This window comes from Synchiropus splendidus, chromosome 2 (genome assembly GCF_027744825.2).
Source record: "Synchiropus splendidus isolate RoL2022-P1 chromosome 2, RoL_Sspl_1.0, whole genome shotgun sequence".
NCBI lineage: Eukaryota > Metazoa > Chordata > Actinopteri > Syngnathiformes > Callionymidae > Synchiropus > Synchiropus splendidus.
Genome location: NC_071335.1, coordinates 23,680,597 through 23,824,775, shown reverse-complemented (window position 1 = coordinate 23,824,775; position 144,179 = coordinate 23,680,597). Strand labels below are relative to the sequence as shown.

The window sequence follows — 144,179 nt, the reverse complement described above, 5'->3', positions numbered from 1 at the left end:
ATGAAGTTCACATGACCGGAACAAAACGCTGCCTGAGAAGATCAAACCTGGAGGCATACGCTGCTTATATCAGCGGGTCCATTGAACGTGAAGTTTAAGTAACACCAGCAAGTGGAGCTCACTTCTTCAGAAGTTCACAACAAGTGTGCTTCTCTGCTGCTGCTGGCAAGGACAGACGAACTTGTGGAATTGCCAGCTTGACTTTGTGAGGTTTTGTCAAACATTGAAGCTTTTGTTCTGTTACACACTTAATGACTAACTTTGTCTCTACAACTGACTTGTTTCTAACCTTGTCTTCTCGTCGCTCCAGATGAAGAGTCCTCAGTCACGTCCAACTCTGCTTCTCGCCTTTGTATCAGAGCTAGTGTCTCTAAAGCAAACGTCATGGCCGACCTGAGTACTGACCGACAGCGCCCCGTCCGTCCTCCCCTGATCTCAGCGCATCGCTCAGGATAAGGACAGTGTTATTACAGTATATTCAGTATCTTTCAGGTATGTCCTTTTAAATGTATACATTTCTTGAATTGTTTTCTCGTCATTTTGTTGTTAAAAAGTAAAAGTAAAAGTAGTCTTTAAAGTATCAGTAAATTGTCGGTTAGTTGTGGTATGAATGAAAAACATCATGTCATTGTTACAAGAAAATCGAAAATAATTTACACTGAAGTGTTGTATTGGGCTCCAGTATAGCTTTTTTGGAAATGTGGTGTCCTCCGCTTTCCTTTTAGGCTGACCAACACTTGGGTCGTGGGCTGGCTCACCCATCGAAAATGCGGGTCTTAGCCCCCCGGGCGCGAAGGGTGTGGCTGTGGTGCTAGGCTTAAGGGTCTGCGTGGGGCCAAGTGCCTCCGCTTACAGCCATACCACTCTGAGGGTGACCGAGCTGGATCTCGGAAGCCAAGCAGAGTCGGGCCCGGTGAGTGCTTGGATGGGAGACCACGTGATCATAGCGGCTTGTCAGGGTAAACGGCAAACGACCCATCAGAGACGCAACTAGGGCGGCGCCGTGCAGGCTGACATTTGTATCTCTGTGCAACTTCAATCCTGTCACATCGTCCGTGGAAAAGCCGTTCACAGACTCACTCCTTCCTCAGTAACAATCGCCAAACACGCACATGCTAACGCCACAATAATCGCTAGCCATTTCGAGTTTTGACAGTGGTTCAATGGCAACTGCGCTTCAGATGCTAAAACTTCCACAGTGATGTTCAGCACAAGTCCCTCTCCAATGCTCGATTCATGCCCCAGTTGTATGTCAGATACCACACCTGAGCGCTTACATCAAGGTTCAGAACCTCACTTGTAACTGTGTCCACGTATGCAGCTTTAGCAGCTTCGTACTCGTGCAAAACACTTCCCGTTCCACAGTAGGTCACTGAACATGTGCGGACACACATGCAGGGGCCTGGGAGATGCAGATCAATTGCAGCACTGGTGTTTCTTCCAGTATATAACAGCGAAAACCTTCAGGATCTACAACAACAACAGCGACTCTTTGGCCTTATTTGCGCTCCCTTGACCTCCACCATTTGCATGGGGCTGCCGTCCGGAGCCAAGATAAATCACGAGAGACCCTGTCCACGCTGGAAATAGTTTCCTCCAGATAAGAAGGTCAAGGGTGACATTTCTGGCCAAGGTCGACTGTCCTGAGGGGCTAAATAAAGAGCGGCCCAGACAGGCAGAAGCCCTCACACTCAATTATGATCAAAACAAGCGTCGACGGTCCCACTCTGGCGGAGAAGGAAACTTCTGGATGGAGTAACGTATTTGGAAGGCGCTGATGAATAAACACCAACATGGATTTGCTGGATGAATCAGTAGCAGCTGTTCTAACACGAGCGTTCCAGCTGCTGAGGTGTTTTGTTTGTACAGTGCTCTAACCTGACGGGACCTCTGGCCCAGTGTGGAGGAATGTGGGAGGTCAGCAGCGCCACCATTCACACCGGAGCCACATGACGGGCTGTCAGGGTTCACGCCGGTCAAGCTCACAAAGGACGGGACTGTTCTTTGCCTCGGTGGGAACCACCGCTTGTATCACCGTTCTGAAGTACAAATCTCAAATCTTACCAATCTTTTGCCGTCAAACTTCTCGGGTTGAGCATGTTTGAAAGTGTCTACAGTGCACTTTCAGTGGTTACCTTTCCCTCTCTTGAACTCAACCTCCCATGCGGAGGTTTGCTGATATGATCTCTCCATCTGTCCAAGGTCTTGGTGCTTGGTCTGGACATATAAGCAACCTTCTGAGAACTCCCCACGATTCACGCAACTTTGCTTTCAGTCTTTGGTGAATGATTTAGCTCCTTAACCGTATCGGAGAAAAAGGTCAACCTCCATTTCAGTAGTCCTGTCTCACCCTGTTTTGGTCTTCAACCAAAGACTGGCCTGATGTGCTGCAGGGAAACATAATATGGCAAAGAAAAATGTGGAGAGTGTTCACTCGAATGCTGCCCCTTTTCTGCGAGTCAGAATCCACTGTTACAAGTGAAGATGCGCCATCTTTGATAACATCTTCTGTTGGCTATGTCTTCTCAAGGCCAGGCCCAGGAAACGGTCCTGAATAGTACAGCTGCTTGGCTACTTGGGCCTCTGCCAATAACTCCCCTTATAAAGCGATGCAATTCCTCTTATAAATTGAAAAGAAACCTTACAAACACAATCGCGGCGCATTTTAATATTTTATTGTTACTATTTACATCACAGCAAGACACACAATGTACTGGAAAACGATAAAGATGACAAATGTAACAGCTCTTGCATTACATTTACCATGTGCAGCATGTTTTAAAACAAATCATTCTTCCTTGGACTCTTCTCTTCTTACTAGGTGGTAATTCCGATTCTTCCATGCTTTACTTCTATGATTTTTCTCTGAATGATTCCTCTTGCAACACAACTCAAAACAACGGCTGTGGGCCGCAGTGCAACGCGCATGCGCACACAACGCTCCTGTCAACAAAGCCGAGAGCGATGAGAAAAATAAATGCGCGATTGAGGAGAACTTTCGCACGTATGATGTGCTGACCGTCGTCAGCTACCAGTGAGATGAGACGATCTGTTTTGGATCCGAAATTGAGTCGATATCAGTCTAGCGTGAAACATCAGTGCGATTTTTTTTGTTCTAATTCATTTTTTGCCCGTATAAAAGTCGTGATTTGAAATTGTAAAAAAACATATAGAATACCGGGAAACGGTATGAGTTGACAGGTATGATCTTGCCAGTAGCATACGCCTGTCTCCACGCTGTCGCTACTGTAGAACTGTGAGTGGCTCTTCTTCAGGTGCTGAAGTGTGTGTATCTTCATGCTCCAAGAGGCAGATTTAGGATTGAAGATGATCTGGGCCTTCTCCCATACTGGTGATGGATTTTTTTTAAAGTACAAGTAACATCCGACATATGACCGGGATTGGTTCCATGCCATTCAAAATGGCCGACATGAGGGTTATAGGTACTGCTGTAGCGATAGCAGTGTGAGAGAGAGATGCTACGTATGTGATGCCGGGCTGCTACATGCTGTGGTGCCAAACACTGAATAAAAAAAATAAGCATCTGCTGGCTGTGGTCGTAAGTACGGGTGGACTTAATTCGAGCAGGTCCTAAGTCGGATGTTACTTGTATATATACTTAAATATTAAAACATACTCATTCAACTATTTGTTTACGAGCCATAGCATTACTTTATGCTTTCGCTTGAACTCAGTCAAAGCACATCTCTCTATTCTCTCTGTTATAAACTTGAAGTTACTATCCGCACTTGTAAGCCTGTCTCAGGTCGCTAGGTATGGAAAGTGATCCTTCGCTGCATCATAACTTTGACCGTAAGCGATCATTTAGCAAACCAGCAGAGTCGAGTCGCGCGCTTTTCAGATCAGCTTCACATCCGCGGATCACGTCGTGAATCTGGCCAGTCCCGCCATCGTGTTACTGGTTCAGGCAGTCTGAAGCAACAGCATGATGACAAACATATTGGTATCACTAAGCATATGATGAGAATAAAAGAAAACATACGACGGGTCATGAATTTTGGTGCCCTAACAGCAACGTCTTTTAGTGACCCTCGTGCATCCTGCGTACTTCAACATCAATCAGGGCGAACATTTTCACGGGAGCTGTCAAACCTCACAAAACGTTGAAAGAAGCTCCACTGAATAGATGTACATCCGCGCTGAATGGGTTTATATTTACACGCGTCCTTGTGCGGAACACAAAAGAAATGGTCTCCGATTGTCCTTTGATCCCTCGTGAAAAGGCTAGACGGCCATGCTGCAGTGATCATTCAGGGTCAAAGTCATACTCCGACGTCCCGTCCTCCCTTGCGCATCAGGTAATAGCTGTAGTGCAGCGCTGTTGGCAGCTGGTGGTGCTGTCGGACTTGACTGCCCGCTTCCTCTGCTGCTCCATAACAAGGCTGTCACCCCACTCTAGCCTCCTTTGTCCTCTCCCCTCCATCACTCACCTCCATACATCAACGCTGAGCCTCTGCAGCATCTTTCCTCCTGGCACTCGGCCAGACCACTTTGATGTGGTGGGCGGGTCCTGATGCCCTGAGCCGACCGTCTGTCACTGGGAGGGAAAGGCACCCTTAAGTAGAACTATGCGAGAGAGGAGAGAGGCAGTTGCAGGTGGGAGCGCCGGCGACTGTATTGTCATGCTTTAATGGCCGGGCGTCCACTTCTCGCTGGCTCCTCTGACTGGTATTAATTGGGTTCCCAGTGAGGCCACACAGCCGGCGGCTCAGTTATGATTCCAGTGGGTAAATATTTGCCTTTGCTAACCCTCACTAGGAGCCATAATGATTCTCTGTGTGTTTCGCCGTGTACAATGGCGTTCTGTGTACATATCACTCACAGCCTGTATCTGCCCGTGCGTCGGAACCCCCCCGCCCCCACCCCCCTCTCAAAATAGCCTTTCTACAGCTACAGCTCAACAGAGTTTGATCAATAACGCGTCCTTCATTCTCAAGTCGGGCCTGACCTTGGCAGCCTTTTGTCTCCTTTCAGGGGCCAGAGTGCGCATGTACGGGTTGGAAAACAAGGCTCTTTGAGGGAAAGGGGGAAAAAAAATATCCACCCTTGGAAGAAATCCCTTCATTGCCTCAACGCCATCACATTCTCATTACGAGCCTAATGAATCATATTTATGGGGTTCTTATCTTAGTGTAATGAGGTGTTGCCACTTTTGATCTAATTTGAGAAATTACCTCGGGCAACATGGAAACAGAATAAACTTCCAATTGCTCGCATATGCTGGTGTTTGCCAGCATCACTCAGTCGAAACGCCATTTAAAAACAAGCAGCACGTAGACACCAGGGTGGAGCCGTCACTGAGAATGTCATGTTCCCGCAGAGGACCAACATCTGGTCCAAGTTCAGCGTCTCAGCTATAAATGAATCCGTCTCTTAACCTCTGCCCTACTTCCACCCGACATGCCGTGTCAACTCCCCACGTCTAACTTTCCTGATGGAGCACAGAGCTTGTCGAAGAAAGGGTGTGGAACTTGACGCCAAAGGGCATCGAAGCATCACACCTGACTATGACCAAAGAAGGTACCCAAGGATAGCGGGGGGCCAACAGAAAGCACGGCACAAACCCGAGAGCAAAGCATGCAACAAGAAAACAGAACTAAAACATACACTACAGTGAGACGTGAAGACACAAAAACACCACTCATGGATATGAAACCATCATACCAAATACCAAAAACAACCTTAAATATTCACGTCAAAGACAACAACTAGCCATACCAGAAGACATTAAAACATCACACCAACTGACAACAAAACATGCAGCCAAGGGACAAACTTGCCACCAAAGGACTACAAAACATCAGAACCAAACAACACCAGCATCAAAAGAAATAGGACATTCTGAAGTGCACAAAAAAGCAGCACTTTGAGACATTGAAACGTCACATCAAAGAACATAAGAACACCCTAATGATGACAAACAATCCCACCAAGGAACAGCAAAATATCACACAGAACATCCCACCAAAGGACCACTAAACAACACACCAAAGGACACCAAAAGAGACAAAACGTGACAAAAAGACAGCTGAAAGGGCAAAAAACGATCATACCAAAGACAAGAAATAATCACACCCAAAGAAAGATCAACAATCCCATCAAGTGACAACAAAACTTCACACTAAAGAACAGGGCAAAAGTCTAAAAGGCCAACCAGCAGGTCATTCTGAAGGACGCAGAAAACCTTAGGATATTAAATCAAGACATCAAAGGACAAGACATAACCACACCCTAAGGATGACAAAACATGACAAGAAACAGAGCATAGCTCCCCAAAACAGATCATTCTGAATGACCTAAAAATAGCCCCTTAGAACAACAAAACATACCTCCGGATACAAACGACATCCCATCAAAGGACAAACGTCCCACCTCCCATGAAACCATGTCAGTATCTTTACAAGCTTGAGGAGGGAAACCAGCACAAATGGCGAAACAGATCTGAGGGAAATGTGTCAATCTGTATGTGGCTGCAGCTTCTTGAGGTCATCCAACTGAAAGCCCTGCTCACCCGGGCAGCACTGACCATTCAGATCTCAAATACATTTCTGAGCGATGTCATGGCACTCGCAGCTTCGCATGGGGCTGAATGGGAAAATCATCCGTCCTCCATTAGAAGAGCGCAGCATCCTTTCATTGATTACCACTTTGTCCCAGCTCTGGAGGCTCAAACAGTCACTCACTCTCCTGCTGTCTGTATGTGAGCGGACGCCATTATGCTGCCACGTGATTTGATTTACCGGATGCTTTTAGGTGCAACACCAGAGGACTGAAGCCACCAGTAGTAAAGCTGTCGAGTAAAGTCATCACGCTGCTGACTTGAGGCCCATTCAGAAATTAACATTGGTGGTCATCACTCCCAAATTAACATGAGCACAGTTGTATTGAACCATTTAATTTAAAAACCTACGTAAATGCTACAAGCGTGAGTTGACACAGTTGCCTCTCCTGTGGAAAAAAAAAAAAGTTCCTGCAGAATTATTTTGCTGCTTTAAAGCTAGCAGGCAGAGGAATTGAGGTCAGTGTCTTGGTTGTTCAGAAGCTTTTAAATGTTTAACTTTAAGCTCATGCTTCTTCATTTTCACAAGATACACAGAAGTAATTGAGAGGAGGCAAGCTTGCTTTATACAGTATAAAAGACCAACTACATCAGCAGTTATTTTACCTCGGTGGGACCCTCGGCAAAGCACAATGACAAGTGCACAATTCAATTGACTTTTCACGTGAACACAAACACAGGAGAAATTTGGATTTATGTTGGCCGCGGACAAACTCAGCTTTTATTAAGAATCCCATTCTAACAAAACATGCTTTCATAAAACAAATTACAAATGAAAAGTAAAAAAAGAAAACAGGCGATCTTCACTAGACCTTCCTCTTCTGCGTGCTGATGTAGAGAACTGTGGTGAAGGAAAAGAAACAAGTTAACTGTTTTTATCATCGTTTTTCTGCAACTATTTGATAGTAGAGTCAGCTGGTACGTTGCACGCATTTAAATGAAACATTTTCAGAAAAAGTCACATGAAAATGATGAGGCAAAAACCAAATCATTCTTTCTGCATGTTGATGGAGAGGAGGATGTGTCACGCTGCTGTGCAGGACACATCGTGACCCAATATGTCGCCCACGTGGTGTGTTTCTGCTGAACTGATGGGGTCAAAAACACTGACCTTTGAATTGAATGTCCAAAAGTTGCATGGAACTCAGAGAGAAGCCTGATGATCATTTAGGTGAAAAATTAAACATATTTGTGACGCAAATTCTGATAGAAGTAGCACCCGAGGTTGAGGCTCTCTTTTCAAGCATTTAAAAAAAATGGATTTGACTATCTGGCGATCTTTTTTTTAAATTCAAGGTCTTTTTGATAAATTACGAGAATGTCAGCAAAAACATTTGATCTCCCAAAATGGCGACACAATTAGCCAAAGGTGGCTTTACTGTCCTTGGTTACAACCGGGAAAACACGCTTCAACACTTGGATGACAACAAGGGCAAAACACTATTCAGACAATGAAATGACAATGAACTCTTCATCCTGCGTCATGCTCTTGAATCATTTAGCAACACTGTCAACAATGTGGCATGTCACTCTTACCGTTGTTGCCTCTCAGAAATGCATCTCCATATTTGTTTTTCAGCTGTCCGTTGACGTACTCCTCGGTCTGCTCGATGGCGATGTTCATGTACCCATCCAAGCAGGCGAGGACACCTGGAACACAAGAACACAGCTGGAGAAGTCTAGCAGACTCAAACCATCAACGCCACATTTAAAACATCAGCCTATTTTCCTGAGTGACACAGTGAGGTCGAGCCACCCGACATACTTTAGCCAAAAAAAGGCATTTTTTAATGTGATTGTGTTTTCCCTGAAGCAGATAATGTAAACAGAAGGCTCTATAAGTTAGTAGCCAACCCACAGACCGTTAAAAATAATCCTCCACTCTGAAAACATATTGCCCCCCAAGTTATTTCCAAAAGATTGTTCATCTTAAGACCACAACAAAAATAAAGTCAAACTTTTTCCAGAGAAATATTTATTTAAGTCAGTTTCCTTGTGATCATTTTGAGTCTCATCAGCTACATATAACGGTAGCATAATATTCACTTTATGAAGGCAGAATATTTTTTTTTCCAATCTTGAAGAAAATATGTTCCCTTATCTTGAGTATACATAACTCTTGTCATCCATGTCACTTTAAATGAGGGTCATTTTAAATAAATATTGTAATGTACACGCAGGCAGCACATGTGCCAAGCTTACTTATGACTTCTAACACTGATTTGTATTCAGTCCACAACACTACTCAGCATTTTAATCAGATAACCGTCGGATTTCATTCTGTCCTGAGCAGAATTGAACTTTATATATTGATTAAGTACTGGAGAATTCCCGTCAAAGTATGTAATGTTTTGTTCTGTGGTCTGAAAAGTTTGAGACAGGGCTCAACTCAAAACTTCTCACGACACGAGTTGGAGTTTGTACAGTCTCCATGTTTCCTCCCACAGAGCAAAACAGAGGTAAATGGAAGACTCTAAACTGTGTGTGTTCGAATCTTTTACATCTTAAACAGGACGTTTTTATATCCTTAAAAGGGACAGTCGAGGAACTCTCAGATAATCCGAAGAAACCTGCTTCACATACCTCTGTAGTCGACACCGGAGTTGAGTTTGACCACAACAGGTCTGCCGATGATCTGCTTCAGAAAGTCACTCGGCGTTTGCTTCCTCAGACTCATCTTTACTGCTACAAACAGACACGGGTTTAGCACATTAGCATCACTTCCACCGTCGGGTCGCACTCTCTCGCCGATTAACGAGTCAGGATGCCTTTCTCTGCCAGTAGTTCGCTGAAAACATGGCAAGTTTAATAGAAACTAGCTACGCTGTTAGCATAGAGCTAACACGCGCAGCTAACGGTCTAACACACAACAGAAGGGTTTTCCAGCGCTGCACATCGTCGTTATTTATCCCAACCAAACGGGCATGGTTGTTTTAATATACTAAACTACACACACGCGGTTAGAGCCTGTTAAAAACATCTTTCGAGTGAATAAATGTGGAAACCAACCTGCCGGTTCTCTGTTGTTCTGCGTAGCGTTCAGAAGCCAGAGCTGTACGGAAGCTGGTGAGGAACTAAAACCCTCATGCAGTTACTGACGTCACGGTGGAACGTTTCGTGTCTTCCATCGAGATTCAATTCAATTTTACATTGAAAAACTGTGACTATTTACGTAATATTTTGGCACTCAGCTGACCGCAAGTATTTGGAAATTAATAACAGCCTAATGAAATACATATCTTTACTAAGATGATTATTTATTTTTTCATTTTTTTCGGCTGATGAACATGAAGTGCTACATTTGAATAGCACAAAAATGAACACTGTGTGCCACACGTAATGTTGTCGGTCATTAGTTTCCCTCCGTAAACATGAAGTGGTTAATTATTAGGTCGCACGCTTGGTTGACCGATCCTTTTGTCATTTGCACATGACCGATGACCCAGTTGTTCAGCGGTAAACAGTCAGAGATGTTGCTCATGTAATGCAGCGTCTCGAACGTCCAAACCGCTGAAGCAACAGGGAAAGTGTTTGTTTAGAATCAGAGACGTGTTTTCTTCACATTGCAAAGTAAGACTCCCCTTAAAGGGAAACTATTTTTGTTTTCTCAAACCTTGAACACACTTGAGACGGATGGAGGAAAAGGCTCAACGGGTTTAAGAAGAGAGTGATGCCGGATCACATGAGCCACAGCACTGTTGTGCATGGTGACCTGAGGTCATGTAATAACTGGCATGAGAGAGACATATGACATTCATTTGAGCTCAACTGAACATTAGTTCAGCCACTACAGTGCAGGATAAACATTCAAAATGTCTTGAATCACACTTGGTTTAAATTTCTCAAATAAAATATTTCAATGCTGCAGTTAGGCCATGATCTATTACGGAGGATATGTGTGTATGTTTTTTATTAAAACATCATTATTGAAATCGATAAATGATGCTGTTACTGTGCATCTATAATCGAGCAGAGACGGCGTTCATGCTGGACATGATTATTGGATATTTTCATTTTTCACTCGGCTGTGTTTCTCATGATAAAGTCGGGTGTGTGACAAAACCGTGGTCGTGCGTCGCATGACCCAAACACGAAACACCTTGGGAGGTACACGGAAAATGATGTAGTGGGGGGGAAATATGAATGAAACGCTGAGGTGTGAGAGCGCGGCTTACAGAGAGGTTCAGAGAGGTGGGAGGGGGTGAGATGGAGAGAGAGAGACAAAGAGGGATGCAATCATAAAGCACTTCTTGTGTGTCTAGACAGGTTGCTTGTTAGCAGGGCATGGCTAGCCCTGTGGGGGCTAGAGGTTAATTTGGTATCTGCTGCTGTGTTAAACTAAGGTCAGTACTACAAGTCCTTAAGTCATAAACAAGAGTGGTTAAGAGCCATGTATACACCTAGGCACCGGTTAATGAATATTCAATGAAGATTGGCCCCATACACACACGTCTGCTTTCTCTAAAAGAAAAAAAGGGTGGTTAAAAAAAAGAGGTAAACACAGTTTATCATTGTGGCCTTCAGTGATGACCTCTTTGAACTAATCCAAATACGAGGTCTGGGTGTGTAATAGGATTTTTTTTTTTTTTAACTTTCAAAGAGTGAGTCACGGAACATGCATCTTTACAGAAAATGCCAAAAATATGGTTCAAAGCGGCCATAATGGTAAAGGTATGGAGCTGGAGAGTAGAAAACAAGTGAATTTCTGAGATGAAAAAAACTGTAGTTTTCACTGCTTTTAAAGTCCTTTGATAGGTGCTCTTCAGTTATCCTTTTTTTTTTCAACAAAATAAGTGGATGATGGATGTTTATATCCAGCTGTATGTTTCAGTCCAACTCTGAAATTGTTGCTGAGATTATGTCGAGTTTATGATGGGGAAACATTGGGTTCGGATATGCATGGGGAGATCCGTGGCTTACAGTTTGAGACGACGCAGGCGGGCGCAGCTCTGACCGGCGAGAGCTTGGAAGACCACAGCATGGAGCATCTCAGGTGGAAATAAGGGTTTATTCAATAGCGACTTCCGCACTTGTCTGTTGATGTTCATACAACACATGCAGGGATTGAAGAAGCGAACAGGAGTCTGACGGTGAGAAGCAGAACATTCTGACACTGAAACAAGTTTCATACAAAGTGGACCTCAAATGCTTTAACTGTAACTTCGAAGCTCATGCTCACAAACGTGTCATTCCTATTTCATTTTCCGAGCTGTCGTTCAAACCTGATGAACTTCACAATAAGACCATAATAAAGCAAGTACAGAGAACTGTGACGGCCACTGAAATCAGAGGTGCACACACTGACTGAGTTCATCTGGCAGGGACACAATTGTTTTCCTCTCATAAATCCAACTTCTTCAACTTCGACTCACAAAGCTGTGGACAAACCTCAGGGCCATCAGACGTCTCTGTCCACTCTGTATCCCAGCATGGGACGGTGCAGTGGCTCAGAAGCACCTGGCTCTCGCCCAATGTAGGTGCAAAATAAGTCAGGTCAAAAAATGAAAGATCAATAGCAGAATTGTGAAGCTATAACCAAACTTTCTCCATTAACATGACGGCAATAAAGATACAGGATTTGTTTACCTAAAACCATCATGCTGCCTTAGTAAAATGGTTGTGTTTAACAACCCACAGCACCATTCGGATTCAAATTTGATTGTCCAACCATCTCACCATTTTCTTCCACTTATCCACAGTCAAGCTGTCGGCCTTGAGTTTTGTCTCCTCCTTAAGATCTTCTCGCATAACGCAGACGCATCCCCACCTCAGTCGAGAGACATGCTCTCTCTCGTGGCTGCTTCCAGTTGGACCTCACTTGGGAGGTGTCCAACTAAAGCTTCTCACCCTATTTCCAGTGTAGAGTCCAGCTCTTTCCATCCACCACCAAAGACTAGAGGTAGGACCCAGTTTCTGTGTGTGGACCTCGGAAAGTCTTGCTGTAAATGCTCTGGTTCTGCCGCAGGACTCGCCCACAAGTGGGCTTCTAACCCGTGGAAACCCAGACACACTACATAATAATTGAGCAGAAACAGAGGTTAATTGTAAATACTGACATTGTGGTCTAAAATCACCGTCAGCGCCACTCACCATTAGCCGCGATTACATGTCAACCATGGGCACAGTTAATGCAGTCGATGCATAACTCGCACTAAAAGTGTGGAGGTGTCCACTTGTGTCTGAATGCTTCTTTTTTTATCCTGTTTTTTTTTTTTTTCTATATGTGTCTCGCTCGCAGTCTTGTGCTGTTTTATCCCTCATATTTCATGTGCACAGAGTTTGATGTCACATGGATAAACCTTGTGCTTTCCTATGAATTCACACTTGGTTAGAATGTTCCAACCAACGGTGTATTACTCTTGTTCTTCAGACACGTCTCACAAAAAGAATGTCCGGCCGGAAAGTACGACGACACAGCTGTCAACTGACAGACAAATCGCAGGTCATCATCAGACCCTGGAACCCCGAGGGGCAGCCACATGAAATGGAAAGATTACAGCGGCAGAAGATGCTATTGTAGGTTGGGAATGGAAGAGGAAAGGGTTTAAGGTGAGTGAGAATAAGGACACGGGGTTGGGGGGTGCGTATTGCTCTTGTATCCTGAAGTAATATTCAGGACGAGGGCAGAGGTGGGAGCGGGCGGTACAAGATGAGGAGGGAGTCTGGACTGCATTGACCTCTCTGAAGCTAGGATTTCTCTTCAGGTCGAGACTGATATGGGGAAGATAATGGAAAAGCTTTGGGAGTTTTCAAATACAAAAACAGATGTTTGGTGAGAGCCTGGGTTCTTTCTTCTTGGTTATCCGGAACTGGGCGAAGGTAATCACTGGAACTGGAGCGGAATCTCTCCTCAAACTCCAGCAAACAGCAGCATCTAAGTAACTGAATTTAAAAAACAACAGCTTTTATTTCACTCTACAAATCATGTGTTCAAGATGAATTGTGATGTTCTGCTTTTATTTTGATTTTAGTCTTCACTAGAATGTGTCTTTGTCTGCACTGGCGTCTGTCGTACAAGTAGACCCACTGTTCAGTAGTGTGGAAGGCAAACTGTTGAAATTGTATTATTACCAATAGATTATTGTGTAAGAGCGCATTTTAAATGTGTTGATCACTAATTGAGCCGCCATTTTATGTCTGAAAACTTTAAAAGAAACTCTGTGTTCTCTGGAGAATATTAAAAATACATTCAAGACTACGATATTGAAACAGTCTCATCACTGTTTTATTTTGCTGTAGGCTTTCGTCGGTGTATGGATGGATTCACCTGACCCAAGTGACCAGAATCCCATCTTGGCCACCTATGTATGATTATTTATTAATAAAAATATTTCATAAAAACCCATCAAAGGGTGATACTGTTAAATACAGTGGTACGTCATTTTTCGAACGTCCCGTTATTCGAACAAAAATGTGTGGATTGTTTTGCTTCGGATTTGGAACGAAAATCCAGAACTCGAACGCCCCTGAAAAAAGCCGGAAAAAACATAACGTGCGCGGACCGATCAGGTGACCCACGAGGCGCTTTGTTATTGTGTATAACGCAGCCTCTGTATGCAGACGTGTCCCGTTAGCTACATTTACTGACTGTTTTTTCTTCATATTGAGGTGTAAAACCTTTCCTGTCTCTGCACTGGACCGTGGTAGAGTGTCACAGGGGAGGTGCTCGCTCTCCACACCTCCGAGGCTGGAGCCACACTCCAGGGTTTGATGTCCTGTTGTGGGCTGGAGCTGGGACAGGGATGAGGCCAGTCTGGGACAGAGCGTGACTTGGTTTATGACTTTGTCACAGCCAAACTGCACAGAAGCGCACATTCAGAGCTGGACACGCACCGGGCACCTCTTCACTTCTGGAGAGACCTCACTCACTCGGCAACCCCTCCCACATGCAGCGGCCACACACATAGAGGAACAGCCACCTGCAGCACACACTCTACATTCACTCCTACAAAAGCCTGTTTTAAGGCTTGGAACGCATTCTTTCTTTTTCCATTCATTGTAATGGGAAAAATCCATTCAGATTTCAAACAAATCGCTTCTCGAACTCTCGGATAATGACATTGGCAAATCATCTATTTGGGGACAAGGGATCGCTACTACTAGTTTCCTGACTAGAAACGTGGGTGAAATTACATCTGACTTTCTCCATGTGGTTTCTCTTCCAAGTCAAAACTCTACATTTTACTTCACTTCATGTCTTTGTATGGAGCTAGTGTTTGGTCTTCATACTAGTCTGGGTTGGTCATCACACCTCAATCCTTAAGGATTGCCTTAAGGATTAAGAGAGAATATATTGGTTCCTAGTCCTGAGTTTCATTTGAGCAATAATGTGAGGAAGCTGGTATTAAGGTCACACTAGGTTTTCCTATAAGATGTTGTAATCTTGTGTGTGAAATAAGCACAGACAAACCACTAGACAGGGCTATCTAAGAGGGTAATACTGAGGGGTTAGTTGTGCATGAAACTGTCGAAATTCCTACAAGCTTTGTCCTTATAAAGTAGTTACCATGGTAATGGCACTTAACCAAAAGCGCTACTGGATGACTCAGTTGCGATGACAGCTGAATGACAGGAGGATTTGAGCAGTAAGGGGCGCTGAAGTCGACGGAAACAAGGTGGAAATAATCACTTCCTGGAATTAAATCCCATCCGCTCTGCATCTTCCATCGTCATAAAAGAATCAGTGCTTGCAGAATCCTGAAAAAAAAAATCACTGCTGTTCGTCTTGGGTTGGATCCCCAAGGGCTTTGGTCCTGGGAGGACCATCAACGCAGCTACAGCCCTGGAGCCATGTTCTCTCCCAGAGGAGTCAGCCAGACTGGCCGTCCGGTGGTGTATACGATCAGGAGCAGCACACGACTCTCCTGAGATTCTCCTCGGCGTATAGAGAGCTCGGCAGGCCTGATGCTCATCGCTCGGCTTCTGTCTTTCTGCCTGTCAATCCTGTCGGCGCCGGCGTCCTCCATATCATCATCGTTCAATGCACTATAATCTGTATATGAGAAAAGGAAAACTACTACTATTTTACTGCATTTGGTTCTTCCTCCAATGCACCGACACCATCCAGGTAGAAAAAAAATGACCTGAGATTTCAGTTCAGTGTGAATGCACCATGTCAGTAATGTGTTTAGTAAAGACAACCAGGATTTACCAGGTAATCTGGTAATCCTCATCTATCTGTTTCCCACTGCGATAAGCCTATGGAACAATGCGCACGTTTTAAGTTTGAGATGATCACATATCGTCTACAAAGCTGGGTCTGTTGAATTACAACTCTAAATAAGTGTAGTGTTGTTCTCAGTGAGTCGAAGCGAGGACCAGTAACCTGCTTTTGTGAGGTCACTGGACCTAGATCATGTCGACGCACCATTGGAATGCAGGTAAAAAGCTCTTCAGCTTCAGTATCAGCGGAGATATGGCCAAGCGTCCAAATGGTTCCAGTGAGCTTGGCAGCCAGTTTTTCCGACCAAAAGATGAAGAGGGTCATGGTTTTTGAACATAACCAACAGGGAAGCGGTGATAACCACACTATCCTAAACAGTGGAAAGAAGCCGTGAAAACAACGGTGAGGAGGTGTCAATACTCGCCCATAAAAGACAGAGTCAGTCCCAGTGAAACATGCTATATGTACTGGTGACCCTTCTCAAGAGAATTTTGCATCACATTTACCTTCCCGTTCAGTGTTGCCGTCCATCTCTGGTCCTTCACGTTCAGAATTGGTCAGGATTACTATGTATCTTATGGTTGTCGAAGTAGAATTTGGTCTTGGTCTGGACTTGGCCTCGGGTTAGGCGGTCTGAAGTACAGATTATGGGCATGAAATGACTTGATGGTAAGCCAAGTTTTGGGCCCAGGTCTTACTATTGACAAGATATAATTTGTAATCCAACTTGTCTCATCATTTCCCTCCTTTCATTTACATAAATTTGGATGTTTCAGTGCTTGGCCAAACACCAGGTGAGACTATGAGGAGGACCTCGTGGGAAACATCCTGGCAACTACGGTTGGATGCTGGTCGAAACTCAGCAGAAACCCCACGCTTGTCAAGGCTCTTTCTGTGAGTAAAATGAAATTCCTCCATACAATAAATACCTGTGTTCCAGTGCAACTGAGACAATGAAAAGCATAATAAATAGACAACATTCCTGATGTTGAGTTGACAAGAGCGTAAAATGTTCTGCTCCTTATTCCCTTTTTCGGGTGTCCCACCCAGTGGAGCTTGTCTCAGCTACGTCGGGTGACAAGCACCCTGGACAGGTCGCATGTCCATCACATAGAAGTGAGAGGAAACCAGAGTCATAAGGCTGTAAGGCGGTCGCGCACCAGGTTTTTGTCCACAACGACTCCTGCTTCCATAGTCGCCGGATCATCCCCAGGCCTGGAGTTGTACTGGGACTTCTTAATAATAAGGAGTGACATTATTTCATGATTTGTTTTTCTGCTCAAGCACGATGCATCCTCGCAGTCCAAAGAACAGCATGATTCAGCCTTGCACTCCGACCAGATGATTGATCCCTTGGTGAACAAGACATTCATCTGCTACGTTAAATACAAAGTGAAAAAGTGCCTGTTAAGGCTGCACCGACTTTGAGAGGAGAATGTGCTTAAATGGGTGGATCGCTCTGTTCGATCACGGCGTCCTATCAGGTTGTCAGAGAGACACTGAAGTGGATTGGTTTGATAGATGGCGAGAGGTGCTTATACAAGGAGCCACTCCAGCGCGGCCATAAATATGCATCGTGACATTTGGAACAAAGCCACTCATCCTCTCTTTCCTGATGAGCTCTGCCTGCATACTATAACATATTGCCATACTGTCACACCTCGTGTTTCATAGCCAATCTCTCTGTTCATCAGCTTGGCAGATAACCTCTAGATGCTGACAGAAATGGGGGGGTGGGAGTGTGCGGACATTAGGTCTCTATTGTATGCTTTAAAAAAACAGGGATGTTAATATGAGTCATTAATAATCGATGATGTGTTTGCATATCGCGCTACTTTGAATTTAAAGTTCAGCAGTTTGCGTTTGGAGTTCATCTAATTTTACTGAGTTTAGAGGTGAAGACTTGCTGGCGCAGTCGAGGCAACAGCGGAAGAAGGCTCCCCACCTCTCGGGGTGGCTTCGCCGGCCTCTTCCTCCCGACACCTCATTGCTTCAGAAATGAATAAATAACCGAGACTGCCAGGAGCAGTTCCTTTTAAATCCCACACACATGCATATCTCCCGCTCCACCGTCCCTCCCTCCCTCCCTCCCTCTCTCTCTCTCTCTCTGTCGTTTGACCAGTACTTCTTCCTGCCGCAGAGGAACTGTGACTCAACGGCGCACAGCCATGTTCTTGTGCCAGCCTCTTGCATATTAAAAGATGCCGGACCGCAGCCTCGATCTAAACTATCAGATACGTAATACGTGTGAAGTACTTTTTAACGCAGGAACCATTTTTTTTCCTTTCTAATTTCTTCACCCCATTTGCACGAGTGCCATGTTACAAGAGAATTCCTGAGGCGAGCCAATGGCCTGATAAATCTGCCCGAGCCGCTCTCTCAATTTGTCTCTGTGGAATGTCAGCTGGCAAGCGCCCAGACACTGAGAACCTCTTTTCACAATACGCCAATCCAACAGACGAGGGCCCACGTTGGAGTTACAGTGCTCAGACTGGCACGGACGAATCGCCACGTGCCTTATCTAAGTGTCTTTGTGGCAAACTGTCCGAGGTCTCGTTCCTCACATGGACCCTGAAGGCCACTTTGCTCTTAATTCTGCTGTTTAACATCCACCTGAGGTTGCACAATATCTCTGTGTGGAGTGAAGGGTCAATTATGTGAGAAAATAAAGGAGTCAAAAGAACACGTTAAAAAGACCCACAGCAAACAGCTCCTATATTTATGTATTTCATCTCGCTGTGTATAAACCTATACACTTCTTCGTGTCTGAAATGGCATCCATGGAACTAATTCAACAGGGCAGTAGGTGGCAGAAGCGGGCATGTACAACACATACAGGAGGAGCTAGAAAAGACCTGGGCCAAAGTGAGGCCTGGGGACCACAAGTGGCCCTTGGCCTGTATTTTTGTGGCCCTCATGAAGTCACAGTGAAAGTGGAGCTGGAGAGAAAATGAAGAAAATGCTGCTTAAATGTTTAATGAATTAATTATTTATTTCATGGTGCAATATTATTATTATTATTATTATTATTATTATTATATTTAAACAGTTTTACACATTTATTAACATTTTTTTCCATTGAACGCATCTGGAATAATAAAGATATTAATTGAAATGAGCCCAAGACTTTTGTTAATGATGTAATAATAATAATAAGAAGAAGAAGAAGACGAAGAACAAGGATTATTATTATTATTATTGGTTCTGTCAATGCAATGAGAATGAACTAACAATATGAAGGGAAACACCAACCTACAAGTCCATCTTTTTGTCAGTGATGAGCTGATTTTGGAGAAAACAGTGGGTTGAGAATCAAGTTCCGACAAACACCTCGACACTGACATGCTGTTGGTGTCAGAGCAGAGGAATCTGTGATGTCACTTGAACGCTGCGTCAGCCCCTTTCAGTCCAGATGACCCCCAGTGTGAACAGAAATCGTCCTGTTTGGTGTCATTCATCACTGTGTGGCGCAGTCTCCCACATTGCTTGGTCCAGGTGGCGGAATGGCAGAGTGGGAGAACAGACCATGTTTGTGTGAAGATGCAACAACTATCTTTCTCTTTTTTTTTTTTCCTGTCTTCCTCCCTCGTTCACTCCACATCCCTCTCCCTTCTGCTGAGGCGCTCTTTGGACTATATATAAAGGCTGTGTTTAGCTGAGGGCGGGACCCTTGACTCTCTAAATGAGTCAAGAATCATAAATAGTTTGAAGCTCACAGATGAATTATTGCAGACTTTACTACCAGTTTCTAATTCCAATTTTGTTCCTATGTATATCTGTTTGCAGATCGTACTCAAAAGAATTCCCTCTGTCCATTTTTTTCCTATTTATTTTTTACTTTTCTGAAGGTCTCCATCGACACATACTCAGATAAAATACTACACCTTTGACCTCTTGGGGTTGAAGGCTTGTTTTTGTCTCCACTGAAGATTGGATTTTCTTTCCCGTATCCACAGAAATATCCAGAAATGTACACTCTTCTAGTCAGGCTCGCACTCAGGCATTTGTGGGGCAGGCGCTCAAGCCAAGAGAGGGCACCCACAGCAAAAGTTATTAATATTATTATTGTTCTTCTCCTTTGTATTTACAAATTTCATTTGGATTATTTACGGCTATGCGTCCAGCAGCAGCTAAGAATGAAGACAGCCCGGAAGATGAGGCTTTATGAAACGGAAGACGCAATGGAATCACAGACATCAATAAACTTTAATGTCTATAGTGACAAAATGTGTGTCCTGCATCCAGTTTCCGCAACCACTGCAGCTCTTTGAGACCACTGGTTCATCTATCTGACTGACATTAGCATCTGATATTAGCATCTTGGTCTGAATCTGTAACAATGATTTATGCAATCCAAGATGGCTTCCCTGAACGAAAACAGGAAGTAGAAGTTTTGAATGAATGTAATATGCTTAAAGAAACATTGTGCAAATGTGTGTTTCCTCTCCTTTTGGTGAGTTTTCTAGAAGCAAACGGAGCGCACATCCATCAAGACAGGAAGAGAATAACTTTAGCGGACGTCACGTTTTCCGACTTTCATAAATTGAATCCGCAGAACTCGTGATGTGAGTCTCAGCCCGACCTCCCGCTTCTGAGGTAACCCTTGCTCAACTCACGAGGCACTTCTCAACACCTCACGGTCATGGTTCAATGGGCAGGCTTTCACAGTTAGCCATCCCACCTCTAACGCCGATTGTTGGAGCCACATCCACATATTATAATTCTCTCCCGCCCAGCAGATGTTCACATGACACACCTTCATGGCTGATGAGCTTCCACCCCAGTGATCCTCCGTCATCAGTGTGGGAGTCTCACTATCTCCAGGAGAGCACAACGTTATCACCGGTTCCCGTCAATGCAAGAATGACTGTTGATTCGTGTTTTGAAACGCGACAGTCTGGCTCTGCAGCATCACGTTTATGTTTGGTCTCAACTTCCTTACTCTTTTGGTGGGAATTGCTCCACTTGTTTTGCTCCTGTCGACTGTCTGACCTTGCCGTAAAGCGGGCCGTTCCAACAGGGATGGCTCGTCCTCTTCGTGGCCTCCATAATAATCTGCTTTCAGGAAGAGTGTTTAACAAATTGGTATCTGTAGGTGGTGAAGAACCTGATTCATAGTTCATAGAGATTTTATTGTTCGACCTCTATTCGCAGCCAAGTTGTGATCAATACAAATCCAGCGCGATTTGACCTTGACCTTTTGTGTTGCAGCAATAAATCAGGGGTACATATATAAATTACATGAAATATTATATTACAAAATATTTGTGTGACATTGGCCTTGTGTTTTCCATGACTTATTTCTAAGTGTTCTGAGTGATCACAAGATCTTCAAATCTGTCTCATGGGTTTGTTTACATTTTCTGTCTGGTCTCAAGATGCCTTTTCTTCTCAGCAACTGTGCTTACTTTTTATGTATTTATTTTTATTCAATTTTGCAAATGCTTAACATGTTGCCATGAATACTTTTTTCTAATGAATTTTATTTCCCATAAAATATGATTTTGCCCCTCGAGCTTTTCCTACTTGTTTCCTTGTTTCCTACTTTTGTTTTGTGTTGTAATACTGTTAAATTCCAATTACAAAGATAAAAAGTAAAAGGACATAATCCCGAAAACAAAAATGAGAAATAGTGGCCATCAGGTTTACAAGAGTTCGCCATGGCTGGCATGAACGCAAACAGAGTCAAGTGCCAAGAGTAGCTGCCAACGCTTAGCCTGTTTCCATATTGTAATTGGTTCCATTAGAACCGTACCGGCCAGATAGCCCTTCTGACGTCCAGACAATCGCCTGCAAATGAAGCAGATTACATGACAGGCCCTGAATGACAGCGCTACCCACCGCTGCCTACCCCAGCCACTTATCTGACTGTAGCTTAGCAACAGATCTCTGACCTGGCTCTGACCTCCATCTGATAAGGTCAACACCTGAAGTCTCTCCCATTGGACGACGGGCAGAGAGGGGGCGGAGCTGCAGGGAGACAAAGGACTCACAGAGCAAGGGCAGCCTCCTCTACATACTCGTTCCTGCTCCCTGCTGACAAAAAATGTTCATACAAACCTGTGCCAGACCTTTTCACTGGGCTTCTGTTTACCTGTTTGATCAGTATCTGGGACAGCTTTTTAATTCAATGCATGTCCGTGGAAAACAACTGCCAAGAAGCCCAGACGGCAATTCATATTGGAGGTAACAGTTGAAGAGAAATAAAAGTTTAAATGTGAACAAACACAGCGCTGCGTGCGAGGCGTGTTCACCTCTATTTAACAAGTGTCCCGTACAGGTCATGGGCCCGACTCCCACTGAATCAGTGATTATTATTTGTATTTTGGAGGTGACTCATTAAGAATCAATCATTATTTTCATTAAATAAAGTGGCCTGGTTTACATCGGTGGCCAGCGATCGCTCCGTTTGTCAGGCTTGGCTCTCGTCTCTGAGTCCGAGGACCTTCACTTCCCTCCAGAGCTTTCAGCGGGACCTCTGGCCCAGTTCACCCGGGCAACCTAGGCTCCTCCTCTGTGTGTGTAAATGGAAATACATGAGAGTGTTTGTAGCGTAGGGAAACTGTTGAAGGTCAAAGGGCAGGAAGTAGGCCACCTGCCTCTGTCACACTATTCGAACCAGCAGAAAGGGGAAGTGGTGACGGAAAAACAAGCAGAAGTGTTTTTTTTTTCTCCAGCTCTGGGCTATGCAGATTCTGCGCCTGATAAAGAAGAAAATAACTGCTCTGGGCTTCTAGAGTAACTGAGTCCACTCCTGGAAAAAAATACTGGGATCTCTCTATTGGTATGAGCCAGGGGCGACAACCCTTCTCACTCCCTGCATAAATGTGCCAACTGAGGACGAGAGCATAGAAGGCCAGAGGGCAGAAAGGGAGTGAACCACCTGCTTCTGTCACACTGTCAGGATGAAGGCAGCGAATGAGTGCAAATAGGGTGAACTGCGTGCGCCAGTGTGTGTGTGTGGGTGCGTGTGAGGTTGGGGGTACGCGGGTATTTTGTAAGATTGGTCAGTGGCTGGGACAGGTGTGCTGCTCGGACAGGGCTGGCACAAGTCTCCCCGGGATTTATCACTCTGCGACACCGTCGGCTGGGCAGCGGACAGATGTTTCTGCTTACCCCAGGGCCACATCTGACTGGCCAAGCCTTCGGCGCCGCTCACGCAGGCTGCGCCGGCATAAGCCACAAGCGTGTGATAAAGACAGCTCTGCATCTTTGCTTTCTTCGCGATTTAGCGCTGTTTTAGCAAAGAGTGTCGGTGGATCAATCGAATTAACAAATAAAGAAGAGATAGTGATTGAAAAGTTTCCTGTGTCGTGTCACGCATTTCTGTTAAACGACCGAACGAAAGCCTTGTTTTTCTTCCCTCACAGACTCATTTGACATTTAGAAAAATGCTCATGCTGATGTTTATTTGGTGGAGGCACTTTATTAACAGCTGCCAACCCCTCCACGGCCTTTCAACTTCTTCCATAGAAATTCGGATGTTGACTGGTTGCTCAGCATTGATCCCAGAAATATGGTTGATGTTTATGAATATGGAGACGCTTATGTATAATCACAGACATTTACTTATTGTTATTATTTCACCCATACTACCAACATACACAACACCCATACTGTGTTTTTGTACTGAATATTTTGTCCTAATTTATTTCATTTAGAAAATTTGATACTTTTTCTTTTTAGGTTTAAACTATTGTTGATAGCTATGAGCTCAATGGGACAGCAGGTGGCAGTAGGAGCCCGGAACTCACTTGTAGAACATACACAGTATGGCATCACCTGTTGTTGATAAAACGTTTGAAATGTAAAAATTAGAGGTGGGATACGATTAAAAAAATAATCTAATTAATTAGAGAATTTGTAGTTACTTAGTCTCAATTAATCGCAGTTTAATGGTATAAGAATATTTGCCACAAGAAGCCACATTTTTCAATTTAAATGAATTTGGTATATGACTGAATCATGATGGACATTTGAACAACAAAATGTTGTTTATTTTGCATCAGTTTGACAGTAGCACAATAAACCATGATGGCGGCTATATTCAAGTTTTTATATCACCTTATTTAAACTGAAGCTCTTTTAATGTCTTGAAAATATTTGTATAAGAATTTCAAGTCCATTCAGAGCAGTGGAAACTCTGGCCATTGTGTAGTGAAAAACCTCCCTGAACAAAAGCAAACTGCTGCTTTTGTTTGCTTTTGTTCAGGGATTCCTCCATGTTTGTTGTTGTTGTTCTCATCCTAGCTGCCACCTGTCTTGTGCATCAGTGGGATCAGTGGACTAGGAACTCCTGCACTGACAACGGTTCCCTGTTGTCTGGAGAGCAAACTGTTTAGTTAAATTAAATTAAATTAAATTAAAAATCACGATTTTTTTTTAAATGACTAGTAACAAGAGATTTCATGTATTTCAATACCAAATACATGAACTGACGTATTTCAGTCAACGTGGAGCATGGGACATGGTGTTATGAGACCGTTTAAACAGACATTTAGAGTACTTGACAGAAGTAATTCGCAACACAACTTATTCATTGTGTGTGCGCTGGGACAGTGAAACATGAGAACAGTGGTCGGTTATACTCGAAAGACGATCCGGGAGGAACAAGGACTGACCTTTAGGTTCAACCCGGAGTGAGGTCATGTCAGGGTTTCCATGGCAACAGCCAGTCGACTGTACTCTCGCCAGCGCCACCTCAGCTGCCAGGCATTGTGGGATTAGGAAGCCTTCTAATAGGGAGCCAACTTAATTGGGAGCAGTAGCGGGACAAACCGCGTGGCTATTTATTTAAGTGGCTAGCTGTTAATCCGCCATGTTCAAGGGTTCACTTTTTATGGTTGGCTGGATGCATTTGTGAATTATTAAAAGCGTTTGCTGTTAAAGCAGCTGAGGTGCGCCCGAAAACTGGCTCCTCTCTGACTTTATGTTCACCTCGAAGTTTGTAGCGACACTCTAAATTGTCAAAAATTTTTACTCAAAAAATGGTGGTCTAAATGTTTGTAAAAAAAAAGTGTTTAAATATTCCGAAAAGTTAATGCTCACAATGCAACTTGACTGAACTTTGTCGTCTTCACCAGTCATTTCGAGCATGTCTGTGGGTTGGTGGTGTTGTGTCTTCCTCTGTGTGTGTAGCCGACCGCTGTAATTCAATAGCCTTCAAACCCTTTGTCAAAGTTGAAATTTCTCCGAACAGAGCTGTAGACAACCCTGGGGTGTGTGTAAAGTGAGTTTATATCTGAGTGATGAAATTGAGCGGCCGTTCCCCGAGGTGTTTCAACAAATTGTCTAGAGGTCATGCCATATGCATAATTTGTATTTTTCACTAAACTAAAGTATGCGAGGAAGAGAAAAAGGGACACAGAAAGTAGTCCTGTTGCTTACTGCGGCTAATACACTGCTGTCACATGAATCAGTCATGCATTCTTCTCACCCACCCAATGCAGATATTTAACTGGCACTTTTCCTATTTGTGACATATCTTTCTTTTTAACCATGTAATTGCTCTTTAGTTTTCTACTTTTTTTTCCTCCTAAACTAGTCCTGAGCGATGAGTCAGTGCTATCATTAAGACGTGTTAGAGTCAAGACCAGAACATGCAGAGACCGAGTCCAAGACTTCAAGGGGCCAAGAGTGAGTCCAGACCAAGACCAATGAAGGGGGCCAAACTCAATACAGAATACCAAAGCACAAGTCTATAAGCAATATAGACACATATTCATCTCTTACTGCACAGAAACAGTAGTCATTTTTCCAAAGATAAAGCAAGATCTGTAAAGTTTTCTGTCTGTACTCAGTTTGGTCTCACCCATCACTAGTCTTGGACTCAGTTACAGCAGAAAGATGGTGACATCACAGTGTGCACCATTTAAACTCAAAAGTAGGAATCAACTCAACTAATTTTCTGAGCTCTTGAGAGTCAAGATTTTTTTCCCACCATGCCGACTAAATTATTTGTATCAGTTTATCACATTTTAATGTATGTTACCAATATGATCAAATTTAAGTCAAAACTGCAGACATTAGCATAAGCACCACGGTGCTTCACAGTATAATGTGGCGCACCTGGAATGGGTGCACCAAAAAATATTCCATGTGAAAGAAAGTATGGCTTGCATTAAATAATATGTTTCTGTAATTAAATAACTGAAATTAACATGTACAGTCCTACTTTTTTGAGTCAACAACCGGAAAGGATAGGAAGAAATAAAGGAAGGATCAAAGGAAAAACACATGTCCTTTCATGTTTGGATCTGGGTTATTATTATTATCATTGTTATTACAGTACCATTATATGTTATTACTACAAAACTAGAAACTTAACTGTTCATACATTACTAGTTACTTTCTGAAAAAGTGTTTTAAGTTTTGGTTTGGTGGACTGTTTTGCTGATTTTGTTTACGAATAATATGTGTAGAGATTCAGGAACCCCTGCTCAATCTCGTCCGTTTTAACAGTGGCTTCACTTGTCCCAAGTAATCTTCCAGCGTTTTTACAATTTTCTGCTTCTACACAAATGTTTGGCTGTAATGTGACTTTGAGAATGTGAAAGGTGCTTTTGGATAAAATATATATTTTATTATCCTGGGAGGAAATGCTAGAGAATTGCAATATTAATATATTTGGATTGTTAATCCTCAAAATTCCTTGCTGTAAATATTCATCTAGGAACCAGAAGGATTTCCACAGCTCACAGATCCTCATGTTATCATAGCTGAAATGATAGAAGCATCTGACTTGTATCCATAAAACATAGGCTACCTATTATATATACCGCCTTCAATGAAAAATCCTATTATTGTTCTGGCTCTCCTGTTTTCAAATGACGCTTAATAGACTAAGACAGACACTTTAAGTCGCCCCACTTTCTAGTCTCACCCCTTAAAAGAGAGTTTGTCAGGAGTGATGAGGATGAGGAAATTGTAAAAACACTGGAAGATTACTTGGGACAAGTAAAGCCACTGTTAACTCAGACCAGATTGAGCAGGTGTTGTCCCTGAATCTCGCTCAGGAACAGGTCAAAGTTTAAAGACAAAAAATGGCGGTGCTGAATGTATCGTCCCGCCACGCTCCAATATTAGAGCGCCTCATTCAAGCACACAAATATAGAACTCCGTATACGTGTGAAGCATGTTTGTCCACTCCTGATAGGCTCCATTTAATCATGTTGTTCTGTTTCCTAATTAGCAGAAATGCAAAGTGCCTTTGTCACCTGTGGACAGCCAAGAAGGCTAATTTGGGATTTTCACTAATTGCCACGGTAACAAGCCTCCTGCGCCTCCACTGGGGGCGGGTGGACGGCATGGCAAGAGGAGGACTGAAGCATGGAGGGATGGCGACGCAGCTCTTCTCACACACGGCCGAGGTGTGAAAGAACACGGCAGGCCAACAGAACGCAGCCTGGAGGAGTCCAACAGCAGGGAGCGGGGGACAGCCTGGGCTGTGAAAAAGCCCCAACACCCAGCTGAGAGGGAGGAGGATTCAGCTCTGGCCAGTTTTGCTCTCAACTTTGATGAGGAGATGACTGTTTTGGACGGGATCATTACTGGACGCTTTTCTGACACTGACACTTGTTATTTCCTAATTGAATACTTGTTCCCACACATTGTACATCGCTGTCGCCCCGTCTACATAGACAGATATTTAAGACAGAGACTTACTATAGTAGTGCGCATGAGAAAATATTTCAGTTATCTAAAGACCGAACAACGTCATTTACCATGTAACTGCATGTGAATGAGAGCATTCTAGAGGGAGGAAAACCGTGTGTCTGTTCTCATAAAACTTTACAATAGAAAGTAAATCAGAATCAGAAACTGTGTTTGTAACATGCTCTGTACACAACATATCACAATAAATTAAAAAGAAATAATATAATATATAAGTACAAAAACAAAGTGATACAAAAGACAATGTGCAACAAATGCAGTTCAAGAACAGAAATTGTGCCATAAACCCTTTCAGGGATGAATTGTACGTTTTTCTTGCCACAGGAAGAAAGGACCTCCTGTGGCGCTCGGTCTTTGAGTTGGGTAGTCTCAGTCTATTGGTCCATGTGCTTTTATATTGGACCAGGAGCTGATGGAGGGGGTGGGTGATGTTGTCCAGGAGGCTCCTTAGTTTCAGGAGCATCCTTCTCACCATAACCGTCTCCAAGGAGTCCAGTTTCACCCCCGCCACATCACCAGCTTTGCGGATGAGTCTGTTTTTCTGTAATTGTCCGGTGGCGGACACTTACAGAAAGAGCTACGTATTGGATGGCAGCAAGAGAATGTGATGACACTCCTTGGATGTAGTCACCGAAAGACATGGATTTATTTCGGAATGAATAAGTGTAACAAGTGAAGTAGGAATGTAAATGAAATGAAAGTGTGGTGGAATAAATTGAGTGTGTGTGTGGGTGGGTGTGGGAGCCCCAGTATGTATGATGATAAATGAATCAAATAAAATCTAAACTTTATGATAAAACACACAATGCAACTGGAATTAGGTGAAAACTCTATGAGGTCAGACCGTGTTTATTTTGTGTACGTTAGATGGCATGTTGGTTGCATGACATGTGGTACGACATGGTAGTTACAATGTAATAGATTTCACGCCGCATTTCTACTCATGACTCGCATGCAAATCCGCCAGTCGCGTTTTGAATAATTGCATTTGATGTAATTCGACTCCGTCAAACATGGAGTCTTGCTCGAATTATGGCGATCCTCAAAAGCGCGTTCAGCTTCGGGGGCACCTTGTCCGCACACGCTGCCGCCGCCGCCGCCGCCGCTGCCGCTGCTGCTGCTGCTGTCGGGGGCGAGCGTGGCTTTCATGTCTGCGTACGCGCGTGGCGGCGTGCGCGCGCGCGCCCGCTCTGCTGTTGCTGCCCTTTGATCCCTGCATTAGTGTTAGTTAGGGGCTCGGACGGAGACACACTTGCACCGAGAGCAGCCATAGTCAAGACACGGCAACAACAACAGCGGCGCCTCCTCCGCCCGGGCTGCCTTTTCCCCCCCAACACTACTCTTTAAACCGAGCAAAGCCAGGTGCACGACCGAGTGCCTGCCATCACCGGCGCCTCCAGTCTCAATGGGAACAACCTTCTTTCTCCTTCTCCCCAAACGAGGACGAGAATGTGATTAAAAGCGGTGGAAAATGCCAAGGAGGAAGCAGGAGCAACCCAAGCGCCTGCCTTCACGTAAGTCCCCGACTCCATTCGTGTGCTTTTGAGCGGCTCCCCGTGTGTTTTGCGCAGTAGTTTAGGGTTAGAGAGGTGAAAGAGACAAAAGACTCCGCGTAGGTTATTTCTCCCTTTTTAGGTCCGAGCGAGGCAGCCATGTTGTTGGCGATGGGTAGCGTTGAGTGGGTGAACCGTACGTGGCTCTTATTCGGATCGATAAAGGTCCGGTTTAAGGTGGCGGTCAGTCGCCGTATACGTGCGCGGAATAACGGGCGAGCGTGTTCGGGAACATGGTCCCCCCTTTTGCTGGCTTTTTGAAGGCTAGAGAGGGGAGGATCTGGGGGAGCCTGGCCGCAATAAAATGAAGGGTCAGCCGGATCAGACGAGCCAGACTCTGGTGTTCCTCGTTAGCAGTAGCGCTATCGAGCAACGCTCGCTAAACTTCCATTTCCTCCACGATAACCGTGCAACTTTCGACTTCACCGGACTTTTTGTTTTGTTTTTTCGGCGGATAGAGTGGGTTTTTCTTCCCACCCGTGACGGCTTCCACCCCTCCCCGTCTGCACGCAGCCCATGTCAAAGCCATGGTCGGTCACCTGAAGTTCAGGGTTTTTCCCCTCTTCTCGATGCAGCCATTCATTGCAGACAGACTACGATCAATAACGCGGTTATGGAGAACACACTCATATTCCGTCACGTTCAGCCCGAAATGTTGGAAAACACACCGAGCACTTTATTGTCTCCGAACGTGAGATGGTATCGGGATAAAGGCAGGTTGTACTTTCTATGGTTTGACCCTCCTTATCTGCTGGTATTGTGCCTTTATCAGTCCCGATAATATTTACCCGCAGTAACACACTCCCGCCTCTAGAGGACTGTTTGGCTGCTGTGCTCTTAAGTGAAGGAATCATGAGCATCCTTTCCTCATCCTCATCACTCCTGACAAACTCTCTTTTAAGGGGTGAGATTAGAAAGTGGGGCGACATAAAGTGTCTGTCTTTGTCTATTAAGCGTCATTTGAAAACAGGAGAGCCAGAACAATAATAGGATTTTTCATTGAAGGCGGTATATATAATAGGTAGCGTATGTTTTATGGATACAAGTCAGATGCTTCTATCATTTCAGCTATGATAAAATGAGGATCTATGAGCTGTGGAAATCCTTCTGGTTCCTAAATGAATATTACCAGCAAGGAATTTTGAAGTTTAACAATCCAAACATATTAATATTGCAATTCTCTGGCATTTCCCCCCAGGATAATAAAATATATATTTTATCCAAAAGCGCCTTTTGCGTTCTCAAAGTCACTGCACAGCCGAACATTTGTGTAGAAGCAGAAAATTGTAAAAGCACTGGAAGATTACTTGGGACAAGTGAAGCCACTGTTAAAACAGAATCAGAATCGCTTTATTTATCCGGAGGGAAATTGCTTTTCGTTACAAACACAACTCCTGCTCAAAATAAAAGAGTAGTGAAGACTCAGAGAGAGTGGGCAACATGGAATGTTACTCAAACAAACATGCAAGATAAAAATAAAGACATAATGATATGTAGTACCAGGCACAAATAAATAAAGAACCATCTAAACAGTATTTACAGTGTACAGTGACCTAAATAGGTGGGTTTTGATGAATAATGATGAGATATTTGTTTTGTTTAAGTTTCATATCAGTTGGATGGAACAGTGCCATCTATCGAGAAGACAATCTGCACCTCCTGCATTTCTCTATGCTTCAGAGACAGGTGACAGTGCAGCGTCTTACATGTGTAGCCAAGGCGGCAGAAAGCAGTTTTATGTGAGTTATTTCACTGCTTTTCCCCGTGTTGTCATCCTGCTGTGGTGCTGCTCTTAAACAGTGTTTTAAACATACAAGAACTTCTTTATAAACGATGAGACACATATAGGATTGCAATGACTGGTCGATTATAACTGACTATTAAATAAGTCATGATGTCACTGTGTTCTTTTCCACAAGTGTGCGAGTTTAGTCAGGCATATGGGTTGTGTCTTCAACCCATGCATGTCACATGCCAATTGCCGAGCTTGTCGGTGAGTAGTCGGGGTAGTGACACCGAAAACATATCTGCTGACACATCACAGGTTTGTTCTTGACAATTCACTTTCACATGCTGCTAAATAACTCAGAGCAAAAGTGTGGAATGAATAGCAAGCGGACAGGAAGTATCTGAATCTCTGTTTTAATCTGAAATGAATCACTGTCACTGTAACGCTTCATTTACTGAGTTATGATCGACTTGTGTTTTCTCACTGGCTCTGTAATAATTGTCTGTGGGCCGCAAGTGGCCCGCAGGCCATGAGTTGGAAAGGTCTGCTCTTAATCGTCTTTCTTAGCCAAATAGAAGCAGACGTTTCAATTAGTCATATTGGTATGCAAATTAAATGAAAAAGTGGATGATTCACCCTTAAATCATCTGAGGCTCGACACATTTATCTCCTCACTCTTAAATGTCAGACCAAGCCAGCTGTTCATAAGCAGTTATTATCTATCCACATTAAACTCTGCTATGCGTCGTGTTATTTTATTTTTCCCTACTTGGAGCGTTTTATCTTTGCTGAAGCATTTAACCTGGAGTTGCACTCGGATCATTGTGGCGCTCTGTGAGGTGAAGAGAGGGTGGCAGTTGGTGCTCTGACTGGGATGAAATGATGTACGTGATGTCTGTGAGGTGTTTTGACACGGGGGCCTAATGTGAGACATGACACATGCTAAGGCTGATTCCGACGGATGGTCGGTCATGTGACTGAGTAACACTTTTCTGTTGCTGAAGTTATGTTGATATACGACTTGTTGATGCCTGACTGCTGGTTGGTGAACATTCTTCCGGCACATGAAGATGAACCGTCCAAATCGCAGACTACAGCCTGGACCTTCAGTCAAGTGCACTGATTAAAAGGATGTTTGTTTGAAATAGATTAGCATTATCGGTCACTCAACTATCATGCAAGGCTGGCAGGTTGCAAAACCATTGTCTCATCAGGAAGGATATACATGTGTATCCATAGACATGGGTGTTGTGTCAATACTACACGCTAGAACCTTAACCTGACGTCACTAAATTGTTGGAATTGGAATTGTTGGCCCCCAATACGTCTGCAGTGGCATGTTTCCGACACCAATTTTAACCTGATGTATTCCACTTTCATTTCAGTTGTTCTGAAGTCTGTTATCAAAACAAGAACACTGACCTTTGCCAATGTCTCCTTGGCATCCAGCATACAGAGAAATTTAATTTTACTAGACTAATCTATCACGTAAATATACTGAACGTCCATGGTTTCATGCTAAAGCTTGATTTTTTTTTGGCCTTCTAATTTTCTATATTTTATTAGAGTAATAATATTTCTCCTTGTGTATAAATGACAGCGTGGTTTTGTCATTTTAATCACCCTATCATGATGACATCATAATTCTTATGTCGGCAATAAATCGGTAGGTGCACCCCTTAAAACAAACCATTGTACTTGTATGCAAGCACAAAACATTTTTTTGTATTTGTGTAAAATATTTTGTGGGCACTTGGAACTTTTTATTGCACTGCTTATGATCTACAATTGCTCTTTTATTCGGTTGTGTTTGCCCAGGGTGTACTGTTTACTTAAGACTGATTTTTAATAATCCATTTAGGCAAACTGGCCTGTTGGCAGATGCCCATGTCACCAGTCGAACGGTTGATGTGAAGTGCCTCTGGTTCTGCAATTTCATTCTGAAATATCTTGTTTTTGTGTGGCAGATTGTAAATAAAGGAATCTTATCTACCATGGATTGACCAGGATGGAAGCATTACGACAGCTTTACACAGTGTATCTGCCACACGTGTTTGCACATTTATCACAGAAACAGCCGTGTAAAGCTGTGTAAAGTTTGTCATTCCAGTCGTCTGATATTTCAGTCCAGGTGTCATTAAAATACCCTATACTTTCTCAGCAGGTTTTAGCCAAAACACTCATTGATTCCAAACATATATTGGATGTATCTTTATTGGAAGATCCTTACTATATTGTCTAGAGCTGAATGATGTAAGTGGTGTGTGATAATATTAATACAGCTGTGTAAAAATGCACATACAAAAATGCTGTTCTCAGAGATTCCATTGATCTGATATGATGTAAACATGTTGGTCAGGCTTGTTCGAGATGAAATGTCTTGAATGAAATACTGCGTTATGCTTCCACTAGTGCTTCAAAACCTTCTGCAGTGATTGACACTTGATTCCTGATGCATGCTCGTGGCAAGTGTGAATAGATATAGTTGAATGTGTTTTGATCCTTTGAGCTAAAAATTCATTGTAAATGATGGTCAAAAAAGGAGCGCAATATTAAACGCACTCTTTTTCATATGGATGTTTCTAAATGTTCTACAGACTACAGGAATTGTGCTATTATTTTTGGGGTCAATAATCAAATGTCTTTTTGAGAAACTGTTGGCGGCTTTAGTGGGTTCAAGTTGGGGTCTCAAGTAAATCACGATAAAGATTGATACACATTGCTTTCGAGAAAATGAATCATCTTGTGTACATTAGTATTCCTGGAGTACCTCGGTGCAGAGCGCTACGGGGGGGCTAATCCTATATTGGGAAAGAAAAAGCAGAACGAGGCTCCTCTTAATTTTAGCAACACATTTCGGTTTATACTGGCATCACTACTTTTTTTTTTATCATTTTCATATTGTGTCGCATAAAAAATGATGGCGCTTTTGGAGAATTTGCTCGTAAAACACATAGTTGGAAAGTATTCTTTTATTACATAAATAGCTTTATTTATCATTGGAAATTCCTTGTTTTGTGCATTTAATTTCTAACTACTGAGAGATTGTGAAGCAAGCTCGATGGAAATATTATGAAACAAAGTACACCTCGCCATGTATTAGACATCTTGTCAAGAGCAACTTGAGTGGTTATCAATTTACTACGCGAGAGCATTGTAAAGTAAAAGCTGGGTTTGTCCTTCCTCCCAAGAACTCTGGCTTGTTGTCTAAATACCTGGGCTTTTTTAGGCTTTGATATGAGGGCTTTAAAGCCCTTATGTCTGCAGAATATTGCAGCTTTCTTAACCCACTAAAGGTTTTCTGTTTGACGCCTCAACGTTTTTGAGATGTTGATTATTGTTTATGATACCACTCTGACACAACTCAAGGAGATAGAAGCTATGTTTAAGCTCTTTGTAATTGTTTTCTTGTTTGTTTCTTGACACAGGTCACAGTTGTCGATGACATTTCGTGATCAACCCTTACAAAAATACTCCTCACCCAAATTCTGATCATGTTGTCTTGATGTGTCGAAGCACAGCGGAGCCTTTTGTGCGACAGCTTTTTTTTTTTCTCCTCCTGATTTAGGCATTGTTTCCCTCGGCAGTCAACAAACTGTCACTGGAAAGTATAAATTTGTCAGAAGCTTTTTGCGCTTTGTTTTGGATCTTCCCACACTGGAGTGAATGTGTCACCTCATGCCATTTGCTGTCAGTCTGTGTGTTTTCATTATTCAGCCAACAACACCCTGGTGGTGTGCCAACCAGCGAGCACAATATCGAGCCTCAAATCTCTTCATCTGTGGTGAAAAAGGGCAAGCTAATACACTAGCTTTAATGCTGGAGGTGCTTTATCATAGCACAGTCTCAAATATACAGGCCAGCCAGCGGCTGTGCGACCACTCTATTGTCTGTGGCTCAGATTGGGAGAGAAGTGTGTGTGCGCGCATCCCTGCGTGTGTGTCTGTGGGTGCTTAAGCCGACTATGGAGGTCACTGTACAGTATGGCGCCTTCATTCTGACAAGCAAACATGACCTTTGGTGTTGCGATGAAACTGCCATTCTTTATGACCTTGAAGGTCCAGCTTTGTTTATGTCATTGTGCTTGGGTGCGTACCATTTTTTTTGAATATTTTGGAGGTCACTCAGTATCATTTATGGTATTATGATTCAATAGTGTTTTAGGTTTTGTTGCTCAGTCAATTTTGAGTCATGGTTGAAAAGAAATGTAGAGTCTACTTGTTGTTACCGCAGGTCTATGAAGAAACATCTTATTTACACATTTTCTTCCACCTTATTCTGAAATGTTTGGACCCACAAGTGACCTTGAGGTGTGCACTAAACCCATGGCAAAACATCTTTCCACTGCTTTGACACAAATCAGTTGGATTTACGCCTTTGCTCAGCGAAGACTTGATATTTTTAAACTCAAAATGAAATGCACCCAAGTCATCAATGTCTTCCTTCTTAAGAGGTTGTGCTGTGTGAGCATTTTGGAGTGTGAATGTATTTTTTTTTTTTTTTTTGGACCAGCGTTGGCTCTGGAGTTTTGTACTATCCTTTTGCAGATTATAAAGGGTTGTAAATAGTGATGGGAATTAAGCAAATTTCAACTGACATTAAGAAGATTGTGAATATATTTGCAGAATTTAAGTTACAGTTAATATTTAATATTTAAGTCAAATCGGCACTGGATATCACAGAGCTTCTATAAATATTTATCCTGTCTCAAATGGCTCGATGAAGCTTTTGAATCCCTCCTATTATTGAGCTACAGTATTTTCTATTTGTTTGAGCTGATCAGGCTAAAATGAAATACAGCAATACATTTCTTTAATGCAACACTGTTACCCTTCTCTTCATCCGTCCATCATTGCCTTGTCCTCCCTCCTGTGCACGTGCAAAGCCGACATTTTGGTTCAGATCTTTAATATCTATGTTAAACTTCTTGCATTCAAATATATTTCCTTCTTTATTTAAATGTTGTTACTTACACTGACTTCCCTTTTTACTTTCTTTTTCTCATAGATGTGTCTTTTTGTGTTATATTTTCAATGACTTCATTAAACAACATCATGTAACTACTGTATACTTATGTTTTTTCTTTTTATTGTGGTGAAACTTTTTTTTCTAGTTTTAAATAATTTAATCACCACTCATTTTATTTATTTATTTTGTCAATTATAGAAATTTGTTCGTGGGAAGTAATTTATTTAATTCTCAAAATGATATTGCAGCAACACTGATGCACTTGTAATATTTTTCAGACGCACTGCTCAAGCAGAAATTTGATGTGGGCGACGTGAAGTCACAAGTTTGTGTCAGAAAGGGCACGGCCTTTAACATAACGGCGGTGACACATCTCGCCTGCTGGTTTTGCTGTGTAATGTTTAGGACATTTGCGTTCTGAAATCTTCTTCCCCCGGCTCAACCTGCGGCTAGACTGACCGGGTGGCTTTCTCCCCTACCGTAATGGCGGGTCACTGGCTTCTTTCCACTTGCTATGATTATAATGACCTTGGTGGGTCTGGGGCTTAAAAACATTGGATTAAGGGGAAAGGAAAATGAGAGAAGGTTTCCATTTCGCTCTTGGCATAAATTTATGGGGACTTTCTGCCAAGATTCTCCCACCTCACAACCACTATGACATTCCCTCCTTCGTTGATGGTCTTCGGGTGTGCTGGCTGCGTCGGCTGAACAGAGACCAAGCGAATAATGATACACAGGCGTTAACTTAGAAATGAATTAAAGGGCAAGTGAAAGGTGCTGGATGGTATGCTCAGCAGTCTGTGACAGTGGAGTGAAAAGGAGCCTGGTTTAATGTCGACATCATGTTTCTTTGACTCCAACTACCCGTTTATTCATCAGGTGACTTGACACTTATGAGATTTAATTGTCAACTTTTAGTGGGCTATTGGGAACTGGGTTACTTTAAATCAGAAAAAATGTATGCTATTTCCTGCCACTGCCATTTGTGTAAGGGCCAGGGTGATATGTTTATGTTCAATAAAAGATGGCATGTGTCAAACTCAAGGCCCGAAGGCCAAATCCAGCCCGTTCATTGCTGCCTGCTTTAAAACTTTAAGTTTATATATGGATGCTTCAAAATAAAATGTATTACCTGTTGCATCATGAACAAGATCGCCTAAATCAGGTGATAATCCAGGAGTGCTTGAAATTGAAATTTGAAATAATCTGCTTCTTTCTGTGAAAACTGTCACGTTCATGCCCACCTCAATGATGTGTTATCTGTTTATTTCAATGTTGTCACTTCATTTGAATATGTTTGATCACGTGAGATTTCATCTTTAAAAAGAGATCATTTTTTTGGAAGGCATGACAGCTCTCAATTAAACCGTGTCTTATGGTAGATGACGGAAAAATTGATGCAAATGGAAGATAACTGGATGAAGGATGGGTAATCCAGAGTTTCTCTTGTGTTATGACTGTTAGAGACAGTAGTGAAAGAGGACAATTGGTGTATCTGTTAACAGTGATGACCTCTGTTTAGACTCTAGTTTCCTGTTAAGCAATGTCAGTTAAAGACTCTTCAATACGTACTTTATTTTTTCACCCCACAGCTTGAGCTGTTTATGTTTCCGGGCCTCTTGTGTGATTGAGGTTTTACAACCCAGACCTCAAGGGTTCTCTTCAGTTGCGGTGTGGTGTTGGTGTCTCTGTCTGTATTCCCCTGGGCACCCAAGTTTCCTCCTTCAAAACATGCATAGGTTAATTGCTAACTCTGTTTGAGAGTGGTTGTCTGTGTTGTCGGTGCAGAGGGGGCACCTTCCCCTTACCTTGTGTTGCTCTAGCCCTCTGAGACCCTGACCCACAGTGAAAAACATATCATTCATAATAGTAGATGCACTTAGTTTTCTATGTTGGCTGTTTTTGCCGCCATTTCACGTCACTTGTTTGTGCTAGCATCTTGCTAAATTCAAGCATACAAAACTTCCTGTTTCTGCAGCAGCTGTTTCTTAACAATTTCTGCAAGCACACTTCTTCCATGTTGTTGCCTTTTACAAGTGTGTTTCACCTAAGTACTGTTGAGTAGGTTTGTAGTTTGTGTGACTTCTCGCCCACTTTGTGTCCCTTTATCATCCGTTTTTTGCTGTAATCTCACCAATCCTGAGAATAAAAAAACCTCGCTCAGATCTGTGAGATTTCCTGATTTGATCCACCTCCCACCTGGCAACCACATTCACAGCGAGTAACTCGGATGTGTTAAATTAGTGAGTTCCTTGCTGACAGAGACCTGTATCCGTTGAGTCATCTGAGTTCGCTGCATCACAAGTATTTGTGGAAGAAATGTGGGAGATGTTTTTACAGTTTTGACCGACAAATTGTATTTGTTTTGCGCTTTATTTCTTATGACTAAAAGGCATGGAATCAGATTTAATGAATCTGGCTGAAGCATGTCTGCAAACACAGTAACAGTGAAGGGTCAGCTCTTGACATTCCTGTCTGTTAATTTAATGACTGTGTGAAGAAAGCTCTGCACTGCTTTTAACTACCAGCTTTTTGGTCACTTGGAATAATAAGATTTTAGAATAATAATAGAATAATTACATTAGATTTAAGAACCCGCGTGTCTATTCCTGACAAACATGTCCCCGGCGTTTCTGTAGAAAATCAGCTCGCGCTCTGGCAACACTCGTCCTCCATGTACCTTTGTTCGGTACCTGCCTGTCTACCTGTTCTCAATCAGAACCCCCTCTGTGTGGATTGGAAGCGCCTCAGCCGTGGTAACGATTTTTTCCCGTGTTGACAAGTCACAACATGGAGATCTACAGCTCGGAGAGCAGCCCTTTGGCTACACAGAGCCCTGCTTGCTCTGAGTAATAGCAGTCTCTCAGGAGTAGCAGGCTTTCAGCTGGCAGCAGTTCATATGGAACAACTCGCCGGTGCAGCTGGGAAAGACAGAGCAGGGAGGAGAGGCAGAGAGGAGCTGGTGCTAGCAGTGGAGATAGCGGGAGGGAGGAAGTGTAGAGGAAGAGCTGTTAAGAGCTTTGGGCGGTTTCTCTGTTGTTGTACCACACAAGTGCATCCAGGCCCTGCAGGACAAGCCTTTAACAGGCATGAGAGCTGGAGAGCATGAGAGGAGAGGAGAAGGCAGCAGCAGTAGTAGAGGAGGTGGTGATCTGGGGAGCTGAAGCCGGCCAGTCGCACCAGACGCCTGCTCCTAACAGGGATGTGATTTATTCTCTGTCTCTGTTTCATGTTGCACTCCTGGAAAGACAATTAGATTACAATACAACTTTTATTCTTCATCATCTTAAGAAGGCTTCAACAAGTTGGAGCGGGTAGATAGAACTTAGAGTTTTTCCAAATGTTTTTCACCGACTGGCGATGGGATCTTGACTCACTTTGATTGCCTAAAAGTCAGTGTGCAGTTCAATATGCGATGACATTATATTATATATATATATATTAATATATAATATATTAATATATTATATTTTAGATTCAGGCATAAACTACTTTGCTTGGTGAGATTTATAGCATCCTTACAAGGGTTGGTGTCATGAATTAAACTGAGACATATTTAGAAATAAGAAATCAATATCAAATCAATAACATTTTGTTTCCATATACAAATAAAAATGACACGATGCAGATGAGCGCAATACTTGGTTGCTGTAACTCGGTCAAAGCCAGAGACGTAGCCAGAGGAACCAACCCTGTTAACAAGCATGGCTGAGCGCACTGAAGTGGAGGATGTTGTGAGCAATACCAACGAAGATCGGAGCAATTCATTAATAGTTGTTGAGGGTGAAGGAGGGAGAGAAGCAGGTTCATGCTAGTGACAGTCCTTCTGGTAACTATCACTCGCACTTTTCAGAAGTTCGGGTTCTGGATTGGACATATTTAAATATGTGATATTTATGTGAGATTTGTGTTTTCAGATTAAAGAAATAACTAAAATAATGGGAAAAAATTTAGAAAAATTTTAATTATTTAGTTTAAATAAACTAAATAATGTGTTGCCTACTTTCATGACAGCCTGAAGCAAACAGTCGGCCTTGGTTGCCTCTTGTGCCTTGTTCTTTGAACTTGTTTTCCGATGACCCACATGTTTTGGGGAGAAGAGAACAGGCTTGTACTTTCACTGGTTCAATTAGGACATCCAGCCGCCACGCAAAGTTTTTTCGCTGGTATTGAAGCTGGAGTGTTTGTTTACACTGATCAGCCGACAGGATAGACTCGTGATGTCATCAAGGAGCATCTCAGCAGGATCTCACCGAGTACAACTCTGTAGTTTCACACTTGAATTCAACATTTCAAATTTCAAACAGAACCTAGCTAGTGACCCTTTGCATGCCATATAATTAGTTGCACCCAACAGTGAATTTTATTTTATACTTTATTTTCTACTCTATAGTTATATTATATTATATATGTTAATAATTTTGGAATCGATTTATGGTTTAATGTTATTTTGTTGCACATATGATGGCCAGAGCATTGATTTATATTACACTTGGAATGGTTGGCACAGTCCGACGGGCTGACCTCATTTCCTGTGTGGGTAGAAAAGAACACGAGACATCAAATACATAAATACCCTTAGATGCTTACAGATGTTTATCCCAAACACTACCGAGTGCTAAAACATTTTTTTTTGCAAGTGTTTCCACATTGTACATTTGTTTTAACTGGCCAGACCAACATCTGTGTTTCTGCTGCTTTTCGAGACGCAGGGTCATTTTTACAGGGAGATCAAAAGTACCGAGGCGGGCGTGGGATTGTGGCAGACATAGGATAGCGGGACCATAAGGCTGCCACAGCTCTCTAGGGAAATGATATATCACCTCTAAAAAGAGTGTTTGGCGGTGGGACAAAAATCCTGACAAGTTAAAATCATTGATGTGATGTCATCTCTGAGGAGGCTATTGTCAGCCTGGTGTGAGGTTATTTATAATGGTCAAAATGCGGGTAGGAAAGGGGCTTATGTGATGCATTGCCCAATCCTCTTCCATAGCTTTTGAAGATGAATTGCAGAACTGATCTCGCGTTGTTTACCAAGGGCGTCGGGCGCAACAATTTTGCCCTGGTGATACAAATAAGATTGGTTAATCACAAGATATTTCATTCAGAGCAGGGAGTCCTGTAGTTTATGGTACCTATAAGACCCATAACCTTAAGTAGAAAGCAATGAAGAAGGGAAAATTAAGTAGGAGTGTGCAGTGAGTGAAAGAGGTAGTGAATAAGCCTTAGAAGAGCTGGATTAGGTCATGAATTCTATGCGGTGTTTGAAGGAGAGCTGTGTTGGTTCAGACGGCCATGTCATTAATCCCCTGTACTCTACGGGGGAGTGGTCAGCTGCAGTTGTATTTGCACTTCCTGCAGAAGGTTTTCTAGATTAGCGTAAACCCTCCTGGAAAACAACATGTGAAAACCTCACCGGGCCAAAACCGGCCTTACCTTTATCTGCACCTCATTATGTCCGGCACCGCGGCTACGTGCCACCCCGCCGATGTCGAGTCGGACAGGGCAGAGTAATAGTTTCGGAAATTCATTTCTATAATTTGCATGTAGGAAGCAGCCACTTTTCCAGTTTCAGTGGTTTGACCTTGTGGTACCTGCCAGCCAGAAATGAGATCATCAGAGAAGAAGACAAGCAACTGACATCTCTCCTCCACCTACCCGTGGCTTTAAGTGATGGTTGTCATAGCAATCATTATGCCACAGAACAGACTCGGTGGGTGAAGGATGGCTTTGAATGCGTCTGCCTGAGGTCACAACCTGGTTATGACAGAAAGATAGACAGACAAAGGTTGCAAGCAGTACACAATGTCATGCTGGGAAACCGCCAAAGACGCTGTCTGTTGGTTAAAGCAGATGTATAATCGGGATAAATGCCTCTCTGAATACCTGCCTGGAGCCAGGCATCGGCCTAACAGGGGTAGGAACAGCAGCATGCGGTAACAATGCCCCTCATTCCCATCGGTTTCCCTGGCCAGCATTTAACATGGAGATTGGAAAAGGAATAAGCTCGCCCTGTTCTTGCTGGACCTGCATGTAAATGAGGTTAGCGGTTAGCATTTCCTGCTGTGTGCCACAGCAACCCCCCTCGCGTTTTCCTTTTTTGATAATGGCCTGAAAGCACACCCTCTTTCTTCAAGAAAGAAGCAGAACCATTCTTGATTAGTGTCCCTATCCTGGGTGACAGTCTGAAATCGAAGCAGGCACTGGCTGGGGAACCTCTGCCAAGCAGCAGTCAAAGCTATATCACCAGTAAATAAAAAAGCACTGTGTTTCCTTTCTCCGAATTCCCCCCATCTTCGTCTCTCTAAATTCAGCCTGCTCTCCCCCTGCCATCTTTTCAAGTGACTTTAATGGACACGTTTCCTTCACGCTGACACCGAGCTGCCCGGCATTCATAGAGACAAAACATAAATGCCCACGTTTAGCACTGCCTCTCGCTCACTCCCCCCACCTCCTACATCTCCTACTGGACTAGCTTTTTTCTCCCTGGGTGCATCGGCTGCTATAGAGCTAACTGTCCCTTTTGCCAGCGGGGTGATTTGCAAACAATACATGGACGCTGTACACACTCCCACCTTCCAGCCTCCTACTCTCTCTCTCACTTCTCATCCTCAGACACGCAGTCACCTCTGAGAGGAGCTTCAGCATGCCAGAAAACTACACAGCAGGGTGATGGCCTGTTATTTTTGCACTTGTTCCAATGAATGTACCCTGTCTTCTTGAGAGTGTGACATCCCTGTCTTGGATGAATAAGCTTCTATTGTTGTGCGGGAGAAAATTGATTTGATGTTGCAGCGAGTGGATTAAGATAAGACAAATGTACTGGACAATGAATGGCAATGTCACAATGTATTTCTAATTTCTATTGGCAAGGCAGCTTCAGCTCCAATTGATGTTGCAGGTGAGATGAGAAAATGTGCACGTGGTATGAACAAAAATACCTAAATATGCAAAGGTGCTGAAACTTTAATAGATGGTGGTAGTATTTGGAGGTCGATTAGAGATTAGAGATTATATTACACGACACAATCTTTTCACTCAGTTGTCGTGTGTAAAAATCAAAAGACCATAAAGTGTGCATCAGTATAAAATAAAACAGACTGAATTTTATCACAACAATTTTTATTCAGTGCAAATTATTGTCGTTTTGGTCCTGATAGGATTTGTGGGTGGTTCTTTTGACCCAGGTAGCCTGGGAAAGCAAGTCACCCATTCAGACAATTATATGAACATAGATTCAAAGTTATGCTTAGCCTTATTAATATTTTTTTGAGTAGCATATTCACAAAATAATTTGTTCACAGTTGTCTTAGTCTTTGCCTGGCACAATTTACTACACTGTTCATTTTGACAGCAAAAAATGATAGGAAGTATGATAAAAGGCTTGTGGTTTGGAATCTGAATCCATAAAACACAAAGCTGTTTGAGTTTCAACATTTCTCCAGAAGCCAACTCAAAATGTATTTTCTCCCGAATGTGGTGTTCTTATACATAGTCAGTCTCATGAAAGAGACAACACCCACATATGCCACGTTCAATGAGCAGCCAACTGCGCACAAGGTGTTTCATTTCAACACTGTCTGAATCCAAAGATGTTTGATCTTAAGCAAATGGTATGCAAATAGTTATACATAGCATTCACAGAAATCATATGTACACGGCAAAGAGCATCCGTTGTTTGTGAATTGCATCGGCATCAAATGGCATGACTGACAATTCTAATGAATATACGTGAGAACAGCACGGTGATGCACAGTGGTTTGTGCCGCAGCCTCGCAGCAAGAAGCTAACCTGAGGCTATTCTGGGTTTGGAGCGAACCTGGCTCCTTCCTGTGTGGGGTTTGCATGAGCAGTCTGTGTGGGTTTCCTGCGGGCACTCTGGTTTCTTCCCTCAGTCCAAAAAAACACACAGAGTTTAATAGATGAGTCTAAATTGTCCAGAGGTGCGTGTGTGTGCTGTTGTTTATCTAAACATGCCCTTTGATGGACTGGTTGCCTGTCCAGGGTGTCCCCCACCGACCCGCGCTACGAAGATGGGATATGCCCCAGCCTCCCGGGATCCTGCTCAGGGAATGGCAAGCGGAAGATAATGATTGAATAATTTATAAATGGACACTCCTGAGGCTTCATCCACTTCTCTTCCGAACATTTAACATGTACAGTCCAAGCTGTGAATTACCATGGTCCAGAAAAAAAGCTTGAATCATATTTTTTGTGCATTTTATGTTACTATATTGATCACAGATCACAGTTAAAGAAGGCTAGTCATTTCTGAAATATGAGACTTTGTAGAAAGATGTTGCCAATAAACTCCAGTCCATTCGGTTTTAAATGCGGTTGCATAGTTTCCTGAAATCAGTTTTGTTATTACATGTGGTTGATTTATCAAAATGACTTCAAGGAGAACCTCATTTTTGTCTCTCAAAAGCGTGCTTCAAACTTTAAACATGACTGTATGAAGAATTGCACAGAGTAGCCTTGTGTAATTGTAGTATCACTTGGATTGACTATGCACCTTTCTGCCAAAGTCTGGAAAGGTATTTACCTTGCTCAGTGACTTTTTGAATTACTGCATCACAAACTCATCACATGAAACAGTACCATTGCCTTTGTTATATTGATTATATTCATTGCTAATTTTCAGGTGGCTATTTTTTGCTAACTGTTGGAGCTTGATTTTGGATTGATAAATAACCATAATTATATTTGTTACATTGATTGTTTTCCTACCACTTGTGTTGCAAGGATAAACAGCATCTTCTTACTTTGGTAGCTCTGATGACACATCTCAGGTTAAGAGCAGAGTCTTTTTTTGAAGTAAGAAGCTAAAAATGGAAGCGCAAAATAAACCAGGGGGCAAAGTGCACATCATCTGCAACATGGAATTTCAGAGGTCTGGGGCTTTTAGTTGTCTCATTCTCGTCCAAGAACACTTCTCCTTCCTGTTTCACCTCTGGCACTCTGCCCAAAGTACCCACAAACCACCGAGACCGAGGCTGAAAATACACAGATGGTAATTTGCAATAGATTTCAATACGACTCAACCACCATTATATATAGTCCTTCGAACTACACCCTGACCCTGAGAATGTTACCTCACCTCAAGTGACAACTCAAACACGGTCTCAGTATCTCTGCTGCTAGTCTCATACTTGGAGGGAAAAAAACTGTCTGAAAAAATAAATGATCCATTTGTTTTGCTGTATGGAATAGTAGAAAATGCATGGGTACATTTTATTTTTATTCATTCAACAAAACATACATTTTTTTTATATGAATGGATTGATGTCTAAGGTTGTGTTCCTGTTCTGCTCCAGAAATTCTGAAGATATCTGAGTCAGGAAGTCGGACTATCTTCATCACACTAAACAGGAAGTAAACAGGAATCAAAGAAATAATGAAATAATTTCATCATCGTACTGCATGCTTTTTATTTCCAAAAAATAACTTACTTATATCCGGACTAGGTACTCGTGAGAATAGCTTTTGTGGACGCCCCCATCTTGTTTTCTGACTCGCCTCTCATTCCCAGCTCCGACTTCCCACTTCAGAGGCAAAGGCTCGCAGCATAAGGGAAAATCCTTTTGCAAACTAAAATGTGGAAACTCACTTCCTGACTCATGACGGATGGGACAGTGTATATTATGATATAAAGTCAAATACAGTGGATGACATGCATCCTAGCTAAGTTGAGGTGAGTGAACTAACCATCAATTGCCTGACTATTGAATGACCATGGTCCATATGAGTGGTAGCAAGCTGCCTCGACAGTTCAGAAGAAGAAGGTTTGGGGGATAAATCTCTTCCAGAAAGAGGTTGCTATGTGGGTGTGAGCAAATGCAATCTGCTGAGATATTATGGGAAGAGAAAGGGAAGCAATCTCAATGCAGTGTGGCCCAATTAAAGAAAATAAGCCTCCTCCTTGTGAAGGCTGTTAGTCATTTGCAGAGATTTGAAGCTGCCACTGGAGCTCCCGCCATATTGTCCAGCAAAGCTAATAAGGCAGTCCTGACCGTCGGACGTGCTTATTAGCATAGCTTGTGGCCGTGGCAACCCCAACCAGAGTCTGGCCGGACACTTAATTACTGTCACAGATCCGTCCTCACTACGCCCATACTCGCCGGCTTCCTTCTTCTGTCCTCACCTTCTGCCCTGCCTCCTTAACCCACCCTCCATGTTACATGCACACACGGCCCAGTCCCCACGTACGGCGAAGATCCCAGGCTAATCATTTTGGTGATACAGTTGCCTTTCGTCGTGGTTTGTTGTGGCACCCCCCGCCCCCTTTTTCACTTTTACGGCTCCGCTTTGAGTCGCCATGGTATTTTCTTTTAGTGATTCCCTGACCTGCACCACCTTTTCTCTATCTCCCGCGTTCCTCCTCTCGATCCGTCTCACTCTGCATCTCTCTCGGAGCTGAATTAGCTCATGGGCATGGCTCTCCTTTTGACATCGCCACAGTATTGATGCACCCTCGTCCAGCCTTAATCGGCTAATGGCCTCTTTTTTTTTTTTTTCTCCGCAGCCAAATCAGCCCCTCCCTCGCCCTTCTTTCTGTCCCTTCGTTCGCCTTCCATCCTCTCTCCCTCACAGTATTCGAGAACAGGGTCAGTGAGGCCAATTTTCATGCCTGGCTAAATGACAAAATGGCTTTGTGTATAGATGCGCATGCATAGGAAGAAATGGAGACGGGAATGAGGCGAGGCTGTAGGCTTACTTAAAAGTCACATGCTAGGTGACGCCTACCTTCACGTCATCACATTTTCTGTACCTGCAATCATTCGGTGACATTTTAAAATGCCGTCAAATAACACTTTTTGTACAGCCATAAATATTAATGGACTGAACCATCCTAACAGTTTGAGATTGTTGACGGCAAAATAATGAGTCATGACATTATAAACACCAACTTCATTCTGCCCGCGAGAGACAAAACATTTTTTTTTTGTGTACAAAATGTGAATGTATGTTTTGACTTTATCACTCAATATGCAGCTTCATTAACATAGTTCTGCTCGACAGCAGGTTAGGTACATAAATTTATGTACAATTCACAAAAAACAGTCAGCCTCTACAAAATGTGGATATATATAAAGGTGTCTCTAAATAAAGTTCGGACTCATAATACATTCGACTTTTTTTTTTAAGTAAATAAATAAATCCCTCAGGGCAAGACATAATTAACAGTGTAAACAATGATACCAGGACTCAAAGAATGTTATGGACATTTTTATTTTTTATGTTTTTTTTTTTACATTACTTTAAATATATTTACTCACCTGCACTGTACAAACGTTTTTTTTATTATTATTATTTAAAGATTTAACACAAAGCTCAGGTGACTACAGAACCCAAGAATAACAGTGATATATTTTCCCAAATATATCAGCCTACTTTTGCTCAGTTGTTGGCAGCTGGCACGACTGACAAAGATTAATAAATGCACACGTCACGGCACAGTTTACAGAGTCATTCTTGTGAGTTTTGGCACCTGTTTGATGGTGGTTTTCTCAAAGGTTTATGCGGAATGGCGTGTGTGACAGAGGGAGAGATGACGCTGCGCTGCATGTAGTGTCACCAGACCACTGAGGATGTTGGGTCTGGACCACCACATCTTTGGATTCTGTGGTGACACAGACATACAAAGAAGACAATGCAGATTAATGCTTTTGTCATACCCTGATAAGTAAGAGTATTACTAGCCGAATGACAATAAATAGCTAAGCACAAATGCCCCCCACTGTAATAAACTGTAATGTCAATTTTCTGATTTAATACAAATGTGTAATTGTACTTCCTTTCAATGTTCCCGATGTTGACCCGATAGAGACTGCAGCTCCCAAAGTAGCGACGAAAATGTCTGAGACCTCAAGTGAGATCATTTCTGAGTTGTTTATTTTTGTGGACCAGAGCGAAATGTCAAGGAGCAGGACTAAACTTTTTCTGTTGAGGAGACTGTTGAGGAAACACTGCACTAACACCATCCACGCCTCGAATAATTATGTATTGCAGTGCCACAAGGCAGAGAAATAATGTATACAACTGTGATTAGTGCCACAAAGTTTTATATCAGTTCATTATCTTCACCACAAAACAAAACTCCAGACAAACATTTTGGTCAGAGGTAGTCACTTGTGCTAGGTAACAAAGTTATTATAATCCATCACTGTTGGTGTGTCTAAGTGTTTTTTGTACAGTTTGCTTACATATGCAATCATAAGTAAATTATCAAGTAAATTGTAAAAAAAAGTGCTTCTTCATCTGGAATTGGCTTTTAAGGGTACTTCAGATAAATGTGTTAAACATTTGCTTCCATGCACAAGTTGTTAAACATGAATTGCATTTTAATGAAACTTGAATTTGAAAAAAAAAAATCTTAAATTGTACCGAATGAAAACCCATTTTAAAGGATCTACTCAAGTTCAACAGCTGAAGCGCTCTTGACATTGAAGTACTTGAGGAATATGGTGAGATGCTGGCTGGAAAAGTCAACTTTGAAATGGAAGACAACTGAGTCAGCTCAAGAATTTTAGAAATGGGTGAAATTGCTTTACGTTGTGGTTTTGTTTTTTCCCGGCGTGTCAAGCTCGTAGTTATTTCTCTTCAAACTCAAGGCCGCATTCCTAAACATCCCAGGCTTAGCCATGAAGATCCAGCTTGTTTGTTGGCTTGGCATAAATAACCTTGTTCGAAATACTGTCGTGCTGCACAACTTGGTCACCAAGCATGGAAATCCACTGCCGCTGCACAACTGAATCGTTGGTGTGTGAGTGATAACAGATCCAGACTGCTGAGCACCCTGCAGCTGTTTGTCTCAACATGCAAGTCATCCCCGCCATTACACCGCTAAATGGTTCCCTTTTAGTGGCAGACGCCAGCCGCCTCGGCCCGCAACGCCCTGCCTCTACCACTGAAGGGGGTTGAACTTGCTGTCACAAAGCCAGCCAACATACCGGAGGCTAAGTAGTTAAAAGTGTGTCAGAAAAATGAGCTGGGGGTGCAATGTCTGCATTAAATCACTGCGTTGGCTGCATACATGAAGCTCGTGTATACATGTACATGTGTTGCCTTCACGTGAGCAGCAAACACAGCTCAGATGAAGGTCCTTTGGTGACCTTGGAAAATGTTACTCCAGTCATAGGGATACACTGGAAGAAGACTCTTTTTTCGTTGGCTTGTTCAACAGGAGTTATAAAAAGTTTGTGCTCACAGATCTTGGTTCTAGTGATTTCTTCATGACCACATTACAGCCATTAGAGGCTCTCACGTTGAAATGGGTCAAGCCCTGCCCTACATGACTCACTGCTCTCTCTCCCTTCTTTTCTTCTGAACCTTACTCAAGTGGCAAAACAGCTACAAAGATTTTGTTAATCAATCCTCTATTCATTTTTTTTAAATACATTTTGCTTAAATGTGGTTCTTCAGGCGTTTTTGTAAAGTATTTTGTGGTCAAGCCAAGAAAAAAAAATGTATTCTTCTATAGTGCTTACGAACATAAATAGAGATGTATTGTGTCTCTAGGGCAAGCAAGTGTAATTACTGCCCTATCTCCATCACCCTGCACGCCACCTCTTGTTGCCTTCGGTGGTTACTTCAAAATCGTTTCTACGCAACTTATCTCCCTGTTTTGAACTGAATCCACGCATTTGTATGAAATATGTTGCTGTTAATTATTCAAATAAATGAATAGCAATGGGTTGATTCAGGTCCTCGATTGGGATATTAGAGACGGTCACTGACCAGCTCTTGCCGCTGATAAACATGCTGACGTTCGTATAACGGTTACGGATTTTATTTTATTTTTTGTGTGTGTTTCTTCTTCGTCTTAGAATGTTGAGGCGCATCTCTGTTGCAGAAGCAATGCAGCAGTAGTTGGGGGTTATACTTGTGGTCACCCTTGTAGACAACGGTGAGCCCCGCTGGCCAGGTGTCAGCCAACTCTTGCGATTCCTACAGGTTGCCGGTCCAGGTTGCCTGGCAACTGTTTTGCCTCTTTTTCTGTAAACAGAGAGCAGAACCACGAGGCCTCTGTTTGGGTCGATAAGGTGAAGAGAACTTTGCTCTGTGTAGATGCGCCGTATGTCCCTTGTAGTGTGAAATGGGTCGTATAAGTTGGACCGCTTATTTTTACAAATAGAATTCATCAGCCCGCAGTATTTATATGCTTTTTTTTTTAAAGTGGAGTATGACCCACAAGCAAAGTTTTGACATTTTATTTTTCCAAGCTTCTAACTTCTTATGGAGGTTTGTTAATATTTATTAGGAATATTCACTTTTCTTTGTTCGCCCTTGTCTGGCAAGCTGTAATGTTTTTCTTATGAATATTGATACATGAAGTGTATATTAATGACCCCTGCTGACCTTAACCCTATCCTTATTGGTTCCCCGGTGGTATCTGCAGGCTCATGAATATTAATCTAGTTCTGTAACCTCCATTACCCTAATCTTTGCTGTCTAGCCTCCCAGAAGGACCCGTTGTCATGGTAACTCCTTTACCAGACTCTTGGAGACCAACGGTGGGAAAAGTATAGTTAAAAAAGAATAGAATATCTGTGTGGAACAGTGCCTTGATATGTATGTAGGAAGCATGTGAATTGTCGCGAACTCTCCTGCCTACACGTTTCCACTAACTACTGCTGAGGTGTGAGTTTTGTCTTGAATCAATGGCTGCATGATTCGTTTTTTTATTTGGGTAAAAAATAAATCGTGGAGACAGAGTGGGCTTTTATAGTTTCAGCAAACTGTTTTTCACAAGTCACTTCAGCAGCACTGTATAACTATGTTTTCCTTTTAGTCTTTACACGCAATGTGTTTTTTTCTTCTTTAGATTTGGACAGCAATGAGGAAGGAGGACCAGATGCTGGTGCCGTGGAGGACGAAGGCTGGTTTGGGAATGCCTCTGACACACGCTCAGAATCATCATCCTATGGAGACACCCAGGATGAACTCCTTCTCCAAAGGGGTTCATCTCCCGACGAACTCCCTGGAGTCAGCACGGAGCATGACATAGGCGGAGGCGAAGGCTCTCTCGGTTGCCCGACACCTGTCCACCGTGCCTCTTTGGAACTTCTCAGACTGGATGGTGGAGCGTTCTCTGCACAGGATACTCTCTCATCGGTGGTGTCATCTCTCTATGGCGAGGCAGCGTCCCGAGCTTTGGGGAAACCTCTCAGCAGTAACCTGCGGCGCCTCCTAGAGGCTGGGTCGTTGAAACTGGACGCAGGAGACCTTTTGGGTCGGTCATCCAGGGGGAGTGGAGGAGGTGAATCCCCACCGATTGGTTTAGCGCCACCTCTGACCCTTTCTCCATCTTCCCATCATGCTCAGCAGTTAAGTGCCCTTGCACGTAAACTTGCCAATAACAACAACAACAGTGGATCAGCCTCGCCAGCCTCCTTGGCGCCCTCGGTCAGCGTAAAGCAAGAGCCCCTGGATCCCTTTAACAATGTTGCTACCAGTAATGGAAGTGGCTTTGTATGGGCAGGTGTTGCCGATAAGTGGCCGCCAGCCAGCTGCTCCACACCTTGTGGATCCAGCCTCTCTCCGGACTCTGCGATCCAAAAGTTAAAAGCAGCGGCGAACGCGGTACTTCAAGACAAAAACGCTGTGGCCACCTCAGCGACGTCTTTATCCTCTTCCACGTCTGCTGCATCAGCAGTCTCGGCCCTTGGGGGTGGCGGAAGAGGAGATGATGTGGTGCGCTTTGATGCGTTCAACTCTCCTTTTAGCCCACAGTCTGCCAGCTCCACCCTTGCTGCCCTTTCCAAGAAAGTCAGCGAGAGGAGCCAAGCCTCGTCAACGGCCAGTGCTACGACCGACCATCAAAACTCAGCAAGTTCCTTTCTCTCACTTGTGTCTATGACATCCTCCGCTGCCTTGCTCAAAGAGGTGGCTGCCAGGGCAGCAGGGAATCTGCTTGCGGAAAAGAAAGATGGGTCCCCCTTGTCAGCCACTGGTGTCCTCCAAGAGGACGTGAAGCCACAGCTGGATAAGAACCAGAAGACCTCTGCTCCATCTACACCCACTCAGAGCCTAGAGTTGTTGCTGCCCTCTACACCGAAGGGCAGAGGCAAGTCCAATAGCCAAGCAGGTAATTAAAATGTAGACATTTGTGTATATCTGTGTGTCTTGCCAGAAGAGAGACAGATACTAGAAGTGTTTTGACTTCTTCAGGGTTCTCCGCTGAGGTTTGTTGACTTCTGTTTACAGGCGTGATGGTTTTGTTCTCACCTCTCTGGCGCTAAACTAGCATTGCCTCTGCCTAACTGTCAGCAAGCAAAAATGAGAGAAGGCAGCCCTGGCTAGCCGTCTACTCTGGGAAATGGTCCGTGGGCTCAATAGGGGGTTCTGACTGAGACCTCGCTGCCCGCTTGTGCTGTAATATGCACGCTGCCAAAAGGGGGCTGTCAATGTGTGCTTGGCGCAGTGGGGCGCCCTGGAGTCCATATCCATCTCGGCAGCCTTCTCCTGGCTTCTACCCCCACGAACCAGAGCCCACTGCACTGATCAGCACAGCGGACTGGAGGCCAAACACCTCATACTTTCCACTGACTGGTTACAGATGTGCACGCACATTCACACACTGTTTCTCTCCATGTTATCCACAGCCTCAGACTTTCTCAGAAGTAGGCCTGCCGTATATTTTGTGTGCGTACCCGATGTAGGCATAACCCAAAAAAAAAATCAGAGGGTGGAGGAAGAGAGGGAAAGCTTCAGAGCGCTCTTGCTAAGTAGCCTATAGGGAGAACAAAATGTTTTCGCCGAGATGGATGGGCACTTTTGAAGGATCGTGTCACAACCCCACCAAATCTGAAATGGCTGGATGGAATTGACTTCAGACAGATGAGGCAGTCGATGTAATATTGTGTGATCTGCATGCTAAAGAGGGAGTCCGCTTTAACCCACAAGCTGTCAAGGTCGAGCGACGCTGAAAAAATGCAGGTAGTTGTTTGGTTGCCAGACTGAAAAATGTGACCTTGATTGTTGACTGTCATGTCTTGTTTTACTGTCGTCTCCTGCCGTATTCTTCAAACTGGCTTTGCCCTCGTCGAAACCTGCACATTTGCCCCCATAAACAGACGGTTTTATTGTGTTACTTTTTAGTTGAATAATGTGATAAATTCAAGACTTGACTGATTTTAAGACTTGCTTGAGGCAAGAAAGGTTTGGGATGAACTTTCATGCTTTTATATTGGTTCACACATTAGACTCACAATGTAAAATATATTTGAAGCTGCCATCAGTTAACTAAACCGTTTTGCTTCCACAACCTCATGCGATAGGTTTAACATCCCTGATCTAGACCTTCCTTTCATCAATATATGTAGACTGTATTATTACATTTACGTCTTTGTGCCGAGACGGTGACTCCCGAACGCGATCCTGACCTTCTCCTGGGGAATATTAAAAATCTTTTTATCCTCATTTACGTTCTTAAAAACGTTCATTTTGAGCTAGAAAATGCATCACCGTCCAATCTGATCATCCTGACGTTTATTCTCCAACGTAAGAGATGATGCCTCATGATGCCATTTTTTGGGCCGTCCAGTTTTATTTCCGCTTCTCCTGTGAAATATGTATGTGGTCTCGGCCGTGCTCGGGCTGCAGATGGCAGGTTATTGTTGCAAATAGGCAGTCTCGAGGTTTTACACCTCAGGTCAATGAATGGCTGAGCACAGTAATTTCACCAAACACTGATTACCAGATGTTTTTCAAGGAACGACACTGGAATACTTATGAAGCCATCCTGACAGACCCTTGTAGAATTTGTAATGCAATCATGCCTCTTTCTAATAAGACCAATTAACCAGTAATGGATGCCGGATATAAAGCCAACAACAATAATCAAGCTGCTAAAACATGCTTGAGTCTCATTCCCATTGTTCCATGGCTTCCAGCTGGCATTTCCCCTGATAGTTTTCACAATTACGTGCGCACAATACTTCACACATCCCTGTGCAGTGCACCACAAATACTCTACACCTTGAGAGTTTTTTTTTTTCTTTGTCAATCCTGCTGCGACGGTTTTTGTCATGTCTTGTGCTGCGTTAATGACTTAATGTTTCTCGCAGGCTCCCCTGAGGAGGGTGGCAAACCATTCCAGTGTCCGGTGTGTGGACTTGTCATCAAACGCAAAAGCTACTGGAAGAGACACATGGTCATTCACACCGGCTTGAAAAGCCACCAGTGTCCCCTGTGTCCCTTCAGATGTGCTCGCAAAGACAATCTAAAGTCCCACATGAAGGTGAGTCTTTGACAGATTTACTCCTGAAATGAAATCATTTGGAGGTGTTGAAATATCCGCACCATGGAGAGTTATTCTTTGAGCAGTTGTCTGAAAAAATCAAACTCATAAAAGCATCAAATGAAATAAAAATATTCTGTGCTTTAACCAGCATCTTAGCATCTAGATAGGATCCATCTAAGCTGGCTTGTTTAAAATCTTGTCATAAAGATGAGAAGAAAAATATAAAGTTTATCCAGATTATTGACGAATTCAGTCATAGGTGCAGTCAAGGACAAATTATTAAATCAGCTCTTTATATGGATAAAACACTCAATGCTTGTCACGGGGGCAAAAAAATGTTATTTTATTTTTATTTTTTGCTCTGTTTCACCAGAACAGGTTGGAATTAAATTTCCTCTAGTTTTCCTCTTCAAAGTTCTATGATGTTGAAGCACAACTCTTTGCTCCAAATGAAATTACATATATTAATTCTAAATTAACGATACTACTACTACTACTACTACTACTACTACTACTACTACTAATAATAATAATAATAATAATAATAATAATAATAATAATAATCTGTCAGTGCTATATATCACTCTCAAAATGCTTTTATTTTGAAAAACAACGTTTGAGAAGTTTCAACGTGTTTTTATCGTTGCACCTCTGATTTCTAAAATCTGTTGAATCTTCAATAAAGTGCAATATTTTAATGTGTTGTCCTCGTTCCTCAGGTCCATCAGCACCAGGACCGAGGAGAGACTTTTCAATGTGAGCTGTGCCCCTTCACCTCCTCCCGACACTTTAGTCTGAAACTTCACATGCGCTGCCACCAGCACTTTCCCCGAACAGAAGTCAAGGTGAAAGAGGAGCTGACCACCGACACAGAAGGTGAGGGCTCCCTGATGGGTGACAGTGGATCTGCGGACCTTCGGAGGACAGAGGTGTCCCCGCTCCAGCAGGACATTCAGCGGCAGATTTCTCCTCCGACAGAGGCTTCTTCCAATCATGTTAACATCAAGGAGGAGCCCCAGGAGAGGGACTTGTCTGTGCTCACACCGTTTAGTATTTGCCGGGACCGACCCAACAGCAGCACCAACTCGCTCGACCTACCTGCCGTGGGGTCTGGTGTGGGAGTCCGCTCGAGTCCTAGTGGTCCAACCACAGCGTCTCTCTTCAGTCCTGACATCTCAACCAAGACGGCCACTGACCTGCTTATGAAGCTGTCAGGTTAGTCCATACACAGAGACTCAGTGAGGGAAGGAATAGCTGTTTTGGGAAGATAAAAAAGTATGAAGTAAAACAACTGCATTCTCTTATGGAAGCAAATCTGTCTCCCCAGACTTTGGAATTTATGAATTTATTCTCACTTTATTATTATTTATTATTATTATTTTTGAAGAAAGATCTACAAATAAATGTATTTGCAACTTGTGGGATAGCAATCGGACTTGAACAACAGTTCAGCCATTAAGATTATGGCCTCTTATCATGTGATGATAATAATCTCATCATCTGATTTGTTGTTGCTATTCCTTCTAGTCCCTGAACTGCATTTTCTTACATTGATTTCTATTAAAGTCGAATTTGCTTTGAATTGCTTTTTTACACTAAATTTGTTCAATTTTTCATGAACCTCTCATGAAATTCATTTGCACGAATATAATATAATATGTATAAAGGAGAAGAGAATATGAATCTATGCGACTTAATTCACTGTTTGAAATTCGTCATCAAATAAATGAAGTCTGTTGAGACAGAATGGTTTCCTATATCCTCGACATCCGTGTTCTCCCGCTCGTAATTGTCGAATGTAATCGATGTCATAGCTATTTACGGAGCCCTTGAGCTGCCTTCTCGGCTAAACTTTGTTTTCGCTGAATGTCATTTTACTTTTATCATTAGGTTCCGTCTGATTTGAACTCAGACATCCAAGCTAATCTGCAGCTTGATCCTCTTCACATTTGCTGTCAACAGAAATAACACCTTAAAACTCCTTCATCTTAATTGTCTTTAAAAGGCTTTGTTTAGTTTTCAGTCCAGAAAGCGAGTTAGACTGCACCTTTGCCACTTGTTAAAGAAGCTAGACGTTTGGGTGTCGACATACAATGAATCACACGTCTGTGAGTTCATCTTTTGGTGAATTGCTTTACGTTTTTCCAAACATGCGCATCAATTGAGGCTTGATCTGTGTTTAAATGAGTCACATGATTCTCATCGAGCCAACGCACTGTTACACCACTATCATTGGACCAGTAGTTAACAGCTGATTTGTAACAGTGGATATTATAACTTGATGGAGGGTTTGTGTATGTCACTGCTTTGGGAAGTTTCTGGTCAGCGTTTGTCCAAAAAAGGTTTCAGTAGATGTGCGACTTGGAACAATGCTTACTTTTGGAACAACAATATTTAATTTTTTAAATTGTTTACATGCTAGTCACCAACCTGCATCTTCTACTTCAACCATAATGTTGGTCTCTATGGCACAAATCTGCTGTGTGGGGATAAGTGTTGTCATCCATCAATCCAACATCCAGCCTCCACCCTCACTATGTGATCGCCACTAGTTGCAGAATCTCATCTCTCTGCGTTGGGATGGCAAGCTCCTCTTACTGTATGAGCACAGCATTTTACGTTCCAACCGCTGTAGAATCGAGAAGCTCTTGGCCTTTCTTATCTTGAGTCTGACCAATATGGTTTCCACATCTAACTTGACTAGACATAATGATGCATGCTACTAACACTGTCTATCCTAGCATGCAAAGTACTCTTCTTTTCTATGGTTTTTGCCTAAGTTAAACCACCTCACTTGTTTAGATCAATGTCTCCCTGACATTTCCGAAGTTTTGTTGTGATATAGTATGACTTACACATGCCGGAAAAAAAGGCGTTGATCTCAAGGCTACTGAGCGCAGTCTATGTTTAGATGCATTTCATCATGCAACCAAATATCTGATGAGTCTGGAGACCAAGACAAGATTGATGGAAAAAGGTTGACCGGGGCCCAGCGTTGGGGTCAAGGCTAAGGCTGCCACTCTTCTACTTAATGCTGTGTAATTAGATTGAGATCTTGACTGAGGATGGGAGCAAAAACCCTGGGAACATTAGATTAATTAAAAATTGATGCATAATTCATAATTAAAAAGGAATTCATAATTTGAAATGATTAGCGCCCTCAGCGCATTACGGTGACCTCAGCGGGATGCACAGGGAGCAGACTGGCGTAGTCAACTCCTACTCAATCCTGCACGCCCCAGCTCCACACACGTGCCCCCTGGGTGCCAGTTGCACTTCACTCCGAGACTTCACAATCGAGCCCGGCCAAATCCCACAGGAGCCAAAATGGCTCCATGCAATGTCACTTCAGTGTCAGGTGGCGGACATTTTAGTCACACCGTCGCACGGTGAGCTTGTGGGTGCTTATAAAGACAAGGGTGTTTATCTGGTTGCTTTGTGACTCTGTCCTGCTTAATAACACTATTCCCCCGCCTCAACAGGACACATTTGCTGGTTAATCGACTTATTTGCTGGACTCAGTGAAGAAATGTTTTTGTCAGACAGAAGTCATTTCCAAATGTAATGTCTGGCTCTTTAAAGTCTTTTTCATGGAGTGTTTTCCTAATTTCCATTAATGTCCCTGAGTGTTGCTGCTTTGACTCATGTCCAAGAAAGTGGAGACACTTGTGATTCCACTGATGAGTACAGTTTGACGCAAGCATTTTGGCAACGGAAGTGGCTCTTAGCTCCATCTACGTAGACGTGTAGGTGAATGTTTTCAACTCTAAATACGTCTGGTTGCTGCCTGGTTAGTTGTTGTTGGTATTCTAACTGTGGACTGTTTTGTCTCCATTTTAATGGACCACTTTTCTCCATCTACTCTCTGAAATTGATCAGGCGGGGCATCTTTTTTTCATCAGTTTGTGAGAGTCTTTGCAGATAAAACTTGCTGCTTTTGTAGGTAGCCCTCTCACGTAGCTTGATGCACTCCACCATACTGCGCAACCATTCATACGTCATCACTGTTCACTGTTGTCTGGTAGTATAGTGAATGAAGATTACACCCCACTAGCATCAGCAGGTTAGTTAGCATGGCCCCACCCTGTATTTTGGGTACCTATGATCGATCAGTGAAGAGCTACAGTATAGTAGGTATTGCGTTCTAATAAGGTTCTATTCTGAAGCCTGCTGAGGGGAACATAACCGAGAATATAATTTATTAATATAATTTTGAGACAATAAAGAACGATGCTTGCTTGGGTACGGTAGCAACGTTCGGTTTAAACTCGGGATTGCGATATCAGAATCAGTCCGAGCTTGACTACTCTTACTGCTGCTCATGCTTGGCCAATGGTAGCAGGAAACCAATACCACTTTACAGCAGCACGCAGATTTTGAATTTCAGTTTATGACAGTTTTGTACTGCGGTTAACCTTGTGACCGTCACCTATGCACAAGAAAAATATATGACAACGAAACAGTATATAACAATAATATAGAATAAATACACAACTACAAATATAGAATAATATAGAAAAAACTGTGATCCCTAGTTTAAACTCATAAACTTGCTTAAACTTACTCATAATGGCTCACTAAAGGGAAACGGTAATGACTCCCTCACAAGACTTGCCCTGTTTAGTAACCTTTGATTTGTCCTGAGAATGTGTCCCAAGCGCTTGGAACCGTCCAAGGTTATCGGCCGGTGCAAAATACCACGATTCCAGAGGCCTGTATGTGCTGAAGCGAAAAGAAGCGAGAGTTTTCCCCCCTTGAAGCCAGAGAACTCTTTTTAACCTCTGACACAATAACCATATCGTTTTTGGGCAGCCGAGCATTTCAACTGGAATTACACTGATATTGTTTGATTTTTATCTCCGCCACGCTGACACAACCGTTGGCCATGGTGTATGATCTACATTCTGATTCGGAGATGAAAGCCACTGAGGCACTTTGAAATGCACGGCCCTTGCCTAGTGCCCACTGGAATCAGAGTTAATAATGACAGTGGACATTGCACACCCTTCACACTCCCCCCAAATCCCCTGCTGCGGTGAACCAGGCATTGCCTGTCTGACCCTTGCTGCTTGTGAATAATTGGCATGCACAGGGTTGTGGGAGGTGTTGTATCTCACATGATGAATCCATCGCCCTTTTATCTGTTCATAGTCGGCCATTGTCTGTGAAAAAAAGGCAACCCCTTAACAAAGAGGTTTAACTATTAAAATAGAGCGGTAAAATTGGTGATACATGTGTGTGTAATTAACACGTTTAAAAGTACATTTCACAAGTATATAATGAAGGTTTTGGCCTCTATGCAACAGTGGGTCTGACTATTTCAGCTTCTATTCTTATGCAAATGTTGTAAATAGTGTTGGCAATATCAGTCTTCAATTCTATATGAACTAGTCGCCGTTGGGGATGTAAACGTCTTCACCGAATCAGATTTCTTTTTCTCTCCAAAAGAAGACTGAGATTTAATCTACCCTGCTTCCCCTGTCAGCGTGAACAGATACAGACGAGCACTTTCATGTGACCTCTTGTCCATACATCTCCTCTGTAGCCTTTGGTATCACTGTCCTGAATCTTGCACACTGTCGGCTTTTGTTGGGTTCTCAGCCTGTGTGTATTTTTTTTTCCTCTGTGAGAAAACAGCAGCCAATTGTCAGAGGCAGAGCAGGCCAGCGTGACAGAGGTGGAAAGCTAATGAAGTTATTTGACGGCAGCCCTGGCCGTGGAGCGAGAGGTGAGGCGAAGTGGACAAGCGTCTGGCAGTGAGACGGATGAGGCGCGAGAGAGAAGCGCTGGGAGGGGACGGAGGAAAAAAAGAGCACCGATGTAAGAAGCGCAGGTGTCAGAGTGGTGTGATAACATGAAGACTGACTGATAGCATCGTCGACCGAGATCTAGACGCGACTGTACAGTACCTCACACTGGGAGATGACATTGGCTTGGATGTGTACTTGCACAGAGAGAAATCTCGGAGAAGAGATGCTCAGTCACCCAGAGACACCCCTCTCCTCGCCAGATCTGTGTTCACTTCACAGGATGATGTGCCAGAGTCTGAACACTCTCCACGATATTGTGAAATTCTAACAGACAAAAGGCTGAGGTGTAAGCTTGGATTTGCAAGCTGAGCTGTTACTGATGGCGCTGTACTCTGCCTTTTGGGTTCTGAATCATCAGATAGATGCTCACTAAAGTGTCGCCATTCAGTGAGGCTCCTGCATAATCTATCGCTTTTGGTGATCAAACTAAAAAATGCCCTACTTAAAGAGAAATAATTAAGGTCACAGAGGCTTCTGTTAGAGTCGGCCATGTAATTTATTCAGTGAGGAGGCATGAAAGAGTGTGTTTACCTTGTTGAGTTGGGGGTATGAAAGCTACTGGACAAGAGAATGACATGAGAGGCATGACAAGGAAGGACACGCACGATAGGTTCAGGTGGAGGAGGCTGAGTTGTTGTGGCAACTCCTAATGGGAAATGCAAGAACTTCTGACAATCGTCCCCAGATGACTGAGTGAATAAATCAGTGGTTTTTGGGTTCACCTGGATGTGAGACGACCACAGAGCTGGAAGAAAGAAGTGGCATTCTTGTAGTTGTGTATCATTCCTGCCCTTTTCTTTAGTGACCTAAGTGGGTTGCAGAGGAAACCTTGAAAGTAGTATTTATGCGTACAATGCAATCCAAGAATGAACACATCTTCATACATCCTTGGCTTAGAGTTAATCTGGTTATCAAAACAACCTGAAGGATTTATTCATCCATTTACCTTCAGCTTTGTGCTGATATTCCGATTCCCCTCAGAGCAAATTCTCCTTGAACACGAGAAGAAAGTGTGAAAAATGGTGTCACTTAAATAACGTATTTTTAATTTGGAGTAATTCATGGTCATTCATATCATTGAGGTATGAATTTAAAAAAAGTGGTGTGGGAAAACGGAAGTGCCTTTTCCTGCGGGTTCACGAAGCTGCGACCAAATGTGCTGCCGTCTGATCCGACATGGCCCAACACGCTTATAATTAGAGGACGTCCTTCCAGGTGCTGACCAGGTTATACTTAGCCGGCCCGCTGACATCTGATGGTGTGACATTTCCAGCTGGTGCCTTGCGTGACCCCACGTCACTGCCCCGAACTCAAGGTCACATGTCCTCCCCCCCGAGCCACCAGAGCCACTTCATTGCCTCTGTCTACTCCTCTTCAACTACTGCCGTGGTGTGGCACTGTGGCATGTTGGTATCGTGTGGGTGGTCAAAATACTAACACCTGTCTTTTTTCTTCTTGTCCTGCACCCCCCCTTTCTCTGAGACCTTGATCCCTCCGGCTTATATCATCATTAATCAGAGGAGCTGGCGCCGGCACAGATTGATGATGTGGGCAGGGGTGGCAGGCCTGTAGCGGTTAGAGACAGTTAGGTGTGAGATCGTCGGGTGAGAAGCGTCACTGAGCAGCAATATGAATATGAAAGAGCCGTCGACTTAAACGTACATTGCTCTTCATATCCATGTAGGCTTATTCATGTTGTCTGTTCCAGGATAGTTTCGCTGCCATTGCTTCAAAGCTAATAGCTATTAATAGCTTGTTATGATTGTTTATGAAACATTATCTCCTGAGTCGAGTACAAAACATTGTGTTTTAATTGTTGCCTTTATTTTGATCGCACCTCTCAGGAGATGCTCATATTTTCATGCACTGTCAAAGTGTAGTGCAAAATGAAACACACCAAATGCCAGATTTCTTCTAAGAAAATAATTTATGCAGCAGTTTTGCTACCAGCTTATAAGTCACTCTGCTTTTGTTAGGTTGTCAGTCATCATGGGTTATTTATATGGTGAATATTCTCTCCAACTTATTATTGACCCCAAATAGTCCATGATCAGGCTTCATCACAAGTTTCATGCTTAATTCTAAACACCTCATTTGTCATCAATTTTCTTCAAGGATTATGAGGACTAATCCGCTAGAGTGGACCCCTAGTCCAGCAAAAGCCTTATTTTTTTTAAGCATATGAAAGTATTTTAACGTGACAAGGGACGTGGGGAGTTGTCCGACCTGCAGTTCTTTTCTTAGAGGCTATCGGAAGTTGCTCCATGTCTAATTATTAATTATTCATCTTAGGCAGATTAGATGTGGCCCAGTTTCCTTCCAAGATGACTTCAGAGCTGTGGAGGATTCATGCGATGGTTCAGTCCTGGACTTCTGCAGCGTTCCGCCTCGATGGACGATAAGATTGGAGATGATTGTGATCACACACTGCAGAATTACAGGAATTAATTCATTTCTCTTCATAAGGGAGATAGCGCAGGCGAGATGTGCAGTTGAGGCGGTCGGAGGAAAAAAAGGCTCAGAAGGAAGTAAAAATCAGTGTGAAGTGAGACGATGAAAGAGAGCAGTGGGGATTTTTTCGTGGATGGCCTGAAGAGAGTCAGTTAGGAGGTCATAGCCTCGGTTTTACTCCCACAGCTCCTCAACACTGTCTGGTGGAATGATGTTTCACTTTGCGTATTTGCATTTTGAGGTCATGCTCTGGTTGTGAATGTTTTCTTTTCTTTTTTTTTTTCTTCAAGAAATAATCCTCATTGGTTGATGGAAATGACCGGAATACCAAGTTGCGCCCCAACAAAACTATTTAAATGTAATTTTAAAATAGCTTGCTTTATTTTCATTTCTATCTCAAGATTAGAACTTTAAGCAGGGGTCCCAAACTCACGGCCCGTGGGCCATTTGTGGCCCTTAATTTGCTGCTCTGTGGCCTGCAAATTGGAGGCATGAGTGTGGCCCTAAGGATGGTCCCTCTTTGTCCAATTTGAATTTGTCAGAAAACACTGAATAAGTAAATTAAGTATTATTGTATGGTACATACGTTTTTTCACTAAACATGAGCGAGCTAAAATGACTTCTTACCAGTTTTAGATTTTTAGCAACTGTTCTTGTTGGATGGTTGTCATTTTAAATTTAAAAATAGATGTGCTGAAGGGAGTGCAGGCAGGGTGGGAGGTGACTGAAACCACTGTCAGTGGTGACCTGTGACAGAAGAGTAGCAGCTAAAGAGGACATGTCTGCCACAGAACGAGAGAGTGCTGAGGTGATGTGGACCAGATGTTCCCACCTGATGACCATGAATCCAAATATGAAGATGTCCTGAGGGGCCGTAGTGATCGAAATAGTAGTAATATTTTTTGGTCTCAGTACTTTTCGTGCCGTGCCATAAGGTGGCGGGAAAGACTTGTTGGCGCCATGTTTTCCCAAATTGCCATTGTCTATTTGATGTCTGACTTCTTAAATCCAGATCAAAGCCACACTGTGAAACTGGTTTTTGGCACCAAAAAGACCCCCGGTGTTCTCCATCATACTACTTTTTTTTTAACCATTTCAGCGCTGTAAAGTTTCAACTGGTGAACCGTAAAGTGGTTTGGTGCTGCCACTGCATTTGCTTTCATTCACTGTTTACAACGCAAGACTAAACTGATATCAACAAAACAGGTTGTACAGTAAACACTATAAATCGCACTACAATATACATCGCACCGCACTACGAAAAATGTTAGCATGATCTCACTCGTCCATCCTTGTATTCCTTTGTATCGATAAAAAAGTCATCGTTGCATTTTTCTGCTTGTTGTCTGAAAAATGGAAATTTTCTAAGAGAATGAAAGGTAAATTTGTCGAAATATTGATCGTGTCAGTTTCTGAAAAGATTTACTGATGAGAAGTGGTTTATTGGAAAAGCTCTCCGACTCAAATCAGGTTTTTAGTAGTAATCCGTTACATTGTTTCTCATTTGGAGATGAACTGGCTAACCCTGTCATTCTTTCCTGCTTCCCTTGTGACTGCAGCGGCCAACCAGAGGGAGTCGTTGAAGTCTCCGTTTCATCTGAAGGAAGAGCCCAAAATGGAAGAAGCCCTGAGCCCGAGACCGTCTTCACAGAACCAGATTCAATCGAACTTCTCTGCCGCGTTCTGCCAGGATGGGCCGACAGGGATCGCAGCAGCCACGGAGCCAGGGCCACTCAAGGCTCGGGAAGGAAGCCCCACAGCAAAGAACAGCTTGTTGAGCCACGATATCAATGTGAAAGTGGCCTCGGAGCTGCTCATTAAACTCTCAGGTAGGATGTGCATCCACACTCTGGAGAACAGGACAGGCAGTAGCTGAACAACACTAAAAATACTGAATCCACTGGGTCAGTTTCTTTTTTATGCTGAGTGTATAATGTTAAAAATAAATTGTAAAAAAGAACCACTTAAACCTCAAGATGATGTATAAAGTGCTCTTAGTTTTACCTTGCATATTCACCTTGCCGTCAGAACCACGATACCAGACTTAAAAATTCCTTTGTAAAAGCAACACTGTTGACTGCTTTTCTGGTACCTAACAAGTCTATGCGTCGTTCCACTAAAGTAGATGGAGCAACCCTTTTTACTTTGTAAATATGAACGAATTAGTGGCTATTTTAAAACAATATTACATTACATCCATCATCACGGTTATGCAAGTGGCATTTAGTGATATGATTTACTCTGTTAGCTACAGCATTTCAAGGTATATGAGCTTTAAGATGGTTGCCAGGCAGTTATTACGTGTCATATAACGGTATTGAAGAGTCTAAAAGCACCTAAAATTATCACCTTGAAGTCTCTTTGAAGATGATTAGAGGGGTGGGGGTTGTCAAGAAGCTTTATTTCTGAGGTCAGCCCTCGAGATTCAGACTGAAAAGAGGATCATGTCTTGAGCCTGTATTTTTCTGACCACAACCAAACTCTGTTGATAACTGTGTTCTGCAGAACAATCCGTTTTGCTCGCTGCTAAAGAGTCAATTTTTGCCCCGCAGCACTCCATAGGTTGTAGATGCAGTGGGAACAGACATGTTGATATTTAGTGGAATTGGCAGCAGTTAAAGGTTTTTTTGTTTTTATTATGTTTTTGTTCATACGTTAATTGTGCCCGTTAAAAACAAGCTTTTCTCCCGATTTCGTAAATTCAAATTTCGTGTTTGAAACCCCTGTTAAAAGACGACAGTCAAGGTGGTGTTTTAACAGGTGGTTTTGTATTGTTTGCTGCTCAAGGCAAAAGAAAATGCGTGTGAATAATTTGCTGACTTCTATGTTTACCACCCCAGTACAATTTAACATTTAGTTGATATTCATAAATTCTGGAGCAGTATAGATGGGTCAGAATGTGGCAGAATCTGTGATGAGCTTCAACCGGAATACATATACATTTAAATCCAAGAACCAACTGTGGTGTTCAGTCGTATGTGAGGGCTGTTCAAGGAGGATGCTCGAGATGGAGTGTAGCGTTAGGTCTGTCATACTGGGCATGAAATTCTGTGCTGCTTAGTATCTAACTCTGATACAGAGTAGAAGTCTGTCTGTATGTGCCGAGTCCCTTCTGTAGCACAAGGATAATAGATGGAGAATGATTTGCTGGTGACCTGTTTCAGGTGTCCACCACCTCCTGCCCCATGTAGCTGGGATCGTCTACATCCCCCCGTAGCCCTTTGAGGAAATAGGGGAAATAAAGGACATGTTTACGACATGTGGCGTGTTAAGTGAGCTAAGTTGTGTTACGTTCCTCACAGTCTGTCAGCACTGCAACGTTGGGCAAGCTTGATACGAAGGTCTGGGGTGTCCTGAAGGGGGACACATTCATACACTTTTGGCTGTTGCATGTGCTCAGACACCTCACATACTGGTTGCCATTGTTCAGCCCGGGTGGATTGGGGTTGAAAGCTACTAGTGGCTAGCATGCGGGAAAAGAGCTCGTAGTGTCTGTGTGCGGCTCCACAGCCTGCCCCCAGGTTGTGTGTGTGTGTGTGTGTGTGAATGGTGCTATGTGTGAGCTTTTCTCTTTTCTAACAAGATGCTGTAGAGTGCCATCGAGGACGACACAAACCACTTTCTGCCGTTTTCCCTTATTTTGTTTTTCCACTTTCAATCTCATCTTTTTTGCTGGGATGGGATTATCTGCAACGTGGCCGGCTTTCACCCTGTCCTTTTACTTACACTAGCACAGCGAGGTTGACCTAGGTTAGGGAAAGATGCAGCAGCGTTCATCCCTCTGCTGGCTGCCACTGCCCCTTTACCTAGTCCTCAGAGCGCAGTGCCGTCCATCGCCATGGCAACAGCGGGGGTGGTAGATGGAGAGGGCTGTCTAGAGTGACAGCCTTGACAAGAGTCTGGACCCTCAGATGACCCCGGGGGGGGGAAGGGAAAGAGAGAGATGGCGAGGAGGGAAGTAGAGAGCCAGGGAAAGGTCAGTGTCGTTACAGTCACATGTGATTACAGTCACGAGGTTCAAGTTCATCTACACTATTACCTCCCGGTCGCCTCTGCCAGTCAGATACACAACGAAAGAAAAGGAATGAGTAAATGAGTTAAAACCTAAATATTCTCGTATTTAAACGTGACCCCCGTGACTCTTGAGTTGTGCAGTAAACGGACAGAGCCTCGAGAGGTTACTTTGCCGTGTTCGATCGCGGATGGTTTTGGCCCGTCGGGTTGTCACCATTACTGCCCATTGTGCTGTAACATGAGTTGCATCATTCCTTTAACTAGGTCACTTCTTCTCCTCTGCCCCCCCCTCCTCCCCCTCTTCCTATCAAACATTGTTCCGTAGTGTTGAGTCGCCATGCGAGTGCTACCTCCCCCACATCTGTTTAAAACCAGGCTGCCGGTGTCTGGGGGCTAATTACTCCAGGCTAAATAGTCCCTGGCGCCAGTGGCTAACGTGTACCAGCAGATGGGCACTGGTGTTGCGGGGCAAAGGGAACATGGCGTCACAGTGAGGGAAGAAGATTTGGGGGAGGGGGTGGGTAAATGGCCATAGGTGGTGCCCTTGCAGACTGCCATGTTGTCGGTAACAGATGAGCCTCCCACTCTCAATCCAGCTACCACCATCGGTGTGAAATAACATGGATTTGTTTCTGTGCTAGTGCCATTCGAATGCTCTGTTCCTAGCTTGTCTTGAGGTCCATATGCAAATCAGGAGAAACTATTTGTTCTGATACTGAGTAGCTGGATCCGACACATGAGGGATGTAGGTTTTGCAACATCAGTTTGACTTTTTCTTTGAAGGAAAGTCACAAGGTACGACTCTGAAATGTACAGTAGGGCCGATTCATGCCGAACAGAGAAGACTGAACTTGTTTTGAAATTTGACTTTATGTGTTATGATTTGGATATTTGGATTGGATAACAATCGTGCATCACATTCTACCAAAAAAGCTGGGTCTCATTTTGATCTCTACTTTGGACAAGAAATTAATATATGTATATTTTTTTGTTTCACCTCTGTGACTTTCATTGGCTTCATGTTTTTGGTGTTTCTCACTGGAAAGTGTGATACTTTGTAGTTTGACGGCGGCTGGCGGTCTTCATTCACATGTCTCACCGGTGTCCTCACCATGCTCCTGTACTTTGCCCGCTCACTGACCTCTCTTATCCTCCCCCTCCCCTAGTCAATGTCTTCTTTCTGTCTCCCCACATGTAGCACCATTCCAACGGCAGCCCTTCATGTATGTGCTTCAGTACGAGTCATAAGTGTTCGACGCAGGGCCTGGACTTTTGTTCGTCTTCTCGTTCCATAACACACTACAGTTGTCAGTCCTGCCGGTTGTTTTTGTTGAGGGCCCATGTCTATTAAGCGACGTTGCTGCGGAGTCAGGCGTTACAGCCATTTACATCCATTTGAAGGCTCAACTAGCGAGCGAGCTGGTTGAGGATCAATTGTAGCAGCAGCTGTCTGTGAAGTCTGCAGGCAAGGCTGCTGTGGCTCCCACATGACATGCAGTCTCCACACTGCAGCCTTTGAAGCGCGTGAACTCTTCACCCCTGTCTGAGCAGGTCAGCTAGAGAGCAGCAGAATAGAGGGATTGAGAAAGCAAGAAAGAGAGGGAGATGGAGGAAGATGGGGGCAGGGATTCAGAGATGTGGAATAACAGAGCAGGGACAGGGGTAGACTGGATTAGCGGGAGGGGAAGATGTTGTCATTTGGGCTCCTGCCATTTCTTTTCTCCCTGCATCCTACTTTCTATCCTCCTCCCACCCTCAGGTGTGCTTTTTCTGCGCTGTTTGACAATGTTTTCCCTCTCGCCCCGTCTTTTTTGTTTCTCTCGAGACTTCAAAGTGGTGCTATAAATTCACTCTGCATGCATTAAGTCATTAATGCTACACCACTGTTTTATCTAAGTGCAGTTTAGAACCCAACTTAAGTATTTATGCCCTGTACAATACCCCTGAGTGAAGTCTATAGGCTGCCATGTCTACGTGCATTCAATTAGACACCTGAGTTCAAAAGTTGGTCACTAAAACGGAACATTGGACCGGTTACATTCATCTCCACTTATATTTATGCACATCAAAGCGGAGCATGCGCTGATACGTTGTTTGACAACAGTGTTTAAATGTCCTTATAAAGCGGTGGACGTCTTAAGTGAATGATGTGTGGATGTATTTTTGGCTCCTTGTGTACTACTGATTGTTCCTGAACAGGACTCAAACACGCTGCTCGAGTTCATTCTGAGAAAACACTCGGGGAAGTAAAATAGATGACAATATATTTTAAATAAAACCAAAAAATAACAGCAGATATAAGCAGGGTAAGAGCAGGGCCGCTTTACATCTGATTATATGATTTTATAAAGTATGCAGTGAAAGCTGTTAAGTTTTGAGTATGGATTCAATCTTTGTACATCTGAGTCTCAGTTCAGTTCTCTGCCCACTTTGTCCAGACCAGGCTGTCTGTTTTTCACATTGCTTGAAGTGAACTGCATGTAGGCCGGCCACACTAGATGACACTCTATCCTTGCTCATTCGCCGTCTTCCGTCTCCAACGTTTCTCAAGGTGGATCAGTCTCCTGCCAAGCCTCTATGGCAGACAAAAGCCTCAGTCATATTTTCTCAACAGGCTCTGCTTTCTTATCGGCGCCTCGCTTCCACTCCAGCTCTGTATTTACAATGCTAGTACACATGTCTCAGAGGTATGTGTGTTCTCAGAACCTCTGTGCTTTCTATTGAACTAGCTCACGTTCAAGTTTAAACAGAACTAAAGTGGGAGGGCTGTAAAAGTGTTACTTGGGCGGAAGTAAACAACGCACTGTCAAAATGGCAAGTCGTGTCGGTGTTCTTAGAATGTTTGTTGTTGTTTACTGGGACCATATGTTTTCATCCAACAATTAAGCATGCGACAGCTTTTGGTTTGTTAAGCAGATGGACTGTTCTCTTGAGTTTATATAGCTGTCTCACGCCAGAGCAGACAAAGCATATATTTAATTTCCAGTACTGCCTTCTCATTGTGTGAACAGAGAATACGACACACCTTGGCTATTAGCTAGGAGGGCGTCTGGGTGTCTGCAAAACATGAAAAAATGGCTGCCCGATTCTCAACCGTAGCTTTGCCGCCAGATGGCGCCACATACCACTGTACTCTGGAGGCCAAGCTATTTTTTTCATGTTTGCAGACACCCAGACGCCCTCCTAGCTAAAAGCTTGCCACACCCAACGATGATGTCATGGCTCCGGTGCCCTGAACCAACATTTTAGGCTCTGCGGCTAAGCTACAAACAGAAGGTTAAACAATGGATCAGCCAATCGATCAGGAAAAGTCAAACAGAGTAGCGACTAACACAGCAATCAGAAGCAGTCGATCGACTTAGCTTGGGATGCTCCAGTGATGTGGCCCATGAGAAAATTCATCAGTACCAAACATAAACCGAGGAAGACGGCTGGGTTGGCCTCACAGTTGTGGTGAATAGAATAGAAAAGGACTAACTAGTGCAGCACAGTGAAATGTGATATGAACCGTGTTGCTCTTATTTTGAAAGGTATTCCTCCTCGGCTCCTCCGCTGAGTTACCGCAAAAATAGAAGCCTTGCCGGTGGGCTCCTGATTGCGTAGTTAGTGGAGACACACTTATTGATTCGGCTGGGTGTGGACCTGCTCTTACCTCACCTGGTTTTTCAGGTGGGATGAGCAGCTAGGACCTGATGGAGAGATTCCAATTCTCATCCTGAAGGAGGATCTGGCTAGAAGGAAGAAGTCTAGACTCATCTCGTGAAAATCTATGCAGACAGACGACGTGAGTCGTGAATTAATGACACCGCTGAGTTTTACACAGTGTCGCAGTTGCAGTGGAACGGTGTCAGATTGGTCCTATGACAGTGTGTGTTACTAAACAATACAGTGTTACTGTACAGCTTTGCTGTGCATCAATGATTTGATGATGTGTATCTTCAAAGACGTACCTAAAATAGCACGCCGAACAACGGAGCACCACAGGTCTAATTCTAATCGTCAGCTGGTGCATCACCAAGCCAGCATCTGCACCCGGAGCGGATGAGAAGCACACACGCTGGATTCTATGGACTCAGGGCTGCTTTTTATGGCTGCAGAACATTAGGTCCTGACCCTGACCGAAAAGCTATTGCTATTATCGGTGTAGGAGTGTGGGCCACATTTTCATTTTTTATAGGGTGACTGGTGGGCTTGTGATGTTGTGATGAAATTTTCTCCGCAGATAAGGGTTAGGTTAAATGCAAGTTTTGTTCAGTGTTAGTGGCACAGCGCGGCCCCTGTTGTTTAGGGGTGTGATCTAGTAGCGCAGACTGGTGTCCCTTGGTTGACCCCAACAGTGCCCTGCCCCCTACCCTTCCACCCGCCTCCTCTGCTTTATCCGACTATCCTAGGTGAGTGAGAGGCAACCACAACCCCTGATTAAAGGATTAGTTGGCTCAGGGTTGTCATTGACAACTCATGCTGACTTGTTCCTATCAATCTGGGCAAGCCTCATACAAGCCAGTGAAGTCCTTGTGCAATAAAAAAAAAAGTGGTCTCAATAGTCCAGGGCAATTAGTTTCTCAGGGGTGGGTAGTTACTGAACATTTGCATCGGTGCCATATTACCTGGTGTGACAGTTGTGAGCCGTCAAGCTAACAGAAAGAGGAAAAACAGTTTTAACTTGATGAAGGGAAAAGTACATGTTTGCTATATGTTATGATTTATGATTTATTTTATGTACATTTTATTTAAAGAGGGTCATAAAAATCTGGTCTTTTTAAGAGGTAAATACATTTTGTTCAATATATTTAACTGCTTTTCGGTATCTTGCCATTTATGTTGTAGTTTAGCTCGAACCTCATGAGGGCTGAGCGCAGTCCAAGTTGTGGTTCGAACAAACTCTTCATTTTCAGTCTTTCAACAGAAACGAAATGCACATCAACCTGTACCAACTTGAACATAGTTCCATGCTTTTTTCCTGGTTTTCAGATCAATTTCAGCTCTCTGCTTGCTAGAACACACTCATCTCTGTAGGACAGCAAGGGAGGGAATCCATTTTTGGGGTCTTTGTTTTATTGTTGATGCTAATTTTGATCCAACTTTATCATGCCTAAATCATGGCCGGTTAAAGCACATGATAGGTGATATCTCATGTTCATTTTCATACATGCCGGTGACACAGTCAGAACAGATATGCATGAATTGAATAGTCTAAACATGGAGGAAGTAGAAAACCACACTGTGATTGAGTTGAGTTCACTGTTGTTACTGGAAGTACAGTGGACTGGAAGATTAATAGAATCAATCGAAAATGAATGTTTTGAACCTCCAAATTCCACTGGATGCTTCTGTGTTGCAGCTGTGTCCCCTGTCCATACGCTTCCATTCCTCACCAGATGCGTCTCTGTTGCGCATGGTGTTTCGGCCAGTCAGCTGAACGCGGCTTGCAAAATCCTGAGTGGATTTTTGGGGGATAACAATCTATTGTCCCCACAAAGATGATCAAGAAGTGGTGGGTGTTAGTTCTATTTTTAGAGGCAAGCAGATGCTTTTATTTTGTTGCTTCGCTTAACTTCCTTCCCATTAGCTCTGCGTGGAGCTGACTTTATGCATTTGAGGGTTGCGGTGAGAGCGGTAGCTGTATCAAAATGGAAAATAAGAAAGAATAGGTTTGAAATTATCCTGCTTAAATAGCTTTTGTCCTTAAATATTCAGATGGATATTTAGAGATGGCGCTCCGATTGTTGATGTAGGGGGGTAAAAGGATGTCTCAAATGGGAATCCAAACTGAACGTCCTCACTCGCCTCTTATTAGTACGTGTAGGCATCTTGCTACCAACGAGAGGGGATTGTTGCCGCTTGGGTTCATATCAGGTAGCTCTCATCTTCCCACCCCCTCCTTCTTCCCCTTTCCCTCAACTCTTCTATCCTCCCAGTGCAGCTCCCACTGCTCCTGATGCCCTGCCAAATTCGTATGTCCCATAATCATGCTGAGTCGCCATGTGGGCAGCACCGCCTCAACCGCGAGCTCTCTGTCTTTACTCCGACTTGTCACCACACTGAGACGCCACCTCCTACTATCTCGACTGTCAAAGATCAGCCTCTCTGGACGTGCCGGACTCCTCTACTTGTTTATTAATTTGACATTTTTCACACGATGCAGCTGCTCAATTACAGCAGCCTCGAATAGGTCAGGATATCATTTCGTCATTTTATTTTATCACAGGCCGATTAGGTGACCAATTTTGGACAGCCCAATTGTTCTGCATTAAGAAAATATCACAGCTTTCGCGGAGGAGCTCTGAGCCTATTAAGCAACATCCTTTTTAGAGAGTCTGTTTGATTCTGCGGATCAGCTCGGGACATTCCTACCAGATGCCGGCTTGCTCCGTTATTATTTTTAGCCCACTCTCCCCGTGTCACCTTTTGAACCCGGCTGTGATGTGAATCAACCGTGGTTTTCTATTTTTTCTAAGTGGCTGCTGTTGATCCTGGACAATCTGCCCACCACCTCTTGCTGTCATAAACAAAAGATTCAGGTCCGCTGTGCTAACATTTAAAACGTCTCATCCTCTTTACTGTTGGCTTCACTGAGCGTGTGTGTGAAGTGGCCCACTTGTGACCTCTTGCCTCACTCCTAACACACTGGGACGCCAACCTGCTCAGCTTAGGTAAAGATGTCGCCCCCCTTTTCTATCAACAACCTTTTCACATCACAATTTATAATTCATAAGTTTATCCATTTTTTATGCCTCAGATTTTCTTTTTTTCTGTAGCAAATACTTTTGTCTTTAGTTACATATTACTACTGCGGCACCGGAAAGGACTTCAAAAACTGGTGTAAAAATTGTAGCCAAGCTGGACCACATGAATATGTCTGACAGTTATGGATCCATTAATTCCTATTCCACTTATTCAAGCAATATCATTGACAATTGCGTCACTGCTCTCCTCTGCAGAGAACAACAAGGAAGCCCAGTACCAGAAGGTCACAGTAAAGCCTGAGCCAATGGAGGTGGATCCACCCCCTTCGGAAGTCACTCCCTCTACTCCTCACCTGCTGCCCTTCAGCACTTTAGGGGCCAACGAGAAGATCGAGCCGATGACCGAGCCGTCGGCACACCCCCAGAAAGACCTCTTCTCCCAGGACATATCAGTCAAAATGGCCTCGGAACTACTCTTTAAATTGTCAGGTAGGTTTGTGCCATGTGCAGACATGAACATGCCATCTCACTTCGCTCAACACCGCACCGTATCTCCTCGAAAGTGAATCCTTCAGATAAAGTTATTTTAGCCCTTAGACTAGTTGGGCAGTGTTGTTTCACACAACTGCAAGGTGTTTTTTTTGAAAACTGATCCTGGAAATACAGTCTAAAGCAGTTTGCACATAGTAATTATAGCATTTATACCCATGCAATCGCATTAAACCAGGGCCACGGGTTTGTGATTGTATTCATAATTGCATTTATGTACATTAATCAACTGTGAAAGTAGACGCAGTGATGGTTTAAAAATAATCGTTGAGGTTCTGTTGTTTGTTTCTTTGAAGCTCACTTTGGAACATTTTTATATCAATTCCCAACAGAGATCAGCCCAATTCCATCCTATATGGCAATTGGCTCCAATAGAAGCATCATTTGGACTGTCAGCCCGTATAGCGCATTTCAATCCAATTTTGAACTTGCCTTTAATGAGACGTGTCTCTGCTATATCTTTGATATAAAAGGTTTGTGGGGTTTTTTTTTTTGTCATTTCACCGTGTGTTTGAAGTGTATTGTTTTTCAACTTCTTCTCAGGACAGTTTTGAAATCTATTTTGAACATGCAGCGCACTACAGAATGGAATTAGCTGAAGTGGAAGAGGGCATATAGGATAGGTGTGACTCACAGAGGGATCAGAGATACACTCCAGTCAGTTCAACTCAGATTTGGGCCCAGACATGTGAAGCAATCATATAGCCTCTATGTGCATTCATTCATGCTCAAGAGCTCCGTAGCATATTAAACCTTAGGAACATGAGTCAGTCATTACCTGCCAATATCTATCACTACACCTTTATTCTCCTGTTTCTGTGCCGATCACAAGGATACACACTCGGGTTCTAGTTGGGATGTCACTTACACCGTGCGCCCACCACAGATGATGCGCCAGCTAAAAGTTGTCACCTTCAGTTTAATGGTTTGGAAAACAAACTTTTTTAAAAAAAAAAGTTTTCCCGCTGTTTTCTCTGCGCTACAGTGTTTCATGCTCACCTTTACACACCAAGACGCCCTGTAGGGAGCAGTATCTGCACAAATGCCCCCCTTCCCTCCTCCCCTGCTTTTCTCTAATTCTGTCGATCCCTCGACTCGTTTTCAGACATGCTGGCTCAAGCACACTTGGCTGCACACGCTCTCCCCCTCCCCGTCCCCTCCCTCTTCCTCCCTTTGCATTTCTCCCATGCTGTATCTCCATGGCAACATGGAAAGAGACCTCTGTCCTTGGCAAGTGGTGTAATAAAGAGGGGAGTTTAGGATAGAGGGGAGGGCAGTGGAGGGAGAGGGTAGAAAGGGCAGTTGGGGTACAGTGTATGCCCACCCAGGGAGGCCAAAGCATCGCTATCTCGGCCACTGCGACAATCAAAGCCTTAGAAGTGAGATTGTATGTGAGGAGGACTGTAATGGAGTGGGCCGCTGTCACACAATGAGCAATCAATATGAATTACCCAGAGCAGCAAGACCTCAGAGACACAACTGTACCAAGGTCGCTCTGAACACAGAGATCGTTGCAGCTTTGAAATTCATTTATGTTCATCGTCTTGTGGAGGGGAAAGAAAGAACAAACGCATGGCTAAAGATTCCGCTTTCGCTGGGAAGAATTCTCATAATTCTGATTGTCGCTGCTCTGAGCACATCCACTGCATTTGCTGAACAAAGTAACGTAACATAGAAAGGTACAGAGACGCAACGATGAATCTTTGTGTACATTTCAAATTCCCTTCGGTTTATGATGAATCTCTTAGATGTGTTTACAGGGGTTGCATTTCTCTGTGGCTGGCTCTTATCCCACTGCGCGTGCCCGGCATCAGACAGATTTGAATCATTGCTTCACATGAGATTCATCAGCAAGGAGGAACCGCTGGAAACCACGCTTCCTAATTACTCACAGCCCCACCGGTCAGGATCATGTGGGCTAATATTATCCTGATAACAGAACCATGCCTGCTCCTCTTCAAACAGCAGCCGGTGTAGCGTTTCCTTGGCGATCCTGCTTCACCTGCACATGGTGCTGTGAGTCGATGGCGTCCTACTGGGGTCACTCGACTACAGTTCTAGTATTAATTCTAGAATACTAGAATTAAAACAACTACCCCCCTAAAAACAGACTGTGTAACATGTTTTAAAAAGAAGCATAGTTCTGGTTATGCCTTAAGGTAGAGATCTTACCACACAGTTTGATGTCACTTGTATTTACAGAGTGCCACATGAAAATGTGCCACAAATGTCCCACATCCCTTCAGAACTGCCTCAGTTCATTGTTGCATATATCCAACAAGAAGCATACCTCAGATATTTTGGTCCAACTGGCATGCTAACCTCAGGACATCTATGGTGAGAATCTTACGCCCATCACCATCCGTGCACTGTTGGATTGAGACGGGTGCACTGTGGACATAAAGCAACGGTCATGTTCTGCCGTGACATTTAAGGCATGAGGGGTACGTCCCAGTTCTCCTCCGCTCCCCGTTGCCTTGGAGACCAAGGGGTGTCCCGGTTCTCTGTTGGCTGAGGGGAAGGGCTGAGGCGTAGGGGTAACATAGCCCATTGAAATCTTGAACAAGACTTTCAGGATGCGCCCAGAGTGTGCCGATTCTATTGACCAATTTTGTGACACAAGTAGCCTCTGTTTCCTGTTTTGTGATTGGCTCATTAGCTGGTGTGCTGCCAAGCAATCAAACAGGTGCGCCAATGAAACGTGCAGCTGGTCTGAGGGTATTTTAATTCCACTGGTAAGTCTGGTGACATCCAAAACGATTGGCGCATCATCTGCCGTACGACCATCAGCCTTCATTTCAAAGCGCTGGATTGAAACCTTGTCTCTGACGGACGAAGGTTATCATCAAACACATTCTCCGTTTCCAACAGAGGCCTCGCTTTAGCATTTTAAATGAAGCTTCATATTAGCAAAATGTGGCATCCTGATCCCTGATGTTAGACGTGAGCTTTACCACTTGACTGCTGCGTTCTTGTCAGTCCTTTCCATTCTCTCCCACTGAAAGAGCTACAGTGCAGCCTGTCATCTTGCCAGATGAGAACAGTGAGGCCGATCAAAGCCTTCATTTAGCCTATTTTGTAAAATACTGAGCTCTTTTATGGATTTTGACATCAAATCATAAAATAGCGACTGAAATAGCACCTGCTCTCCGTGAGGTTGGATTTCAGTGAACATTAAAAGAAGTGACAGGACAGACGTCAGTGGGTTTGATGGTGGAGTGAGAATGAAAAGGATGTGTTTAATAACAATTTGTCACAAACATGTTTTTTTTTGTTGTTTTTTTTTATCTGCCTCATGTTGTCACAAAAAGCAGGCGTTGTCCGTCATGGACTTTTCTCAGATGTTTGCTCATAACTAATTCATTTTTGTATTGTTTTTTGGATTTATTTGAGTCATCATAAAGTGTAGCTTTTGTAATATAAAGAAATTGTTGTTATTTATTAAAAAATAATTATGATTAACCCTTAATGAAAGACCTGGAAATGTTTGTAATGCTGAAAGAACAAAGTTTAACCACACATTTAATGTTTTAACGTTAATTCCTGTGGGGGTTGCTGGTGCGAAGAAAATGTTTACTGAATTGTTTTACATTGGAATAAAAGTGTTTTTAGTTGAAATTCTAATAAATAATTAAATCATCATGATCTTCAAACTATTGTTTCTTCAGAATCAGGATTGTTGGTTCACTGTTTTGGGGCCATGTAAATACAAATAAAGGGCCGTATGCACATCCAGATCAGCTTTACTCTGTTGTTACTGTTTAACTCTTGATGTGAGTTGGTGCACTAATACAACTAGTAACCTCCTTGTTGCGTATGAACGTATGAAACACCTTCTTAAAAGCAACTAGTGGCCAAGTTTTCTCAGGGGCCATGACAAAACTGAACTAGTGTGAAGAAAACCTTGAATTAACACACAAGGCTTTTGATGCCTCGGCCTGGTTTTCAGAGGGTTAAGGTCATACTCTGTGCGACTCGGTGACAAAATGAATTGATGAAAACAACATAATACACAATGGTATACATCATTGAGTCTGATGATGTTTGTTGCAACACTACCAGACTGAAGAAAAGTATTTTCTAAAGCTGTTTATTTAATACAGTGAGTGGTGTATGGTTTTAAGTGTCAGCAAGACTATAATCCTCATGGCTTCAGGGTGTCAGTTATACAGTTGAAATGTGGTGTTTTCTCTGAAAAACCTTTGATTTCTCCACAGAAAAAGTCAGCAAGGCAAACAACCACAAGGACAACATGGTGGGAATTAACAGGTGAGTCTTCTTTTGTTGTGTCGACAGGTTTGTCTTGCAGGTATTGTAATGACCGAGTGCGTTTCTGTGTTTCAGTCCTTTCTTGGACGACTGCTTCAGACAATCACCTTTCAACTCGCGCTCCAAAAGCTCATCCCCTGCGGAAGCCAGTTCGTCCACCAGGTTTCATGGTGAGGAACACTAATAACCGCAGTCAGAACGCACAGGTTTCAGCCTCCCTGATAATCCGCGCGAAGCCTCAAGGACAAACTGCAATTTAGCTCAAACCCACGCGCTTCAGTTCACCCTGGGTTCCGCTCCCCTCACTGTTCTCCCACACCACCCCTAACCTGGAGGCCTCCTGCCCAGGGCATCCCCCGTCTCCTCCCCTCCTCCTCTCCTGGCATCCTGGACCTTCCATTCCCATTACTTTGGCACAGAGATCCTAAGGTTAATTAGCTTGCGCCAGCTTTGCCTGTCCCTTTGCCAGTTAATGAAAATCTGATTGGCTTCTGGGTGTCAAAGAGTGTCCTGAAAGTTAATTCGCCTTGCCCACCTCCCCTTTCCCTTGTGTGTTTAAGCTTTGCATTCTCTTTTACTGTAGTCCTGCTCTTCCTTTCCTCCCGTGCGCGCTGACACTTTTTTCCACTGGTTTCTTATGACTAGCAGCGATGGTAGCCAATTCATTTCACTGCTCCATGTGAAGGTCAAAATTAATCAAACATGTTTTTTAAGGATCTTTTTTGCAAGCGAGACTCAGACAACCGATTCAACTTCTGGAACAGGATGAGCGTGACCCCGCGTGCAGTGTATTAATTTACCCCGACATTTTGGAAAATGTTATTATTATCATTATTAGAAATATATGTCAATTGAGTTTTTCTCTCATTTTATTTCAATAATATGACTCTACTATTACAGCAAAATGATAGAACTTATTATTGATGTTAGGGAAAATATATGTGTTTCTATTGCCTCACAAAATGAAACCTGGAATATAAACAAAAGAAATTGGGCAAAATTTTAACTGAATAAATAGGCGATTGCAGAGTGCAATTCTATGGAAACAATTACTGAATTCAGGAAAGAACTGTTTCACGCTCCCTCTCTGTTCCCCCTGATACTTTGTGTGAGCATCAACCTGTGACAACTTAATAACATGTAGCAACAGGAGTGCAAGTGGGTTTGGTACTTCGTCTCATCCAATGCTCATTGACACAGCAACCTACTGGCATTTTTCCATCCGCCATGTGCTGACAATGGTTGTTATATGTGAAGCCTGAGCGAACTGTTCGGTCCTACTGAATTGAAAATGTGATGACAAAACTGCAGACATTTGGACCCAGACTGATCGGTGGTGATCTATAGAGTTGAATTGTGGGAGCCGAACTCATGACTGAAATCTGACTCAGTGTGCTGAACTGCCTTCATATATTAAGTTTTCTTTTCGTGGCATCAGTTGATGGTTGCTTTCTCTCTGGTTTTAACGTTTTTAAAGAGTCAGAACTTCCCTGAAAAGGCACATAAACATGGAGAGGTCCGTCATCATTTGAATCTGATTAAAATTGTTTAACCAATTAACCCATCTGCCAGAGACCTGATGTCATCACAAACTTTTAGACACTTTAAAATGAGCATTTATTTTCCAAGCATCTCCAGCCAGCAAATATGACATGTTTTCATGTGTAACTTTTATTAGATACAACTAAAGTGAATAAGTGAACAAGTGGGTTTTTGCAGTATTAGAATGGGTTTAAGACTTTTTACGGAGATCACTAAAGTATGTTTGTTACTAAAGTCGCCAGCAGGTCAGAGAGCTTCTCCTCCTCCGTTTCTAATGATGTCAGAGTCTTTCCTCTTGACTCCGTCTGAACATCCTTCAACTATTCTGAGCATGAAACCACACGTAAGTGAAGGAAGTCTGAAGTCTGTTTTGCAAGACTAAGATTAGCGCCGTGTAGCCGGCCTTGTTCATCCTTGATGGCGACGAACACCAGCCGCCGACGTTTGTTGTTTTTGTGCCTTCAGTCCTTACAGCTCTAATTAAACCATTACCCACTTCAAGGCCTTCGCCACGCCCTAATTGGCTTAATCATCTGCGTGTTTGTTTGGTTGCAGCCTCCAGCTCCTGTCGGCTGGCTTACCGTCACCTTGTGTGACCTCGGCATCCCCTTTTCCCGCTCGCAAGAATCGGAACAAGTTAATGCCTTTATGGGCTTAGCCCTCTACGGAGTGGGATTCTGGAAGCAAGCCACAGAGAGGTGTTTGGGGAACCAGATGAGGATGGAGGCAGTTGTGACCCAGCCGCAGCTTGCTATATTCAGAGGTCGACAGTTAGACATCAGGAAGAGCAGATTCCATCTCTCCTCACTTTCAAAGTTAAGGTGTTGTATAAACAGCTTCTGTCTTTGCATAACAAGCAAAACAACTTTTTTTTCTGAGGAGCTGTTCAGGGAGGGATTGGTCTTCCACAGTCCCAGGGGTTTTTCCTGACGAAACTCTGTTGGCTGGAGAGCTGAGGTTCACCTCAGGTGGTGGACAGGTCAAGGTCGCCAGCCCAAACACAACATAGAAACTAAGCATAGACCTTTTATGATAATCACTAGTCAATTCATCGAACAATAATAAAAAAATGAAGTTTTTTCCGGTTACGATTAATTGCCATGTGCACACACAAGCAGGTCTGTTTCTCCCTCAGTTCAGTGTCTCGCGTCTCAAATTAATCTGCAATTCAAGCAAATGAAAAGGAAGTGAAGCTGATCGTAGCAGTTGCTGGACTGACTGAGCTGATAGCTTGTCAGAGGGATGTGCTGCAGGCAGAGACGATGGTGCCCATGTTTGTTGCTTTCCAGAGTAGATAAAGGGCAACAGCTCCTCTCTCCAATCTACCATGTTGGCGTTCCTCTGACTTTAGACCCGCCCCCAGCAAATTGACCTACTTTTTTCACGCAACTTCAGATGAATAACTGTAGGAAATTTGCTGTAGTTTATGGCGTATATTTTACTCGTCTTCCTCCACATTACAGCAGCTTTTTGTGTTGTTTCTTTCTTATATAAAAAAGGAGATCCCACCCTATCAGGCAACACTGTCCATAGATGTGGGTGTGGCCTCAAAAGCATCTCATCATCGTGTTTGTTCTCGCATGACCAGGTCCACCTCTGACCAGTGGATGAACCCGTCTCTGTCCGTGATTAGTCTAATTCGTGTGGTGTCTCCCTTACACTTAAGAAGCTTGCTGAGAGGTGACCAGCTGTGCAGCTACTTTTCTGCCCCTTTGTACTTCCAGCAGGTGCCATCTTCCATCGGCTAAAATCAAGAGTCGAGCAGAGCAGTAGCAAATAGTAGACAATAGAAGTTCATCAATGGACCAGAACAAGTGGAGGATTTACGGTTACGAGAGCGATGAGCCGTATTTATGCTGTACAAACGATCAGAGAACTTCCATCAAGGCCTCTTTAATCCGAACAATAGCAGTAAATGTATCAGGCGAATGAAAGTCACCGCAGATTTACACTCTGAATGAATCAGCGCTCTTTTCGCGAGCCTCACTTTCTCATAAGAACAGTAACATAAAAAAGAAGATTCAATTAAAGTATCTTCCAGCGTTTTTCTTTTTCTTCTCCGTCAAGCGGAGGATGAAGGGAGTGCACCGCTGATGTACAGTGAGGAGCTGCAGGCTTCACAGCAAAGAACTTGTGATTTCTGTTGACATTAAGAATCCACTTACAGCGTCTGCCACCCGCAGGCCAAACAAGGAGCATCTGTCAAATGGTAGCAGGCAGGTTTCATTCCTGTGGGTTCGCAAATTAACCCACGCGATATCACACGCTGCACTGACATGACTGAGGAGTTTTTATAGATATCAAGGAGTTCCACTTGGCAGGATTACGTGCGGAACATTGCACGTCCCGCTTGTACTCTCAAGGATCATCTGCTGCTCGAAGAGTACACACGTGTACACGGCATTTCAGTGCGACTGCTTCAAAGGATTGTTTTTTATTAGCATTTTGCCTAGATTTGTATTCACCTCAAACACAAGAAAACCAGTTTGTTTAGAATGGAGGAAAAAGATGTGGTTGTAATGAGAATAAAATTCATGTTCATTAATACTTTTTACAGTGTAGCAACAAAACATGTCTGATGACAGGACATTTTTAAAAGTCAGTAAACCAATTTTAACAGATTTTGCTTTAAATTCAGTTGGATTACTGATCAGTTAAAAAGCATGTGTGATTCCCGTTGACCTCACGGCGGCGTCAGACAGGTCTGCCTTCTAACCTCTGCCAAGGACGTTCAAAAGGTGACAAACGGGGCTCATTACAGGCCAAACGAAAACTGAAACGCGTCATAATTAAGAGCCCAAAACTCAGATGACACATACAGCAACGCTGAGACGCCAGCGAGTTGTCGTCATTAAGGAAAGCCCGAAACAACAAGCCAATAATGGTCAAACATTTCCTCTTGGCAGGAGTGAGACTGAGCTGCAAGCTGCTGTAATCCAGTCGGTTGTAGTGGGTGTAAATAGTGCTGCTGTCTTTCTTCTTCTTCTACGGTTTCCATCCAAGATTGACAGACATTATTGATCACTAGTTTGTCACTCACTTGGTCACTGTCGTAAATACTAAAACTATGGTGAATATTGGTGTTGAAATACTTTTCACAACTGCATTTTAGTGCTAGTAAATTAACAGTCAATAAAACGTGTCCGTGAATCATATGGGATTGATGTACTGATACACATATTTAAATCTGATTTCATCAATTTACTTTTTAATCAAAATAGATTTAATTGAAAAGAGGAATGAAGTGGTTTGCCCGAATGTTGTCCAATATTCAATCGATGAGTTAGAATAATTTATGGGGACATGTGAGAGAAGATATAAATTTGTCTAGTGCGCCCCAGAAACACCCTCGAGGGCGCATCTGTTTCCCACAGTGGTTTCTCTTCCAAGAAACTGGTGGATCCTCTTGTATCCAAGAGCAGTTCCACTTCTCCCTTGTTAAATGTGATCTGTTTATTTGTTTATGTAAGATTTATATTCTATTTACATATCTTTAAATATTTTATGTTATTTACTGGTGTTAGTTAAGTTTGTTAAAATTGTCTGAATGCATCTATTTTTAATTGTTTTTTTTACATCAGTGGCCTTTATTTTTGTCCACTTTATTTTATTGTATTATTATATTTACTCACTCTTAGTAGGTTATACCGCCTTTCGCCGTCTACCGTTCAAAGAGCCAATTAAATCACCACTTGTGTTCAACAGATTGCGCACAGATGTTTTTCGGTCCTCATTCAAATTAAATTCATAGTTTGTCAAAGGGTTTAGCTTTGTGTCTCTTTTTCTTTTATTCTGGGATGATTCGCAGTACAAACTCTTGCATCTTTGTGTTGCTTTTGCTACGTAAATAATTCCCACCCGATGAACTGATCCAATAAACATTTTAACAAGCTTCCGACTCCTAAAGTGATAAAGTACACGCATCATTTTGAGCGTGAAACTCATATCTATCATATGTATCTGCCGTCCACTGTGGTAGCTCATCTTTGTACAATGTATTTCAGATTCCGAAAAAGACGAGGAGGAACCAGGAAACGGGATTTCTCAATGGCGACTCAGTGAGCAGCTCTTCCCGTGTCCCGTGTGTGGGAAAGTGTTTGGAAGGCAACAGACTCTCTCGAGACACCTGTCCTTACACACCGGTGAGTGAGCTGTCGGCGGTCACGACTTGCTCTGAGTCCGACTGGATTAACCTTCTTTTAAAGAGATAAAGCGGTGAGATGACTGGATCGTCCCCAAGTAACGTTGTCCGAAATTTGTCGAGAAGAGAAATACGGGACGGCTGTTGCAGAGCTGGCTCTAGAATTAGGCAGACCAAGCCGATGCATAGAGAATGCATACATACATGAGCACACGCTTCCTGAAAACAGCTAAATGCTAATAGCCAGGAATTGAACCTGGGTTGCAGGGGCGAGTGCATCTGTTAGAGCAACTGAACTAAAATATCCTGCGGTAAGGAGGTAGTTTTAGGGGAGTTTGAGCCAGCTATCTACCTGACAGCTAATACTAGCCACGTGGAGATGGAGGATGATGGCGATTCAGAGAACCAGGTGCGTGCAGGAAACCTTGAAAACACGGAACAAATGGTGTCCTATACGATTCAATTACGCATATGCAGGAGTTTGCAAGGTGGTATATCTGTTCTAGCTAACTTCAGGGTGTTTATTTAGGCATGGTAGAAACACCTTTCTGCGATTACAACGTTGGACCAAACACTAAAAATAAGCTGCCGCCCCCCATATATTGGATCTTTTCACCAGCGCACACACACACACACACACACACCATCTGAGCATGCTGGCTGCGAGCAGCTTGGCCACACCACAGAGAGCAGACGCAGGGGCATATGTCAGCGTGATGGTCTTTTTGGTTTCCCCGTCGACATAAAGGTTGCTGACTTCATCTCCTTGGGGCAAAATGCAGTGTGCAAGTGTGTGTGCGCCTCACCGCTGGGATGTGCTGCTGTTTGTTGTTGGACTGGAGGTTGTGTTGGTGCTTTCGTTCACAGCTGTGATTCAACAGTGTAGCCGTTTCTGTTCAGGGTCGAGGTCATCGACCAGGTAGCCCCGTGTTGGTCATTACCTCAACCGTCACTTTACCGCCAGATTTCTACTGCGCTTCCGCACGTACTGCACTGAAGTCACATTGTTTTTAATGTGCTCAACATCATGGATTTGCATGGACTGAAGGCTGAGGAGGTGTTGAGGAAAATAAAAAATGCTGAGTCATCGGAGCGTCCTGATGAAATGGTGGTGTTTAGCGTAACCCTTGTGTTCTGTTGCAGAGGAGAGGAAGTACAAGTGTCACCTCTGTCCTTACGCAGCCAAGTGCCGGGCCAACCTCAATCAGCACTTGACGGTCCACTCTGTCAAGCTGGTCAACACAGATGCTGAGCAGATTGTCAGCGCCATCACCGCTGCCGACCCCGCCGAGCGCAGGAACTGCCCCTACTACTACAGGTAAGAAGGATGTGGCCAACAGACGCCATGAGCACCGGAGCGGTTTGATCCAATTTGACCAAAAACGGAATTAAATCCAGGTTGATTTTTCATTTAGTACATTTTTTTTTTGGTCTTAATTCTCTTCACACCCGGCCACCACCAGGAGACGTTTGCTGAGCCTCTGGACTGCAGTCAGATTCTCTTAAGTTCACTAATGAACACGTTCTATCTTGTTAGTTTAATCCACACCGAGGGTAAAGATGTCATTGCGAGGCTTTGCTGGGTTTATGTGCTTCCCTGCATGTTGGCTGGATGTGGTTACTCCTTAGTCTGATGCCAATCTCGCCGTCATGATAGCGAAGCTTCTTAGCGCTGAGCCGCGAAGCTGCCAGGAGGCAAACTGTGTTACATTTTTGGAGCCAGACGAGCTGATTCTGCCTTTTCCCCTGGTCATACTTAACAAAGCTTACTGGCTCCAGAATGAGAAATGATTTGCGGTTTGAGGATTTCTTGGGTTGGTCTGTGTTTGTCTAAAAACAGAACATTTTTAGTCGAAAGAATCAGCTTGGAATATGATTCCTAGTTGTGGCCAGGCCTTTACATAAAAGGTGTTTGTCACTTTCACTCTGAGCAGGACTAGCAACAACCTGAGGTCGGGTACACACAAGGATAATTGGGCTGTTTTTTCACCTGAATATCTTTTTTTTGGTCCGAGGTGTGTGTGACAAATGGTGTTTAATATTTACCATCAACTTCTCCCAACTTGACCTGTGACGTGGAACGAAATGTATCCAATTCAGAGGTGAGGCGACTGAGAAACAAGGTAGCAACACCATTAATAAAGAAGGAAAACATTCAATCCGGAGGAGTTAATCTCACGCTCATCTGCTGCCGTCTTCATCGGGTCTGTTCCTTTAGCGCTCCGAGCTCAACTTTGACTTGCATTCCGCATTTAGTTAAAGTGATTTTTGTTTCCCTATTTTTCTGTTAAAATAACACCCACAACCTCCATCATTCCATCCACTTCCATGTTGTGCTGTGCAGTTTTTGCTATGTTTCTTCTTCATGAGATCGTGCCAGATTTCTGGCTTGGAGGAGGAGCTTCTAGATCAGGGTGGGGAAACTTCATTGTAGGTGCTGTCAGTTTTTAAAATAACATAGTCACTTTACATAATGTTAATTTTTGGAGCAATTTGCCTCAATTTGCGTTCAGGGAGATTTTAGTTACCGGGTGCAGATCGCACCAGTAAGTAGTCAGTCGTTCTTTGTCGACTAAGAGTCCACGTTAACCAAGTCCATCTTAACCAAGATGACACCGAGTCTCAATGCGGAAGATATCAAGACCAGTCCAAGACCTAATGAATGCATTCTTGAGACCAAGACTCTTCAGTACTACAAGCGTGGTACTACATGCAGTCCCGACCAAGATCATGTCAACAAAATACAAGTGTTGAGATCACTTATTTGACATTTCAAGGTCAAAACCATCTTTTGAAGGTCTGATATCTTTAAGGTGTCCTGAGAAGGAGACCAAAATAAGACTAAAAGCTTTTTCCCAGTCTAGTCCCATTCTTAAGTTAGCTATGTCTAAGGAAAGACCAATACATTTGAAGAAAATACAATAAAAACATGATCCAAATCAAATGCTAATGCCTAAAATAAAAGCCATTATCAAGGTTGGGTCATGGAAGCAGCAGTTTTGTGGGTCAGGCAGGGCCCAGACTTCCCTCTCCCCAGGAAGCTGCACCACAGAGGAGTTGCCTGACCAAGAGAGAATCGCCTTTTGACATTTGAGTTACTAGTGCTGTGAAAACAACTACCAGCTTGAGAAGCTGTTCGTCTTGCTGTTATCTCAGCGCACATGTGGACACTTAAGAGATTTTGACCCAAACCTTCAAGGGGATACGGGGAGAAAGTTGGTGGAGGACAGTCACGGGGGAGAGGAGTTCATTAGTTGTTGTCTCCTTCAGTTCTTGACCACTCTCTCCATCATGTTGAGACTCACTCTCCTGATGTTTATAACTATAAATGTTTATCGCCAAGGCTTTTGTTTGTCTCCGTGTCTGTGTGTCTGGCCATAAAATCCATCGACTGACGGATGATGTCAAGGAAAGAGGTGACGATTCCTGTCCAGTGTTGAATCACAGCAAGTCGACGTACATACATCTGCCCTTCTGTATCAAACCACTTCTTTATCAGACACGAAAACGCAGCCAAGACGTGTCACTTGCCAATTTATGCGGGCACAATCTAACACTAAAGCTGTCTCTCATTCTCGCCATCTCCCTTCCCCTTCCTCTCTGTTCTCTGTCCAGCTGCCATGTGTGCGGATTCCAGACGGAGATGAATGCCCAGTTTGTCGGCCACATGTCGCTCCATGTGGACAAGGAGCAGTGGATGTTCTCGCTCTGCTGCAACGTCTGCGACTACGTGTGCATGGAGGAAAACGACATGAAAAACCACATTAGTACGGGACACGCAGGTACACAAGCCGCTTCCTACTCATCCGTTAGTGTTTCCACGATGTAATGAGAAAAGCAAGAATCGGCGATGGAAAAGAAAACAAGTTGAAACGCTGGTTATATCATAGGAATAACACGGCATCATCTCATAGCCACGATACTGGGTCACTGTTTTAATGATCCGAAAACAGACCAACAATGCAGACCATTTGGATGCAGTGCCAAGTAAATCTTCCCTCGTTCCTCCGGTGTCATGGCCCGAGATAAAAGAAGGCAACATCGACCTGCCTGGAAAACCTTCAAGGGAACAAGGCCGTCTTTTAGATACCTGCCAGCTGAAATACACACAAAAGCAGTGGGTCTATATGACCATGCACCCCGACCGGCGACCACCTTCACTTCATACATTCTTGATGTTCTTTTGGAGGCAAGAGCCCTAAATTTGGAGGGAAATTCCTGGCTACCTTCTGGTTCTGCTGGGTTAAGATACACAGCCTCAAGACACTTTCACAACCGAACGTTACTTGGCGACACTTGTCGTGCGTCTTCTCCCCGCGTTTAAAAAGTAGGTCAGTCAGCTGGGGGCGGGCCTAAAGTTAGGGGAACGTGAACAAGGCAGATAGGAAAGGCAGAATTGTAGCCCTGTTTCCAGAGTTCTCACAAGGATTATGCTGCTAAAGCGCTGGGGAGAACTCTACCTTTTTCGCCTGTGGAAGCACGTTGAAGCAAGAAAAGATACGGACAGCACCATCTCTGTGTCCATTACCGGGATCACGACTTAGCATTGACTTTACATGTGAATCAATCACTTGTGCCATTTTAAATCATGTTTGCTGTGTGCATACCACCAGACTTGATCCTATATTGTGAGACACACATCAAAGCATGTGCATTGACCAGTTACTCAGTGACACAAGAGGCACCGCAGCGACTAGTATTGAATTAGTTGACAAGTCATGATGTCATCACTCTCTTTTCCGCGCATGTGCAAGGTAGCACAACCCACAGTAAGAGGAGAATAAACTGAGAGCTCAGGGACCATCGCGACTCAAAACGTTTCACAACTATAGATGTTACGAAACAACATGTGACTATGTGTGCACATGACTATCCAGACTAGTTGACTAATCTTCAAGCTAGTCGGTGACTAGTCAACGATCAAATTAGCCAATAGCTGCAGATACACATTTCTCTTGCGCTTCCACAACACAACCTCCGCCCTCCACTTTGTTTTTGTAATTTAGATTTTAAACCAGCACATACGGAACATTAGCAGCTACCGGGATCACAGCCTGACACGACCCGGTATGAACTCAGTTCAGCATAATTTCAGCAGACACAGGGAAAGACAAGCAGCAGAATCTGGTTTCACAAACATTTTTGACCTTCACTTTTCAAGCTGCTGATCAATACCACGGACGATCCGAAAGCGCTTTGTTGAGTGTTTTGCTGATTTGATTTTCCTCACCATTTCTTGTGTTATTGTGCATATTGTCCAGGCGGCACTGCGGTGTGGTGTCGGTCGGAGGCCACCACGGCCTTGTTTATCTGAGACAGTTGACCGTTGTCATACCTGAGGGTGGGAATCAATAGACCCTGGGCCCTTTAAAGAGAATCGGGCTTCTAAAAGCCGCTTTGGTGCTTTTTCTCCACACGCCATCCATTCCTGCCCGGCACAATGATTAGTAGGTTTTGGAACATCGGAACAGGGATATCGATCCAAAACAGACACCTGACCCCAACGTGGGAACAGTGGTAAATATGGGATTTGTGTCACAAACTATATAGTGGAAGTTAATCGCTCATTCAGAACCATCTGTTATTATTATTTTTAACTGCGAGTTTGAAATTAACTAGAGTATTTTTGTGTTTCACATTTCTGAAATGTGACGTCATCCTGCACTGTTTGAGCGTACAGACAGAAAGGTTTCATAAATTCACTGGAATCATATCGTTTAAAAGGTTGGGTCAAATAAACTTGGAATTTGCCCTGACTGGTTCATATTGAATTTCCAGAGAAAAGTTCATTTTAAAAAACACTCAAGTTAAGATTTCTGGTGCGTTCAAGCATGAGGTTTCCGTCGGCTTTCATATTCAAGAAAAGCAAATGGGCGATAAATACTGCGAGAGAGAAAAGATAAGAGCGCGGATGCAGGCCGGCACATGAGAGAATCAAATGACCCTTAGGGTTGACTATAATTTCATAAATGACAGTGAAATTGCTGAATATGTGCGAGTGTGAGCGCGTCGGCAAGTTTGGCCGTTTCAGGATCAGCCGCCTCTCCTTTTCATTCGCTCGCGAGTACAGGCCCTTTGTTGTGCCCTCAGATGCTCCCGCCATCTTAGCTCCTTCGGCCATGAACTCGCCCTCCCTTCCCTCTCAGTTCCTTTTCTCTCTGGTAAATCTCGGACTTGGTGAAGGAGATCAATAAAAGCACACTGCATCTTGATTGGACCGCCTCACGAGGAGCAGACAGCCATGCTGGAGGTGCTTCTTTTGATGGAGACGGTATATGTGTGTGTAAGTGTGTGTGTGTGTGAGTGCTCACATGCATACATACAGCGTGATCATGGGGACTGTGTCGCGCATGCTAAGCAGGAAGGTTGAAACCTCCGAAATCTTGAAGGTTTGGGTTTCATTCATGAGTCTGTAAAACCTCATTATTCCCTAAAATCACTACTAAATGCTTCTATAAGCTCTTGATAAAAACAGTTACGTCTTTGCTTTAAAGCTGTGTCCCATTTCTCACCTTAACACCTTGCTTTTGTCAGTGTAGTGTGTCCCAATACTCCTAAGACCGAGGGCCATTCACCACTTGAAATGATCCCTTCAAACCGGAGCTGACTTGAAAGTGGGAATATGAAGTGTGGACAGATTTCCAGGATACCAATGTACTTTATTTAAAGACAAAGTTGGATAGGACAACAGGGACATTTTAGTAAAACCCAAGTAAGACCCAAATGGTCGACCGTGTCCCACAACATGAACAATACAACATGTATGTACAACAGTGTGTTGTTATTTCTTCTTAACAGTCGGCTAGCGTCCATGCTAACGTTAACATTGTCATAGCTCTAACAGATCTATCACCACAACATAGCGGCAAAGCCGGCTTTGGCTCCGCCCATTTCTTCTCCATTATTTCACCAAACAAAGTGAGATTATCAGCGCTGATGCAAGAGGTTGCAAAAACGTAGGAGCTGGCATGTCCAAACGTCTCCAACACTGGATATGCAGGAAACAAACCACAGCACGGTAGCCAATGACACGCTATCTTTACGCGTGACGTCATGAAGTGTTCCCAATTCTTCGGGACGTCTATTGCTACACTTGGTTGTCAGAGGGCACCTCATAGTGGAGGGCGCTCAGAACCAAGTGCTAGTGTTAAGTGCTAGTGTTAGGGGGAGAAATGGGACACAGCCTAAGTCTTCAAGTCTTCTCTTGGCTTTAATTCTCGGGTCATGGTGTTCTGTTGGCCTAAGCACTTAGTGTCTTGGTTGGTAGGTTCTGTAGGTGAAAGTCTTAATCCAGTCTTGACCTATTGGTCAGTCTTATTTAAGCTCTGATCCTTCAGATGGTTCCCTTAATTACACTTCCTACTCGGTCTTGTTCCTACAGTCTTGCTGGCTCAAGTCCGAAATCTGAATTGTGTTTTGATGCCAAAAAGTCAAGTCCCTCCAGTCTCAGTCTGGACCTGCAGTGCTGGTCTGAGATTAAAACAGAAGTGTCCATCCCTCCATCTTGGGTCGCAGCTGTAGCAAAGAGGCCCAGGCTTCTCTTGAAACCTCCTGGTGCAATGCTGTGTGTGTCCCCAGTAATAACGCAGTAATTGACTTGTCAATTCCACAGTAACGTGACCACACTTGGTGCTTCCTCCTCTCCCGTCTGCAGGTCTGAATTCCAAAAGTCCCCTCAGTGAGACCAAAAGCACCTCGTCGTCCCTGTCCGCCCTCAGCGATTCTCTCAACAGCTCTGAAGGTGGTGACCTCACCCACGGGAACGAAGAGCTCAAGAGTCTCCTGGCCCCGCCTTCGTCGGCGGGAAGCCAGTCCAGCTCTGGGAGCAACTCTGGCTCCGGGACTGAAGAGAAGTCGGACAAAGGCAAGCAACTCGCAGAACTTCCCAGAGTGAATGTTTAGAACGCAGTACTGTAGAACAGAGTGATAGCTACTTTTATAGAGGCGTAACTCGTACTTTTCTCACAGCCCCGAAAGATTAAAGTACAGATTAAAGTGTGTGACACTGACAGTGCTGTAGCTTGGTAAACTGATGTTCAGTTGTTGTGAGAAAGATCGATTATCATCCCATGCCTCTCGCACAGGCTTCGAGTGCGTCTTCTGCAACTTCGTCTGCAAGACGCGCAGCATGTACGAGCGCCACCTCCAGATCCACCTCATCACGCGAATGTTCGAGTGCGACGTCTGCCATAAATTCCTCAAGACGCCAGAGCAGCTGTTGGAACACAAGAAGTGCCACACCGTCCCCTCCGGAGGGCTCAAGTAAGGAAAGCAAGTACAAACAGAGGTTCCTAACTCCACCCTCCCCCTCCCCTCCCTCACCCACATACACATCAGACACATATTAATAAGTATAACGTTAACTGGAACTACTTAATCGAGCTATTGAGGTTTTAATATAATCCGTCATAGTCAGCACTTATATAGTGGACACCAGAGAAACAGTCACGGGCCACCACATTGTTTTATTGAGCTGAAGTAGCTCACACTGTTGAAGCTGGTTTCGCCATTGTAGACTACCCTCAGAGAGGGGTTTGACTCCTCAGTACTGAAGGAACTGAAGTCATGTTGAAGTATGGAAAGCTATTCGGGAGTTGGAGAGAAACTGCGTGCTGTGTTCAAGGGCACCTTTCATACTGTCTTTTCGAGGGACAGGTGGCGCACTACAACCTCCCAATATTGCCGCGCTAGACGTTCTCCTTTGCCTGTTCGAATTCCTTTTCATCTTCGCCCAAACTTGTTGCACGTTGGGATTGACTGATTCACGTAACCCGACTGGTCAGTACACCTGGGACGCCTTCCCTCGTTCAGTCCAGTTCGCTAACCGCATTTCCCCCGTCGACCATTAGTGGTCAGCACCTGTCAGAGGGATGGCTCACTGCAGCGGAGGTGAAGCCATTGCCAATACACCTTCATGAATATCGCAGGAGCATCTACATCAACGGAAACTCGAGTGCACGAAAAGCCCGTTACGCTTTCAGTGCGTCAGATGATGAATCGTATTGTTCGCACTACAGTCCTGGCATATGTGGGGCGATTGGAGGGTGGTCGATGGGTCTGCAGTGGCGGCTACAAACAGAAGGAGAGAAAAGGAGATGGAAATAGATCTTCCCCTGGGCGTTGTTGTTCCGCTGCCCAAAGCTAACGGCGATGCCAGAGCCCGGCGATCAGAGAGAGTCCTGCATTTGAACAAGTTGGAGGGAATGTTGGTCAGTAATAAGGATTTCAATGTGCCGAAGTCACACAGAGGATTTTTGTCTTCTCTTGTAGTTAAGGCTAAAAGCAAGTCTTGTAAATATCCAACGTGAACTTCCAGATAAAAGTGAAATCTGAAGTCAAGGTTAATGAAGCGCACTGAGCACTATCCAGCAAAGTGTAACCCTGAGAGGAATGTACTTTCATTTAGAGCCGTGCCAATTTACAACCCAATTCAGTTTGATGTCTTTTAATTAAGCTTGCTCCTTTATCCTCAAAAAATACACCCGTATTGGATTTGGCAACTTCAAACGTGACCGTTTTTACATTTGTGCATCCTCAGGTGGAGGTTTGTGTTTGCTCATCGTGTTGTATTGGTGGGTCAACAGCAGAAATCTTCATTTACAAGACAGCAGCGCCGAGACAAAGGGAAACGACTCAAAAGCACAAGATCAGAAATGAGTTCTTCAGAGGTATCAAAAGTTTGGGGGGACGAAGTTAAGCCAGCCAGATGGTTCGGACACGTGGAGGGTTTGTGTTGCCATCTCTGTTTCCACTAAAGTGTCTTGGGGCACGAGCTTTACGGCAGCTCAAAACCTTTGTACTGTTCACATTACCACATGTACAGAGGTTGCCATGACGCACTTTTGGACTAAATGTTTTTCATATTCCATGTGCAACACTTTGTTACTGCGCTATTTTAATTTCCAAGCAGCGTGGGAACCGAGTTGAGAGGAGAGAATGTTAGAGATGGAGGTAGCAGGTACATGGAGAAGAGGGGAAACAACCAACCGGCTCATGGATGCAGTAATCGAGGGCATGTTGAGGACAGGCGTGAGTAGCGGTGCCGCGACTATAAAGTTGACCCTAAAATTAGTCAGAAACAAATTCACTCGTCAGCATGTCCTGACCAGAGAAAGGAAAAAAAACATCGGAAGAACTTTTTTAATGGTGAATATCTTGGTAGCAACTAGGGGTAACACATGTAAACACATCTGAGTGCCCTCCACTGCGCTGGACTGTCGGAGGGAATTCAGAAATTGAAATTTTCCGTGACAGTATCGACCGTAGGCAAAATTTAAAATGGCGTACTGTACATATCATGTTCCCACAGGCCCATTTATGCTCCCTCTACGTACAAAACTGTACCCGTTCGTTTCAAACGTTACCATCTCTTTGCGCTGGTATTGCTGTTCACCAATACATCCACCAGGGGCAGCAGCCTAAAGTCAAAAGCAAATGACGACCGTGGTATTGATACTGTACCTCTGAGGTGGGAAATGGAGGCAGCGCTGTAGGACGTGGTGGTTGGTGACGTGGTTAAATATATTGCTCCTCTTGGTCGGAGAATTTCCACCATTGTGATCTCTTGTTCGTGTCTCTTATTAGAGCTACGTAATGAGTACGAACAGCAACACTGCCAACCACGGTTCTGGTGGTACTGCACCGTTTGGCTCATATCCATAAGCTTTGTGGAAACACGCAGAAATACGGATGAAATAAAGGCAGCGCACAGACAAAAGGCCCAGTCCGTATCCGAAACGTCGAGCATAAATAAAGTCTTGAATAGCAAAGATCACTGATAAATCAGTTGTCTGACGAATTGGATGTTGTCGATGGATTAGTTGACTATGGAAATTCGCCTTATAGGAGACTTGGGAGAATTGTCAAGCTGGGTTAAGGTTGAAGTGGATGACTTGGCAACTCCACATGGGAAGTGCTGAAAGCAGAAGTACCGAAACACCAAGCCCAAGTCACGTAGTGTGAAGCAGAAGCTCTTGACGCATGTGTTGTCGCTGGTACGACTCAGTGGTCGGTGATGCTCCACTACACCAGAACACTCGACAGTCTCCGTCAAACCTGGAACTGTGTGGTGAAGAGACGTGGCTGGTGTCAATTGAGTGTCGTGATCTTGAGGGCGGCGACGTTGCTCAGCTAGACAGCAACCCTTTTCCATTTCTCGTTGTCTGGTTGATCTGACACATGAATCATTCGCCTTTCATGCCAAAATGTCGCGAGCGAAAGGTCTCCAGATTTAACACGAATTGTCACACAGTCAAGTGAAAAGAATCAACGCCAGCCGCCGTGACATAAACCAAGTTTAAAGATGAGTTGTGCGCCACGTTCCCTCACAGATGCGTTTGTGGCCGACGTTGCTGAACGGACAAACGAGACTTATTCATTCCGCTGTGTTTCAGTAGGAGCAGATGATGAGCTGATCAGCGTCCTGCTGTGACAGCTGCAGCGAAGCTACCGAGACAAGATTCTGAAAAATACCTGCATTTTAAAACACACTATTTATAACAAGCGCAGCGTAAATCCAACAGCAGCGAACTCCTCTCACTCCCCCTCCCTCCCCCCTCCCTCCCTCCCCGCCATCCTCCACTCTCCACTCCCACAGGAGCCTTTGTTGTACTGTCACACATTTGATGTCCCATTTCAGACCTGTCAGCGAACATGAAGCCCATCTGGTGACGCCAACATGCACACACTGATGATGTTGTTTCCCTCTTCCTCTGTTTGGCCGCTTGCAAACCAAATCCCCAAAACCAGTGGACGGCCGCAGTCTGTGCATGTGCAGAACCAACAGTTTTTTATTGTTCATCGTCCCATTCTGTCACAATGAGTTGTTGGTCATGTTTATGTGCAGTCATCGCCGGCGTGTGACGTGAAGTATGACGAGGAAAGTAGGTTTTATAAATCGACGTCAGGAGCTCAGGTTCACTCGTGCCAGGTCACGTTGATTTTTTTTAATACTATCAAGAGGATTTTTGAGGATTTTGTCCACTTAAAACTTAAACACCCCTTTTTCCTTTCCCTCTTTTACGGCGGCATCAAAATATGTTTCCCTTCGACACAGATTCCGTGTTAGTGTTGGACTCAACTTGACTCTTTTGCTCATCTGAGGGGACAGTTCCAGTCCCAGAGTGTCACTCTCAGCACACATTTTATTCCATTTGTGGGACTTTTTAAATGAATAAGAAAGACATGATGCAGAAACAAGAAAAAAAAATGGATTTTGACCGAATAAATGAGACAATATTGTAAATAAACAGCACCATGAATTAAAAATAAATGGTAAAAGCAACTAATAATGGCTAAAGGAAAACTATTTAATAATTTGAAGTTAGATTACTAAGTGTAACAGAAAAAACACTGAAGAGCTCTTATTATTATTTTGTCAGTGTTTTAGTGTGTTGTAAGTTAAATTTTTCAGTGCACACAATTTGATGCCGTAACCAAAACATGAAGAAAGGAACAAAAGGAATTCGGGATAAAAAACGCTTTTCTGTGCACAGAAACCTGACAAATGCCTGGAGTAAAAACAGGGAAAGGGTTGTCTGAAGATTCAAACACAAATATATCATGTTTTGAGTCATTAACATAATCATATTTTAGTCAAAATGAAGTGGTTTTGATCATTTTGTCTCCTGGCCGACCGCAGGGTGGCAAGGGAGCGAGAATGCTGCACAGGCCGGACAGTTCTCAAGTGTGATTTGGACCGAACATTTCTGACTGAGGAGCAAATGTTAACAAACTGACGACTCGACGGCGTAACTTTATTTAACCTGCGATTCCGAAAAATGCATCAGGTTAATGTTGCAAAGTCTGAATGGAGTCTGGAGTATCTCTAAGATCTTTCTACAACTCTCTGTCTGCGATGTATCGCTTAAGTAAAAGCAACAAAAAAATCACCGTGAGAGAAACAAGACCGTATCTGGACAGCGACTCCTCATTGATCTAAAACAGCAGATCTCTGAAGTCTCAGTTGTGAGAGGAGGACTTGGTCACTGCAGGAGCAGCAGAAGAGAAAACTTTCCCCAGTGGTTAAAGATGCAGTAAGACCTGACACCATTGAGGGGCGATATTATCGACTGAACTGAGCCAAGTTTGACAGGCTGAGAGCAACTTATGCTCATCGACATTGCTGAATACCAAACTAAAGTCCCAGGAACTCAGTAGTGCCACAATAGAAACCTCAAAAAAACAGTGAGAAACTTTTCACTTCATCTGTTAGAACTGTCCGTCGACCAACAGACCTGTGAAATTCCACCTTTAGGTTCAGCTTTTTTGGGGGGAATATTAACATACGAAAGCAGACCTTTCCTTCAGAGGACAGATTTTTGTTTTGGATGGCAGTTTGAGGCAGACGAGGCCGTTTTTTTTTTTTTTTTTTCCGCGGCCTCCTGGTACAGATCTTTATGTTGCGACCATTGTGTACTGGAGTGATGTGAAGTATTAATAGTTGTGTAGACGGGGGAGCGATGGCCTTGAACATTTCGAGGTTTTTCTGAGGTGATTCTGTTCTGCAGGGTTTGTGAAGCGCTTTGGGGCCCAGAGCAGATGAAAGGTGCTATTTAAATGTAAGTGCCACTCCATTCCTTCATTTCCCTCCATGTCCTAATGCTCCAGTCTTTTCTGCCGCCTGTCTCACACACACACACACACACACACACACATTGACGCACCAAAACACACACACACACACACACACACTACTGCATCCCTCCATTAAAGCGCCACACATACGACCATCACGGCACCAGACATTCTTTTCCTTTCGCTCTCCTCTTCATCGTTTTATCTCTGTGCCTGTTGCCGAGCTTCTCGTGTCCCTCTGCCTCACCCGCCTCCCCCTCTCCCCCCCGTCCAGGTGCCCTTTCTGCATCTACTCCACCAATCGTCCAGCGGCCATGGAGTGCCACCTCAAGACGCACTGTAAGATGGAGCACCGCTGCCGCATCTGTCAGGGACTGTGGCCCGACCAGGCCTCGCTGGAGGCCCACATGCGTGGGCACCGCCTGGGCAACCACTACAAGTGCCAGCTGTGCGGCTACTTGTCCAAGACAGCCAACAAGCTGATCGAGCACGTGCGTGTGCACACGGGCGAGCGGCCCTTCCACTGCGACCGCTGCTCTTACAGCTGCAAGCGCAAGGACAACCTCAACCTGCACAAGAAGCTGAAGCACGCGCCGCGCCAGACTTTCGGCTGCCGAGAGTGCCCCTTCACCACCACCCACCCCTTCGTCTTCAGCCGCCACCTCAAAAAGCATCAGGGCGGAGGAGCGGGGGACAGAGGGAGAGGTGGAGGAGAGGAGGAGGAGGAAGAGGACGCGGGGGAGCTGCCGGTCAAGGCGCCACCGCAGAGGGATTCGCCGGCGAGCGAGTCCGAGAAGCCCCTCAGTGCGGGGAGGGAAGGTTGGAGCCCCCTCAGCAGTCTCTCAGCGTCGGAGGCGCTGCGCTCTGTCGCCATGTCGCTCGCCAAGTCCGAACGGGAGACTCCTCCCGATGGCTCGGTTACAAACGGCAACAACGGCCACCCCTCCCTGCTGCTCCCCCCCTACGGTCACAGGTCGGAGGAGTACAGCGAACACCTGATCCCCCTCACCACCTTGCTCACATTCCGATCGCAGCTCTCCTCCCACAAGCCGTCGGCCTCGTCCCCTCTCCTCTCCCGCTCCTCCCCCTCCTCCCACAAACACTCCTTCCTGGCCTACCTGGGACTCGCCGAGCGGGCCAAGACTGTGTGACCCGCCCTCCTCACTCCTGGGACGGTGGTGTGATTCCCGCCACCGCAGCTGAAGTTTGTTTTCCAATCAGACCAGCAGAATAAGCTGGAGCAAACACACGAGACGGAGAACGGCTGTACATGCTAAACCACGACTTTATATTGAAACGCTGCTTTTTATTAGCCGTTCGACTTTTCGAAACGTCTCAGATGACCTTGACCCATAATCTCAGAAAAATCAGTGTTTATCTTCTTATGCCTTTTTCTTTTTTAAGACGGATGGGGGGAAAAAAACGAAACAAAAGCGGCGAGGGCGATATTTTAGTGCATTTTTGTCTCCTGCTATGATGCATCAGAAAAAGCATGCCTGTTTCCGTGTTTCTACTAGTCGTGAGGAAGCCGAATAATCCCGAAGTGTTTGCTCTGCAACGTGGACGGAACCAAACGGATGAAACGCCTCAAACCACGCACTTATTTATCAACCTTGTACATAGTTTTGTAGCCCCTCCCATCTTTTTTTTTTTTTTATTATTTCTCTTCTGTTTTTTTTCGTACTTTGGTGGAAGCATACGATGCATCCGCTGCCTGGTATCACTTCTGTGGCGACGTAACGGGGTTGTGATCATGTAAATAGCGAAGATTATTCTCCAAACCCCCAGTGGGAAACATCCTAAATTATTAGTAACACATCTGTAAAACTGTCATAGCTGAGGCCGCGTCCACACCACTGCCTTTTTATGTCTCTTGGCTTGACTTGTTTGTCAGAGATAACGCAAGCAAATCAAAAGTCATTTCCCGACTTTGGAACTGCATCGAGTCTCAGACCTTGTTACGTGAGAAAAGCTCCTATAGTGGGCGCAAGTTTCCCGTAAAGCACTGGAAAAGACAGCGTTCATTCACTCCACGTATGAAGTGTAGAAGATGAGCAAGGCATAAAACCTTGTTCAGTTCAAGTCAATATCACAGGTGGAAGCAGTCAACTTTCAAACCAATGGTATCTGAGGCAGCATCCACATGACCCTTTAGGCGGAAAATGAATGGCCTCTGCTGATTCCATACCAGCTTGGTTTTGTTTTGAGCCGCACTCATTCAAGTAAGACAAAAACGGAGATGGAAGTAAACAACTATATAAAAAAAAAAGAGGAAAAACTAGTGTCTTAGTGAAGTAGAATGATCATAACATAAGTGTATAAAGAGGTGGTGAAGGTCAAATTTCGCTGGTAAAGTACCGTAAAATGAGGCCATGACTTGTAACACAGCATGGAACGTCAAGTCTGCGCTGAGCCACTCCAGAAACTGGCCCCAAACGTGGTCCTTCCCAGGGTTAGAAGTTTCGTGCGGACAAGTATTTGATGCCTTCTCCTGATTATTATTCCGCTCTCACCGATGTCGGTCAGTGTTTTCTCACGTCTTCGACGAGGCGGCTCGAAACGAGTGAATCCCATTAGCAGTTTTTAAATTAGCATTTTAAAATCTGCGAAAAAGATGTAAGCTACTGATGAGGATTCAGGTCAGGAAGAGCCGTGAGAGGACAGCCGCCAAAACAAAGGCATATGCGGTGGTCTGGCCGCCAGCGAGTGGTCACATGATCATCGTATAGCAAGGTAAACGTGGGCTCCTTAGAGAGGAAGTGTCGGTGGTGTGGACGCAGCCGGAGCGATACCAGCGCAGCGGCACGTGCAGAGCTATGATGGACGCACCAAACCTCCGAAGAGTTCTATAAGAAAACTGTTTTGTGGAGGTGACCGGGCGCGACGCCGAGGTCACCACAGGCCGATTCAATGGTGCTTTTTGAAGCTTTTTGTAATTTTTTTGTGAGAAAAAAAAATACGAGAGGAAAAAAAATGTTCCAAAATGACTTGAATGAATGTATTTTTCTTTATGTACATGGAAAAAAAAGTGTGTATTCTCGGTGGAGACGGGACTGTTGGTATGTTTGGTGGCCTTGTGTCTCTTTTGTTTTAATCTTTCATTCATACTTTTGTTTTGTCATACTGAGCCTTTTTACACACATGAAACATCGACATGACCCGAGCGTCGCGTTGAGTCAACGTCAAAGGTGCAATGATGAAGCAAAGCCATGCACTTGTGCAGCCTCGCTGTTCGACCGGCAAACATGGTAACCTCTGCCCCCCCCTCCCCCACCACTCCCGAATCTTCAACTCCCCTCCCTTTTTATTTTTTAAATTGCACTTCAAGTAGTTACATTTAAAGCCAAAAGCACTTAATTTTTTTTTTTACGTTTGCGAGAAATTCAAACCCGACGAGTTGCTGTTCTGGACAGACTCAATCACCTGCTCCAAATTTAGGAAACCGAGACACTTGCAGTTCCCCTGGGAGCGAAAAGCTCCCAGGCTAAATTCGCGATCGCCAACTTTGCACAGTGCTGCACTTTTTTTCCAGGATGTATTCGTTCCGTAAAGCTCACGAAAAGAAGGGCGGGGTTTTATTTAGCAAAAGCTTTACCCATTAACGGTGGCGCTCGTGTTCCTAAGTGGCCTTCAAGCCAAAATCCCAACTGTGTGAAGGGATTTGTTTCTTTTTGTTTCTGACATACCGTTGTGTTTTTAATTCCTGTGTCGTTCGTGTCATTGAAAATGTCAGTTGAGGATGACTCAAGACCAAATGCAACTCCCCCCTGCAGGATGTGAGTTTAGGATGGAATCCGCCACGTACTGTTCCGAGCGAGTGTCAGCTGATCCGCTTCCTCATCTGCTGTGTGTCAGTCCAGCCACCGCCGCGCGCATCTTTTGTACTCTAGTGCCACTTGGTGGAGAGAAACCACCCGAGACTTCTGAGATGAGTCAAACGAATTGTCAGGGTCCAAGAATAGAATGTGTCCTCCACTTGTGATGACATCACAGCCTTTTGAGCAGCCACACCGGAAAACATTGCAAAAACTCTTCCGAGGAAACTTGATACTTTAGTGAAGACTTTCTTCCTCCTGGGACGTCTAGTGATGTTCTTCCTCAAATACGTCCAGTTGGATTGTTCCGTTCTAGAAGTTTGGAATCAATGTTTTTGGATGGTGTCGCAAAAGATGCTGAGGTGATGCTAATAGCGATAGAGGATAACACCCATTCGTGGATGGGTCATGGGGGAAGGAGTCACCAGACCACCCTCTCTCGCAACCCAGACAACCGAGAGGCACATCTCTCCGGTGGTCTGGGTTTTTCCAGGGTCTTCTCCTAGTCTCTGTCTGTCCAGACTTCATGACCATGAAGTGTCTGCACAGGTCCTTCCCTCACTCGTCACCTAGACCCCATGGTACTTGCACTCCTCCAGCGTTGAACTCGGGCGTGTTGAGGTCAGGCGGGGACGGGACATTGGTCAAGGCTGAAGACGTCTACTTCCATATGAAACTATCTCCACACTCGTGTTTCCTTGTAGAATCTCGGGGAGTTTTTGCAGTGTTTTCTGGCGTTAGCATGGCGCGCCTCACCCACACCCCCCGCCGAGCCACATGTTAATGCTAAATTGAACACGAGAAACGTCAAGCACTTATTATTTCAGCAGCACTTGTTTTTGTAAAAAGCTACCTTTCTTTCAGCACTTCAGAGAGAGTGTGTGTGTGTGTGTGTGTGTGTGTGTGTAACATGGCCCTCCCCAATTCTCTGCGTCACAAGTGCACTGTCTTCGATGGTTCGGCTTTAAGTTTGTATGTTTTCATTGAAAAAGGCTCAACTATATTATGTTCTGCCACTCGCTGAAGGTTGGTAAAGACGCTGTACAAAGCTTTTTTTTTTTTTCTTTTTTACTCTTGTCAAGGCTGTACAGGGTTTGTGACGATAAACTGGTAAATAGATCATTTGTACCTTTTTTGTTTTGTATTGGTTTTTCTTTGGCATTACGTTATGTTCAATTTGCCAGATCTAAATGTAAAAGGATTTGAAAGTAAAGCTTACATCATATTACACTTGTGGTCGTCTCTCTGCACACACAGCGCGGTATGAAGCCGCCAAACCTCTTATGGGTCAGAACCAACTCTCCAGTTGAACATGGGTCAGTCGGTCCGAAGAGGTGGGCAGATGCTGTTGGGAAGGGCCTTCGTCGCTCCAGGTTGATCGAAAGGGAGTCCGGTTCAGATCCCGGAATCTAGAGCAGGTGTAGACAGGCGCCGCAAGCGAAGCCAGTGGGTGCCCCGGGGAGAGGCGTTCTGTCTGCCACGGATTTCAGAAGAACTCAGGGGGGCATTTTCAAGGGTGCTTTTTGTCCCTAAGAGCCACCGAGAGATACTTGTTTCCGTGTGTCCGGGTTGGTCTGAGGGTCCCCGGGTGCCTCACCAAGGAGACACCCGAGAAAGATGCCCCAGCCACATCAACAGGCTCCGTTCACTGTGAAGGACCACAGGTTCTCCAAGTCTTACATGAGCAGGTCCCAACTATCTCTGAAGGAGAGCCCAGGTCGAGAGTGACAAAAACCCATTTTGGTCACTTCAGTCAATGACCACGATTCAGGCCAGCAATGTTGTATGGTTTGGATCACTGTCACTGAGGAGGAGACAGGAGGCAGAGCTGGAGGTAGCAGAGATGGAGATGCTGAGCTTCTCTCTGAGAGTGAGCAGGATGATGATAGGATCAGAGGGACAGCACATGTGCTCAGGTGTTTAGGAGACCAAGTCAGAGAGGCTGGATGGAGATGGTTTGGACATGTACAGAGGAGAGAGAGACAGTACATTGGTAGATGAAGATGTTGAGGTTGGAACTGCCAGGCAGAAGGTGGAGAGGAAGGCCAAAGAGGAGATTGATGGAGGTGGTGAAGGAGGACATGAGGTTTGGAGGTTTGAGAGAAGAGGAAGCAGAGGACAGGGGGAGATGGAGGAAGGTGATCCACTGTGGCCTCTGAAGCCGGAAGGAAAGGAAGAAGAAGTCAATGACCACGATTCAAGGTCAAACCATCCCTAAAAAAAGTCCAAAACGAAACCTTGTGTGGACACCGGACCCAGATGGTCGCTCGCGCTCAAGACCAGTCCAGACGAGATTTAAATGTTCCGCACTTTGGATGAAAACAAAGCCCACAGTGTGTTATTTAAAAGTGGGTCAGGAGTCCGGTCACCGCCCGTATGTAAAGGCAGCCGGTGATGCAATTCCACCGGACAAACCAGCGAGGCTACGGCCCCTAATTCATGTGGTGGGTGCAGCATCATAACAATAAGCTATAGGATCTGTCAGAGCGTCTCGCTGCTGTTTTTATTGGAGCGATGGGAGGTCTCTGCCTGCCTCCCCCGTCTGTGTGGCGGTAATGAAAGTTACAGCACGTTCACGGCCAGCCAAAGGTTGGTCCTGCCTAATGAAAACAGATGAAGCAGAGATAAAGTGTTTGCCGACATTAAGGGACTCATTCATCACCGTTAGCCCCCCCCCCCCCCCCCCCCCCCCCCGGCTACAGAGCACCTTGGTGTGGCTGCTCTCATAGCCGCGGCCTTGCAGCGCGTCTTCTCAAGTGTCCGTATCGGCGAAAGATTTTATCGGTTGGTGGATATGAGCGATATCTTTAAATGATCTTGTTGCGTGTTTTCAGCCCATAAATCGAGAGAATGAGGTGCCTGAAGGAGCAAACTGGATCAGGATCAACGCGGATAATGGACTCCAAAACAAGAGCTTTTTTTTTGTTGACTGATGTCACGCGTGTGCCACATGGTTTGCGCGGCTCTGTGGGTTTCCATCCCAGGATCAGGTTGGGAGGGCTCCGTCCCCGCGCAGTGACCTGTGCCAGCGGTTCAACGGTGGTCCCGCTCAGTTTCAGGGCCAGGTTCTGGGCCCGCTGCTCATCCTGCCAGTGTATTAATGAATCTTTTGGGCTGTGTTTAAAGCTGCTTAATTAAGTGGAGAGCGGCGCCGGGGGCAGCGCGCGGCCGCTCCACTGACCTCCCCACGAGTGCAAGTGTTGATTAGGAAGTGAAGAGACACGCCGGCACTGCAGGGGACGCTTATTGATCCAGAGGGTGGAAAAAAAGCTGGTTTGGATTTGCCGATTGGAATTTCTCCCCACGAAGCCGTTTGTCTTCGCTGAATAAATAACTCAATTCCTGCGTCGACAGTTTGGCAAAAGTGTCGGGCCAGCGAGGAATTTCAGTGATGAGAGCGAGCGGCGGAGTTTTCCCTCTTCCCAATAATAGCCCTTCACCCTCCACCCCAGCTGTCTGCACAGTGTCGACCTTTCAACACCACCTTGCAAAAGTTGGCCGCGGCGGATCGATAGCGTGTTAGCTTTTTGTTTGTAGGTTCAGGCTGCCTTGGCTTTATTACAGCTGCTGGAAGTCATGGGGGAGTCGTGCGCGGCTTTGTGAAAGAAGAGCTACCTCTTGTTTGCCAAAAGTGTAATCCCGCCGTGACCCGCCGTGACCCCGCCCTAAGAGGAAAGCAGCTTAGACAGAAGTGCACGTCTGTGGGAAGCTCCCAGCTGCCTGTCTCGCCTTCACACAGCGTCCACCTCATTCCTTGCCTGATTCCTTTTATTGCGCCGCATAGCTCACATTCTGGAGTTTACCTCGCTTTTATTCCCTCTCTCCTCCTTTCGACGTTCAGCTTCTGCTGACGTCCCTCTGCCTCGCCTCCATCCTGCAGCCTGAGAGGGAGCTTCTGCTAAGTGGAGGCAGATCTCTTCTTCTCCGCTCAGTCAGTAAAAATAAACACAGAGGCCCAAACACAGACGGCCTTCTGCACGGGGGGCGGGGGGGGGAAGAAATATGAAGACAAGAATGACCTCTGGAATCGATTTGGCATAGGTTTGAAGCCAAAGTTGGAATTGCACACAAAAATGCTCGGCGGAGACGACTTGTTGACTTGAAGTCCTGGTGGATTATTTGGGTTCGGCATTCCACACAGCCGCTCGGCGAGCACGTCACCCTCCGAAGCCTATGTTGACTGGGACACGCGTGGTGGGGGGTGCATATTTACATGTTTGGTGCCCGGGGCCACGGCATCACTCTCCTGCTGCGCCTGTTCCCCACTCTCAGGGGTGAGACATCACTCGGGGGGAGGGGGGGGGGGTCAGCAGCAATCTGAATCAGGAAGCACCGCAGGGGGTGTTTGAGAACGATGGGGCGGGGTGTGGATTACCAGCCAGTCTCTGGGTCTGTCATATCCGAACTTTAAGGCAGGTCTGAATCAGCAGGGGACAGGGACAAAGCGTGGCCCCCCTGCTGGTGTCTGCCTCAAATATACAGTTAGTCCACTCCAACAAGATGGCAGACACATTAACACAGGAAGGGGAGGAGACGGGCAGTGGAAGAGCGCCACCACTTAGCTGCAATAGTCTGCCTGAAATGCACATAAGCCGCTTGCCACGACTGTTACCGCGGCAGTAGCCACTTGCTAACGCTAAAAGAAGCCACACCATGAATCTGGATGGAATCAGTTGACATGGCAGCATGGTGGGCATCTTGAACTTGGATCCTTCGCCATTATATTCGCTAACACCTTGTTGTGTCAAAGTCATGAGCGACGCAAAACGCTCACATTTGCACACAAATATTGCAGCCCAGGGTCCAGATCCGGACATGAACGATTCCGAATCCATTCAAGTGCCCAAATTCCGATGATGGAAATGCGTGATAGACGGAACTACTAAGCAGTGTGTACATGTTTAGCACTTGAAATACTCTTGGCTTTTAGCAAATGAAACATACATTGTTAAAGCTTTATTTAGGCTAAAAACGGACCCTAGTTTTTTTTACAAGGTCCTTATTTACCGTCATGCTGTTCCAGACGCACAGATGATCACAACTTTCACTGCCACAAAATGAGGCATTTTTGACGGCAACAATCAACAAAAGTCTCAGGTCGATTCATGAGCCTAAGAAGCCTAAGAATGATGTTAGGTCCTGTCCCAGTTCCCACCCCAAACACTTGTGTTCGCCCCTAACACTGGGTTTTACGCATCACATGTGAGTGTAGTGTGTCTCAATACTCCTAAGTACAAGGCCACTTGCTGTTCATCACTTGAAAAGATCCCTTCAAAGTGAGGCTCGGAACTGACTTGAAACCAAGTGGGACAGATTCCCGGGACACCAAAGTGTGAATTGAAGAACAATCCTTAAAAACGATGGGGCAACCGGGACATTCTAGTGACGAGGACTGTTTGTGTACTTTCTCCTCGTATCACACGTCAGTGACCTACAGGGTCGACCGTGTCCGACAACATTAACAACACAACAATAACGAGTGTGTAGTTATTTCTTCTGCGCTAACAACAGTCGGCTAGCATCCAGGCTAACGCTAACGTCGACCTACCTCTAACTGATGTACCACCAGCCAGCTTTGGCTCCGCCCATTTCTCCTCTGTTGGTTCACCAAGCGAAGACTATCAGTACTGGAGCTGGCGTTTCCAAAACGTCCCCACCACTTGATATACAGTAAACAAAACACACCACGGCAGCCAATGACGCGTGGCGCAAGTAAAGCGTAACCTCACCAAGTGCTGTCCCAAGTCAGTCACTTCTAGGGTGAGAAATGGGACTGGACATTGATCTACATGTGTGTCCTGTGGTAGCCTGGCATCCTGTTTTGGGCGTCCCCAACCTCTCGTCCCGAGTCGTTGGGACACTCTTCAGCTTTTCACAACTCCATCAGTGAATAAGTAGAAGAGATGGACAAAAAACAATTGGTATATTGCGAGACGAAAGGGCCAAACTACGACTCCAACAAGCCTCCAATGGAAAAGCCTCAGTTCCTCCTGCCTTGGTTTCATTTACCAGTAACGGAAGTACTGTTTTTATCTCGCAGCTACGACTCTACCACAGTGTTACAGTGCAACTAATCCGAACAAAGCCACGTTTTTCAGTGTTGTCACGTTCACATGTGACCGTTTGCTTTCATCAGAAGAAAAACAATGGCGTCGTCCGGAACAAACACGCTGAGAGAGAGGAGCCCAGGTCAAGCCCAGACTAATCGCACAGCTTATTCCTCCGGACGGTGTAATGATGTAGAACGCTGGTCTCCAGCTGACCCTGAAAATCTGCTGCACAGATATCTGCTCCAGAGACCAATTAGGTAAACGTTGGTGCTGCAACACAGCGGCCGATAAACGCCATGAAATAGTGGCGAACAGCGGCACTAACGGAGACGAGAGGAGCCGCTCTCACTGGACGTGAGCTCCGTTTCCTCTCCGCGCTAAAGATGATTTGCAGGGAAGGTTCAGGCGCAACCTGCTTAACGCTCCCAATTCCTCCCAATTATCTCCTGCACTTGAGCTTCATAATGATTTCCACCATTTCATTAGCTCTAACCGAATTCCTGTCTTCAATCAATTAAAGCAAACGCCGCGCACTCATCCATCTTCCAATCCAGACGTCGGGAATCCCTCCATCCATCTCATTTAGGAAGAGCGCGGGTCAAACAAATGAACAGAAAGTGCATCCAGCCGTGTCCTTTCATCTTCACCGCCGTCGCTAACCTTTTCATCTTGGTTTTCCTTCCGACTTTGGGTTTCACGGAGTAAAGCACCATGATAGTGATAAGTTATCGTACACGATATAGCGGCAAAAACAATTTCTGCGATGAGAATTCTGCGTATCACGATAAATTCGATAAATATGCAGCACTGCATTGGACTTGAATACATGAACAGGACAAGACCGCGACGGCGCGCCGCGCTCTCCAGCTCCGCAGCGTTTGACAGTTGTGGAGAGTGTCGTGGACTTTGGTTCACGATCGTAGCTTTAAACTTATTTTCAGTCCAGGGAACCTTTGATAATGACACTGGTCGACTGAGTCTCTGGGTGTGTGTTGGTGGAGTGGTCCTCATAGGTTCTCTGACGCGGTCGACTGCCTTGGTTCACATCGACACATGCAGGTCTCCTGCTGCGCTGGTGAAAATACTTGGATATTGGACAGAGCTCCACTCCACTAGCGGCGGCGTCCACCTTCGCGTCTCCATTAGGGTTCACTGATCATGGACACACTCTCACAGGCAGCGCTAATGCTACGACCCGGCATCAGTTAGGGACCATCAACAAATTCTAAAGCTGTCAAAGTATGAGTGAAATCTTAGGGGAGAGAATTGTGAAAAGGTTTTTCGTCACACAAGACAAAGGACTGTTGGTATCATGATTTGGAGAATAGAATATGACTAAATGATCTTTTCTTCACATGATTTCTAACATTTCTTCAATAGCATCGAGGAAATGATCCATACTTCAAGTCAACTGTTCAGAGACATGAGACACAGCAGACAGACGGCTCAATTTAACCCCTAAATAAAGCTGGCAGAGCAGTCTGTCAGACACCAGCGGCTTCTACCAGAGACCTGAAACATTGAGTTTCTCATCTCTACACTTAGTTCACTATTATATTGAAACATAAACAAATAATGATGTTGGAGACAAACTCCAAACAGTTTCAACAGAGACGGCAACACATGGAATAGAATGAAAATCGTATCGTCGTCGTGCCATGATCATTTTTTTGTGTGCACATGGCCTCTCCCTAGTTCGGAGTGACGGCGACCAATAAACCCTCGATAGTTGCGACTACATATCTACGCTGCTGGAGCTGCTTCTCTTCTGTGAAGCTCCCCATCACTCATTCATGGTCCTTCTGGGTGGCTTCACACATCCTCATTCAAGAGTCAGCCTTTTTTTTTGAGAGAGAGATGAGTGTGCATTCCCTGGCACCTATTTCAAAAGCGCTCCCCCTGGAGTGGTCGGGGAGCGACTATCACAACAATTACACTGACAGCTCTTTTCTAAAGTGCACTTGATTTATTTGATTTAGCAAAGATTAATGGGCCTCCCTCACAGCAGGAACATCACACACTTGCTCCGACACACACAAAAGGTGTACACCAACATGCATAATGGAACGACGGAAGATTTATCCACACGCAGAAATGTATGGGCTCGCAAATCATCCGGCCGTGTCCCTGCTCCTCCACCTCCTCCTCGGCCTGTTTGTGTTTTAATTCTGGTCATACATTAGCTTTAAAAGGATGATTACATTTGGTGATAAAAAAAAAGAAAAAAAAAGGCAGACCATCTGGGAAGTCCGGGACTGCCAGCTCAGAAACTAGAAGGGCACTTGCAGAGCGCGAGACCTTCTGCCAAGGCCAAGTACGGACGTCTTTGTTGCGATGATAATCAGATCTGCCCTTAAATTCAAATCGGAAGTTGCAGACAACTAAGTTACTGTTAGCTAGATCTTGAATTCATACGTCTTTGTCGCCAAAATATTCAGAATAAACGGCTTGGTACGTTTAAATCAAACAGGCAGTTGAACCTGTTGAGTGGTTTTGTGAAGCTCATGTTAGTTATGAACATCAAACCACTCCTCATTTTTAACCAGTCTTTATAAGATGACGTTTTTATTTTCGGAGCAATATTGACGTTGCCGTCACAGCAGCTACTGAACCACTTCATCCATGAGTGACCCTGAGCGAGAGTGGCCAGGGAAAGTCGCGTAAACTGATATTTACTTAAAAAAAAAAACAGCTGTGCTTGACAGCCGATTTGAAACTCAAGAATCTGGTTACATTTGAACAGCGTCTCTCAATGAATGGTCAGCTTCTTCCAACCTCCCGGCCGAGGAAACAAAACCGACATACAGCAAAACGATCCAAAAGACTCGGCGCTATACATCAACAGCTGCCACCACCCAACATGCCAATAAGACCCAAGTCTGTCTGGCTGGACGACAGTTGCTAGGCCAGTGGTCCAGGACGGTCCAGAGCGGCTGGCACTGCTGTCCGCCCATCTGCCCGAGTTGACACGTTCGCTCCCACGCCACTTGTCCGGGAGGACGAAATGTGCCACGGTGTTCTGGCACGGCTCCCCCGAATGTCAGCGCGGCATGACAAACCCATGCTGGCCCGCTGGCCCTGACAGGCGTGGCGGTGTGGGGTTCTGCCCTGGACATCGCCGCTTGCCAGGAACATGTCGGTGAACAACAGCCGCTGATCAACTACCAGTGTGCGGCCGTCTTGTTCCGAGCTTGTCCGGGGGTAAAAGGATAACCGGATGACAAAGAACGTCCGTCAGCTTAGAGACGTGGACGCCGCACCCCGAGGGACGAGTCGCCGTCCGACTACCTCAGAGCCGCTGGTGAGAGACGGAGCAAGCTTTCAGCTTTTTCTGCAGATGGTCTTGGAGGTGCTGAGAGGGTTGAGAGTTGGCCTGCTCTGTCCAGCAGCCCCCTCAGGGCAGCAACTGCAAGTGGTCATTACCACAGAGAGCTGCTCTTGCCAGCTAATGGAGAGTCTCGCGCTGCTGGTTAACAGCATCAGACCCAACAGGAGCTACCGACTGACAAGGCCAGAAACTACACGCTGTGAAAACGTACAATATCGACGCTGAGAATGAACCTAAAGATGTGGATCGACAAGAGCAAAACATTGTCGACTGTGGTTTACAATATATAATAACACAAGGCTTCACGTGCACGTCATCGCCCACCTTTTTTCTACGAACACAGCGCAGTTTTCATCCTGCTCAACGCCTTAATATGAGGTAACGCAAGGTGCCATCACCCTCAACAGCAGCCTCGGTAACGGTGACTTCCCATGATGCTCAGCAGCCCAGTGTGCTGTGCTGTTCATCTGACCGGCTGTGGAGGCGGAACCATGCTGTAGCGATCCACCACTGTGATTGGTTGAGTGGACTGCAAAGCATCATGGGAACTGCTTAGCTCACCGTAACTGAGTTTATTATCAACAGTGATGGGACCAATGCTGCTCTACGCGATGTGACGTCATGAACGGCAGCACTAGCAGCATATGCTGCTCTGTGACTCTTCAATATCACTAAATAACAATAGATATCGGCTGGTGCTATCAATCTAGCGCGTGTGAACTTCATCGCTGCAATACATTTTAAAAACTCAAGCCACAAGTCTGAATTTGTTGGGCTTCACTTCACTCGAGGAATTACATTTAAAAACAAAGAGGGTTTCTTGGCTTTCTCAGTCAAAAGGGTTAACAACCCCTGGGTTAGCATTTGACAACAAAGTCGTCGCATTTTATAATAATAGTTTGTAGTTCCATGTGCTTACGATATTTTCTTAAGCAGGAGTTTGGCGCCACATGTTAGCATTGAGTATTAAATTCAGGTGCACAGATACGGACAATAGCGGAACCTGTAACGGCGCGTTCATTTAGCTGCATCGCCATCTTTCGACACGGGTCTCTGTAACGTAGTTGAAGGCAGCATTTAAAGGCAGGTGTGTGTTTAAGTGTGTGTGTGTGGCGGACAGTAATGGCAGGCTAACCTTCCCGTTACCACCGAGAGTGGGCAGCTGAGTGCTACCCGTCACAACACGGAAGCTCTGAAGCCCTGGTCTCAGCGGGCAGCGTGACATGATGGGGACTGGCAACAGGGCAATGAGGGGTCAGGCGTGGCTGGAGAGGCAGGGGCAGGTGCGAGAGGCGGAAGCGCGAAGGTCTACGGAATCTTCCGAGTGTTGTCGGAGCGAGCCGCTATCTGCTCATGGGATCCAGACGCGTTCCATCGGTGCGGCCACGCGCCTCGGGGCGGCCCGATTCCCTCCCAAGGACTCGGCCGGCAATTAAAGTGCGGGATTAGCGGTGATTGCATTTTGTATCCTGAGGAGGCGCTGCCTGCCATCTCCAGCGCTCTCATTAACATGGCAGCCGTGAGCTGCGCCCAGCGCCGCCACCGGCCGTTAAAACATCATAAAGACATTATAAACCCTAATGTCTCGTACCTGGAGCAGGGAGGATTTTATCGTGGCTATTGTGAGGGGGAGAGGTTCCTGGGCGCTAACCCGTCCCTGACCAGACCCCGGCGTGTTTCCCATCAGCCACTGCGCAGCAGGAGCCCGAGCAGCTGGATTCCATTAATTGAGTGCTGGCAGCGCTCTGCTCCTGTGGCAGGGGTGAGTCACACTGGTGTGAGATTGGTCTCTCTCTCCCTCTCCCTGATATCATCTCCCAACCATAACTACAAATAATTATTCACTCAAATCCATTACCGGGGGTCAATCAAGTTCCCAAATCACTTCTAAAGTCCAATTACTGGTGCCGAGGCTCCACGCACGCCGTCCTGCAGATGAAGGCCTGGCCCACAGGCAGTCCAGAGACGTGCACGCGGCCGGCGTGAGCACGTGCGGGAGCGCGGCCCTCGCTCAGGTGGGTGCCCCCCCCCCCACACCCCCAGGGGCCTTCCAGCACCGCTGTCTTGAAGCCTTCAGCAGCTTCAATAGAATCAGCCCATGCAATGAGAGAAACTTCAGACCGACCAAAGCGCCACACACGCCGAGGTCTGCCATTACCATCCATCTCAGCGGCTGATATAATAGGACGCCGCGCCACGAGGGTCTTCCTTTTAAAGAGGCTGCAGTGACCCTTCAGAGCGACATAATGAGTGGAGTGTTACATCTTCAAGCACACTTTGTAGCAACTATCAAAGCCTATTAGCGCGCGGCTGGCGTTGTGGCCTTCCGTCTTAAGGAGTGGGTGTGGAGGGAAGGCTTCGCAGTCACTTATTAAAGCAGCTGCGTTTCCACCAGAGACGGAGGAGGCAAGACGGATGGGAGGTGTGAGGTTCTTAACGTGACAGCGCAAACAAGGCAGATGTTTCCTTGTCAAACCAATTCTCCTCAGTGGAATCCACTTTTTCCAAGGCTTTAAATTGTGGTGTCGCCTCTTTGCCTAGTCAGAATGTCCAGACAGATTCCCTGTCAGGAAGCTCCGCCTCCAGCCTGCTAGATCAACAGTCATGGATTCACTCGAATAGTTCCGCTACATACAAATCCTTTAGCGTGAAGTTTTCTCACAGAAAATCACTTGGTCAAGGAGATGAGCCTCAAGAGGACGGGGGACCTATAGGGTGGGGTCAACAAGGTCACAGATTGTGTCATGTCCGTTAAACTGTGGGTGTGTGAGTGAGGACGTTCCGAGATGTTTGGAGCTTGCTACCAAGGGAACGTCATCAGGACGGGGGTCAGTTGTTGCCAAGTCCAGCTGAGTTTGGATTTGAGTTCCCAAATCGATTTGACTGAATTCACAAGGGCTGGATTCCATTCTGTTTGGGAGGGACAGTTCAGTCTATGTACAACCACTTTGCTTACATTTGGAACAGATTCTTAAGGAACTAAAGCTGTAAATAGCAAAACTAAATAATAAATACTCATGTTTACATTTTGCTTGGAACACCAGGACGTTCTACATATGGTACCAAAAACATTAAATAATGAATTGAGACACTTTAAGCATTAATCCCAGGTCATGCCCAAGAAAATCGATGCTATGAACCCAGCCCTCATGCCAAGGCGGTTGCCTGAGCTATTCCAGGACGATGATGTTTGCCTATGATATAGTGATTTGGAGAGAGTAGGAAGGTGGTTGAGGTGAAGCTCAGGTGCCGAAGAGGAAGAGATGAATCAGGGGGGTGATAACAAGAAAATCCCAAGCAGCACAGAACAAATACCGGGAAGCACGTCACCAAGTATCAACCACCGATCGATTCCATCTCAGTCTGAAAGCCAGTGTCAGGTTTGGAACTCTGACTGACCTATCTCAGGCAAAAGCCCTCTCCCTTCAGGGAACGGTACCATCGCAGAATTATGACCCTGGATTAAAAGGTTTTAGAGCCCCTCAGACTCATCAGAGAACCAATCCGGTGCGAGAACAAAGCAGACAGTAAAAACTCTCTGGTGAACGACGTGCATTTTAAGACGGCCACTTTACAACGTGAAATCTATGAGGTATTGACACTGGGGGCAGTGTTTCATTTCGCTCAGAGCCAGGAAGCCATTCTGACTGCTGACACAAAAGGAAAGACTGTCAATATGTGCCCCTCCACGAAACACAGAACAACCTCATCAAAGAGCCAGTCTTTGTCCTCTGCTTACTTCCAACGGAGCCGCGCAAATGCCAAACACATGTGGATGGGCGCTGTGTTTTGGCTAAATTGGCCAAATACAATCCAGCAGCATGAGAGCTAATCTCGCTGAGTAAAACCGCATGCCGTTGTTTACACTTGAAACAACCGAGTTCGCTCGTGCACGAGTGCAGACGGACATGTTGTTCTCATGCGCCACACATTTACAGTGAGCGTGCGTGTGTGTGCGTGTGTGTCAGTGTGATGAAGTAGAAGGGTGTTACTGGAACCTCATGAAGCCATCTGCATTCGGGGAGCATTCTTGCTTGCTTATGAAGGCAGGGGCACATGAGAAGTGACCTGGGAAAGGATCCACGCGCTGAGCACGGCTGCACAGACGTGGACAAAACCGCGGACTTGACTTGCTCACAGCTAAACATGGCTCTCCTGAGAGGTGGAAGATGCTGGATTGAGTGCAGCTTGGCAACTAAAGGAGGCAGTTCTGAGAGTGACCCGGTTATCAGGGTCACACCGCTCGGCTGACTGAGATTAGGGAGACCTCTAGTGGCAGGCTGAGGGCATAACAGCACGACAACGTTTGTGATTTATTCAAAACATCTTTTAACCCACATAGTTTCTTGAAATTCACAGACACATTTTACCAAGAAACACTATGGCGATAAATAAGTTTGGGGGGAGAAAAAAAAAGCACCTCAACTTATCCAGTTTAAATCAGCAGCAGCGAGAATGTTTCCCGAACACTGAGGTGCTTATGAAACGAGGCACGGAAGCGTGTCCCTGAAATCTTGGCAACAATAATCGCAGTTCATTCACGGGGAAGATAAGAGGGTTATGTCATTCGACATTTGTGTTTTTAACTGCAGGAGCCTGACCTCCACAATGGTGCTTCACTGGAGTGTTTAGTTCTTTCAGCACCCTGAAGGGAAAAATGGGGGTGGTGAGAAAAAGAAGTCGATAACCCAGTAAACCGATTTGAGATCGAGGGGGAGACAAGACACCATGATCAACTTTATTATCAGATCCCATAAAGTCCGTGGATAAAAAAAGAAGACGTTGATAGGAAATGCTGTTTACACTTCAGGTGCCACCGTGTTAGAGGTTGAGAGTAGCAGCTTGTGACATCTGTCAGTCTTTCTCTTCTCCTTGAAATGACATCTTTGTCTGATGACGTAAAAGTTGAGCGGAAAATCATCCAGAAGCTCGTCGTTTTAAAATCGCTGTGTGTCCACCTGAAGACGACCTGGTCCCAACCCCGCTCTCCTCCATCCAAGAGAGAGAGCTACGCCGAGGAGACTAAGAAGGACTTCAAAAGCATATCAGAGGCCAGTCCCGGAGAGATGGAGCCCCTGGTCACCTTCTCCTCCAGGTGAGGCAGAGTTTCTCGGACGCTGGGGTGATTCTGAAAGTGGCTGAGAACATTCTCCTGGATTAAACTCCACATCCAGACTTTCTGCTGAGCCCTGCGCCGAGCCTGCAGCTCGCCGCTGGCTAGCATGGCGTCCCGGTATGACTCCATCTTTGCCCAGACTTCGGGGATGCCTTCACCACTGTGAGAGGAGGCACGGACCACCTGAGAGGTGAGGGGGGGTTGGGTGGGACATAATTGATGGAGCTATAAACACCTCAGTTATGTTCATCGTAGAATAAGTTCCATTTTTATATTAGCTTAATGGTGTTTTCAGTGTATTTATAGTGACGTTATTGCACACATTATTATATAATTGACGGAGCTATAAACACCTCAGTTATGTTCATCGTAGAATAAGTTCTGTTTTTATATTAGCTTAATGGTGTTTTCAGTGTATTTATAGTGACGTTATTGCACACAGCGGATGGGACAGAGCGTGACAGAAACACAGAGCCAAGAGCTCAAACAGGACCACATGAGGTGGGAGGTTTGCTGCCTTATCGCAGGGGATGAACGAAAAGACAGAGGCATGCGGGTGAGCAGGGACGTATGAAAAGACCTGGCCACAGTCGAGCACTGACCTGTTGCCTGCCTGTCTACTCGCACACTGACACAAACCTTGGGGTTCCAGGACTTTGTGGTTCTCCTCAGCAGCTTGAGTGCGCTGGTGTATTCAGCCTGGATCCTTCTGGCAGGAACCACCAAGTCCCCGTCAGACTTGGTCACCACCACCAGGTCGGCTCTTTCAATGATGCCGCGCTTGATACCCTGAAGAAACAAGCCACCATTGACCGTAATTTCCAGACTAGCTTGCGGCCTGAACCCTCCAGCTTATACAAGAACATGGCGATCACTGTCGTTTTATTGACCATAAAGCGCTCAAAATGCACTGTTTTCGCCTGCGTGTCCGCAACTCCGCCCACAGAGCCGATCTCCTGGAGGAGCGGAGACGAGAAGCAGCAGCTGAGACCGGCTGTGGTGTCAGAACTTGGGAGACACAGGTGAAAACAGCACATTTTGAGCACTTTAATGCCAATAAAAGATGTGAGGATTTGATGATTCAAGTTCAGAACATTGGCCAGTTTGGTCCATGAGTCAGTCTCCTTGCTGGAGCCTGTTTTCAAAACTAGTGGTCCCCATGCATTTCTAAGCCGTTTGCGATGATGTGGGAGCAGGAGAACACACCGTCTTCAGTCACATCAAACGAATGAAAGTGTTTTCTTAAACATCAGTAATCGAAAATAAGCTGTTCAGATTGATGGTTCCCATTGGGGGAAATTTACTTGCGTAAAATTGGAGACAATTTGAGTAATAGTCCTTGTATTGATCCTGTTCTGCAGTTGCCTTCTTTTAAGACTGACCTGCAGTTCATCGCCCCCAGCTGGTGGAATTAGCAGCACAAACATATCCACCATGTCAGCAACCGCAAACTCCGACTGGCCAACGCCTGAAATTGAGAGAAAAAAAAGATTATCAACAAAGTCCTCAATTTCCATGAAAGAACAAACAGTCGTTCAAGATGAAAAATCTAAAACATCCCCTGAGCCAAGCTGTGAAACACTGTAAGCATCTTTTTAGTTGTTATTCGAGGTCAACAATGTGTTCACTTTTCACACTTTTTTTTTTATTTTCATTTGAAGTTGTTCTCAAACGTCCAAAAGGTTTCTGCTCATTGCTCCCTGATATTGATGAAAAAATCGACAAAACAGACTATTTAAGAAACGTATAAAGTTATTGGTCGAGTTGTTCTCAAATTTGACAAGAAGACAGACAAAAATTCCACAATTTAACTGAGTTATTATAATTACAAAGGCAAATTCCAACATGATTCATTTCTTATTTTTCTTTTGTCATATGGCAAAAAGGCATCTCCTGGCTCAGACACAGTTTAAAACAATTACGCACACATTTTGAGATAGAAGCCAGTCTATCTACGAAGAATTCAGTGTCTGGTCTCATGAGGCATCAATTTTATACATAGTAATAAAGAAAATAATAATTTTCTCACTGACTACTCCTTATGCCATATAGATGTTATTAAAGGCTGCGGAAAGACGCTCAGGTGTGTCAGGAGAGAGAATATACATCAACAAGAACAAGCTCAATTCTCATCTTTCTCTGTCAAACACACAGCATCATCACCTCTCTGTTGCGCCATATTTTTATCAAAACCTATTCATATCATACGAGCAAAAATAAGGTGTAAAAAGGTGAGCAAATCCAAGTATCTCCACACGCATATCCAGATCATTAAAATTCCACCTTGATGAAGAAGTCAAAATGTCCTACCGACGGTTTCCACGAGCACAATGTCGTATCCCGCTCCCTCGCAGAGAACAATGGCCTCGTTGGTCGTCCGCGTGACTCCGCCAAGTGTCCCGGAGGTCGGCGACGGTCTGATGAAAGCGCTCATGTCCCGAGACAGTTCAGTCATTCGAGTCTTATCGCCCATTAGGGAGCCTGCCGCAAGAGGAATGTTCTCATTTACAGAAAAATGTAAATGGCGCCAACACAGCTGTTGATCACACAGAAGCTATAACATCCATTTATCGGCAAATGGCTCCCCAATTTCAAACAGATGTATTCAACGGCTTCATTGTCTCCATAAGTGTCACTCATGTCTGTCAGATGTTGAGGATCAGTGGCGCAGATGTTACCTCCAGTGGTGCAGGACGACGGGTCCACGGCCAGAACGGACACTTTGTGTCCTCGGCCTGTCAGCATCTTCCCCACCACCTCGATGAAGGACGACTTCCCTGCTCCTGGAGGACCAGACAGACCTGAGGAGAGGACAGGAAACCTTCATTTCATCACCTGCTTTGACCGTCTGTCTGCACGTGATAATGGAGAGACCTTTGTAAAAACCCTGGGAAGATCAATACGCAACACAGAACTGCAGCAAAATGAGCAACACTCTTTGTCAAATTCTTCAGTTGAGAGCTGAAACAGGCACATCTCTTTGGCCTTGGGGCTATCAACTGCTTTATCCGCCGTGAGATCTCATGAAATGACTCAAACAAAAAATATTATTCCCTACAGTTTTCCAATTTCAACTGATGTTATCTCCCCAGCTTCTAAAATGTGTCTTATTTTTATCAACTGCACTTGACCTTTGAAAAATATTGCTCACGATATGATGCCATTTCATTGAAGTGTGTTCACTAAACCGGAAACATTTGACATGATAGTGCCCAATTTTTAGGATGCGTTTTCAAGGCATATTTTCTCATGTATTTTTTGGAGGTGCTGAAAGGAAGTGAGCTGCTCTGTTTCATCACTGGCTGTGGATGCCACCACGGTGCTCTGTAGTCCACAGCCGAATGGCCTTCGCACCGCACCCACAGGAAAGAGATTAAATCCATCGCCCTGAGATTTCTGTTGCCGCGTTGATCGTCCCAACAGCGAGCCGGAAGAAGCTTTTAAATTCACAGCCCCCTTCATCCCTGAATAAACTCGAAAAGAGACGATCACTGGAGGATTTAAGGCAATGTTAAAAGACAGTTAAAGGAGGTCTGATGCCGGGTCGTAGCATTAGCGCTGCCTGTGAGAGTGTGTCCGCGATCAGTGAACCCTAATGGGGACGCGGAAGAGGACGCCGCCGCCAATACTGGAGTGGAGCTCCGTCCAATATCCAACTATTTTCAACAGGGTGTTTCACCGAGGAGCCAGCGCAGCAGGAGACCTGCATGTGTTGATGTGAACCAAGGCAGACGACCGCGTCAGAGAACCTATGAGGACCACTCCATCTAATAAAATAAACACACACCCAGAGACTCAGAGTCGACCAGTGTCATGATCAAAGGTTCCCTGGATTAAAAATAAGTTTAAAACTACGATTGTACCACCACACTCTCCACAACTGTTACATGCTGGTGTCGGCTGTCAAACACCACGGAGCTGGAGAGCGCGGCGTGCCGTCGCCGTCTCGTCATGTTCATGTATGCAGGTCCAATGCAGTGAGTGCCGCGTGATTATCAAATTTATCGTGAGATGCAGAATCGTCATGGTGGAGACTGTGTTTGGTGGTATATTGTGTACGGCAAGTTATCGCCCATCCCAAGTTTCAATGAATTGATGCAGGATGCAAACTTTACATGACAGATTGAAAGAACCTCCACCTCCAACAGGTGTCACCACAGGGTATGAACAGACCCACAGCATGAACACACACCTACTCTGAAGGCAACTGGCCTCCCTCCGTTCCGGCTCTCTTGCTCCCTCTTGTAGGCCAAAACCTTCTGTAGTAGCACCTGAGCGAGCTCCTTCTTCCTGGGATGCTGAGTCTCTACCAGGGTAATGGACTCGGCCAACGAAGCCCTCTGACCGCCGATTAACCCTTCATACAGTTTATTTAGAAGCCTCTGTTCCGGGGCACTGAGGTCCTGAATGTGGTGGTTGAGGGCCGTGCTGACAGTCCTCCCCTCGATCCTTGAATTCCGGCAACATGTCCTTGAAGCTGGAGTCACAGCAAGTGTTGAGAACAGGGTGGTCCTGTGGCATACGAGGGAGAATCGCAGCCGTCTCATCCTGTGGTACAAGTGCGGCATCTGTGGGAAGTGAAGCAACTCTCTAAATTAATCTGTAGGAAGTGAAGCGACTCTCTTAGTTCATCTGTAGGAAGTGAAGCCACTCTCTAAGTTCATCTGTAGGAAGTGAAGCGACTCTCTAAGTTCATCTGTAGGAAGTGAAGCGACTCTCTAAGTTCATCTGCAGGAAGTGAAGCGACTCTCTAAGTTCATCTGTAGGAAGTGAAGCGACTCTCTAAGTTCATCTGTAGGAAGTGAAGCGACTCTCTTAGTTCATCTGTAGGAAGTGAAGCGACTCTCTCAGTTCATCTGTAGGAAGTGAAGCGACTCTCTAAGTTCATCTGTAGGAAGTGAAGCGACTCTCTAAGTTCATCTGTGGGAAGTGAAGCGACTCTCTAAGTTCATCTGTAGGAAGTGAAGCGACTCTCTAAGTTCATCTGAAGGAAGTGAAGTGACTCTCTAAGTTCATCTGAAGGAAGTGAAGCGACTCTCTAAGTTCATCTGAAGGAAGTGAAGTGACTCTCTAAGTTCATCTGTAGGAAGTGAAGCGACTCTCTCAGTTCATCATGTGTAAAATTAATCAGAATCAGAATAGAATTTACGGACATGGTCAGTGGAGGTTCACCAACTAGGAAAGTGCTTCGATATAAAGTGCTGTTAATATATAAAAGAAAAGAAAAGAAACATAATAAAATAATAAATATAATCCCACCACGTGATGAATTTAAAATTATATATGATACAAAAAAGTGTCAGTTAAAATGAAAAGAAGGATTATTAGTTATTGAATTTTACAGCTTTAAATGTGGCAGTCCATAAAATAAAACTAAATAAAATAAAATAACAAAGGCTGATCACAATACATTTAAATAGTCTTAAATTTAAACTCCCAACTGTACAGTTTCCCAGTGGGTTTTCACATGAATAAATCATTGTAGGAGTTTGGGTTAATGTCCTCCAATTCCCACTCCAGAATTTTTTAATTTCCTCCCTCAATTCCAAGTCACACCCGGCCAGTTAAGTGAAGTTTACTGTAACAACTGAACACAAGCTCAAGCACCTGTGGGGGCTGAGGAGGTGAACATTGAACCTATAAATTAGCAAGAAAATCACTTTAAAATAGCATAACAAGTGGTGATGTTTAAGAGGGGTTGTTTTGGTTGTGCTTAATGTATATTTTAGCAACAATAGTGCAGGAAGAATTAAACGACTATACGCCATGAGAGCGAACAAATGTACACATTAAACAAATGAGGTAAACTTACCTTCCCTGTTCAGAGTCCCATGGTCTTAGGAGGACGTTAGGCTCTTGACAAGGGTCCGCGAACGCAGCACCAACGCATCACTTGCAGGTGAACCACTGACATGAATGACAGAGATGTTAAAAACGAGGAAGAAACTGACCCTGACCGCTGTAGAGACGCTTCTGATGGGTCCAACCTTCACTCGCTACACGAGCCGCAGCTCCACTCATCCACATCCGGTTCACGACCCCATGACGACTTCCGCTTTTGGTTGCAAAAAAAAAGAGCCTGCGTTTTTTTCTGTTATAAGTATAATGGAATGTGTTTTGACATACCGAAGCAAACAAATGAATTGTGATTTATATACAAAATAAAAAAATATATTTTTGGTAAGGTAAACAGCGCGGTTGTAGTAGAAAGCTTGCAACAGTAGATGGCAGCATAGAAATTATCAAACTGTTTTTTGTGGATTCCTTTCTATCTAGTAAGTATAAATCGCTTACATTGAGCTTTATTATATATCTATCTCTCTCTCTCTATATATATATATATATATATATATATTATTATTATTACTATTATATACTATTATAGACAGATATATAGATACATACAACAATAGCATATATATACTATTATTATTATATATCTCAGAAGTCCAGAATGGAGATATAGTCCTGGGTCCAGCTTCTGTTTCCACCTACATGGTTGACCCTGAACAACCTGGGATGGCAACAAGGCCACATTTTACAGCTGTCTAACACACCTAGAGCCATATCATAATTCACAATATGAAGTCATAAATTTGTGTTTTATTGCTGCCTTATCTTGATTATGACTTGAATTACACCTTATCATACCAGATGGTCTAAAAAAATCCCATCCATCATGAGTGTTAGAAACAAACTCCAAGACACAGACCAAAACCAATGGTGAAAGGAAACACTTTTATTTGAATCTTCCAGTAGAGACTTGATATTCATGGAATAAAACTGCTTCTCTGGGAGGTTTAATGCGCAGAAGCTGGAAAATAAGGAGGAGTAAAAAGAACAACTAAAAAAAAAAAAGTAGGCATGAAAGTGCAGACAAAGAGAACAGAGTTTAAAAATACAAATAGAATGTATTGAGTTTAATAGACAGTAACATTGATCAAAGGCACAAAAGAAATTCATGGCAAAATCTGCTCGGACTTAAAAAACAAACACATCAGTAATGGAAAACCTTTTCCAAATGGTACTTTCCCACGACAGTCATTGCAGTACAAATCCTGCTCAGCTCATGTAAGAACAGATGAGAGCAGAGCTGTTAGAAGTGACCGTATGTTTCTCACTTTCGTAAACAGTTTTTGGACGAATGAAGCCACACCGGCTTCTGCGTGGCGCACACGTGGGTCGCTGCACGAACCCGAGTGGGCCAAACCAGACGGCACAGCACATGTTCTACTCGAGGAGTATCTACTTGAATGTTCTGGAAGCACTAGTGTAACACAAGATGAGCGCCACTTAACAATCCATCCATGTAAAAATGCCCTTTTTGTGCCAAGCCCTCACGGTTAACTCGTACTTCACAAAATCTTGACGTGTTAAGCTGCATCTTCTATGACCAGTAAACAACTCTCTTGTTTTCTCGCAGGTGAGTAAGTCTCTTCGTCGTGCTCTACAGTTATCAGCAACACGTGCGGCAGATTTGGGAGGGCCTAATTCGAATCAGTCTTGTCGACGTCTGAGCCAGAGCAGGGAGAACACCTTGCGTCACCACTGTTGCGGTGGACAGATTATTACAGTTGGTCACAAAGCTCAAGTATCTTCCAGTTGCATCACTTTGCCACCTCCTCTCCCAGTTTGTAAGCCCAATTTCAGACGTCCTTCAAGTAGGCGACAAACCAAACAATTGAAACAACCCGCTCTACTCTACAGGCCTCAGATCAGTTTGTGCTTCGGCCAATCGGACCAAAGCGATTGTCGGAATCACCAACGGATCGGGACCTGCCACTGTGTTTATTTGCTACTAAAACCAAAACGCTGGGCATCAGGACGGCTACCACTGGGCCTAGGACACAGAGGATATGGGGTTGTGGGGGGATCCCATCTGGGTTAGCACTTTGTCTAACCACTGAAGTGGACCGTGCAGGTGTATTTCAATCCAGCAGGGGGTGCTGGTCACATCCTGGCGATGGTACTCTGCTCCCCATCCCTGCATCACAGAAGACACTCCGTTAGAGTACATCAAAGATAAACACTTTGCAGTTATCAGCCTCGGTGGCGCACACTAAATGTGACTTCTTAAACACAAACAATTCCTGTTATTTTGAAAAAAAAATCTATGTGGTTGAGAAAGATGTTGGAGGGAGAGAACAGGAAGCAAGTTCAACATTAAAACTGTTGGTGCAGAGGTTGGTGCGCCTCCTAAACCTTTTCTTCCTGTGTCTGTCACACTGCACAAGCGGTTAAAAAGCAAAACAATTGATCGTATTGTAATCATGACCACACTTTCAGCTGCCACACTGGACACAGTACATTGATGGTAGAAGATACATGCACCTGTAGGGCTTCAGAAAAGCTCATATTTTTGCACCAAATAGGGCGACAAAGCGAGTGAATCTCAGGGCAAATCTCACACAGCCAAACGCAACAGTTCACTGACACATCAGACTGAGACCTGTAAATCACTCACGTCTGACCTGCCACCTAGATAGAAGACAAGACACCGGTAGATTGCTGATTCCCTAAGTCTTGGTTGGGAGAAAAAAGATACCCTGCATGATAACCCACATGCACTACTTTTGCTCCCAGTTTTGACTCACAAATTCACAGTCTAAATCATCATGTGAGTGTGAACTGTGAGTTGAAAAGGAGAGGTACATTACAACCTTCCTGTATTCTGCCTCTGTCGTGTAGTACATGAATTCTGCTAGTCCCCAATGGAATTTCATTTTATTTAGTCATATTTTACGTATCATTTTGCACATAAAGTTGTTCACATGTAAAGCAATTAACACAGATATTTTCCCCTGCATTAATAGTTTTTCTGTGGAACTGCATCTCTATTAAAAATGTACTAGTTCTAAAGTCCTCTGAATTTTTTGTAATACTGAAGCAGTGGTCCTCAACTACTCTGAATCTTGGCCACCATCACTTTATATATATGGTGATAAACATATAATAAAACAGCAAAAAAATAAAACAAAAGGCAAATCTCGTTTTGTCCACGAAAAGGCCCATTAGTGAGCCACCAGTTGAGGGCCACTGCTGGTGACTTCACAAACCTTAACAAAGCTCATGCGGATGGTGCACATCTTGGTGAGCTCGTACACGGCCTCGAAGCCGTGGTTGACCGACTGGGCCAGCAGCTCGGCAAACTCCTGGTTGTTGAAGATTTTTAAGCTGCAGCCGCTGGGGATCTTGCACACAGTCGTCGGGTGGAAGCCGTGATGGTAGTTGCAGTTGCGGCTCTGGACGAAGATGCTGCTGTCGCTGAGACACTCGGCGTAGACCTCACCGCCGACGTAGTACAAGTGGACGCCTGTCGGAGTTCAGTTCACTATCAAAACACTGCTGCAGTATTTGTCATCACGGCTGCAGTTATTGCCGCGCCGTCACCTTTGCCGATGTGCCTCCGAGTGTTCTCGATCGTGGAATTGCGATTGACGTTGGACAGAAGGCCGAGGCAGAAGCGGTTGCGGTTGTTGGACGGATCGGTGAAGCCGTCGACGAGCACGCTGGTGGAGGAGGCCTGGAACGCTTCTCCGACGCGGTTGTTGAGCTCGTAGTAAACAATGGAGCACCAGTGCTTGGGCTCCTCGTACGCCACCGGCTGCACGTCTGCACGGAAACACAGCACCAGGTCACAAGAGCCACCGGCAGTTCGCCGTCCACCGGCAGACAAGCCAAGATTTAGAAGTTTCAGAGGACAAAAGGAACTCGACCCAATATGTGACATGACATGTAAACCGTATAACCTCAACAGGGCTGGGACTTGAACACATTCATTTGGCTAAAATCATTCCAAATTTGTACAATTTGTTCCTTGTCCCATTTCACATATTTGCTGAAAATTTCATCCAAATCTGTCCGTAACTTCACAAGTTATTTTGAACACTAACAACAATAGCGCACAGCTGACAGCGAAGCCTGAACATGTGCTCTAAGATGAAGAAGGTTAAAAACATTACATTCACTTATCCATGTAAAAAAAAAAATCCGCCTCAACAGTGAAGACCAGCCCACGGTGTAGATTGAATTAACATGGAGGACCCCAAAGGTTCGCCAGAGTACATTACAGTGGCGCAAAATCAATGCCGACTGTCTGTTGTCTTCCAGCGGTCAATAGAAGGTCTGGACATCTCCAGCAGGTATCTTGGACGAGCCAGGGCCAGCTGGCCGCCCAAAGAAAAACAGCAGATGCTTATCTGGGGCCAGACTTTTCCCAAACTTCCTCTGCAGTGTGGCAATGGCTAGCAGGTGTGTGCTGTCCCTCCTCTTCCCAGAAGCAGACGACAATAGACCCGTACAGGATGCAGCTTGTGGAGAAACCTAAAAAACTCCCATTTCCAGAGAGAGGGCCTTTTCCGCAGCTGTCATCGTGTGTGGGCAGCACAGGGGGGGGAAAGCTTGACCCAAAGCATGATCTGTGTAGCGCAGCAGAAGGGGCTGCAGTGTTGCTTGGTCTGTCACAATAGAAGTGAAACCACAGTGCGATCACCGCGTCACGGTTCTGAGGTTGAAGCATGTATCAAGTCATTACCACCAGCAGAGACGACACAAGCCCCGCAGTTTACAGGACACATTAAAGCTCTTCTATTTTCCGAGCGTCGTCGCACCTGTGGCCCTCATTAAAACAGGGCGTGTTACCTATGCGGTTGTTGGTCTCCAGGGGCAGGGGCGGAGCCAAGAGGTTCGTGTCCATGGGTTGAGGACAGTCCTGGGTCATTTGTTCCTCAGGAGGCATGTAGGCAGGAGGCGGAGTCTCTGTGGGACAGAAATAGCCATGGGAACAGAGTCCAATAGACTCATATTGAAAGTGAAACCCACCTGGCATCTGGAAGGGGCTGCCAGGGTCCGAGCTGGACGGAGAGTGTGGGAAGGTGATGTTGCTGCCACTTCCGGGCGAGTTTGGGTAACTGTTGCCGGGCGAGTTGGGGAAGGGCATCGTGTTGGCCTGCGTGAAGGACTCGGGGAAGGTGGCGTTCTGCGGCATGTGGGGCTCGTTCTGCTGCAAGGGATTGCGGAAGCGAGAGAGCATGGAGTGCTTGGCGTTGTACTCGCTGTTGCGCGGCACCAAGACAGGGGGCAGCACTGGAGAGGAGAGGGGAACATAGACATGGGAGTGTTGCATGTATTCATTTCCATCATGGCTGACATGAGCAGTGAGACGGAACTGATCGAACCCGCCACCAGAGAGAGTCACACGCAGCTTTGTTGCCGTGCAAATGCAACAGGCTAGGACAACCGGGAAGTTTTGGTGATGACGCAGATGCAGGCCCCAGTCACTCACACTCATCTTCAGTGTCACAAGTTCACAGCAGCAGACTCTCATACAGTGTTCTGAGTCAGAACCGCTGTGATATTTGGCAGCTGGAGATGTTGAAATGATTTAATAGTCGACAGGTGTGCAAAACAACAGCTCTTTTGAGCTGGCCTGGTGGATAAACCAAGCGCATCACTCATAGCACTGAACCCTTCACAGGCTTCATAGAGAGATTGTGAGAGATATTCAGGGTGAATATTCTATCTATGAATTCTGTCCCACCACCGACAGAGAAGGTAAAGTAAATGGGAGTTTCTCGTGATTTTTTCCCATCATAATGCATTTTTTGACAGCTGCGACTAATACATTTATAAATAGTATATGTTCTTTTCAATTCAATTTATACATTTCAGTGTTCAAAATTCTGAGTTTACCAACGTGGTGTGATCCGACTCATTGTAATATTAACCAAGAATTTATGCAACTATGAATATTCTAGTAAATAAATTCAAAAGTATGAGTAGTTTTATGAACCAATTATTTTATTGACAACTGGTGTTTATTCTCTCTGTCCTCCTCATGATGCTCATGAGGATGTGAACAGTCATTTTGGCTAGCGGCACGAGACAACTTCTCCACTTCCACCAATGGCAAGCGCTTTGCCATTAAGAAGAAAGAACCAATTCACTTTTACACTTAAAAACATATGAAAAGTGCCGCAAATGAGGGCAACAATTAAAAAAAATTCTTTAAAAAACACACAATAAGAAGCTTGAATTCCCCTTTGGATTTCCATTTCAGCTCTGTTAGAGTCACAAAACCAAAGCAGCGAATGACAGGATTTAGAGTCTGAATTGTCAATGTAAGTGAATAAATAAGAAAGATAAACTGACCATAAATGCAGCTCATGAAGTGTCTGAGTAATTCTTAAATAAACATGCCTGTGATTCCAAAACGTGATTTATAAAACTGAAGCAAACATCAATTAAACGCAGCAAGTTAATATTTAACTTTCAGCTGCTTTCAGGACAGCAGAGATTGACAGGGTGTGTGTGTTCTTGTACTTCCGTCTTTGTGAGAACCTGTGAGAGTTTTAGTCAACAGAGGACATTTTTGCAAAGTAAGGACCCTCACTTTGTAAAGCCTCATTCTGAGGGTTAAAACTACAAAACAGGCAAGTTATTATATTTAGGTTTCAGTTTGGCTCAGAGTGAAGGTAAAGTTGAGCCATTTGTTTGCGATGGTTGGGTTTAGGGTGAACGGCTGGGGAAAGGGTGATGGCAATGACGGTCCTCACTCGGATAGGAAGACAAACACGTGAGTGTTGGACAGGAGGGGGTGAACAAACAGGTGTTCAGCAGCACAAACACCTCTGCCTTCCGTTTGCTGGGAACAACAAAGTGTGCAGGGCAGCCGTCCACACTCCCTCCTCCCATTGTGCTCGCAGTGGGTGACTTGCTTCCTGTCTGCGTCCAAAGAAAGAAGCGTGTGTGCGGTGGAGGGCGTGTGTGTGTGTGTGTGTGTGTCCAGAGTGAGAGTAAAGAAAAGCAGAAAAGCCAGCAGAGCCAAAACAAATCCCTCATTCTGCCCAGGATACAACTTCCTGCTGGAACGCGGCGCACACAAACACAAACACACAACCTCAAACGCACACAAACACACAACCTCAAACGTACCTGGACTGTCCACTCGCTTGTAGTGGTAGGGGTTAATACACACGTCCTTCTGCTTGGAGCCAAAGGGGTACTCGCAGCACTCCAGCGCCTTCAGCTCGTGGTGGGACTGCAGGTCGGGCCAGCGCCAGACCCGACAGTAGATGACGTGCGGCAGGCCTTTCCTGTGTGACACCTGCAGCCGTCCGTCCAGGGAGCGCGGGATGGTCACGCAGCTACTGGGCTGGCCGGGGCAGCTGAGCGCCCGCTCCAGCTCCTCCATGGCGCCCTTCTTCTTCTTCAACTTCTTCACCAGAGCGTCCACCGCCTTCTCTGCCCACTTCTCCTCCTCGTCTCCTTGTTTCCAGCCCAGCAGCCTTTTGACCGCCGGGCTGGTGAAGGAGAAGAGCGAGGTGACGTTCATGATGGGAAAGCGGTCCTCCTCCCTGAAACGACGGGGTCTGCCTCTGAGTTCTCCGGCTACGCAGCTTCTGTGGAGAGAAGGGAGAGCGCTCCGGTCAGTCCTCCTGATGCTGACGGGTCACAGTCACGTCCAAGTCTGTGACAAGACTTCTGGTTAACTGGAGTCACAGCCGACACCCTGCAGCCAACACATTCCTCAAACAGACATTCCACTCATAACATCCGGTCTATATACCCTGTCATGTTACTGTCACTTACTAATGTCCTCCACAGCTCAACAGCCCTCAGTCACTTAAAGGAACATCATCCATTATGAAGCAGTCACAACAACAACCATCTGAATGAAGACAACGTGACAAAAGCTTGTTGAAAGTGACACATTGGAAAGTGAGCTCAAGCACTGATAGGCTCCTCTTGACGCAAGTGACACATCGCTGCTGTATTAGAGCTATTTTTCACTCGTGGTTAGTGTGGGTGTGAAGCATGGAAACTAGTGGCCAACCGATTTTTAGAGTAGATAAGACGACCTTTATGAGTGCCAGAGAGGGTCAGAGCAGCCATTGACAACAAAGACACTAATAAAATAATGTGTTCCAAGGCTTAAAATAGTCTTTTGTAGGAGTGAATGTAGAGTGTCTGCTGCAGGTGGCTGTTCCTCTATGTGTGTGGCCGCTGCATGTGGGAGGGGTTGCCGAGTGAGTGAGGTCTCTCCAGAAGTGAAGAGGTGCCCGGTGCGTGTCCAGCTCTGAATGTGCGCTTCTGTGCAGTTTGGCTATGACAAAGTCATAAACCAAGTCACGCTCTGTCCCAGACTCGCCTCATCCCTGTCCCAGCTCCAGCCCACAACAGGACATCAAACCCTGGAGTCAGCGCTCCAGCACCTCCCCTGTGACACTCTACCACGGTCCAGTGCGGAGACAGGAAAGGTTTTACACCTCAATATGAAGAAAAAACAGGCAGTAAATAGTTATACACATTAACAAAGCACGTCGTGGGTCAGCTGATCGGTCCGCGCACGTTATGTTTTTTTGGCTTTTTTCAGGGGCGTTCGAGTTCTGGATTTTCGTTCGGAAACTGAAGCAAAAAAAATCTCAAAATTTTTGTTCAAACTCCAATTTATTCGAATTCCAAGACATTCGAAAACCGAGGTACCACTGTATATTGTTCACCAATATATCCAGAGTCAAAAGTTTATGACAACAAACAAACTTTGGAAGAAGTACTGATAATGTACCTCTTGAAGAGAAAAACGGAGGCAGCTTTGTAGGAGGTGGTGGTCGGTGAGGACGGTAAATATATTGCAACTAGAGGACAGAGAATTTCCGCAATTGTTATGTCTTCTTCGTGTCTCATTAGAGCTACATATGGAGTAGTAAGAGCAACACTGCCCCCCACTTTTTTGGTGGTAGTGCTCTACTAGGCCCCTAAGCTTTGTGGAAATGTAAATAAATATGAACAAAATGAAGGCACAGCAGGGACAGAAAACTTCGTCCGGCAACGGATCTGAAATGGGCCCTTATGAGGACACTTGTATGCCAATGACTATTTCTGTATTTTCACCAGTCAACAGTCAAAAAGGTTATCAGTGTCCTGAAATGTATGGAGCCACTGGGTGTCTCTTTGCTAGCATGAGATTTAGCCTTGGCACTATTCTAGCATCAGGCGCCACACGCTCAGCAAAGTGGTGTTTCTTAAATAGCGAACTACGATTGTGGTATGGAATTTGAACCTTCCACAACTTAAAAACTTTAAAATAAGTTGAATTCCACTGGTCCGCTTGCTACAGCGCTGGCTAGTATGTTGTGCGGGCGTACGTAACGAATGACGCGACCAGTAGGGCGGAGCTCTCTGACAGATCTCTCACAGCAGATTGGGAACAGGTGACGGATTTTCAGACCTCTACTGCAGTAGATAAGTTTTGGAAAAGAAAGAATTGGAAAGTAAGGCTCTGGACCCCTGTAACACTTCCTCACACTGAATTAAATAACAGAAAATGAGGCACGCTCTTCCGGTTAAGGCTATTTGTTTTTTCAAATGAGCGTGTCGAAGGAAATGGTTCACTGAGCTCTGACGACAAGAGGAAGTTCACGATAATTGTGTCCCTTGACTTTGGTCCCTCGGGAGCAATCGAGCCGACGGCGTATCCCAGCATTGTCACTTCAAAGAAAAAGGTTTTTTTTTCACTGCTATAATAGACACTGATGTGTGTCACAACCAAATAAAGGGCCTTTTTTTCACCTCCACATCCTTTAATATCTCAAGGAGCGAGAGGCATCACTCTGACGGTAATGTCTGCAGCGTATAGGATTTCTTCCCAGCACGGACAAATGCATCACGACGGCTGCCGCGTAGTTCAGATTACAGAATAGCAGTTTCTATCTTTGTGACCAACGCTGTGAGTGACACACCGGCAGGAGACATTCGATGAGAACAGGTGCCGTATTCTACATGTGTGTGCCAACGAAAGTGACAGCAACATTCCGACTCACACCTTTACTTAGAGCTGGTGATACCAATCAGTCAGAGAAATCCGCCGGTGAGCAATGTTATTGGCTCAGTTGGCTTGTTTCACTTCCTGAACTAGAAAGGTCACATAGTTCAGGGAACAGAGTCATCTTACCGTTTCTTTTTTTTTTTGTTCAGCGCAGCTCATGGAATAAAAGTAGATCGGGTTCAAGACAGAAACACTGGCGGCAAAACGTTTGCACACAGACAAAAAGAACGATTAAACTATCGAGTCCCATCATGTCAGATCAGTGGGTCCAGTGTGTTTGTTTGGAAGGGTGAACCCCTCTGTGTCCTCTGTTGACGTACCCCACTTTGAGGCCCATGGACAAAGAATCGAGGGCTCCACATTGAAGAGATTCTCACACAAACAGGTATGAGATTCTCGCTTATCACAGTGATACGGTGAGTCAGTTGAAACTAGAATACACATCGGTTGAAAGTACTTTGTGAGTCGCTCATATACATTAAAAAAGCAATGAATTTTGAAAGTTTCTTTTCAATGCTCAGATGTAGAAACTGTTTTTCAAAAGCTAGCGATGATGTCACCAGCAGACTGGCTTCACATCTGTCAACGCCGGCAGAACACAACACCACATCTTCTACCCCCCTCCCCACAGGTGCAGGGTGGGAGGTCCCACTGTCGACCAGCCCCATCTTTTCTGCCTCTTTTTTTTTTTTTTTTTTTTGGAAGCTACTTTGATCTGGCTCCAGAAAATGACAAACAAATGAATGAACTTGAAAAACCAAGGGCGCCTTGCTGGCTTCTGACTTCACCTTGAGGACGAAAACTTGGCAATTTTACAACCAAGAGGTTGTGTTGAGGCCAGTTCACTCACTCAATGATTCTCCGTTGCTCATTCCGGGGTCGGAGGTGGAGGACCTGCTGAACTGCATGTCAGTATGGACGGACTCTCACGCTCACTGCCAAAAGGATGCGTCATGAAGCAAATCCATCTTGTATCACAAGCAACATCCCTGCCACACAGCTGCAATACAGGATCCCATCCACATCAAAACAACCCAAAGATCTCCACGAAAAGTCCCGCGAAATCCTGCGGCAGCCGTCATGTTTCCCGCCCTTCCAGGCATCTGACCGCCTGCTTTGACCACATGATGACATTCATGCCCTGATATGGTTTTGTGTTGCTTCTGCAGACAATGCTAGTTTAGAGTCGGCGGCTACGGAGACAAAATATAAAGACGCCATTGTGCCTCGCGGTTCCTATATATAGACTAGGAAGTTGAGAAGAAGCTGGGACATAACAAGTGCCTTCTCTGAAACATGGAGCTTGAGCTGATCATTGACCAGAGAAAGATAAGTTTAGTTGTTTCTATTGCAGGTTTATGTGTCTTAACTAAGGATGTGATGGTGACCAGAATAAATAGGTGTGTGTTTGCAAAGCAACAGGACTTTAACAACTTCATTTTCAATGATCAATAATAATAACTGACTCAAGAACAAACAAAAGTTACTTGATGCACATAATAAATAACCGTACATAATCCTTATTTTGCAGAGGATTTTTATGTCCAATTCCTCAATTTCAAAGAGTGTCATCAAAGCGTAACCGAGTTTGAGGGACGCCGGAATGTTTTGTGACATTTAACACACTCAGACTCTGGCTACAACAATGTTCTCATGTTGCGATGATACATATTATCCGGCCAGAAGGCGCAACTTGAGTTATATGTCTGACAGAATTTAGTCATTCTGACATTTCTTTCGGCATTTTTCCGTTGACGAAAACCACTACAATCATGTGCACGTCAAGGATGAGTTATGTGTCATCCGCTTGTTTCAGTGTTTCCACTTTGTTTTCATACTTTTGATTTTTCTGGCGGCTCTTCTGTAACGGGAACCCAGCAATGAGGTTCATGGTTGCAGTAATTGTTGTAGTAAACAAGTACATGGAGAGGACAGCTGTATCATGAGGAAACCTCTGATGGAAAACGTGAAAAGACAAAGACATGTTTGGGACGTTTTCTCGCAGGGACTCACTCAGATCTGTAGGACTCTGACAGCCCATGAGTCGACCCGGTTCAGAACTCACTCTGACATATGCAACTCAGGTTACTCAAGGTGCTCAACTAACACTGAAGTACTTTCAATAGATCGCTTACTTTTGATCTCTAGAGAAGAGAGTTTGCTGCAGAAGAGGAACTCCACCCTCCTTCTTAAACTTGAGACGTCAAAGCAATCTAACCACGACCAGTACGCGAGCCAACACATTTTAAAAGCAGGACGCTAAATGACTCGAACTGGAAATAAGGAACGATCGGTAGCTTTACTGTAAAGGCTGCGTTTTTTGGTGCATTAGCACGCCACAAACGTAGCTGACCACAGAGTGAAATCTCTGGTGCAGCCCATCACATGGGCTCAGAAGGTCGGTAACGCACTATCCTCAAGGGCTACAACTTCCATGAAGAGCCAAGAAAAAGCCTCCTCCTGCCTCCACTGACCCGGGAACACACCTCGGATAAGAACGGTATCTTTTATAGTGCGTATCAAATCTAAGCGCTCTGCATAGGGGCGATCTCCATGTCCGTCCCGGTTAATAGAATTACGCCGCCAGTGGACTTCCCCATAAACTCAGCAACACACACCATTTATTACCAGCGCCGCAAAAACCACTGTTTTTACTGCATGTCCACAAGCGTCTCTTCCCTGTCCTGTTATGGCTGATCGTGATAACCATCACTCAGCCAAGTAGAAAAAAGAAAAAAGGTTAATGGGAGCCCTGAGTGGGAGCTCAGCGGCGTTGACTGGCGGAAGGGTTGACCCACCTGATGTGAGCTGTGAGCCACTACGCTACCATCATGGATCATTTTGCAGCGCTCCGGTGTCTGTTAATCAATTTAGGCCCGGCTGTTGAGGATGAGCAGGCAGTAATGGTGCTCTCTGGACCGTCCCAGGGGACGCCGCCTTATAAAAAAAAGCTACATTATTTATCAACAGGGTCCTGGACGGGGCCTCCATTAGCCCCCGCTCAATGCAGTCATTGGCTATAAACAGAGAAGAGCAGGAGGAGAGTGATAGCTTAAAGAGAGAGAGGAGGGAGGGAGGGAGGGAATGCAGATGCAGAGGCAGCAGCGGAGTGACGGACATGCTGGCATTTGGAAATGGAACAGGTGCATATACAAGAATAGTCATATTAAAATGTAATATCTGGAAGTACAACTGTGGGTCAGTGAATCATTTCAGTTGGTTCGGCTGTTTTGACATGCTGCTTTAGGAGCAAATGCATTACGGGAAGATTAACGTATCTCCCAGTAATCAAATATGTCGGCTTTTTCCTCTAAAAAATGTTCGAACTTTGACAGCGATCTACGTCTGTTTCTCTTGGAATGAACTGGCAACCTGTCCAGGGCGTCCCCTGCCTCTTGTCCCAACTAGCTGGGATAGCCTGAAGCACAACACGACTCCGTACTGAGGACAAACAGAAGGAAGATGAGCAAAAAGTAGCATTTTTAAATACATGTCAATCTAAAAAAAAAAGTGATCCGATCATTGAAAATTAAGTCTGAGAGCGCCCCCTAGAAAAAGAAGTATGACAATCAGAGAGCAGGTTTAAAGTCCGCTTCTTTCCCTGGTCACACTTGGTCAACATTATAACTATTAAAGTCAACACAATCTACAGCTCCTGGTAACAGCATCTAAATTTATCCTGAATGTAGCGGGTGAAATTCACTGTGACAGACTTGCTACTCTGTCTGCTCCTAACCTCAGTTAATGGGGAAGATTTGAAATGAACTGAAGCACTTTGCTGCTGTTTATGAGACAATTCAGAACAATAATTCAGGTGTCGGCAGTTGGAATCAGCTCGCATTGATTCTATAATAACGTGAGAGCGTTTGTATTATCTTCCAAAGCAACACACAAAACCACAAAGAAGCACGCACCTTTAAAAATGTCGAGAGATTTCGATGTTTTGCGTGTGTATTGTTTGAGTTTCACGCTGACAGTTCACTTCCCTAGATGTGTTGCCAGACACTCTCTGCTCTTTAAACACCCTGATATCCAGTCTAAGAATACTTGTGGCGCACAAGTTCTCTTGTGAGCTCAGACTCCACATTGACCCGAGACGCCGCTTCCACCCGTCAAGGTCAACTACCACCAACAACAGATATGCAACTCTTCACCTGGAAATGGAGCGATGGAAGTCTCCAAGCCACTGAGTGCAGACATCACCGGCAGACACATGTGGTTCCGGGCAGCCACCTCAGCTATGCTTGGCACTCAGTGTTGTGTTAGTGTTGTGTGAGGACGGACACCTCGGCACGACACATGGCAGGGTATGTCGTCTGAGCCGACACACACACACACACGCGCCACACTACTGTTGTGACTGACTGGCTGGGTGCAGGAATGCTGCTAACCTATATATACACACACACACACACACATATATATATATATATATACACCTAGTGGTTAAGTCGCTCTCTCTGTCTTCCAGATGATTCATGGGCGAACTGTGACACACTCCGGCCAAAACACGTTCTTTCCTGTTTATGGACGACCAGGCGCAGCACTCTCTTGACGATAAGACAATTGAAGTGATCCACAAGACAAGGACAAATTCATGTCCTGTGGGTCATCGGATACGTCGTCTTCAGTGAGCAGATCCAGCGCTTGCTGCTGCTGCTGCTGGTTTCACTCCCCAGAAACACCCCTCATAAACACTCCAGAGCCTCCACCAGTCTCTGCAGAGGTCCGGTCAGATCAAGTCAATGCTCTATACTCCTCTATATTTTAAAAATAAGACGCCTAATTCATACTCTGGCTCTCCCACCCTGGTGCCATGTGTAGATCCAGTGTGATGTTTGCAGGGATGTGGCAGCATTTCCCGAAAATACACGACAGAAATTCACTCTGTTGGATAATAAAAGCTGTACATCAGGTTGAATTGTCACTAATATTGTGTTCTAGTTCAATGTGTGCAGCAGAAAATGAATGAATGAATTACTGTCTGGACACATTGACTTCAGCTGATGGCTGTTAGAATATATGCTGACTTGAGAGTAGCATTCTAATATTATTTAACTCACAATATCAAAGAGTTTGTGCGTATTTAACGGTGTATTTCTTTAGGAATACTACTAATATAGAGCAGTATTATTTATATGTTACTGTTTTTAGTCAGTATTGTTTTTAATATCAGCTAAATTGCAACAAATAAACACCAACAGTATTGTATCCTGTAAACTATTTGATTTTATGAGAATGAATGAATGAATTACTCTGTGGACACATTGACTTCAGCTAATGGTTGTTAGAATGTATGCGGACTTGAGTTCTAGTAACCTTTAAAACAGTAGTTTAACTCACAATATCCAAGAGTTTGCGCGTGTTTAACGGTGTATTTCTTTAGGAATATTGTTAACATAGAGCGGTATTAATTATATGTTACTGTTTTTAGTCAGTATTGTTTTTAATATCAGCTAAATTCCAACAAATAAGCAACAACAGTATTGTTTCATGTGAACTATTTGACTTCACGACAGCATTTATGACGACTGACACTTGGATAAGAACCACACATAAGTGTGTAGATGTTCCAAATACCAAATGACTGTCTTTAATCGGAAGGTTTGAATGAGAGGAAAAACTTTCTGAGTCTTATACTTCGTAACCGTTAGGATCTACTTTTCTCGAGAAGCCTTCAGTCAACTTCAAAAGGGAGTGTTTCGGTGCAATTAAGGTTCGAATTTCATGTGTTTTCGAGCCGGAAAAGTTGTCAAGAGATGGTTTTACCTTTCGTTTAGCGGTGTTTCGGCGCGTCTCCGTCCCTCCTTGTGAGCTCCGTCTGCTTGTGTCGCCTCTGCTCCGCCTGGCGTCAGTGAGTCGCGGGGCCGCTTCACCCTCCGCTCGAGCGCCAGTATCACGCCGCCGAGCTGCAGCCGCTGACAATAACAAGAGCTACTTTTCACTCGCGTCCAGCGTCTTCATTCACAGTGGACGTGGATGATGTAAGCGCGAGACAGCGATACAATTTCTACACGAGTGTGGTTCAGAACTGGTCACAGACAACGAGCTTGGTCTGAGAAAGACAGCAAATGACATGACATGCAGCCAGACATGTAAATAATATGATGGACGCTCAATGTGAAGATAGAAATGAGTCCATTAAAACCATGAATGTGGCCTTCAAGAAACTAAAAATAATAATAATAATAAAATTAACTACGAGAAAATCAAGAATTCGTTCATATAATATAATATAATATTATATTATAATATATTATATATCAAATAATATATTATAATTATATATTAAACAATTATATTTAGTTATTACATTGATTTTATATATAATATATTTATATTATATATATTAACATTTGAGATGATCAATGGTTTTCCTCTAGTGCCAGTTGTGTGATCAGCTGGATGGGTTTCAACATGAGATTTGAAATGTTTGTGACACAACTTGTTGCCGAGGACGAATAGAAAGTATAACACTCTGTTAAAAGAAGAAATTTTATTTGAAATTATGTGAGTAAAACTCACGAGTAGCTCTTCAAATATGCGGAGAGCTTCTGTTCTTTCCATGTCAAATGAAATCTCAGTCAACAATGGCACAGACGTGCACGATGAACAACTTCAATTTACTTGGATTATGAATAAGTCAACCATGAAGGTGTGACAACAGTCTGGGACTATGAGCTCGAGGTGGTGTGAACTTTCAAACTTCTACCTGCGTCTTGATCACGGCACGATAAGTGTGTTATCAGAGGAACAAAAGTGTCCAAGCGGAGATGAATCAACCGCGGACAAGTTCATACATGCTGCTGTTTTCAACTTTCAAACTGTCCTGCATGAACCAAGCTGAGACTGTGGTGAACTACTATGAGAATAAATGCATTATTATGACAAATAAGTGGAGCAATGACAGACAAATCCAGCAAAATAAAATGTTTTTTTTTTTTTACTTAACTTTATTTATTACTAGTGCAGGAAGAAAGAGATTCAAATAAATATATAAAAATATATATGTAACACAGCAAATTATGACTATAAGATATGGAAAAAAAATAGAAAATTCCAAAACCTAATCCCAATGTGACATTCCTGAATTTGCGCCCTGAGTCCTGCGAGGAGGGACTATATTGTGTGGCAGCCAGGCGGAGGGAAACCGCTCCAACGCAGGACGTTCCGGGGGCTGATGACGTCACGGAGCCGGCGACAGAATGTCTGAGTGAGACGGGAGCGCGCGGCACGTGAAAAAAAAAAAGAGAAACTTGAGGGGAGGGGGCGAGGATGAAGATGACGATGATGAGTAAAGGCGAACACGCGTGTGGAATCTTCTAAAGTGGCGCTTCCGTGTCATGGCGGTCTGACGTTGCGCCGTCAGTGAAACGCTTGCTGTCGCTGGCGACGCCACCTGACCCAAGACTTTCCCTCTCCAACAGTGACTCTGTTTATACATTGAATGGCCACATACGTGCGTTTTGGGATCGCGCTCGGTCGCTCTCAATGAACAGTCCGCCTCCCTCGCAGACGCGCTGTCCACTTTCAACCACGGCTTGCGACTTCCCTTCGGACACTGGAGCCGGTTAGTGCGAACGCTGCGGCTCCACAGTCACCTTGTTTTGAAGTAGTCAACAATGAAACACGCCCCGCTTCAGATCATAAATGAAAGACACAGGTCTTTTCAATAGGTTGTTTTAGTTCCAGTCAATGTGTGGCCCTGGGGCCATTTGTGGCCCTCAGATTAGAAGACCAGGACCAGGTTTAGTACAAAACCAATGGAGGATTTGTGCCTTTTAACACTGCTAAGTCGCATGTATGAGGGACATGTTTATTTATTTAAGGTTTTATATACTGCATTTGGATTGAAGTACCAAAGCATGTGCCCTGATTTCAGTGAAATGAAAACGCAATTCTTCCCATTTTTACCGTTTTTTTGTCTTCTAATTCATGTATTTCTCTCACTTAATAACAATGCTTTTTTAAAAACAAAATAGCATGAGAATTTAAAAAAAATTTCATCAAAGAATTATCAAATATTATTATTATAATTAATATTTAAAAATATAGATTTAATGTAAAGATTAATGATAAATAAAACATTGTGACTTGAGTGACTTGTGACTTGATTCGAGTCTGACTTAAGTCGCCAGCTCAGGGACTTGTGACTGGCTTGACAAACAGTGTTAAATGACTCGACTTGACTTTGACTTGCTACTCATGACTTGAGACTTGACTTGGACTTGCATGCAGTGACTTGACAAGTCATTGCTTTCTTTGTAATTGAGAACCTATTCTGCATTGATATTTTAATAAGACAAACGTCTGTGGTTCAAGCATATGACTCGTGACTTGCTGGAGAAAAACTTTGACTTGACTGGAGACTTCAGGGTGTAGACTCGAGACTTGCTTGTGACTTGCACACGTGTGACTTACTCCCACCTCTGGTTTCATGTAGAGCTTTTTTATTTGAGTCATCTTTTTTTTTTTTTTGTGACAGGTGCCCTTTTGTGGTTTGAGCACCTCCCCCCCAAAATGCCTGATCATTTAGAGGTGCTGTTCGAGGTCCCAAATTGAGGTTGATCAAGACTTGTGAAAGAGGCGTATCGTGCATGCGTCACTTGAAACGTGTCTCAGTCCGAGCGGAGTGAGTCACCTGTGATCCATCACTCAGCCCGGAGGAGTGGGACTCTGACGCGCTTCAGGTGTTGCCCAACAATATGTGTGACTCATTGAGTCGTCTTTCAAACTAAAATTGTTTGTTTTAAGCTGAGTTGGTCTCATCTGTTGATCCGTCCATCAGAATGGCTGCAGCTCGGCCTCACGTCCACAGTGCGGCTCGTATTAGGTCGGAGTTCACTGGCAGCGCCGGCCGCTTAGACACTTTGGAGCGCTGCCTGTATCCAGCCAGACGGCGGCCGCGGTGTCACATGGGCTGGGATGGATTACATGAGCTCTCGTGAATGAGCACGAGTCTGAAATGCTTGGCGATGACTGACACGCATGTTCAGACGGCCGGTTCATTTCGCCATCGCAGGGTTCTTGGCAGGGCCCGGCGAATTTTTGCAGCAATGCAAGGCATGACAGCGGCGCATCGGAACGTCTCGCCTTTCAAACGGCCGCGGGCTTTTTCTGAGAGCCTCTGGAAATAATGTGAAGGGTGGCAGCATTTGAATGCTGTCTCTGGGGGCGTCGCGCTCGCCTTCCTCTGGCTCTATTGCACAGTGACAGAGGATGCACCAGTCACATGCTGGGCCGCAACTTCAACTGGCTCTGTAACACTACCACCACAAAGCTACTCAAATGTGGCAGCTCGGAAGCTTGTAGTACGTTAAAAGTCATGAGTATAATTATAAGTTTTATATATAATATATATATATATATATATATATATATATATATATATATATATATATATATATATATATATATATATAATATATATATATATATATATTTATATATATATATATTATATGTGTGTGTGTGTATATATATAACTGAAATATTTTTTCCATTTATATATATGTATAACTTACACTTTTTTCACATTTTCATATAAAAATATTTTTAATAACATATACTATATATGTGTATATATATATGTTTTATAAATATTTTTTAAAATATGAAAATATGTGAAATATTTATTTCAGTCACACACACATATATAAAATGTTTCATTCGTATATATATGTAACAAAAAATGATTTTTCTTATATACATTTATTCATATTTTTATAATTTTTAAAATGACAATGTCTTCGAACATTTTCTCAGACAACTTTTGTTATTATTTATTTTATGTATGTATATATATGTATATATAAATGAAAAAATATTTCATTCATATATATGTATTTATGAATGAAATATTTTTTCCATATATATATATATATAACTTATACTTTTTTTCACATTTTCATACAAAAAATATTTTTAAAAACATTAACAACTATATATATGTATATATATATATGTTTTCTAGATTTTTTTAAATATGAAAATATGTGAAGTATTTATTTCAGTCACACACACATAAAATATTTCATTCGTATATATATAATGAAAGATAGTTTTTCATATATATATTAATTTGTATTTTTATAATTTTTAATTTGAAAATTTCTTTGAACATTTTCTCAGACAACTTTTTCCATTTACAACTACGTCGGTTCCAACTCACTATTGATCTTTGTGAGTGTAATGTGTACTCACAAACATAGATTAGACTAGAATATATTAGATTAGATTAGATTTGATGTCCTTTATTAGTCCCACTGTGGTGAAATTCACAGCAGCCAATGACAACAAAGACACGTACGAAGACATTAAAGATACACTACAAACTTCACAGACACCCACAAAGCATCAGCGTACATTAAAGACAAAGCTACACAACAGTGTAAGTCACAAGTTATCTAACAACACAAGACAAATAAATAGATAAATACCAATAATGTATAAAGAAATAACAAACAAAGTTAGAACAGAGGCCTCGAACTCAAATGACTGGGGGCCACCAGAGGTCAAGTTTTGGTGGGGTGGAGTAACGTCACGGGTCGCAAGTAAATAAATCTAAAATACTGTAATGTAGCTCGTGTTTGTTTTTATTGTCGGATTTCTGTGTATATTTGTTGTTTATTGTATTTAACATTGGGATTATGTTTATCTTCATCAACTTTCCAAACTTCATCAGCTGTATATAAATAACACGTTGACTTGGACTATAATATTTGTTGAGAGTCCAATGTGAATCTGCTGTTTGTTTGTTTTGTTCAATGTCATTCTTGTCGTCAATAGTTTTCTAAATGTCTCTGTGTAGTGATAATGTACTGAAAAAAACCCGCCTGCAGAAAACACGGCGAATCTGTCGCGTGAAACCGTGACATTGATATGACCTTCTTAGTGGGCGGGGTCTTGCTCAGTCTGTTTTGTCTCATTCCAAAATAACCTCAGACTGTGGTGTCTGTACTGCGATTTACCGGTGAAGACAAATCACCAGTGCCATGATGGAGATCCAGTGACTGAGTTTTTCAGCTCTTTTGGTGGCAATGTGGATTTTCGTGCAGGGTGTAAGAAAAATATCGCGATACTTGTATCGATATATTTGCTCAAATATCGCGATACTTGACAATGTGATATTGTCTTGATATTTTAAGTCGGCGAGATCAACATTTAATACTTACTTACAAAAGATACTTGGATATGATGCTGCATTTGTGACGTGTTTAATACTAACTTTTTTTTTTTGAACGCTGGGAGCGATTCTTTCCTCTGCGAAATTTAACTGAAAGTCGAACTGGACTGACGTCATAAGAATGAACGTCATAATATTGTTCTGTATCATCCGATTTTCCTCTTTAGATGATACTTCATAATGCAATATAATGCTTAACTTGAAGTATCGCAATATATCGCAACGTACCGTATCGCCACGCCGGTATCGAGATACGTATCGTATCGCAAGACACGGCCCAATGAGAAATGGACCAGTCAGGAGTGGAGTCCGAACACAGGACTCTCTCCAGTCCATTGTACAACAGACAAAATGAATGGTCGGACCAGGAAGAGAAAAGTAGAAATGGAAAGATAGGTAGCAGCCAAGACACTCTCAGCAGGGATATGAGAAAAGGAGGGGCTCAGGAGCAGAGCCAAGCAGAAACAGGAAGTGCTCATACAACATAAAAGCGTATCATCGCCGATATTAACAAGTCGTCGCTCCAAGTTACGCACGTCCTACAAGGTCAGAAAATCTCAGCTGTGAGAGCGAGTGACAGGCAAAAGTGCTTTCACGGCCGGAGAAAGTGGACCAAGTCGCGCTAGAGACAACAGTCCCCGTCTCTGCTGAATAATTTAGTCATTTCAGGACTGCTTTCTCGTCTGAAGCCACTGTGTAACCGGAGCCTCCCTGGAGGAGCCCCGCGCCCCCCTGACATCAGGACACCCCACACACGGTCCCTCAGCTCAGGATGGGAGGTGGTCCGCCCTGGGTTTATGGTGGAAGCGTCTCACAGCAGCTGCCGCAGTGAACAACACCAGAGGAAGGTGGCGAGTGCCGGCAACTGTTCCCTCACACATGCTGGTGCACCTGTAGAGCCTCAGCTGTTCCCTACAGGTGGAAGGACCCGGCCTCCGAGGCCTCTTTGTCCCAACTGAAACTTCATAAGCACGAGTCGCTGACTGGCCCAGGGGGGTTCTTCCGGGCCGGTGCTTCTTCCGGTGACTCACCGCCGCCGCGAGACATCATCAGAGGAGGCTTGCCGTTACCTGCTCTGCAACCTTGAGTAAACACCAGGGTCAAACCTCGCGACCTTTGTCGTTCTAGCTAACGTCGGCAAACACTTGTGTTAGTTCCTCTGACTGCTCGCAGGAGTGGGTTTCCTTGTACGAATCTTTCAGTTGTTTTCTGAGAAAGTGTGCGGATAAAAATAACAGTTCCCCAAATTAAAGGAAACAGCAAGTTCATTTAACTGGGAAGATTCCTGACTTGTGAGAAAATAAAAGCAGAAACTTCCTGTTGTTTTGATGCACTGATACGTTCTCAGAAAAACTGAATAAGAAAATAACAAAGTGCTAAACGCCAGTGGTGTAGCATCAAAATAAAAAGGTAGATAAAGATTTGAATTTTCTGATCAAGATTCAGCTTTTATTTTGAAGCTTAAATTCTTTATTGTAGTTAGACATATAATTGTGCATTTGATAATTGACAAAAACACAGTACATTAGGCATCAATATACAAAATATACATAGGAAAGAAGATGAAAACATACACAAAACACATAAGGGGAGGGATATTATACTTGGATGTAGTTTTTAAAAAATGTTTTTTCTTATATTTTATATATAACAACATTAAACAACATTATATATCTATCTATCTCTATCTCTCTCTCTCTCTCTCTAGATATAGATATATATATATATATACATACAGTATGCGTGTGTGTGACATTGATAAAGCATATAATTTATTATGATTTGTTAAATATAATAATGAGCATATATCCTTCCCTTAGTTTTTTTATTTTTTATTTTTTTTAATGAAATACAAATAAATAAATAAATACTGACAATCCGCTCATTTGTGATAGAAATGGGTGGTTTG

At 44.4% G+C, this 144,179-nt stretch overlaps 4 protein-coding genes across 7 annotated transcripts; 1 reads left to right on the top strand and 3 right to left on the bottom strand.

The window, feature by feature from the left end:
* Positions 1 to 4,914: 4,914 nt before the first annotated feature.
* lsm6 (LSM6 homolog, U6 small nuclear RNA and mRNA degradation associated) lies at positions 4,915 to 9,653 on the bottom strand. Its single transcript, XM_053856623.1, has 4 exons — positions 9,590 to 9,653; positions 9,164 to 9,265; positions 8,117 to 8,230; positions 4,915 to 7,421 (listed from the first exon to the last, which is right to left on the bottom strand). Exons 2-4 carry the CDS (start codon positions 9,255 to 9,257, stop codon positions 7,387 to 7,389), a joined length of 243 nt encoding a protein of 80 aa, XP_053712598.1. The 5' UTR covers positions 9,258 to 9,265; positions 9,590 to 9,653; the 3' UTR covers positions 4,915 to 7,386.
* An 18,996-nt stretch (positions 9,654 to 28,649) lies between these two features.
* znf827 (zinc finger protein 827) lies at positions 28,650 to 102,221 on the top strand. 3 transcript variants are annotated; one of them, XR_008413999.1, is made up of 15 exons: positions 28,650 to 28,930; positions 50,494 to 51,756; positions 53,738 to 53,910; positions 54,633 to 55,128; positions 63,734 to 64,003; positions 73,130 to 73,363; positions 77,641 to 77,692; positions 77,768 to 77,862; positions 83,239 to 83,376; positions 84,519 to 84,693; positions 86,991 to 87,157; positions 91,030 to 91,239; positions 91,460 to 91,646; positions 96,884 to 96,934; positions 97,225 to 97,300. XR_008413999.1 is itself a non-coding variant. In XM_053858046.1 (15 exons), the coding sequence occupies exons 1-14, from the start codon at positions 28,888 to 28,890 to the stop codon at positions 96,930 to 96,932; spliced, it is 3,543 nt and encodes a 1,180-aa protein (XP_053714021.1). In that variant the 5' UTR covers positions 28,650 to 28,887; the 3' UTR covers positions 96,933 to 96,934; positions 97,225 to 97,372. The 3 variants fall into 3 exon arrangements, 2 of the variants coding, with proteins under 2 accessions (XP_053714021.1, XP_053714019.1); XM_053858046.1 differs by having other exon boundaries at positions 91,460 to 91,637; positions 97,225 to 97,372; XM_053858044.1 differs by lacking the exon at positions 96,884 to 96,934 and having other exon boundaries at positions 91,460 to 91,637; positions 97,225 to 102,221.
* Positions 102,222 to 107,601: 5,380 nt separating this feature from the next.
* On the bottom strand, positions 107,602 to 121,282 carry mmaa (metabolism of cobalamin associated A). 2 transcript variants are annotated; one of them, XM_053858092.1, is made up of 8 exons: positions 121,247 to 121,282; positions 121,072 to 121,166; positions 119,452 to 119,827; positions 117,938 to 118,060; positions 117,570 to 117,740; positions 116,642 to 116,727; positions 115,899 to 116,048; positions 107,602 to 115,442 (listed from the first exon to the last, which is right to left on the bottom strand). In XM_053858092.1, the coding sequence occupies exons 3-8, from the start codon at positions 119,825 to 119,827 to the stop codon at positions 115,152 to 115,154; spliced, it is 1,197 nt and encodes a 398-aa protein (XP_053714067.1). In that variant the 5' UTR covers positions 121,072 to 121,166; positions 121,247 to 121,282; the 3' UTR covers positions 107,602 to 115,151. The 2 variants fall into 2 exon arrangements, with proteins under 2 accessions (XP_053714067.1, XP_053714066.1); XM_053858091.1 differs by having other exon boundaries at positions 121,072 to 121,275.
* Positions 121,283 to 121,991: 709 nt separating this feature from the next.
* Positions 121,992 to 136,988, bottom strand: smad1 (SMAD family member 1). The gene is made up of 7 exons (XM_053857039.1): positions 136,855 to 136,988; positions 128,193 to 128,659; positions 126,081 to 126,344; positions 125,901 to 126,017; positions 124,650 to 124,871; positions 124,316 to 124,572; positions 121,992 to 123,243 (listed from the first exon to the last, which is right to left on the bottom strand). The coding sequence occupies exons 2-7, from the start codon at positions 128,590 to 128,592 to the stop codon at positions 123,100 to 123,102; spliced, it is 1,404 nt and encodes a 467-aa protein (XP_053713014.1). The 5' UTR covers positions 128,593 to 128,659; positions 136,855 to 136,988; the 3' UTR covers positions 121,992 to 123,099.
* Positions 136,989 to 144,179: the final 7,191 nt, after the last annotated feature.

What these genes read in the sequence shown, in the direction of transcription:
- lsm6 (XM_053856623.1), bottom strand. Translation starts at nt 9,257, where the DNA reads ATGAGTCTGAGGAAGCAAACGCCGAGTGACTTTCTGAAGCAGATCATC. An exon ending in CTCCGGTGTCGACTACAGAG is followed by an intron (nt 8,231 to 9,163) that starts GTATGTGAAGCA and finishes CTTGTGTTCCAG; the next exon opens with GTGTCCTCGCCTGCTTGGAT. An exon ending in ATTTCTGAGAGGCAACAACG is followed by an intron (nt 7,422 to 8,116) that starts GTAAGAGTGACA and finishes CCTTCACCACAG; the next exon opens with TTCTCTACATCAGCACGCAG.
- znf827 (XM_053858044.1), top strand. Translation starts at nt 28,888, where the DNA reads ATGCCAAGGAGGAAGCAGGAGCAACCCAAGCGCCTGCCTTCAC. An exon ending in ACCCAAGCGCCTGCCTTCAC is followed by an intron (nt 28,931 to 50,493) that starts GTAAGTCCCCGA and finishes TTTCTTCTTTAG; the next exon opens with ATTTGGACAGCAATGAGGAA. An exon ending in CAAGTCCAATAGCCAAGCAG is followed by an intron (nt 51,757 to 53,737) that starts GTAATTAAAATG and finishes TGTTTCTCGCAG; the next exon opens with GCTCCCCTGAGGAGGGTGGC.
- mmaa (XM_053858092.1), bottom strand. Translation starts at nt 119,827, where the DNA reads ATGCCGCACTTGTACCACAGGATGAGACGGCTGCGATTCTCCCTCGTA. An exon ending in GTCGTCCTGCACCACTGGAG is followed by an intron (nt 117,741 to 117,937) that starts GTAACATCTGCG and finishes CTCTTGCGGCAG; the next exon opens with GCTCCCTAATGGGCGATAAG. An exon ending in CAAAGTCCTGGAACCCCAAG is followed by an intron (nt 115,443 to 115,898) that starts GTTTGTGTCAGT and finishes CTCACCTCTCAG; the next exon opens with GTGGTCCGTGCCTCCTCTCA.
- smad1 (XM_053857039.1), bottom strand. Translation starts at nt 128,592, where the DNA reads ATGAACGTCACCTCGCTCTTCTCCTTCACCAGCCCGGCGGTCAAAAGG. An exon ending in GGAGACCAACAACCGCATAG is followed by an intron (nt 124,872 to 125,900) that starts GTAACACGCCCT and finishes GTTTCCGTGCAG; the next exon opens with ACGTGCAGCCGGTGGCGTAC. An exon ending in TCCGCATGAGCTTTGTTAAG is followed by an intron (nt 123,244 to 124,315) that starts GTTTGTGAAGTC and finishes TCTGTGATGCAG; the next exon opens with GGATGGGGAGCAGAGTACCA.